Source organism: Arachis hypogaea, chromosome 6 (genome assembly GCF_003086295.3).
Source record: "Arachis hypogaea cultivar Tifrunner chromosome 6, arahy.Tifrunner.gnm2.J5K5, whole genome shotgun sequence".
Taxonomy (NCBI): Eukaryota; Viridiplantae; Streptophyta; class Magnoliopsida; order Fabales; family Fabaceae; genus Arachis; species Arachis hypogaea.
Window position 1 is genome coordinate 105154649 of NC_092041.1, and position 136099 is coordinate 105290747.

Consider the following 136099-nt stretch of genomic DNA (forward strand, 5'->3'; position numbering starts at 1 on the left):
TCTACATTGTGGAAATAAGAAACTTGAAAAAAGATTAACATGTATATGAATTTTATTTTCCTATCTAGCAAATGTATTGACATTTAATTCTAAAGTTGTGTATTATAATGTATGAAGAATTAACTTGCTCATTCAAATGACTGACCATGTGTTTATCCTCGTTCAATAATTAAATAGAGTAAATAGTCAAATTAATTCTTAAAAGATTATGCGATTTTTAAAATAGTTTCTAAAAGATTAAATTAATTAAAATCGTAATCAAAAGATATAAGATTAATCACATTAGTCTTTCCGTCTGCTCTCCATCCATTCTATTACTAACGATGTTAAATTTTACTTATGTAACTATTAGTGTGACATATTAGCAGTACAAATTACTATACAATAGTTAATGACAAAATATGTTCAAAGAAGTATGTCAACCTAATCCCTTTTTCTCCTTAAATGTCATTATTGTTGCAGTAACAAATTGATTTTGCAGAGGCCAAAATTATTGTTGAACTGGATCATGGGTAGTGTAACTGGAGGGCGCAGTCGGTCACTGTCGCAATCACACGGCAGGAATGGTTCTAGCTCTTCGCTGCGAATAAGGAGGAAGAACATGGACCAAATATGTTTTTGTGGGTTGAAGACAGTGATCAAGAAATCTGGGACAGTGGAGAATCTAGATAAATTTTTCTATGTTTGTCCAAGATATTGGGTGAGTTATAAATATAGTCTTCTTCAACCTCTTGATTATCTGTGGGGTTTTTGAAATTTTTGTAACCTAATTTTTTGCAGAAGGACAGCCACTGTAATTACTTTAAGCGGGTTGAGAATAATGAGTATGAAGGATTAAATGGTGCAAACGAAAATGATGAAATTGATGTAGAAGTGGAGAGTGATCTTGTTGACTGAAAACATAACTTATCATGGAGAATGATGAGTTTGAAAGATGAAGTTAGAGCACCTAAGATGCAACTGGATTTTGAATTAATAGTTGTCATTGTGGTTATTATGATTATGTGTATGTTATTTAGTTCCAAGTGAAGCACTATGGTCAAATTGTGGATGTTGTGAACTTTGTCAAATGTAGGGTCTTATGGTATATGAAGAAACTTTCAAAAAACATATTGATATGCCATGTTCATCTTAATTTAGTAATACAAAAGCTTCAATGTCCACCATTTTTTTTACCATAACATAATTTCAGCAGATCACAAAAATAACACATAACATAATCAATAGTATGCTAGTTACCATTGTTTCAAATAGAAATAACAACACTGTTTTAAGATAATAATAACATAAAGTAGTATCAGCTCCTTCAAAGTAGTATGCTCCAAAAGACTAACATTAGTATGTACTTCTATGAAGGTTACCATTACCTAAAAAGTTATACAAAAAATAGGGCTATCAAATAAACTACGGCTACTACATTGTTTATAAATGGCAACTTTTGGACCTTACAAAATTGCAAATACGAAGCTCTATACATTATGTCTTCAAATCTTCAAGTCATGCTTTGTTTTTTTTTTTCTAGGAGGTTTGAACCTCGGAATTGGAACAAATGTCATCAAGCTAGCAACCTTTTTGGCCATTGTAGAGCTACTACTCTTGATGATTTCAACAGATACAGCAACTGATGTCTGAGCAACAGGATTTGAAGAGGTATTTCCTCTTGCTTTGGCCTTGATGACATAGAGTTTTAGAGGCCTATAGCTAACTTTAGCCTGCATCAAACAATATTCATCATTAAAACAAACAAAATAGATTCATATTCAACAACGTAGGGTTATATTTAATAGATTCAACATATTCATATTGAAATTGAATACAACAAGACAACTTGACAATCATTGGTTGAGTTATGTGATTGTTGTGTTAGTGGAAGTTGAGCATCTCGACTAATAGAAATTTTAGTCTATTCTTCTGTGTTGGCTGGTGGGATCAGAAGGAGTGTCTAAATAGGATGAGTGTTAGCTACACCATCTACACCAGGGACAGGAGCACCATCTACACCAGGGGTAGGAGCACCACCTGGTGGTGGCACAATTGTAAGCTGTAATTGCACTAGCCTTGCCTTTTCTTAAGTATCCTCTTGTTTTCTCTTTTTTCAAGTTCTCTTGTTGTGACCCACCTCTCCACAGTACATGTACTTAATTGGATTATACTTCCTTTTTATCTTTGTTCTTGTGCTAGTGGGTCCTTCATCCTTGTCCTTTCTTCTCTTTGTTGTTGGTCTTCCTAGTTTGAGTTTTATTGTGTTGGAACAGGTGCAGGTGACCCAATTTTTTTCCACAATTCTTGTCCTTTGACGGGATTTACATTGTATCGATAAGTTCTTCACATTAAATCTTATAAGAAAACACAATTTTTAAAAATGATCTTAATCCAAACTATATGTCACGTATTCAAAACTAGGGTAATTGGCAAATAATGTATGGTGTCACACACTTTAAAAACCACTATGTTTAGTAGATTCAAAAAGTCATGTGACAGAGTTTTCAATCATAATTCGAATATTAGTTATATCAAAGCAACTAACAAATTCAAAACGGAATTAGTATGCCTGTTGACACTACTAATCCTTTAGCGATGAAGAATGAAACACTCAATCATAAAACAGATCAATGCAATACTTTAAAATAGAAGAAAAAACGTTGGTTAATAATTCATGGAAACATAAACAAAGTTCTTAACCCTTTGTAGAGGAATTAGTTGCTCATGGTGGATGCAAAATTAACAATGAAACTGATACAAAGGAACCAGGTGTTGGCTGTGAATGTAATTCACTTATTTATACCTAGGTTTTCTCTAATTCAAATTCAAAAACTAAATCTTATCTTAATTAGAATAAATGAGAAAGCTCCTAATTCAAATAACAGAATCAAAACAGAATTAAATTGAATCCAAATCTAATCAAAACAGAATCTTCTTCAATCTTCAAATGAATATCAATTCCTTGAGGTTGGACTTTGGAGAAGTCATAGCTGGTGTGGCACGCAGGTTGACTAGTGTGTAACTGGGCCTAATGTTTTGGGCTAGGTGTGGCACGCTTACCAGCAACGTGGCACGCCCTTATTAGGCTGAGCCTAGGGTGTGGCGTGCCCACTGCTTGGTTGTTCCCAGGGGTTTGGATTTTTTTTCAAGCGTGGCACGCCCATTCTTAATGTGGCACGCCATCTTTGTTTCTTCATGGGCATGTGGTGCACGAAATTGTGATCTCAATGGCGCCAACAACTTGGTACGCACAATTGTAATCTCAACTTTTTTTCACAACTTCTCACAACTAACCAGCAAGTGCACTGGGTCGTCCAAGTAATAAACCTTACGTGAGTAAGGGTCAATCCCACGGAGATTGTCGGCTTGAAGCAAGCTATGGTCACCTTGTAAATCTCAGTTAGGCGGATTCAAATGGCTATGGAGTTTTAATAATTAAAAGATAAATAAACATAAAATAAAGATAGAGATACTTATGTAAATCATTGGTGGGAATTTCAGATAAGAATATGGAGATGCTTTATCCCTCTTGAATCTCTGCTTTCCTACTGCCTTCATCCAATCCTTCATACTCCTTTCCATGGCAAGATGTATGTAGGGCGTCACCGTTGTCAATGGCTACTTTCCATCCTCTCAGTGAAAAAGGTCCTCTACGGTTTCCCGCATGGCTAATTAGCTGTTGGTTCTCGATCATGTAGGAATAGGATTTACTATCCTTTTGCGTCTGTCACCACGCCCTACAGTCACGAGTTTGAAGCTCGTCCTACTCGGAATACCACAAACAAGGTTTAGACTTTTCGGATCTCAAGAATGCTGCCAATAGATTCTAGCTTATACCACGAAGACTTTGATCTCACGGAATGGAAGGATCTGTTGTCAGGAGAGGCAACCATGCGTCGTGGACCAGGAATCCAAGAGATACACACTCTAGCTTTCGCAGGTAGAACGGAAGTGTTTGTCAGGCACGCGTTCATAAGTGAGAATAGTGATGAGTGTCACGGATCATCACATTCATCAGGTTGAAGTGCGAATGAATATCTTAGAATAAAAATAAGCATGAATTGAATAGAAACCAGTAGTAATTGCATTAATACTCGAGGAACAGCAGAGCTCCACACCTTAATCTATGGTGTGTAGAAACTCCACCGTTGAAAATACATAAGTGATAAAGGTCTAGGCATGGCCGTGAGGCCAGCCCCCAATGTCTAAGATCGCATAAACTGATCAAAGATAGATACTTTGATGAAAATACAATAGTAAAAAGTCCTATTTATACTAGACTAGTTACTAGGGGTACATAAATGAGTAAATGATGCAGAAATCCACTTCCGGGCCCACTTGGTATGTGCTTGGGCTGAGTATTGAAGCTTTCATGTGTATAGGTCTTCCTTGGAGTTGAACGCCAGTTTGTAACTTATTTTTGGCGTTTAACTCTACTTTGCAACTTGTTTCTAGCGTTTAACGCCAGAATAGGGCAGAAAGCTAGCGTTAAATGCCAGTTTGTGTTGTCTAAACTCGAGAAAAGTATGAACTATTATATATTGGTGGAAAGCTCTGGATGTCTACTTTTCAACGCAATTGAGAGCGCACCTTTTGGACTTCTGTAGCTCTAAAAATTTTATTTCGAGTGCAGGGAGGTCAGAATCCAATAGCATCAACAGTCCTTTGTCAGCCTCTGAATCAGATTTTTGCTCAGGTCCCTCAATTTCAGCCAGAAAATACCTAAAATCACATAAAAACACACAAACTCATAGTAAACTCCAGAAATGTGAATTTTGCTTAAAAACTAATAAAAATATACTAAAAAGTTACTAAATCCTACTAAAAATTATGTAAAAATAATGCCAAAAAGCGTATAAATTATCCGCTCATCAGCACGACACATCCTTCTTGATGTGTTACACACTAGTCCTGGAACCCTTCATAAGGCATGGCATGCACGACTTCAGGCATGTAATGCCTCTGCTTCTTCTCCCAAGGTGTGGCATGCCCTGCTTCTAGCATGGCCTGCCTTGCTCCAGGGCTTTGCTTCTTGATAAGGCGTGACAGGCCTCCTTACTGCATTGCACGCCCTTGCTTCTTGATTCCAGGGCGTGGCACACTCTGCTCCTTGCGTGGCACTCCTAGCCTTAGCTTACTTACATGTCTTGGATCCTCACGTACCATGCTTGCTCTTTGATCATCCTCTCTATGCTACTTGATTTTCACCTCTTTAATCCTGTATTTCCTTAAAAACACTTTGGAAATACTAAGTGGAAAATGATATTTAAAAATAATGAGATTAAAGACAGATTATGTAATTAAACCTATGGAAATAAGAAGAAAACATAAGAAAAACCACTAATGATGCGAACGCATCAACCCTAACATTACAAACAACAATAGGTTTCCAATCATCACAGAAACATGATAATGAGAAGATAATGATACAATCAATTTCAAAAAATAACAAAAAACAGGTAACCTACCTCTCACACAAGGCGATGGTGTGCCCTCTTTGCTTGACCAACGTTCTTGCGAAGCTGTCACCTTCAACTCAAAAACAATATCGTCGTCGGACTGCACTAAAGGAAGCCATTCAACGCTTCTTCTTTATGGAGGTGAGAATCAAAGAATAAGGATGAAATTATAGAGAGGTTTTTTCTCTGAGAAGAAGGATTGAAAATTCCCTTCATAGGAAAACTCAGCCGCTCATATAATGAATCAAAGTCACATATCATTAATTGAATGGGCATTCACATCCATATCACAATACTTCTCTTTGGATGTCCATTTAGGATTATGTCTCATTTAAACCTTACTAAAAAAAATCCAATGGAAAAAAATTTTAGTGAAGAAAAAAAGTACAATATCCTTTGTGATAGGGACTGCCTCATTAAAAACCTTGTCAAGAAAAACTCAAAAAGGAGAAAAATATTACCAAGGAAAAAAGAATACAGTCCCCCCCTCTTGCTGACATTATTTTATATCTCGAAAATAGTGTATCCCAATCTGATGTACCAATCTTTCAAAGGAGGATTTTGGAAGTGACTTCGTAAATAAATCTGTCAGATTATCGCTTGAGCGAATCTGTTGGACATCAATTGTTTCTTGATTTTCAAGGTCATGAGTGAAAAAAATTTTGGGAGAAATATACTTTGCTCTATCACCTTTGATGTATCCACCCTTAAGTTGAGTAATACATGATGTATTATTTTCAAACAAAACAGTTGGAGCTATTTTTCTATCAGTCAGTCTACATGATGATAGAATATATTGGATTAAACTCTTGAGCCAAAAACACTCGCGACTAACTTCATGTATCGCTAGTATTTCAGCATGATTAGAGGATGTTACTGCAATCATCTATTTTTTGAACCTCCGTAATATAACTGTACCACCATATGTGAATAGGTATCCTGTTTGAGATCTTCCTTTGTGTGGATCAGACAAGTATCCTTCATCTACATAGCCAACTAGTTGTGACTTGGATCCATATGGATAAAACAATCACATATCAACCGTTCCATGAAGATATCAAAAGATTTGTTTGATTCCATTCTAATGTCTTCTAATTGGAGAGGAATTATACCCTGATAGTAAATTTATAGGAAATGATATATCGGGTCGTGTATTATTAGCAAGATACATTAGTGCCCCAATGACACTGAAATATGGTACTTCAGGATCAATGGTATCTTTATTTTCTTCTTTATGACATAATTGTTCTTTTTCCACATCCAAAGACCTTACGATCATTGGGGTACTTAATGGATGTGACTTATCCATATAAAATATTTTCAAGATCTTTTCTCTGTATGTTGTTTGATGAATAAAGATCCCATTTTTTGTATGCTCGATTTGCAGGCAGAGACAAAATTTAGTCTTTTCAAGATATTTCATCCCAAATTCTTCTTTTATAGTTTTTATAATTGTTGGAATCTGCACAAAAATTCCAATGATATTTACATCATCAACATACATAGCATTATAATGAATCTAGATGCAGATTTTTTTATAAAAACACCTGGACAGATATCATAATTCTTAAATCTATTTTTGGTCAGATATTCAGTAAGACAATTATACCTCATTCGTCCATATTGGTTTAGACCATATAAATATCTTTACAATTTTACTGAGTATAAATCCTGCAAATATTCATTGGATGGTTTAGATATCTTTAGTCCTTCAAAATTTTTCATATAGATATCACGATCTAATGATCCGTATAAATAAGTTGTCATTACATCCATTATATGCATATGTAGCTTATGGTATGCAGATAAATAGACCAAATAACGTAATATTATTGCATACCAGGTCTTTGTGAAAAACTTTGCGTCATAAGTCGAGCTTTGTAGCGTACAACTTCATTTTTCTCATTTCATTTTCTCACAAATACCCATCTGTATCCAACAGGTTTTACATCTTCTGGTGTATGGATTACAGGTTCAAAGACTTTACGTTTTGTAAGTGAGTCTAACTCAGCCTTCATTGCTTCTTTCTATTTCGGCCAATCATTCCTTTGTCAACATTTTTCGACTATTCTTGGTTCAAGATCCTTACTTCCATGTATGATATGTAATGCCACATTATATGCAAATATTTCATTGGTAATTGTTTTATTTCGGTCCCATTTTTCTTCTAAAAATACATAATTTATCGAGATCTCGTCATTTTCACAATTTTCAGGTACATGAATATCTTTTGGTGTCAAAATTATATCTGAACTTTGGACAACTACAGGTGTCTTTACTATGTCTTTATTTTTTTGATAGACCTACCACGCTTCTGATGTGAATTTATTTTGATGGCCATTTGTCTGACTGAGGCATCAATTTGAATTGGAGCATTTTCAGCTGGTATATAGGATTTAGTTATCCTTTTCGTATCAGAAAATGTATTAGAAAATTCATTTGCTATTCTTTGCAAATGTATAATCTTTTGAACTTCTAGTTTACATTGCCCTGATCGAGAATTTAAATGCACCAATGATGATGTATTCTAATTAAGTTCCTTTTTAGGAAGCTTATTCTCTCTCCCTAATGTTAAAAATTTTGATTCATCAGAATGACAATCTGTAAATTAGCCTTTAAATTTATCTCCAGTTTGTATCTCAAGATACCTTACTATAGATGGAGAACCATATCCAATATATATCCCCAATTTTTTTGGGGTCCCATTTTGGTGTGAGAAAGTGATGCAATGGAAATATATATTGCACACTCGAATATTCTTAAATGAAAAATATTTGACTGTTGGCCAAAAGCTAATTGCATAGAAGATAACTGATAGTAACTTATTGACCTTAAACGAACAAGTGCTGTGACATGTAAAATAGCATGCCCTAAGCCGAGGTTGGGAGATTTGTTCTCATAAGTAAGAGGTCTAGCAATTATTTGGAGGCATTTAATAAGTGATCCTGCTAACCCATTTAGTGTATGAACATGAGCTACCGGATGTTCAACACTTATTTCATTAACCATATAATAAACATCAAAGGCTTAGGAAGTAAATTCACCAGCATTATCAAGACGAATTATTTTAATTAGATTTTCTGAAAATTTGCTTTTAATCGAATAATTTAAGCAAGTAATCTCGCAAATGGCAGGTTGCGAAAAGACAATAAGCACACATGTGACCATCTCAAAGATGTGTCTATTAGGACCATAAAATATCTAAAAGATCTACATGGTGGATGAATAGGTCCACATATATCGCCTTGAATCCTTTCTAGGAATTCAAGGGACTCAAATCCAATCTTTTCCGGTGATGGTCTTAAAATTAGCTTTCCTTGAGAACATGCAGCACAACAAAATTCACTAGATTTTAAGAATCTTCTGGTTATTTAGTGAATGCCCATGAGAGTTTTCAATAATTCTCTGCATTATGGCTGTTCCCAGATGACCCAATCGATCATGCCATATTATAAAATCATTTGGGTTGGTAAACTTCGGGTTTATAATGGTATGTGATTCAATTGTACTAGATTTAGTATAATATAATTCGGATGAAAATGAAGGTAACTTTTCTAATATAACATTTTTTATTTGAATCCTGAGTTGTGATATATAAATACTCATGATTTCTCTCATTCATTGTTTCAATATGATATCCATTTCAGCGAATATCTTTAAAACTCAAAAAGTTCCTTAGAGATTTAATAAACAATAGTGCATTATTTATTATAAATTTTGTTCTTCCGAGAAACAAAATTATAGCTCTTCTGGAGCATTCTATCACATTTTCTGAGCCAATAATAGTATTAAGATATTCTTCTTTTGGTACAAGATGTGTAAAATATATAGGGTAAAGTACTAAATTGGTCCTCTACGTTTGGGTATAATCCTGTTTTGGTCCTTAAGGTTTAAAGTGTTCTAGTTGAATCCAAAAAAGTTTTATTTAGTTTCAATGTAGTCCCAACGTGAGGTCAAAGTTAAATAATTAACGAAGTGTCCTACATGACAGCAGTACAAGAATAAGGTTGATAATTTGGAGAACAAGTACAAGCTCCAGAGGCACAAAATCAACCGTGGATGCATCAATACATTTATTTATCATTCTCCTTAGTTCTATAGAAAATATTTTATTTAAATTGTAAGAAAAATGATAAATAAATGTTTTGATGCATCCACGATTGATTTTGTACCTCTGAAGCTTGTATTTGTTCTCCAGATTATCGACCTTGTTCTTGTACTGCTGTCATGTAGGACATTTCATTAATTATTTGATTTTGATCTCACAGTAGGACTACATTGAAGTTAAATAAAACTTTTTTGGATTCAAATAGGACACTTTAAACTTTAAGAACCAAAATAAAATTACGCCTAAACGTAGGGGACTAATTTAATACTTTACCCAAATATATATTACTTTTGATAATGGTATGCCAACTTGCACTATCCGCAAGGCAAACATTTTCATTATATCTCCTTTTTATTTTCTTCAAAAACAAATAATAATAATAATAATAATAATAATAATAATAATAATAATAATAATAATAATAATAAAATAAGTAAAAGTATATGCACAGTAAAATTATATTCTTGATTGAAATAGTTTTTCTAAAAAGTATTGTACATAAAAATAGTGTCATATACTAAAAGTTTTATTATTATTACTATTATTATTATTTTAGAACTTGAGACATTTAGTAATTTTGGAATTTATAAACATAAATATTAATTTTTTATTAAACATTATTTATATACATCATATTTGAAATTTAAATACATAGAAAATAAAACTTAACGATAAATTTCTTACATTATTTATTTACATGAGTACTTAACAAACCCACATATTAAACTTTTCTATCATTGATCAAATGACCAATATTTTCTTCAAGATCCTTAAAGAAATTAGATATTTTATAATGAGTGGTATAATTTTTAAAAACATCCTTTGAAACAAAATTTGTCTTCTTTCCTTTGTCATCCTTTTTCAAAAATGCTTGATAAAAATCGACTAGATGCCTTGGGGTATGACATGTACGCGACTAGAGGCCCTTTCTACTACAACGGAAATATTTATCTTCTGTTGATTTATTTTACCCATTGTTTCTTTCTTTATCCCACTTTTAATGAGATCATTTCTTGTGAACATAATTTTTCTTCCTTCAATAATTTTTCTTGTTACCAAAACCTTGCCATTTACCTCTTTTAGGGTTATGATTTGCCGCATTTGCTTTAGGAAATGGGGCAGCGCCAGTTGGACGCGCTTCATAATTTCTTAAAAGCAATTCATTGTTACGGTCAACAATAAAAAGGCAAGAAATTGACTTAGAATATTTTTTAAATTCTTTTCTTGATACTGCTGCTGCTGCAGGACCATATTTGAGGCATGGAAGGTCGGAAAATTTTTTTTTGAACATGTCATTATCAGTTATCTTTTTCCCACATAATTTCATTCGTGAGGTAATTCGGAATATTATTGAATTATATTCATTTATGGATTTAAAATCCTATAGACGTAAGTGCGTCCACTCATATCGGGTTTGAAGAAGTATCACTATCTTTTGATGATCATACATTCCTTCAAGGTTTTTCCACAGATTTGCAAGATCTTTTAGTGTGAAATATTCATTTTTTAATTTTTTGTCAAGATGATGACGAAGGAAGATCATGGTTTGCCTTTATCCTTTGAAATGCATTATTTTCTACTTTAGTAATATTTCTTAGATCCATTGAATCAAGATGGATTTCAGCGTCTAGTATCCATGATAAGTAGTTGTTCCAGATATATCAAGAGTATTAAATTTAAGATGAGAGAGTTTTGACATAATGAAAATTTATTATTCGAGTCTTCTTAAAATTTGATAAGAATCTCGTGCTGATAACGTATTGTAAAATAAATAAATAAGAAAGAGAAAATAAATATAAAATAAAAAAATATAAATAAAAGATTCTAATATTAATGTTTACTAATACTATTATCTTACTATAATAAAGTAATTCATATATTTTTATTAATATTATATATGTTGCAGCTTATACTCACAAAAAGATAGAGAAAAGAGAGAGAGTTTATATTATATATATGAAAGAGAAAAGTATTTTGTTGTACATTGTACATGTATTGTCTAAGACTTTTTTTTTTATAAAAAATATGAGACTTAAACCTGCAATCTCTTAATTGAATATGGAAAAGCTATGCCATTTAAGTTATTATTTATTGACATTGTCTAAGACTTTCTCACTATTTATATACACACAATATTTATTTTTTCAACTTCATTTAAATTTAGTTTAACTTGAGAGCTTCATTCTTTTATAGGAAAACTCAATCGCTCATATAATGAATTAAAATCTCCCTCATATAATGAATTAAAATCACGTATCATTAATTGAATGGATATCCACATCCATATCACAATACTTTTAGAATATTTTTTTGTCATTTTATCTCTTAAAGTCTTAATAATATTACTAATTTTGGGAATTTTTGGAAAATTTTTTAAGTTACTCAAGAATTAAATACTTTTACCATGTTTAAAAGAAAAAAAAAACTATGTAAAAAAGCTAGTCACGTGATAATGACTTCGTGACTTCGTGACTTCGTGTGCTATCCTGCTTCTCCGGGTTAGGGACGAAAAAGAAATGACGACTCCTAAATCAAGTCACTAATGGTTGTAGAAAAAAACAGACGAATTAAAGTTGAGATGAAAATTATTCGACCTTCTCCACCGCTTAGCCGCAACCGTGACGACAGTTCCAACTTCCAAGAGAAACTCAAAGTTCTCCCGATTATCTCGTCAGTTCACGAGATAATCAAGTTTATATTCGAGAATTTGGTACATCTCTCATAGTTTGATAAACTTGACTGTGACTTTGACTTCATCCTCTGTTTTTATTGTTAATAAATATAAATAATAACAACTATTAATTAATTAATCATATAAAAAGTTAAAAATTTTATCTTGTCCAAGAATCACATTCCTCATCCATCTCCTATGCCTCTCTGATCAGATTATAAAGTCAATGGTTTCGATTGAGAATTGGGACAAGTCATAATAATCTTCTTTGCAACCCTAACTTTTGTTCTTCAGGTATACTTATTTTATTTCCTCTGTTATGCTTATGTTCATTGATATTTGATTCTTGTTTAGTGCATATATTTAAAATTATTTTATTACATTTTTGGGGGTAGTATTTCCTTTTCTTCTTTTTTCTTTTTCCCGTAATTAGTAGTGAGTAATTTTTTTTTTCCTCTCCATAATCCCATTTCTTGCAACCAGAACCCTAGAATGTGTTGATTTTCTTCCCTGTTCTCGCAGGATAGGTTGATTTTAGTATTTTACCCGTCAAAAGAGAACAATATATCATTTCTTTGATGGGCACGGTAGAGACACCATCGAAAAACCCAGCTGGGTGTTCATCTCCTTCGCCAGAAAATGACAAGAATGAGCTCAGGGAAGCTCTTTGTGCTCTGAAAGGTGGGGCAATAGAAAACGGAGTAGGGTTTTCAAGTCATGGAAGCCAAGGTGATGATGATGGTGGTGGTGGAGGTGGTGTTGAATTGGTTAAGAACAGGGTTAGGTGTGACTCTGTTGGGAGAGAAGTGGAAGATGGTTGTCAAGGTTTGGCTGATTCGGAGATGAATGGGGTCTCCTCTTTGTTGAAAATGAAAGGAAGTGGGAGACGGTTGACGTATTCCTTTGGAAGTGATAGTGGAGATTCTGAGAAGTTGAACTATGGAAGTGGTGGTTCTTTTGGTGTTGGAATGGAAAGAGGAAGAAAATATTGGAAGAGAAGTGAAGAAGAAGGTGATCAATTTGGAAAAGTTGTGAGTAAAGATGTTCTGGTTACTGAGACAAGTGAGAATAGGGACTTGGATGTGGAAGATTTGGGTGAAGAAGGACATGGGTTTTCTGTTGGTGATTTTGTTTGGGGTAAAATTAAGAGTCATCCTTGGTGGCCTGGCCAAATTTATGACCCTTCGGATGCATCGGATTTTGCTTTGAAGCTAAGACAGAAGAACAGACTCCTTGTGGCCTACTTTGGGGACGGAACCTTTGCTTGGTGCCATCCTTCTCAATTGAAGTTGTTTCGGGAGAACTTTCAGGATATGGTGAAGCAGAGTAGCTCAAGGTCTTTTGTCAATGCTGTGCAGGAAGCTGTAAATGAAGTGGGGAGGCTGGTAGAGATCAAAACAAATTGTTGTCCATGTGCTTCGGAGGAAACTAGGTCTGACTTCGCTCTGCCATTGGCTAAGAATGCTGGAATCAAGGAAGGAGTTCTTGTGCCTGGAAATGGTGTAGATAGATTTTTGGATTTTCTGATTAACCCAGCAGAGTTACTTTCTCGAGTAAAACAAATTGCGGAAATTATTGCCATTACTAATACGCTGGACCTGGAAATCTTGAAGGCTCGGCTTTCAGCCTTTCATCTAGCAAGAGGAGGTTATAAGTTACCTAAGTATGAAGAACCCCTGCCAGTTCCTGGGCTTGAAGATAGTTCAATGGATGAAAGAGTAGATGTAGGTAACATTCAGGGTGGAGTGGAAGCACATGTCCAAGGGCCATCCGAAGACGACTACTCTACTGTGCCGACGAACCCAGAGTCTCTTGAACTGAGTTATTCTCATGAGATTTCAGGAAATAGGTCGACTCATAGGATTAAACAGAAAAGCATTGCTGAAATTTTGAGGGAAAACAAAGTTGTTAGTACCAAAAGCAAGGAGGAAGGTACAATGGAAAAAATGAAGGTTCAAAGTAAGAGGAAAAGCAGTGAGGATGCAGTGGCTTCTAAACCATTGCAGAAGAGGAAAGAATCACTCCCGAGCACTGATAGAAATTTGACAAATGCTGCAAATGATGTCAGTATTGGCAAGGTAAAAAGAGATAAGGGCACACCATCACAGTTGAAGGAGAAGAAAGAAGCTTTTGGGAATGAAAACAATAGAAGTGGGAGGAAAAAGAAGCCTAAAGAAGGGAATCCCAAAGAACAAAATGAGAAGGGTTCTTTGTCAAGAGAAAGGAAGAAAAGCAAGTACTTGTCCCCTCCCTTCACTACTCCAGCCAAAGGGCAGAGGAAGGAAGACTTAGATAAAGAATCCCATAAAGATTCTGACAAAGCTCATGTTTCTGAAGCAATGCCCAGAGAAGGCAACCAGTTTCACAAGTCCCCTGAACCTCCAAAATTTAACGGTGAGGCAGTTCATAAGTCCCCTGAAAGTTCAAACTACCAAACATCAGAAGACAATAACAAGGTTATTGATCCAGCAAAAGTAGAGACTCCTGCGGTGGAAGTTTTATCCAAAGTCCGCCATGCAGCTATAAATCCATTAGTACCTGGGGAAATCAGTTCTCTTGAAAATTTTGTGGACTTTGTTTCTGTCTTTAGAAGCTCATTGTATCAGGAAGGATCCTACTACAAGGTATACAAGAAGCACCAACGTGGCAGGAAGAGAAAGAACCCAGAATCTGAACTTAGGAAGCTGAAGAAAGATGAAAAGCAAACCAATCAGATATCACCTAATGATGTTTCTGAGCGGAGAAAGCGAAGAAGGAAGGAAACAATGTCTGGAGTACCTGAAGATCAGAAGCAAGCTGCTGAAGCTAAGGCTGTCAAAGGGAGTGATGAAAATGTTTCATCAGTTGCACTTTTGGTCTCATTTGAGCCTGGATCCTCTCTGCCTTCAAAATCTGACCTTATCACACTGTATAGTAAGTTTGGGGCGCTGAACGAATCGGCAACAACTGTATTCTCTAGTAATTACTCTGCTCAAGTGTCTTTTCTGAAAGCTTCTGATGCCAAAAAAGCCTTGAACCATTCGCAAAGTGCAAGCCCTTTCGGATCTTCCAAAGTCAGATTCAAGCTCCGTTACCTTTCTGCTGAATCCAAGTCGGCAAAAAAGGGCGAAAAATCAAAGTCCAAAGCATCTCAGGCTAAGGAGAAAGATAAGACTCCGAAGAAGGAAGCATCCCAATTGAACCACATAAAGCAGAAGCTCGAGTATCTGTCTTCGATGCTTGAAGAATCAAATGGGAAATCACAAGCTATGAAGACAAAATTGAAGAGCGGGATTAAAGAGCTTTTGGAGGACGTGAACAAAATGGTTGACTCATCATCATAGATCGTAATACATGGAATATTGGTAAAGTGATACATATGTAGCTAATAATCAGGTTAGGTTTAAGATTTGTTGTTTTCTTTAGAGGTTTCTGTTTGTTTCGTTTTTGTGCTTAGATTTATTTCAGAGGAAAATTTTTTCATTTTCTTGTGTAGAGTATGTAATATGTTGTATGCATAGTCTGTATAAACCAAAAAGCCTTTTAGATCATCGTGTCTGTTATCATAGTGATGAAAACAGCTTTTAAAGGATCATTTCTTTTAACCTGACTCGTTTGTGAAGAACCAATTGATTCCTTTTATGGTATCATTTTTATTTTTTGATGCATGGCAGTTGAATAGAAAAAGAGACGTGGAACTTATTTGTAGAAATATGTAGTTTTTCATTTCTCGTTTGGCCTTGCCATATATAGGCAAGTTGAACATCCCTTTTATTTTCATTGTTTCTTCTATTATGTCGATTGGGTATATATATAAATTATCAGAGAAGCAGTTATATATTGGAAAGTTTAAAGGTATGCCACTGTGGTAGTGTACTAGTGTACCTTCGTGTGGTGTCATACCCTTGTGATACGACGTATGGGGTATGGGGTATGGACTACGGATCGGTGAGGTATTTTTTTATTTTTTTTATTTTTTTTGCCAGCGCTGTGAAATTACAAGTGTGACAAATTATACATAAGGAAAATTCTACTCTCCTCCCCTGCAAGATGTTAAAATGATATTCTCCTCCCCTCTATTTTATAAATGTACATTTTCCTCTCTTTTAACTTTTAAAAAATCTCCTCTTTAATCTATTTTAAACTTTTTGTGTTAACTAATGTTATCCATTTTTTAAAAAAAATAAATTATTTTTTAAAAAAATATCCATTAACAAAAATTTTATTTTTTATTATTATATTTTTTTACTAAAATATTTTTTAATAAATTATTTTTTATTGATTAAATTGTATTTTTTAAAAAATTTAATAATTATATTATTTTTTTCCTAAAATATCCTTCGATAATTTTTTAATTATTAAATTATAATTTTACCAAAATTTTCGTTAACGATTTTTTTATATTTTACTATTAATTTTTCGATATCTATATATATTATTTTAACATTAAATAAAAAATTTTAGTAAGATTATTTTTCAATATCAATATATATTAATTGTTATATATATTAACAGTGGTAAAATTTTTTTATTTAATATTAAAATAATATATATTGATATCAAAAAATTAATAGTAAAATATAAAAGTAATTGTTCATAAAAATTTTGGTAAAAATCATAATTTAATAATTAAAAATTATTGAAGGATAAATATCTTAAAAAAATAATTTAATTATTAATTTTTTTAAAAGTATTTTAATAAAAATACAATTCAATCAATAAAAAATAATTTATTAAAAGGTATTTTAGTAAGTAAAATTTAATAATAAAAAATAAAACTTTTGTTAATGGATTTTTTTTAAAAAATAATTTATTTTTTCTTAAAAAATGGATAAAGTTAACACAAAAAGTTTAAAATGAATTAAAGAGGAGATTTTTTAAAAGTTAGAAGGGAGAAAAATATACATTTATACAATAAAGAGGAGGGTATGTCATTTTAACATCTCACAGGGGAAAGGAGTGAAATTTTCCCTTATACATATGATAAGTGAACCAATAGGCTAGAAATAAACCTTTAAATGAAAATTTGATCTGCATGATTTAGTCCTTAATATGCGTGGAGAAAGAAAATCACTCAAGCTTTTAATAAAATCTTCCGACTAGGAAAAAAAACAAGTCTTAACTATTTTGTTATGTAGTCTGACAAAAAAAATTAGTTGAACACTTCTTTTAAAAAAATAACTAAAATGTTTGTTAAAAATAAATAAAGTATGAATTATGAGTAGCTGGATAATATATAAATTTAGAATCGTTACTGTACCTACTCTTTGCGATTCTGCTTACACATATGTTGGTTAATTATTAGGGCAAATCACACTATTAAATCAGAGTAAAAGAGAAATTATGTGATTCAATCAAAGCATAAAATGTAACATGAATCAACTAGAAGCATGTTTTTATGTAATTCGAATCAAGCTAATTTGAACTAGGAAACCAAGAGTAATTCGAATCACATCAATTCGAATTAACAAGGAAGTGTAATTCGAATTTGATCCATTCGAATTATGCATGCGTTAAGTCATAGGTAGTTCGAATCAGCCAAGTTCGAATTACGCATGCAGATTGATTTAGGGTAGTTCGAATCACACTGATTCGAATTACGAGAGAAGTAATTCAAAGTGTAGTTTGAATTTGACTCCTTCAAATTACATAAATTGACTTACAAATTTTTAGAGTGAATACCCAATCCGGTCCTGACAATTTTTATAAAATTATTTACAATAATAATAATAATAATAATAATAATAATAATAATAAAGTTTAAACATACTTTGTTATATTAGGTTAGATAAAAATTAAACCATTTAAATAAATAATTCAGTGTTTAGAAGTTAAGTATTAGAATAACTTTTTGAAAAGTATTTATCATATCATAAATTCATAATTATGCAAGTATGTGAAGGATTTATTTTTTAAATTACGTTTTTAAATTAAATGGTTTTCAATATTATTAGATTGTCATATTTTTAAATCGGTCAATTCATTTTATATTTATATATTGATATAATTTTTAAAATTTTTTATTGTAATTATTCATTTTGTAACAAGTACAACTAAAATTTAAATAATAATTTTTAAATTAAACATTGTTATGATGAATACTATAAAAATTTGCAATGTACTCTTTTACTGACCTATCACATAATAAAATTTTTTAAACTTTATAAAATGCAATTTTTTTTATAAATTCGTATTATTAAACTAATTGAATTCAATTTAGCATTGGCTCCATATAAATATAATTGTTGTGTATTAAAATAATTAATTAATTTTTTAAAATGTGAAAATTTTTTAGAAGATTTTATGAGTACTACAAAAATGTGTAATATACTCTCTTACTAACCTATCACATAATAAAGATTTTTAAACTTTATAAAATGTAATTTTTTTATAAACTCGTATTATTAAACTAATTGAATTCGATTTAGCATTGGTTCCATATAAATATAATTGTTGTGTATTAAAATAATTGCATGGATTAAATTTAGCGTTGGCTCCATATTATTATTATTATTATTATTATTATTATTATTATTATTATTATTATTATTGTAAATAATTTTATAAAATGTAAAAATTTTTTAAAAGATTTTATGAGTACTATAAAAATGTGTAATATACTCTTTTATGAACCTATTACATAATAAAATTTTTAAATTTTATAAAATATAAACTTTTTATAGACTTGTATTATCAAACTAATTGAATTCAATTTAGCATTGACTCCATATAAATATAATTATTGTGTATTCAAATAATTGCATGGATTAGATTTAGCATTGGCTCCATATTATTATTATTATTATTGTTGTTGTTGTTGTTGTTGTTGTTGTTGTTGTTGTAAAAAATTTTATAAAATGTAAAAATTTTGTAAAAGATTTTATGAGTACTATAAAAATTTGTAAGTCAATTTATGTAATTCGAATTGATGTGATTCGAATTACTCTTGGTTTCCTAGTTCGAATTATCTTGATTCGAATTATATAAAAACATGCTTTTAGTTGATCCATGTTACATTTTTTGCTTTGGTTGAATCACGTAATTTTTCCTCCACTCTAGTTTAATAGTGTGATTTGACCTGCTAAATAATAGATTAAATTTAATATTTTAGAATTTAGAATTAACTTGCAACATATTATGCAAGTAAACTCAAGATATTTAAATATGACCATTTTTAATTATGAAATAAAAATGAGAGAAATTATTTTAAAGACTAATGTAATTTGTGTTCTTTAATTTCGAGAATTAAAATGAGTTATGAATAAAAATTTAAAGGTCAATTTGAATCACTTAAAATAATAATATATTAGTGACATATGGACAAATCTTGTAACGACACATAATATATCATTGACACGTAGACAAATCGTATTATTATACGTGGCACTATCATCTATGTCTGTAGGAAATATGTTACTAACAAATACATCATTCCTTCATTTTATATGATCGAATGCTTTTTGACATGTAGCATTAGCTGTTTATGTCAGCATGTCATGTTGCCTTCAGTAAGACATTAACAGAAATTATTTAAAGGACTAACGTGAGTTACGAAATGAATTTAGGAGTCAGGCAATTGAAATTTTCAAAACCAATTTAAGACTTAGGCAAATTTCAAAAGCCAATTTAAGTATTAACTCCTTCTTGCCCCCACCCCATTTAATAAGTATATACCTATTTTTTGCCTTTGTGGAGGGAAACAACTAAGGGTGGTAATGAGTAGGGTAGGGTTTGAATCCAATACTAATCTTATCCACAGACTGAATTTGCTACTAAAATTTAACCTTATTCTATCCGCAGGTTGAGACAATCCAACTCTAATCCTATCCGCATCTAATCTATTGATCCTACTCACGGGTTTTTACAAATATACAACATTATTATATAACTTAATGAGCATACAAATTAAAAATTCAATACAAACAATATAATCATCTTCCAAACAACACAATTGTTCCATAAACAACATAACTATCAAATGTTCAATTCTACATAAAAGTCTTTGCTTAAATTAATAACACAAATACAAATAAAATATTGTGATATAATATTGTATTTCTATATCACTAAAATAGAATTGAATTTTATATAATCAAAAGTGTTAAAATGTTAATTGATGATATTGGCTCAATGGTGAAAACTTTTTGCACTAATTGAGAGGTTATTAGTTCAACACTCACCTATAACATATATGGTGCGAGTTGGTCAGATAGGGTTGAGACCCTACTTGACCCGTGCTCACCCCTAGAAACAACCTCTCTATATCGGGAATAGATCCTCTCATTTTTTTTTTCAATTAAGAAGGTAGCAATGGGTAAGGTAGGGTAAGGTTTGAACCCAATCCTAACTTTAATTGCGAGTTGAATTTGTTACTAAAATTCAATCCTGTCCAACTAACGGGTTGAGAACAACTCAATCCTAACCTTACATGCGGTCAATCCGCGGGTATCCGACCCTATCGCAAGTTTTCAAAAATATTCAATATTATTATATAACATAATGAGTATGCAAATTAAAAATTCAATACAAGCAACACAATCATCCCATAAATAACATAACCGTTAAAAGTTCAATTCTACATAAAAATTTTTATTTAAATTAATAACATAAACACAAATAAAATATTATGGTATAACGTTGTATTTATATGTCACTAAAATAGAATTGATTTTTATATAAACAAAAGTGTTAAATTCTCAATTCATGAGCTTGGCTCAATGATAAAGATATTTTGTACTAAGTAAGAGGTCTTTGAGACTCAACTCACACCCTACCCAATCTGCTTAAAATTCCCTCCACACTCAATCCTATCCGCAACGGATTGGGTTGGCAACCCTACCCGACCAGGTTGGGTAGAGTTGGGTATTTATGGGTAGGATGTATGTTGCCAATTCTGTGAGAGAATAAAGTGTGATCTCTAATCCTTCAATATTTTTTTCATATTTTTTTTATCTCTCCTATAAAATATATAATAAAATATCACACTTTAACCTTTCAAGTGAAATAAAAAATTGAGAGAATCCATTTCCCCTACATCTCCCTTCAACGGATAAATCCCTGCAAACAAAGGTTATGAAAATAGTGTGCTTTTTCGTAGACTTATCTGTTTCAATGAGTTTGCTAGTTAGATAGTATTGATATTCAAAGGAGAAAAAGCTAAAATTACAACAAACGTTTATAAAATAATAGAGTAAATTATTAAATAGTACTAAAAAGTTTATATGGTTGAGAAAAATAACTCTTAAAAATACAATCGATAAATAAGTTTTCAAATGCGATAAAAACAACCAATAAATATTATATTATTTATAAGCTACAAAAGAACTTGTATATTTAGCAAAAGATTCATCAATTTGATCTGAATTTTTGTGTCAATATTTGAATAATTATTTAGAAGGTGTACACAAAAAAATCGGAATAAAATTTGATTTATAGAATTTTTTATTTTTCAAAAATATTTTGCCATTCTCACTTGACATAAAATTATCAAATTTTAAAGATAAAAATATCATATGTTTCTAATAATACTTGCAAAAAATTGTATTAAAATTTGATCTTTAAAGTTTTTTTCAGAATATATATTTAGTATCTAGTTATTTTTGTTGTGTTTTTAAATCTTTTGAGAGGTTTATTTTTATTTGTATCTTTTAAGATTATTTTTGTCAATGATATAAACTTTTAAGTACTATTATTGTATTAGTTTATCCTAAAATAATAAGTATAATTAAAAAACCAATTTTTAGCAGTCAATATTAACCAACTTTTTTAAAATTTTATTTTTTACCCACGCATTAACACTTGGATTTTTATTTAAATTAAATAAAAATAAAAATTATGGGAATGCATAAAATATAAAGTAATTATTTAAAAGCACAATGTATCACATTTTAGATACTAAAAAAGGAATTAAAAAATAGCCAAATTTCGGGTGTTCAGACCCCGTTCTGTGACGCAACAACAATTGACGTATCCAGGATGCACCCGTGATACTTGTTAAGTGGAAAAATAGATATTGAGTATCCGAGATACGTGTAAACGCTGAACAGGGTCTTAGTATCCTAGATACGTATAAACACCTAATGCGGGTCTTAGCACCCGAGATATGTGTTTATGGTGTAAGTGTCTCTACATCCTAGATATCTTGAAGAAAAATTCTATATATATCTTTTCATACTCAACCATACCCTCACAATTCATAATTCAATCTTTTCTCTCTGTTTACCTTTCAACTTTTTTCTCATGGAGAATAATCAATTCTTTTTTGTTGTAATTTATCCCAACAGAATAATAAGAAATGTTGATGAAGGCTGGGAGAAAATTTTGAAATTTTGGAGAGGCCATATTCAAGTGGGATCATGGCGGACAACTTTGTGAAAAACTTTGCGTCATAAGTCGAGCTTTGTAGCGTACAACTTCATTTTTCTCATTTCATTTTCTCACAAATACCCATCTATATCCAATAGGTTTTACATCTTCTGGTATATGGATTACAGGTTCAAAGACTTTACGTTTTGTAAGTGAGTCTAACTCAGCCTTCATTGCTTCTTTCTATTTCGGCCAATCATTCCTTTGTCAACATTTTTCGACTATTCTTGGTTCAAGATCCTTACTTCCATGTATGATATGTAATGCCACATTATATGCAAATATTTCATTGGTAATTGTTTTATTTCGGTCCCATTTTTCTTCTAAAAATACATAATTTATCGAGATCTCGTCGTTTATAAATGTCGACGTTGGTCTCTCCCTTTGTTGCCGTCGAGCTCTCTCTCTCTCTCTCTCCCCCTCTCTCTCTCTCTCTCTCTCTCTCTCTCTCTCTCTGTTGCCATCAATCTCTCTCTCTCTGTTGTCATCAATCTCTCTCCATGTCGCCATCGAGCTCTCTCTCTCCGTTACTGTCGAGCTCAACAACCCCTTCCTCCGGTGAACACTGCTGCTTGAATTTATTTTTGCTTATTTTTGTACTTTTATTAATAATACTGATTGAGTTGCTGGTTTTAATATTTTAGTGATTTTGATTTGCTGAGTTAAATACTTTTGAATTACCGATTTTGATAATTTTTTATTATCCTAAGTTGTTAAGTTTTGAAATAATGTTGCTGCTATTTTCTGGAATAATATTGTTGTTGGTTTTCTAGTTTTCTAATGTGGTATGTCTTATTGAGACATTAGAGGGCAAAGTCAATGAAAAGAGAGAAAAATCAAGTCTCAGGCCTCAGCAGCAAGGTTGATGTTGGTGTGGGAAAGGTGGGAGGTGGTTGATTAGACTGGGGTTGTGATGCTGCTACAGGATGGGTGCTAGCGATACTGAAGTAATTTGGCTCCAAAATTTATGCTGTGAGATGAGGATACCCACACTACAAAACTGAATTTTAAGATATTAGTTAGCAGGGTTGATGTTAAGCATGTTGAAGAAGCAAAGCCCATTGCACAGCAGGTGCAACCAGCTGCAATTAGTTAGCCCTTGCTCAATTAACTTAGCCTAATCTGTTGTAGTCATTGAGCTCCCTGTTAACTTATCACTGAACTCCCTGTTCACCGTTACCTTTGTTAGAGAATCATTAAAATCAATTTTGATCGATTAGTATCGTTTATATTTATATAGCATATCTGTATATTAATTGTAGGATTCTATGCCTTTATTACTTTGATTCATTTAGAACCTATAAATACCCCTTGTATATTGTACTTTTGATCAGACTGAAGATACACAAAATACTTTCTTTAGTTTGGTCTCTTTAGGGGCGGAGCTAGATGAAAGATTAGAGGGGGGCCAAAAATATTTATATAATAAAATAAGAGTAAAATAAAATTTTAAGGAGGATTAAACTAAAATTTACATATAATTTACATGTAAAAAATTAAAATTTGGGGGGGCCATTGCCCCCTTTTGCTACAATGTAGCTCTGTCCCTGGTCTCTTGTTTATAACATGCTATCAAGAGCTTAGGTTATTTTTTTTTTCAGAAACAATTAGTTTCTACCTCCTTTATCTTGTTTCACCGACAGTACTTTGTCCTCCGTTTTCGTCTTCTTCCCAACGCCTTGGTTCGTCACCATCGCCACCTTCGTCTTCTCCTCGTTGCAAGTTTTCGAATGCCACCGACCTCGCCGCCTACCGCCGCCGGACGCGCCCTCACGCACCGCCAGAAGTCCGGTCACCGCTTCAGGTTCTCTCTCCCCAGATGCCATCCAGAACTGTTGGATCCACGCCAAGGATCAACGTTCCCAGACAGCGCCACGTGTCGTCGCCAGCACCCACGCAGATCCACATAGCCCGCGTCCGACTCGACCCGAACCGACCCGTATTCTCTGACCCGCTGCCAGCTCCGTGCTCGCGCCAGCGCTGACGCGTCTCTTTCCTCCTGTCGCGTGTTGCCACATGTCTTGCTCTGTTGATGAAGCAGCTGACGTGGCATCTGACGTGGCCGCTGACGTGTCCAACAGTGGGACCCTCCCTAAAATTTTTTGGTGAGCTCTTTCCGATTTTGCCATCAGTTTCCTCATTTTCTGCTCCAAAATTGCAGTTTTTTCTCCTCTCCTTAATCTCTGTGACTACTATTATGGAAAAGTCAGATGTTTCTGCCGCCACAGACAGAAAGGGTAAATTTTGTTGAAACTGTAACTGTACTGGGCACCTCTTCTCCGACTATCCTTCTGTTGAATGTCGCATATGCCACCAGAAAGGTCATATTAGCTACCATTGTTCATAGCTGTTCTGCCGTTACTACAAGCTCTTGGGACATTTAATTACTGCCTGCCCTACTCGCCCACCACGTCCTGATCCACTCAACCCATCTCCTGTCTCTCTATCTGATATTGCATCTCTTCTTCAGCATCTTTTCTTCGTTTCTGGTAATACCCCTGCTGCTTTTTCGACCCATCCAGGTAATTCTAAATGGTACTTTGACTCGGGTTGCTTTAATCACATGTCTTTGTTGCATAATATTTTCTCGTCCCTGCCTAGCACTACAAATGGACCTTCTGTCAATACTACAAATGGCTCCCTCTTGCACGCAACAGACAAGGGTTCTATATCCTAGTCAACTCTTAATCTTCCTGATACTTATTATATTCCCAAATTAAACTTTAATCTTATTTCTGTTGGTCAACTTGTTGATCTGGGTTTTGAAGTCACTTTTTCTGTTTCTGGTAGTCATGTACAGGATCTTCGGATGGGACAAATCATCAGGATTGGACGTAAGGTCGAAAGATTGTTTGAACTCGAGAATCTTCATATTTCTCTTATACCAAATCTCTGTGCTACTTCTTCTCCCTCTACCCTTCACTTATGGCATCAATGTCTTGCCCACACCTCCTTAGAAAAACTACGTCCTCTTGTGTCTCATGGTATTTTAGGTCAGGTTCCAAATGAATCTTTTGATTACATTTCTTGCCAAACTGCCAAACAACCTACTCTATCTTTTCACAATAATTCATCTCTTGCTTGCTCTCCTTTTGATCTCATTCACTCTGATGTTTATGGCCCCGCTCGCACTGCCTCTATGGGCAGAGCTTGACATTTTATCGTTTTCATTGATGTTTATTCCCGTTTTACTTGGGTTTATTTGATGACTAATCACCATGAGTTACCTCAGATCTATATTAACTTTGCTACTATAATTAAAACTCAGTTTTTCAAGGTCATTAAGGTTTTCCAACGTGATAATGCTATGGAATACCGTGATTCCAAACTCTAAATCTTTCTTACAGAACAGGGTACTTTGTCTGAGTTTTCTTGTCCTGGTACGTCTCAACAAAATGGTAGAGCTGAATGCAAACACCGTTACATTCTTGACTCCTTCCATGCAATGCTCCTTTCTTCTTCGTGTCCTTAGTGCACTTGGGGTGAAGCTGTTCTTACGGTTGTTCATGTTATCAATAGGCTCCCTTCTTATATTCTTGGTAATGTTACTCCCTTTGAGCATCTTTATCATACCTCCCCAGATTATAGTTCTCTTCGAGTTTTCAGTTGTGTATGTTTTGTTCTTCTTCAGCCTCATGAACATAGTAAACTTGAACCTCGGGCTCGTATGTGTTGTTTCCTTGGTTATGGCACTGAACACAAGGGTTATCATTGTTGGGATCCTCTCTCTAACTGTATTCGTATATCTCATCATGTTGTCTTCTGGGAGCATCACATGTTTTCTCGATTCTCATCCTTTGAGTCAATTCGTACTACTCAGTCACCTTTGTTTACTAACCCCAATATTGATCTTTTTTCTAGTGATGATTCTACAGATTCTATCTCGAGTGACCCTCCACAGCCTCCTGTTCTTTCGCCTTCTCCATCTCCCGATGATTCCAGACCGGACAATGATCCTGCTCCTACCGTCATGCCTCCTCCTCCCGCCCGTTCTTCTAGGGTAAGGAATCAACCTCCTCATCTTCTTGATTATCATTGTTTTTCTACTATCCTTCATCAACATGAACCTAAGTCATTCAAAGAAGCCTCCACAAATTCAAATTGGCAACAAACAATGCAGGAAGAAATACAGGTACTTGAAAAAGCACACACTTGGAATTTGGTTGATCCTCATTCTGATCAAGAAGTTGTGGGCAGTAAATGGGTATACAAGATCAAAACTCGCTCTAATGGCTCTATTGATCATTATAAGGCCCGCTTGGTTGCTCAAGGTTGTACGCAAGAGTATGGTATTGATTATGAAGAGACTTTTGCTCATGTCGCTCGTCTTACGTCTGTTAGAGCTCTTCTTGCCATTGTCGCGGTTAAAAAATGGTCTCTCAGTCAGATGGATGTGAAGAATGCATTTCTTAATGGGGATTTGAAAAAGAAAGTCTATATGAAACCACCTCCGGAATATCCTTGTCCTGCTAGTAAGGTTTGTCTCCTTCGCAAGGCACTTTATGAACTTAAGCAAGCTCCTCGTGAATGCTTTGACAAGTTCAGCACTACCATATGCAGTCTTGGTTTTACTTCTAGCCCTCATGAGAATGCCCTCTTCATTCATAAAAGCGAGCGTGGAGTTGTTCTTCTACTTTTGTATGTTGATGACATGATCATTACTGGAGATGATGTTGATGGTATCTCTGATCTCAAGCCCTCACTTCACCGTACCTTTGAGATGAAAGATCTTGGTTCTCTCAGCTATTTTCTTGGTCTCGAGGTCATTTCCACCGATGATAGCATCTATCTATCTCAGGCTAAGTATGCTTCAGATCTTCTTGCTCGCGCTGGGATTACAGATAGTCGCACTGAGTTTACCCCTCTTGAGCCTAATGTTCGATTTATCCCGATGGATGGCACTGTTTTGGATAATCTGACTCTCTATCGCCAGTTAGTTGGGGGTCTCATCTACTTGACTGTCACCCGACCAGACATCGCCTATCCGGTTCATGTACTTAGCCAGTTCTTGTCAACTCCTCGTATTACTCACTATGTGGTAGTTCTTCGCATTCTTTGCTACATCAAAGGCACTCTATGTCATAGCCTTTATTTTTCTGGCCATTCCTTTTTGTCTCTTCAGGCTTACTCCGATGCTAATTGGACTAGTGATCCCACTGATCGTCGTTCTACTACTGGTTACTGTTTATTTCTTGGCGATACTCTCATTTCTTGGCGTGCTAAGAAGCAAACGTTCACTGCTCGCTCAAGCACAGAAGCTGAATATTATGCCTTCGCTGACACCACTGCTGAGGTTATCTCGGTTCGTTGGCTTCTCGAAGATCTGGGTGCTCCTCAATCATCTCCTACTGATGTTTTTTGTGATAACCACAGTGCTATTCAGATTGCACATAATGATGTGTTTCATGAACGCACCAAACACATTGAAATTGATTGTCACTTTGTTTGGCAACGTATCCTTATTGATGCTGTTTGTTTCATTACTATTGGAACACTGTATCAGATTGCTGATATCTTCACGAAAGCTCATCACCCGACTCATTTCCGAACTTTGTTATCCAAACTCAAGCTGGTATCCTTAGCTCCCACTTGAGTTTGAGGGGGGGATGTTAGAGAATCATTAGAATCAATTTAGATCGATTAGTATCGTTTATATTTATATAGCATATCTGTATATTAATTGTAGGATTCTATGTCTTTCTTACTTTGATTCATTTAGCACCTATAAATACCCCTTGTATATTGTACTTTTGATCAGATTGAATATACACAAAATACTTTCTTTAGTTTGATCTCTTGTTTCTAACAACCTTGAGTTTGGTACCTTCAAATGTCTGATGTTGTGAGTCTTTAAATGGGACTTTTTTTTTGTGGCACTTCTGTGCTTTGAAAACTCTATCTACGATGAAAATTTTGATACTACTTAATGATGATTACAATTTTTTATGATTAGAGTTTTGTTTAATTAAAAACTGTTATTCAATATTTTTTTGTTAGTAGAACATTATATGTTTGTGTTTTGATCTATTTAGTTATAAATTTTGATGTTTGAAGTTGTTTATGAATTTTTATTGATAAATTATGGATAATTTATTATTTAAAATAGTGAAATTTTGAATTTTATTAGGTTAAAAATTATTGAATTTAAATATTTGAAATTATAATTTGATTTTCTAATAATTTTATTTAAAATTTATTTAAATCAGTTGAACTCCAGTTAAATCATTGAACTAGTGAACCAGTTACCTTATCGGTTCATTGATCGGTCTGATTCTCACAACCTTAGTCTTCATTCTTCCAAATCAAACAAGATTATTATTTTTTTTTATCAATAATTCATTGATTAGGTTTTAGCATATTAGAATTTTTATGTTTTTTATTCTCACTTCTAAAAGATTGGATTGATAACACTATGTAGTTTTTGCACCGAATTAGAATATTTTTAGTAATAATTTATGGTTTAGGCTTGTAAGTATTAAAATATATTTAATTAAGGTGTGATTATTTTTATCATATGATGCAGAATATGTCTCTACATGAGCAGATCATACCTTAGTTGAGAAGGGCTGATTTGTATCACTTGTCTAGGCTAAACACTCGTTGGTTCTGGTCAGATGAGCCTATAGTGAGTGCATTCATTGAGAGGTTGCATCCTGAGATGCACACGTTTCACATGCCATTCGGAGAGTGCACCATCACGCTACAGGATGTGGCATATTAGCTAAGGTTGCCCATGGATGGAAAGGTTGTTAGTGGGTGCCTCATTGATTTCGAGCACTTTATGGAGGATGGCAGACTAGCTTAGGAGTGGTTTTAGGAGTTATTGGGCAAGTTGTTATTGACTAAAATCAAGAAGATGATAGTCCATTTCACATGGTTCCATGAGAAGTTTCAGGTGCTACCAGCCGATGCAAGTGATAATACTGTTCGCATATACGCATGTGCATACATCATGATACTACTATCTACCCAGCTGTTTGGTGACAAGAGTGCGAATCAAGTTCACTTTCGGTGGTTGCCATTTGTGACGTAGCTTGACGAGATGGCCAGTTATAGCTGGAGTGCTGTTGCGTTGGCATGGTTGTATAAATGCATGTGTGGGTGGCCAACAAAATGTCACCAACTTGGCTGATCCTCTTCACCTATTACAATCTTGGATCTTCTGGTGGTTTTCCACGTTGAGGCATTATAGGTTTGATGATTTTACTTTTCCATTGTCATCCAGGTATCATTTAATGAACTAAGCGTATTATCGGAGGGTTGAGATTTGGAGACTAGTATTGGCAGAGGTACATTTACTATTGATTCGAGCTATCAGATATTATAGGATGTCAGCACCTAGATGGACACTGATTTTGCTACCACTACGATAACCAAGGACATTGACGATCAGATGGGAAGTTCACAATTCTACCCAGAGTTCACGACCATGACACGGGATGATGATGGTCAGCACTACATGCCTCAGATGCCAGAGGTCCATGTATAGATACCAGATTACCAGCTCCAGATGCCGCAGGTTTAGGATCAGATTCCAGGCTACCAGGCATAGTTCGTGGTCGACCTCAATGAGCCTGCATGTAGTTTATATGACACTGGTTCACCATGGGAGGGACGCATCCATCTGCATTTGGAGTGGCCTCGTTGACTGATGTTCTAGCAGAGCAGAGCCACTAGAGTGAAGTATTTTGCTAGGGGTGGCACATGATCTTATTTACTTAGTGCATTTGGGGATGTTGACCATGACAATGGCGATGATCAGTAGCATTATTATTATGTATGACTGTATTTTTATTTGTATGACTATTTTTATTTATATGTACCTAGCTTATGTATGTTTATTTGTATGACTGTTTTTATTTATATGTATGCCTTTTATATTTGTGTTTAAATGTACGCTTTTTATGGTCACTTTTGTTGTATCTTTTTTTTCAATCTAAAATGAATCAAATAGAGAAAAAACCCAAGGATCAAGTCCATGGAGAAATACATGAATCCATACATGATTTTTAAACCAATACAATATTCCACAATACCTTGAATGAAGACATAACGGCAACAACAAGAACAACATAAACTAAAAAAAAGACATCATAACATCTACGCATCATCTCTGGCCATGGAAGCTCGCTGCGGGCAATTCCTGCGAGTGTGCCCGAGCTGTCTACAGAGGCCACAATGCTTTAGTCTGGTAGGATCGGCCTCATCCATGGTATTACGACGGCCAAAGTCCTTCTGGAATAGGCAGTGCAAACTCCATCCGGTATACATTGAACATCTTAGTCATGTTGCAAACATTATCAACATATGTAGCCCAGTTCAGTCACGACTGAGCACAGCATGCAATCGCATGGCAACATGGGTAATGGAGAGCCTAAAAGTAGCCACAGTCACAGGTACGATCCCTAAGTAAAACTCGATATGTACCCAGCCAAAAGTTATCAGTATGAGTCGTTTCGGCCACAGTATACTCGGACTGATTCCTGTCAAACAGAGTCACAGAAGCATCTAGAATCTCTCAAGTTGCGCTCTATTGCTTTTTCCAGTGCTTGGCAAAACTGATGCCCAATCCCCAATTGTGCCACTGCCATCCTCGAATCATAAACAGCTCTGCAAGCCATCCGTATATAGACTTTACCAACGAAGTGACTGAAAGATTCCTTGTGCCCTTCAGAATAGAATTAACATACTCAGATGTATTAGTGGTTATGTGGCCGAAGCAACTGCCACCATCCTGGTGCTGGATCCACTTATCGTATTCTATTTTGTTTTTCCAATCATACATAGCCAGATTTTCAGTCCTCATAATATCAAACCAGTAGCCATACTCTGTCTCAGTCTTTGCATAAGCAGCATTCACAAGTAACCTTTTCCATCCTACCTCTTGAAACTGAGGGAAAAATTAGCTGCAACATGACGAATGCAAAATGCTCGATATGCATGAGGAGGTAGCCAACCATTATCAGGTGCCTCCATTGCAGCCTTGATGCCATTATGCCTGTCAGAGATCATTAGAATACCCTCTTGTGGAGTCACATATTATCGCAAGTTGGTCAAGAAAAAGGACCAAGACTCCGCATTCTCCCCTTCCACAAGTGCAAATGCAATGGGCAAGATATTCGACTTTTCATCTTGCGCGATAGCCAAAAGCAAAGTACCTCCATACTTGCCATACAAGTGAGTACCATCGATGTTGACCAGTGGCTTGCAATGTCAAAATGCCTCAATACAAGGAGTAAATGTCCAGAAAAAATGATAAAAGTACACGGTAGATTCATCATCCTGATCACCAACTCTAACCAGAGAAGTCTTCAACATTGTAATGGTTCCTTTCATGGTGGACTGCACACCAGGCATCCGATGGGGCAAATCGCCATATGACTCTTCCCAATCTCCATAGATATGTGTTATTGCCTTCTGCTTTGTCAGTCAAACCTTCCTGTAAGTAGGCCTGAATCCATAGATTGCTTCTGTAGCTTGATGCAACACCTTTATCGTAACCGCAACATCGGCTCTAACCAATGGAAAGATCCTCACACAAATGACATGATAATCAAACTGCCGGTGATCGCTTGAAATTGATGTAGCCAAGAAAGTGTGAGGTCCGTTGTACCTTCTAACCTCCCAGATACCCTTTTGTTGCCAAAGTGTGGTGCGAATCAACCACGTGCAACTTTTACTGAACTCCTTGCATCTCCCATGGTACTTAAGATGATCTGACTCTAATACCCTATACTCAACTCCATGACAGATGCTATAATCCTTTACACTCAACACAACTTTCTCTTTATTCTGCAAAAATTGACCAATTTTAAATTCCGTAGGATCGATTTCATCATGTAATCTTTGACCCCCTAAAGGCAGGATCTATGTCCGGCTGTTAGCCGATGGCTTCCAAGTTCAAGGTTGAGAAATGTGGAGGATGTTGTTGTGTGCCGAAACTTGATGGGCCATGCTGTGTAAGTGGATTACTCCGAGTATCCTCATCACTGTCCTCAAGTATGTCAACAGGCTCTTCATCCGAATTATCCTCTCGCATTGTATTTTTAACTCAATTTGGTTCATCCTACCTGCAAAATTAGGAATCAAACAAGGTGAACTAAGCATCCCAACTACAATAGATGGAGGTTCAACCAACGGACAAGCAGGTGCAACCACATGCATCGAGGTAGAAGCACCCCAACAAAGTCAACTGAGGATTCGGAGCTGATGCCCCAGAACTGTCGACACCATCTTCTAACTGGCATACAACACGTGTATAGACACTTCTGAAAACCTTCGCCGACAATGAAACAAAACCTGCATATCTTCATCGGACCATATCACAAATGTATCATACTTCACACCAGTTGACACAACAGCAATAGGGATCTTGTAAAACAACTTCTTCACCCACTTGATTCCACACACCTCAAGCTTTTTCAATATACTTATTTTTAACTTTGACAAGGTATTCAATGACCGGATAAAGACACTAAGTGGTTCTCTATCAGTAAACTTAACACTGTGCCTTTTATTTTTTTGAATTTTTCTAGAGCAATGCACTAGAACAGGAAAACTCTCCTCACTATCCATTGTGAAAATGACACTCTACTTCTTCGTAATTACCTTCCACTAGTATATATAGAGAATTCACATATACATAATCTGCTACAGAGTGTAGCGGATTATACTACCCTTTTTTTTCTCATAAACTGCTGGATCCTATAGCGGTTTATGCATAGCCCAGTTCCTTCAGAAATCGTGACACTCTATAGCGGTTTCTGCATTGTACGAATTTTAATGTAATTCGTGCTACTCTGTAGCGGATTACGTGCAAATTATAAATCGCTACACTCTGTAGCGGTTTATATAGATTTAAAACAGGACAAAAATATAACATGTTCCAGGAGTAAATAGCTATTTCTGACCATGAAAGATTCGAATGCTGAGAAAACTAACCATGAAAAATTAAAACTAAAGTTATACTCATATAAGATAAGTTTTGTTCGACAAAAATAACCAATCGCTAAATTTTTGTTACTAATTCTGTAAATAACCTTAACTACTCTAAATCCATTCATTCCCTTTCTCTCCTCCTTCTTCCACATCCTAAACCCATTTTGCAGCACTTTATTCCCATGCTTCCATGCTTTCACATTCTCAAAAGGTTTAAGTTTTAACTGTTTCAACTTCTCCAGTTTCCCATAGCTCAATAATACAACCAAAAACTTAAATTAAAAAAAAACAGATTAGAAAAATCTTGTGAATCCCGTGAACTTTTTTTTCTTTTATTTCTGTCTACCCCACATCGATCTGCATCCAATAAGTCGAGATCTTCCAACACATTAAAAAATTGGCCGTCTACGCTTGATGGTGTTGATCGGGCGACGGCGGTGGAGGGAGCAACAAGAATTGAAGAGGATGGAGGCGATGATAAGTACGAGCCTGTCAGACGTGGTGTTGGACATAGTTACGTCGTACATCCACGAGCTGAAGGATCGCTATGCCGTGTCGCAGGTATGCCGGCGGTGGTACGAGCTGGATTTATTGACTCGAAAGCACTTGACCATCGCCCTCTGCTATACCACGTCATTGGACAGGCTCCGCCGCCGCTTCTCCCACTTGGAGTCCCTGAAGCTCAAAGGAAAGCCACGCGCTGCCATGTTCAACCTTATACTTGAGTCTGCGAGTGGGTTGTAGGAAGAGAAAGGGGATGCATCAATTTAGGATAGGAGAGAAATATTTACATAATTAGTAACAAAAATTTAATTATTGGTTATTTTTGTCGAATAAATTTATCTTTTATGGTATAACTTTAATTTCAATTTTTTTTTTGTCAGTGTTCCAATCTTTTCATGGTCAGAAATGACTATTAACTCACTGTTTCAGAAAGTTATAATTGCGTAAATTAAAAATCAATTTGATTTATTTATGTAAATTATCTTAAATATTTAATATTAAAAAATTATAGGCTAAATTTCAACTACATATAACGAAAAATAAAAATTAAAAAATAATGTGAAAAATGAATCAGTCTGTGTCTTTGCGTCTCAATAACAATTCAGAGTATATATATACACTAAATAACAAGTGCAATTATTAGCAATATGATAGAATCATCGGTTACGAACAAATTAATTGATAATTTGATATAGTAAATAACAAGTGTAATTAATTGATAGTACATAACAAGTCTAATCAGTGACGATTTCCTTAACAAATTATTTATTGTGTTAAATTTCCACTAGCACGTTTCATAAACAAAATTGTTAATTTAGAAAAGAATTTTATGTAATTTTTGGATACAAATTAAAATTATAATTAATAAAAAATTTTAAAACACAACATTTCTATTAAAAATAAAATTTTATATTTTTTATACTAATTTTTTATTAGTAACTTTAACATATATCTTTAAAACATATATTAACTAAACACTTTAAAAAATCTAAATAATAATTACTTTTTTTATCAAAGATAGAAAAATTTAAACTGACAATCTCTTAAATAAATATACAAAAGTTATACCATTTAAATTATAATTTATTAGCTAAATAATAACTACCTCCACAACTACAAAACAAAGAATACATATATAATAAGTATGTATGTGCTTATGTATATATATCTCTTCTTTTTCTTTTCTATTATAGTTGTTGATGTAGTTAGATGGAGTCTTCAAACACCATACTACTTCCGTCATCAATTATTATTATCACTTTAAAAATGTTTAAAATATTTAAAACTCAATGCATATTTAGACATAAATTATGTTAAAATATATCTAATTATAAATTACATTTTAACAATTATTATCGCAGTCTTGAAAGTATAAAATATTTTGTTCAATGCTTATTGACCATTGGTTGAGGTCTCCTCTTGCTTCCTGGCCAAGTTGATATCTCGTTGCATTATTCAGTTATCTTTAATTAATGATGTCTTCGGAAACAAGGTTTTGATTTCGGGTTTATTTAATCTAAGTCTAATCTTCATACCCCTCTCTCTCTGACCTCACTATGAGCATAGCGTCATGCCTGGCGCCATGGTATGTGTATTCTTAGAAAGTCCCACATGTTTGGTTAAAGAGCATAATTGATATTCTAGAAATAGAGGACACATGAATAAAGATTGAACCTCGAAAGACTTTTCAATTCAAAGTTGTCTTATAGGTAAAGTATATATATTTTTTTCTTAATAGTATTGGCAATGAAAGTTCCTTAGCTTCCATACTTCCATGTATATGTGATTCTTGTACGGTTGTCCGAGAGGCTTTAGCCAAACAGTACTATAATATTCAATTGAACAAAAATGTTCAAATCATTACCATTCTCAACATTTTTGCTCGTCGGATTACTAGGTCCTAACCTCCATGTTTTGTGTAAACATATCCTAGGCAATTAATTTTTGTTTTGAAATAAAAAAGCTAAAAGACAATAAAGAGAAGCATTTATAAAGTCCAGAGTTACAGTACAAATACTAAATAAAAATCGTAGTTATCTTCAACATTGTCATTAACAACTAGACGGAACAAAGCTAACTCACTTTTTGTAATTCCTAATCAATTTGACAATAACTTCTGCAACGTATGTTTATTAATTTCTGAACATCCTGACATTTCGTTCCAACCACGTACTTTAAATAATAACAAAAAAATCAATCAACCACATGTTACATTCGACTTTTTTTTATAGAAATTTCTGTCCAATTCTCAAAATATTGCTTAATGATTCTTGAAATAGACCAGCCAAAATAGATTTTATTATGAAATTGAAATAAATTTAATTAAAATATCTTTTAAAAATATCAAAACTTACGTATAAACCTTTTCCAAACGCTCATCTACGCACAAAGTCCTTATCTCCTTTTTGGTGGAGAGATATCTAATGACTTCTAGACATTTGACTCACGTTCTAAGTCTTTGGTCTACACATAATTGACAACAAAACATGTTGCATAATCAATTTGTAATATAACATACAGTTTCAAAATTTTCAATATAAGTTAATGAGTAAGCAATCAAAAGCGTCCTTAATTTTTAAAAATGCTGATGAGAATAATTTTAAATTTTGTATTTAACAAATTATTTATGCATATGATCTAAAATTGTGTATGAATATTTAGATAATTATTTATAAAGTATATAAAAAAATTGGACTAAAATTCTATTCCTAATTTATTTTTATTTTGTTAAAAGTATTTTTGTCCATCGATAAAAAAAACTCACTTGATATAAAATTATTAAATTTTAAAAAATAAAAATATTTCATTTTTTAATCATATTTATAAAAAAAATCGTATCAAAATTTAATTTTTAAAATATTTTTAAGAAAATATATTTAATACATTAAAAATAAAAGATATTTTTGTCAGTATATTCAAAAATTAAAAACGATTTTAATAGTTATTTTAACTAAGAGAATATTATACCGACCAAATTTTGATGGGCACAATAGTTGCCGAGTCCCCAAATGCAATGAGTCACCCTTGGCACACCCATGGTCGTGTTGTTTGTAGCATGAGGGTATTTTATACAAATTTGGTACAGTGTTTTATACAAATTTGGTAACTTGTGTATTTACGATGGAGGAGAGAGAAAAAAAAAACACATTTTTTCAAACAATTTAACTTGATTAACATCCTCACTTTTTGAGACAAAAAAAATCTATTGATTTGAATATTATATTTCTAAGATCTTTAATTAAATAGACTTGATTTAGTAGTTAGCTTGCTAATTTATTTAAGTAAATGTCTGGAGTTTGAATTTCATCTTATGCATATAATAATTTATTAGTCACCAAATTCTTAAATAAAGACTAAATTTGTAGCAATTTAATTCTTAACTTATCAGATTATGAGATATCATAAAAAATAAAAAATATTTAATCTTTTAATGATATATCACTTATTTATACTATATTTAAACCAAAATTTTGCATCTTTTAAAAGGGATAATAAATTAATAACTCAAAAATACGTTTTAGGTGTTCTTGTAATCAATTTATCCTTCTTAGATATTATGTATTTATATATTTAACTAAAATTTAAACTAACTATTCAATGAATGGCTTATAGTTTAAAATGGTGATTCAATGATCCAATAATTTGGTTAAAAACAAGGCTAAATTTTTTTTAATATCGGTCAAAAATGTATATTACATTAGATTATTTAATTTCATGTGATTTTTATTCTATTATAAAAAAAATTACTTTTTAAAATACACAAAGCGGTACTAATATTTAATTTATTTTTTAATTAATTTAAAAAGGAAAATCATTGTTCTTTTCATTAATTTTTTTTTAAATTTTGACAATGCTAAACGGCATTGTCAATTTTTTTATTTTTTTAAATTATTAAAAATAAAAAATAACGTTGCAGTTTTTTTTTTTATTTTTTAAAAATTATAAAAATGTAGTTATTCTAATGAATTTAGAAAATCAAAGTTGTTGGGCCAACACACACATAATAGACTATTTATAGGATACACTCCTCTTAGTCCAATATTAAAATACAATATTTTAAATAACAGAACTTATCACAAACATCATATAAAGGGGGAAAAAAGCCACTACGTAGCTACATACGTAAGCAAGAAGAAGTGCCAAACGTGGGAAAGAAGAAAAAAAAAATGAAAGATAACAAATTACGAAATAAGATGAAAATTTATTGCGTAATTAATTACTAATATATTTTTTATTTAATTTTAAATAAAAATAATTTTAAAATTATTAATATTTTTTAATTTTACATAATAAATTTAGTCTGTATATTTAAAAAAAAATAACAAATAAAAAATTAATAATTATTCTTAAAAAATAATAAAAACTTTCAATAAAAAATTATTAATTTTAATTAATTTTTAATGAATAAATCAACCGTTTAATTTGATATGTAAACGGATTCTGTTAATACTTAATATAAAAAAATATTAAAAAAATTAAACAATTTACAAAAACAAAAATCAAAAAACAAAAATATATTTTTTATTAAGAACTCGTTATTTTTTTAAATAATTGTCAAAACTGTTTAAAAATTTTTTTTCCACAAAATGTCATTTTTGTAAATTGATAATCCAGGAAAGAGAGCGGAAGTGTAAGTAATGCGTTACGAACAAACTTTAGACGTACAGCGTGCGTTATTCCGTTCTCAATTTCTCATTCCTCTAGCTCCTTCCTATAAATACGCAGAAGTCCAGTAGTCCACACACATTCTTGGCGCTTATCATTCCCAAACCCACCAAAAAGCGAACGTTAAGAAAGAAGCAAAATTACTATTACTACAGTACTACTTCACGAAGCAACTGTGAAATTGAAGGAAAAATAAAACGGTAAAATGCAGAAGCAGAAGGAAGAACAACACTCGGACTCGTTTGTGTCACCAAGCTTCAGCAGCTACTCCGCCGATCAATTCGCAAGTATCGCTGAAAAAGTTGGACGAGTCCACTACCTTGCTCAAAACGATGACTCCGATTTCGAGTTCGCCGCGTTTCGAAAAGCTGGCCACAATAACGACCATGACTTTTCTTTCAACGACACCGTTTTTCCGCTTTTCAACCGCGACCTTTTAAAGGAGCACCGGAGTACCGAGGCGGAGCTTCGGTTACCGATAAGGAGGATATTGATTGCCGCTGGCGAGGGTCTCCGGAATGAGAGCCATCAACCGCCGTCGCTATCGTCATCGTCGTCATCATCGGATGATGATTTGGAGGGAATTCCGCCGGGGACGTACTGTGTTTGGACTCCGAATTCGCCGCAAGCTTCCCCGAGCAGGTGCAAGAAGAGCAATTCGACAGGATCATCGCCGTCTTCGAAGCGGTGGAAGCTTCTGAATTTTCTCCGGCGTAGCAACAGCGACGGAAAGGAGCCTTCGATGTTCCTGGCTGCGCCGGCGAAGAAGGATAAGGCGACCGTGGCGGCGCAGGAGGATTTGTACTTGAAAAGATTGGATAAGAGAAGGTCGTATTTGCCGTATAAGGAAGAGTTGATTGCCATCCGTACAAGCCGCTTGGGGAAGGCGTTCCTCCCTTCCGCCCATGTTCGCGTTGGTCAATGATTCTTCATTTCTTTGCCTTTCGGAAATGGGTCTCACTTCAGTGGATCGGTTCACTACACCTAATTAGGATACAGTAGCTTCAAATTATTTGATTAAGTTAGACCATATTTAGTGGGATTCTTTTAATTTTTCCTTAATTTTCAACTTTATTTTTTCTTATTTTTACTATAAAAAAATTAAAAACAGTTTTGTTTCTTTTACCATGCCTGCTGTGAAATGAATATTAATTTGATGTCATTTATCTTCTTTGTGAATTTAGTAATCAATCATCATTGTACATTAAAATTCGGGTGTTTAAAATGCATCTTAGTCAAATACTGAAAAAAAAAAAGAAATCTAAAACTGAAATGAACCAACTAAATTTGGTTTTTATTTCAAGAAAACAACAAAAAAATAGTCAAAGAGTAAGCAATAAAATTTATATCCAAAAATTGAAAAGTTGAAAACTTGTACGGGTGAAAGATTTATATATGAAATATTTTTGGTGTAGTGAGTAGTGACCCAAAATGAGACTTGCAATTGAAATCGGAATCATAGCAATTGAAATCGGAATCATGGATTTTGGCTTCTCCCATCGTGCGAGATAGTCACTTTTTGTTTTTTATATTGAAGTGCAATGGTATTTTTCTAAAATGGGGATTCTTGTGATTTTATTTTTAAAATATTTAATGTATAGAAATTAAATCTTACAATTTGTGTATCTTTTACAATTTTAAAAAACACAAAAATATATAATGTTAAGATATATCACTATTTTTATTTTTATACAAAAAAAAATGCTCGAAATAGTATATCCAATATGAATAAAATTGATTAATCGAAATTGAAAAAAAATCAATAGTCGAATAAATTGAAAAAATAATAAATTTTTGTAGTTTTTTTATTTAATTTGATTTAATTTTTTATTTTGATATAAAAAATCTGAACTAAATTAAATCGATAAATTTAATTACATGTAAGTTAATTTTACAAAAATATTCTTACTTGACCTACCTAAATACTATTCACTCACATTCACTCACTCACTAAACTAGGGTACAGTAGGGTACGGTTCGGGTATACTTGCGGGTAGGGTAGGGTACAGGTTTAGGGTGTACTCTACCCTACCCTACCCGCACCTCATATATAACACATATTTTATAAAAATCTCTTTATATAGTGAAAGAAGTGAGAGTTGAACCCACAACCTTTCTTATGTAATGACTTATAATAAGTGAACAACTACTAAACTAGTTAGTTAATTTAGTAATTTAGAGCATTATTTTTTTATTTTTTATGTTATTAATACGTATAAAATTCGAATAATTGAATTTTATATTTACTTTGAAAAAATTTGATATTTCTGTGGGTAGGGTAAAGTAGGGTAGGGTTTAAAATTTTAGGGTGCGGGTAGAGTTAGGGTTGAGAGATTCTCAACCCGCGGGTAGGGTAGGGTAGAGTTTTAATGAAATTTTCAACCCGCGGGTAGGGTTAGGGTAGGGTCCAAACCCTACCCTACCCTACCCATTGCCAGCCCTACACACACTCCTTTCTCACTCACGCATACAAACTGTTGTCTCACTCACTTAGTGTCAGTCTCTACTCTTTTTTTTCAATCTAAGTAAAAAACTCATAGTCTTCTATTCTTTTTTATTGTCACCGTCCAGCAACTGCCGTCTTCCACCTGTCATCTGTTAAAATTTTTAGAAATATAGGAGATTGAAATTTCTAAAAATAGAAATTGAAAAATATTTCTTTTCAAAAATATCCTCATTTAACTTTTCAAATTCTCATTCTATCCCTTCCACCATCTTCACCTATTTAATGTAGTAATTTTCAACAATTAGAGAGAAGAAATACATGGCTATGGTGGAGCTTGCACTACAAAAAAAACGTTGAGTATCGTCGGATTTATTGTAAAATTTAACATCACAGAATATCGACATATTTACCTTTAGATTTACCGGCGGTAACCACATTGAATTCGTAAGGTTTTTTAATTACAAGTGAATTCTATTTTTGACAGTAAATCCGCCGGTAATTTTTGGAGAAAAAGTTAATTAAATTGGCACGTCTTTTACCATCGGGTTAATCTGACGGTAACTCAATTTAGTAAAACGATGCGTTTTGGTGATCCACAATGATGTACCGTCGGAATTTTTTGACGATAAAGGTGGCGTAAATTCAAATCACGAACCCCTTTTCTCTCATTCGAAACCTCACCACCATTCCCCCCCTCTCTCTCTCTCTCTCTCTCTCTCTCTCTCTCTCTCTCTCTCGCGCACTAGCCGCCTGCCATCGAGACCACCGCCATCGCCACCCCCTCTCCGTCACCGTCAACCCCCACCGCGACGCCTCCTCCCTCTCAGCGCCGCATCGGTCCTTTCCTCCCTCTCTTTTTACCCTTCTTAGCCCATAGCCTCCAACTCCCTGCTCCGGTGGCTCACGACCGCCACATATAGTGCCGGCAACAACCTGGTGTCGTCGCCTTCCTCCTTCCTTCTTCGTTACTTTCAGCACGCTGCATTCAAGGTTCTTTGTTTGAACTTTTTTTAAATCTTGTTAATTAGTTTTAGTTCATTAGATTAGTTTAATTAGTTGAGTTAGTTTAATTTTCTGTTTGAGTGAATTTAGTTAGTTAGGATAATTTAGATTAGATTTATAGGTTTTGAATTTTTGTTGAAAGTGTCTGGAACTATTTTGAGTTTGCTAATTGGATTAGTGGAGAAATTACTGCTCAATATATTTGGTTAATTGTTTGATTATGCTCATTTGCTGTGTTAATTGCTGTTTTATTGTTTTGCTACTTTGAATTACTTAAACTACTGTCTGATGAATTTATGATCAACGCTGCTGACTTGCTTTTTTTTTGTCATTGATATTGAATTTTGTGAATTGGTGTTGCACATATTACTTGTTAATGCCAAGTTATGTTGTTTATGGCTTTGGATGCCAAATGTTTGTAAATATGCCTCAAAAAGCTTTTTATTGAAAATTTTTGTGAATCCCTTGAAATCGTTGATTGTTCTCCTCTTGTTTTAACTATTTGCATTGATGGAATTTGATTTGTTTTTTCATTGACTGACGTTTTTGAATGTTGAATGTTTGAGGTTTCTTACCTAATATTGCAAGTTTGATACACTTTACCCAATGGAATTTAATTTGTTTAATTTAAGTTGAATTTAGTTTAAGTTTGATTAGCATTTCAATTTTAATTATCAATTTGTTTTGAAGTTAGTTCAATTTAGTTTTTTAAATTTAGTGAATTTAGGTTGATTAAGTTAAGTTAGATTTAATGCATTAGGTTTTGAATCGCTGAAGTATTTGGAATCATCTAATTGTGTTAATTGCTGCGTGGATGACTTTTTTGCTGGGAAAAACCCTGCTGATTGTTTGATAATTTAATATTTGCAGACATATCGACAGGCAGAGGTACTGCGGATCAGGCTGTTGGTCGTGGTTGTAGCTGTGGTCGGGTTAGAGGGGGGATTTTTTTTGGTACCTCCGGGGCTTCTAGATTCTCTCTGTCACACCGGTGATGCCACAGGTTGTGAGTTTAGCAGACCAGATGTTCATCATGGTCCCTAACTCGAACTACGTGCCTCTATCTACGGTGATGATGCCGCCTCCTACCGGTCATCAGCAGCCTGCATCCACGACGACGCTACCTCCAGCGAAGAATGCCGCATCCCTAGAGTCCAGCCACAGAAGTGAGGCAACGATTGATGCCCCTCCATCACCTCTCATCGTGCGGTGACCATTTGACTTGATGGCAACACAGGATATGTATCACGTTCAGTCTTATATATTTCCTGTATATGGCTGACTAGTTATTGTTTTATGTTTTAATAATCCTGATTCCTGTTTAGTGGATTTAGGTTAATTTGGTTATTATTTTAAGTTTCAATGATTATGATTTATATTTGGTGGATTTAGGTTGATTTGGTTATTGTTTTAAGTTTTAATGATTATAATTTGGTTATTGTAGTTGCACTTTATATGGGTCCCTGAGCATGATCTGACGATCAGAAAGATATTCGACCATAGAATGGGTTGGTGACTCCAGCAGATGCTGAATGATGTTTGTCAGGGGCGGGACCATCGGACGCAGTGGCTTCGACTAGATATAAAGAAGGATCTTTTTGTTCATTAGAAGACCTGTGAGGGGTTTCGGCATCGGCATCTCACCAACAAAACTAGTAAGGCCTCGGCCAGGTCGTCCAAATATACTGGCAGCTCAACAACCTTCATGAAGATGAAGGCAAGACTAGTATGTAAAGTGACTTTAATTTTGTTAACAACTTAGTTATATTCTTCTGCATATCAATACTAGGCATCCCAACCATATTGTTTTAATGCAACATGTATAGTCAAAGTCATTGAATTGCGAGACGACGTTAGCTGAGATGTTCAAGTACACCCATACGCTGAACGAGAACAAAGAGACATTTGCTTATCAGCGGTCTCAGGATTATTATGTGAGTAAACATAGATTTGATTATCATCTGCTATAAAATTATTAGAGATTAACTGTATATCTGTCGACGTACTAATCACAATAACTTGTGTTAATTACACAGAAGCCCTACACACAAAGAGTAGAGGCCGCAAGTCAGCAGTCTTAGCAAGGTGGGGAGGACGCCGCCGATGGATGTACAACTGTAGCCGTCAATCATGATGCAGTTTGGCGCAAGTCTGCCTCAGCACTATACAGGAACTACGTATACGGGATCGGATCATTCTTCGCCAACAGCCTCTGCACATGCACATTGAGGCCGTCGTCAGGCTCTACCACTAGTCGAGCTGTCAAGCCCGAGGAAGGCATGGATTTGAGGCTGCAAGTGCAGGAGCTCTAACAAACCCTTCAGCAGTAGGTTCAGGAGCTTAACGATTATTGGGAGACGTATAAGGAGATCCTCACCCACGTGATGTCTACTGATGAGCTCAGGCTGGAGTTCTGGGACTCGGTGGAGCGGATGCAGCGTATGGAGGCTCATATAGAGGTGTACCAGACCTAGATGTGCGCCGCTGAAACTAACCTTGCTGGTGGTAGCACCTATGCTGGTGGCAGCAATCCTATTGTAGGTGGCAGTGGTCTTGCTGCAGGTGACAGTGGTCATGCTAATGGCATACGGACATGGCCGCCTTCTGCCTCGCCGACTCAGAGCCACGGGACCAACGAAGACGACGACGACTACCTAGATCTGTAGTTATTGGTTTTACCTTTTATTATTTTATTGTACATATTTGATGTAGTTGACTTTTAATATATTTGAATAGTATATTATTTATTTTAATTAAATAAAAGTTTTTCATTATTTATAAGTAGACTACTAATTGTTTGAAAAAAATTTAAATTTAAAATTAAAACTGACCATGTATTTCAAATTATAAAAAAAATTGAGATTACTATTGGAATAATTCGATGGCAACAGTGCGCGAAATAACATTTTTTTGCTCCAACAATACCGTCGAAAAATCTTCCGGTAACCAATTGGTTTTTCCAGCAAATGATCCGTTGTAACTTCCGACGAAAAAATCCACGAGGTTTATACCATCTGATTGTTTTCGACAGTAAATTCGATGGTATTTAAATTACCATCGGATTTTATTTGTTTTTTCGATTGTAAATCCGACAGTACTCAACATTTTTCTTGTAGTGTTGGTGACCTAGCTCTGCCCTTCTCCTATGCAGGCTTTGACAACAGCAATTTCAACGAGCCTGTGAACGATGTAACACCATACCACATAGAGTCTTATGCTTAAGTCATAAAACAGATGTGGCGAGATATTATGACCGATAAAGTAAAATCATATATATACTATAGGTGAAAAGAGGGTTTTATCTAGGAGCCTTTTGAAGAAAAATTAAACAAAAGCGTTAAATAGAAAAGCGCGTCACTCACGTAAGTGATAAACGTAAACTAGATAGGATAAGAATAAAGCACCATATATATGTAGGAAAGACTTCCAATAATACAGATAACAAAGCTTCTGACTTACCTCGCGAAGTTAAGACCAGCCAAAGCATACATAAATACATGTGTGTGTGTGTGTGTGTGTGCGCTTCTGACTTACCTCGCGAAGTTAAGACCAGCCAGAGCATACATACATACATGTGTGTGTGTGTGTGTGTGTGAAACCCAAAATATCCAAAATACTGTTTACAGAACCTGTTTCTCCAAGTCAAACTCTAAGAGGGACAAAACATAATACATGTATATACAATGGAGATATATAACTATGTATATATGCATCTAAAACCAAAATAAAACCCCAAATGGGTAGAGTTCTTCGCTTGCAGAAAGCTTCCAGTATGCTTCAGCGAGGTGCCTCACGTTTTGCATCTGAAAACCACAAAATATGTATGGGGTAAAAATCGAAAGGTTCTCAGCATGGTAACGGTGCCTTCATAACTAACATATAATATCCCGGAAAAGCTAGAGGTGATCTTAGAATTTCCAACATTCAGATTTAAAGTTTAGAGTTAAAATTTTAAACCATAATACAAGGTGAGTTGTCTAAGGTTCTTAATCCTGACTCAATTCTAACTTAATTCTAACTTATTCCCTCTATTTCTCGCCTTCCTCCAATCCTCCAAAACTCCGGTGCAGAGACAAACAATACAGACAAAGCAAATATAAGTAGAGTACAAATACAGCATGTAGCAAATATAGCAGATAAGCATATATATTCAGATAAGCAAACCCAAGTAGTGCAAAATCAAACAAGACACATAAATGCATATGATGCATGCCTTTCCTACTGGCCAGGAGCTTACGTGTCGGTTACTTTACCAGAGCCCGACACATCTGGTAGCTAAACCGGATATTGTCCTCTTGAAAACTGGTGGGCAGTACACCACCACGAACCCCACCTGGCGGATGGTACACCACCACGAACCCCACCATTGCGAGCGGTACACCACCATGAAACTCGCAAGATCTTCGATTGGAAAAATAACACACATGTGGGAGGTAAACAACCACGATCTCCACCTTCTGTGAGCAGTAAACCACCACAATCTTCACAGACATTTTGACATTGGGCAAATGGTAAACCGCCACGATCCTTGCCAGGTCAAACTCAAAGATCAATGTCATTTTAAATCTTTATAAATCATTCATTCATTCATTAATTCATATATTCATCTCCGGCATATTCCCAACTTTTCTACACTTCCTCAATTACTCCCAATCATTTAATCATCAATCATATATTCATCCTCAATATTCTCGATCAATCATCGTCATTACAACCTTCTCCATATTCTATTCAACACTTTCTCAAATCATTCACATTAACTCGATCATTCATTACATTTCATCAGTACTTCAACGTTCTCATTTAGTCCATCATAATTAGTACTATATTCCACTTAGTTCATACTTTTCAACTCAATTCTTCCATTCCATAACCCTCCTTTTATAGGTTCACTCTCTCTCCTAGGCTCGTAAACTAGGTATCGGACCCTAACAGATAATTAAAAGAGGTTGGAGAACTACAGAATTGGTAAGACTTAGAATAAAAAAAATCACTTATGTTACCGAATCAGGGTTCCACGTACGCGAGCCTCCAGAAACCAATGGTCTGAGTACGCAGGACTTACTCTGCATACGCAAGACGTCTGGGCAGTGCCCTCTGTCCGCGTCGCATATGATGGTCCACATGTCTCCTTTTTCTTCCGAAAATAGCAAAGTTGCAGATTTTACTTTTCGCACACCAAATTTCAAACGCGCATAACTCTTTCGTTTTAAAACATTTTTTGTCCGTTCTTCAAAAGGTGTAAACCTCTCGGACTAAATTTTCATTTTAGATAAGTTTGATAAAAATCAAAAGTCTGGAGGCCAAGTTATGGCTCATCGAAGTTGGTTAAAAATAAAGTTTTTCTAAAAAATTTCTAAACCTCAACTTTCAAAATATTTCAATTCCAACCCCTTTTAAAACTTACCAAATCTTACCATAATGGCTCCAAACCAACATCAATTATATCACAACACTTCTCAACATACCAATTCACCATCTCCATCAAGTTTTCAACCCACTATATACAATCATTATTCATTCTCAAACATTATCATCATAATTCATCATACATTCTCTTCAACTTTATCATTCAACACAATCATCATCAATTTTTTACCAATCTCATATACAAGATTAAACATCACAACCATAATGGCATCAACCACAACTTCAAAGTTATTAACCCTCATATATATTCACCAATCTCAATCATCAACATCATTAATAATTCAATCTTATCTTACGGTTAACTAACCTAAATTTTTACGACACGTTATATTTTAGTTACGAGAAACCGAAACCATACATTGACGAATTTCTTCCTAAGCCACATGGCACTGCAAGTCCTCAATACACAAGCTCTAAACCTTCACCAAGTGATTTTCAGCTCTGAATACCCGAGCTTAAGTCTCCAACATCATCATTATTGTTCTAATTCATATTTACACAATCCAATTTCACACAATTGCACACACAACCACTAATTTTACTACTCAATATCATATAATTAAAGGATTTACAAGGGTTATGAGTTTCTTACCATTACCCATGAACAATTGGGCAAAACCCAAAATTTTTTCGTTGTCAGAGTTCACCTAAATCATCAAAATCATTCAATTCTTCAATACTATAAATTCTAAATTTTGAAAATGAATGAGAAGATCTGGGTAAGAAAACTCAAGTTTCTTACCAAATTGTTTAGTGGATATTGTAGATAATTTCGAGACAAACGTGTGATCACTGACGGCTCGTCAATCAGAGTTTCGGATCAAAAGTTATAGGAATTTGAATGAGAGATTAGGTTAGGAATTTGATCAAGTTTCTTATCAATATTGTTTTCTTCCTTCTCCTCATGCAACCATCAACGTGTTTCATTACTTGGGGAACGAGAAAAGCTAATGCTCTTCATATAACGTTGGTTGGGTTGGGTCTGTTATGGGCCCGGTTCGTTCGATTTAGTTCGTTTGCTCTAATTTTAGGTCAAAATTTTTAAAATTAGCATCAAAATTTTAATTATTTCTTCCATTCTAAACTATAAAATTTAATTTTTTAAATTTTTTTAAATAATAATTAATTTATTAGTTAATTATTTATTAATTTTTTAAAGTTTACAAATGACAAGACAGAGGTAGGAATGATACAGAACAAAACAAAATCTGGACTAGAACCAGGGTGAAATGATGGAGTTGGTGGCTGTAACAGCGTTCTCCGACGACAATGGTGATGTTTTTCGGCGAGTACGGGTATGGTGGCACGGAAGCATCCCTCTTCCTTCTTGAGTTTGTCACCCCTCTACATAAGCTCAATATCTCTCTTCAAAATCTCTCTACTGGTTCTCTCTCTTCTTCTCTTTCTAACTCGTCGGCAGCGAACGCTTCCCCTTGTTTCACTAGCGCTGTCATCTTCTTCCTTCTCTCCTCTTCTCTCTTTCTCTGGTGAGCTCACCCCTTTCTTCTCTTTCCCATCTTTGCTTCGCGCCTCTCCCTCTCACACTTCATCGGTCTTGGCCGGTGGTTCGACAACGGCAGTGTTTTTCCTCGCCTCCTCCGCAACGTCTTTCCTCTTGACTAACGACAATTTCACCGTTGAGCTTTGAAAAGGTGAGGCTAATTCAGATGATGATGATGATGAGAAAAAGGAGGAGGATGGATTAGGATCTATGTTGTTTTCAGTTTTTAAATTAATAAAGATATTTACGTAATTTTACTTGTGTTAGTCTCTATATTTATCTTAAACCAAATTAAGATATTGAGACATAACTAAGTCATGTACACTTTACACCAAATACAATAAAAAGATTTAATTTAGCCTTTGTCGTTTACTCTTCGACTCTCTTCCAAACACAGCTAAAGTAGACACTTTGAGAATTATATTGTCTTTTTAAAAATTTCGTGAGAACTGACTTGGATAGTAATTATAACTTCACCTCAAGGACTGCATTGTCCAACTTGAACATGTAGATAGTTAACAGTCATGTGTCATTTTAGCAATTAATGTTAGTTACTAATAGGAAAAATTGGTCAAAATTGTATTATCTAATGTAGAATAAGATTAAAAATTGTTTTGTGTATCTTAAAATTTAAAGACTAAAATTTTCAATTTTAAAGACTTCATGTACTTATTTGTATAATTATTCTTTTGTAAATAATATATTTGTTTTATTTAGAGTAAAATATTATTTTGGTATCTAACATTTGAGTCAACTCTTAATTTAAATTTTATTATTTTAAATATTTTATTTCAATTTCAAAAAAGTTCAAATGTCTTATTTCAATCTAAGAAAGTAAGAAAGTTTCAAATAGATTTAATATTGTTCCATTGATAAATTTAACACGAACAATTAACATATTGAAGAGTTAATATTTAATTTTAATATGTAAGTAAAATTGATCTACCAACAATTATCAACTTATTATTTTTTTTGAATCGTTGATGATTGATAGATGGAATTTTAGAATTTTTTTATCAAAAGGAGATAAAAATAAATTTACAATAAGATTTTGGTTATATTTTTCTAATATAAGAAAGAAGATATAGTTTAATAATAATATTGGTAACATTTATGTTACTCGTTCTATTAATTATTTATGTCAAATTTAATATTAAGATAATATTGAATCAGTTTAAAATTTTTCAAAACAAAATAAAATATTTAAAATATTAAAAAGACCAAATTAAAATTTAATTAATTAGTGAGAACTAAAATTCTAGATATTTTGAAAGGTAAATGGTCAAATTCGTCCCTGAAAAAGCATTTATTTTCTAAATTAGTCCGCAAAATTTTTTTTAATCAAATTTGTTATTAAAAATTTTAAATTAATCGCGTCAATTCTTCTGTCATTTTCTTTGTTGATGACACCAAAATTTGTTAACGTGGCACGTTAAATAATACTATAACACACACATAAAAATTTTAATTGATTATTAGCATAAAAAAATTATGAAATTAGATCAAATCAAAACCTAATTTAATAGAGAACTTGAGATATTGAAATCCCTCAATTTAAAATTAATTTGATCTAATTTTATAAATTTATCATATTAGCTATCAATTAAGATTACTAAATATATATTGTGGTGTCACTTAACGTGTCACATCAATAAATTTTAATGTAATTAATAATAAAAGTGACAAAAACACTAAAATAATCAATTTAAAATTTTTTAAAAATAAATTTAATAAAAAAATCTTTTAAAATTAATTTAAAAAATAAATAATCAGAATCAATTTAATAATCTACTCATATTTTGAATCCCAGGTGGCATATAAAGTCCACAACAGCTAAATACTCGTGCATTGAGGGTCCTACGCAATCGCCACGCGCATCTAGACCCTCCCTTCTTCTCCGCAAAACCCCTTTTCTCGATTCTTTGAATGAAAAAGAAAAATTGATCACTCACACGGACACACTTTCCCACCTCACATCTCACACCATAGCTCACAGCTTCAAATCACGCATCTTCTTCTTCCCCCTCCTCAACAACCAAGCATGCTCCTACTCCGATTCACCACCAATCCTCATCCTCCACCGTCATTTCTACCCTGCATCACCAGCACCGCATCATCTTCTTCTTCCTTTTGCCCCACGCATCGCTCTCTGTTCAACAACGGAAACAAGAACTGCTTTGTTCGCTCGAATGTCAGGACCCACACTCTTCGTGTTTTCGCAATGTCCGATTCCAAGGCATACAAGATGAACCTCAACCAGTACCTTGTCACTCTCGAAAGGCCCCTCGGCATCCGTTTCGCTCTCACCGCTGACGGCAACATCATCGTCCATTCCCTCACCAAAGGGGTACCCCTCCCCTCCTCACACCAAAATTCATTTCCAGAGATTCATTTATTTTATTTTCAACTTAACAGTTCCCTTTCTCTTCTATGCAGGGCAATGCAGAGAGGTCGAGGATTATAATGGTAGGTGACACTTTGAAGAAACTTGGGGATTCATCTCAGAACAAGCTCGTCGAGATTAAAGACGTTGGAGACACACAGTACGCTTCTTGATTCTTCTTTCCTATATGTTTATGCACTCTAAACTAAACTTCGATGCTTCTAGAGTTTTATTATGTAATGTTGTTTCGCAATATATAATATTCTTGAAAATTAACCCAAAAAGAAAAAAGAAAGGAGAAAGACTCCTCCCTCTCCTGATTCCTACCCTCCTCACACTTCAACATTAGTTGTTCTTTGCATTGATTTCTTTATTATCCACTGAGATTATTCCCCATTCAATTTTTATTTTTTTAGTTATGGTTAATGACTGCTCTTTTGGAGCTGAGTCTAGTGGCGTATATATCTAATTACTTCATTAGGGTTAGGTCTATTTCGGTTGCGTTTTCTGCTTTAGACTTTGTGGAAAAAAAAATTGAAACAGAAAACAGAACTTCATGACATTGTTTTCACTTTATATATATATATATATATTCTTCCTTCACTTGTGCTTTTCAGTTTAGGTGTATGTTTACAACACTATGGTTACGTACATATAACATTACTCATATCATTATTCTTGGTATTTGTTCAGTTTCTATTTTGTTCCATTTGTTAATTTCAAGATTTTGGAAAGGACAGAATGAAATGGAGATATCATATGAAACATGATTTTATCTTCACAAGAGTCTAAAACATGAAAACAGAAAGATTTAAAAGTAAGGTGGGAGATATATCAGTATTCTCTATATTCTCTCTTAAGTTAATCTCGTTGACATTCCATTCTCTTAACATTTTGTTGGTGAAATGTTTGGTGCTGCCTTGTGTTGTTTAGGAGAATGGTAGAAGAGCTTGCTAGCCTTGTTCCTACTTGCTATAGCATTATCCCTGAGTTCAAATAAAATCATATTTGCTAGACGAAAATGCGCTTGAAAGATTAACACGCTAACAAAAATGGTCCAAATAGATGTAAATAACAAAAGGTCCCTAAAAGATAGTATTAATTAGACAAACATGGCAAAAAATATCGTTTTTTTTATAAGTGGCAAACGACTCATGCATTTGATCCAACTTTTTGTAGGAATATTTGGATAAGTATATAGAATGTGCATGTAAAAATTTAGTGTAAAATTCAATCTCTAGACCCTTTTTCCATGTATATATTTTTTAAATTTTCGGTTATTCAAGTAGAAATTAAAATGGCCAAAAAATACTCACTTGGCTTAAGATCACCAAACATTAAGGATGGATAAGTCTCATTTTTCTAAACATGCTTGCAAATTACTATGTGGAAATTTGATCTCTAGAGCCATTTTTGGGGCTATACGTTTAATAATTGGTATTTTATCAAAAAATAATATTATCTTTTGGAGACCATTTTTTGTCATTTTAATCTTGTGGTTATTTTTATCACGACACTTGAATCTTTTGGGGTGCATATTTTGTAGTTTACCCTCCAAAAATACGATAGGAAACATTCATGAATGGGAGTGACATTATCAAAATAGAAGTGACAATATACATTCCCACTCTGTAAAAGCAAAGTGTTGGATTTTCACCGAACTACAGCAAATACTGATTTGTTATCAAATTCTTCCAAGTATTTCTTTATACTTTTTTTTTTTAATTTTAGAAAACAAGGTATTTTTTCTTTTAAATTAATGACACTGGTGATATATGTTTTAGAATGACATACAAGCTAAATAAAACTCACAAAAGGTTTATTTATACTTTTCCTGAACCACCTTTGCCATACGCTTAAACTATTGGCTAGAGGCATACAAATGGTTTTATATCTAGACATACAAGTGTAGTGCACCCATTCTCATCCTACTTTTTGCGGAAATTTAATTTATATTTAGAAAACTAAAGACAAGGAGGATTGAATTCTAGTTCTCTCAGTATGTTGTGAACTATTTCTCTCAAACACTTAATTGTTGAGTAGAGACACACAAATGGTTTTATATCTATCAGTATTCTTATTTAATTTAATTTAATTTTTATTTATTTTCGTTAAATTTCGGAATAATAGATTTGGTGGGCTTTGGCCTATTTAACAAGGGAGAAAAATCATAAAGAAACTGTAGTTTATTCATAAGGCTAAATCATAAAAACACTTTTTTATCCATGAGTTCAAATAAATCATAAAAGCACTTTTTTATTCATTTTTCTATCTGCTAGCAATAGTCACTCTGTTATAACTTATACCTTCAAAAGATATAAAGCTACTATCATCTTGATCATCATAATCTATTCTGTTCATCAGTGTTTTGTTTTTACTTTTCAGTCTTTTCATTTCCTCAGGAAGGTGCTAAATGAGCAAGCAAATTCTTTTAGCTTGGTTCTTGAGAGGCCCACATCACCTTTTCCGATTCAACTACTGCATAAAATGATTGATCTTGAAATATTGTTTAATAGAGGTCGAGTTCCTATTATCTCCTGGAGCAAGACACTATTGGCATCTAATTTACAGCCATCTAGTGAGAGCTCTGGGAATTCTGGATTTGTGGTGTTCAATTCAAAATTTCTTACATTGAAAGGAAGCCAGCTATTGGGCAATCAAAATCAAGATGCCATCACTTATGGCGAAAGAAACTTCATTACTCAACAAACGACTCGACTTGCTTGTATTTTTAGTGGAGAAGCCTGTGGAGATGGAGAATGGGCTCATGGAAGTTTCCCACTTGAGGAATATATTCAGGCTCTGGACCGTTCCAAGGATGAGATGTACTATAATCATTCCCTTGGCATGCGCTATAGTAAGGTATTTATCATTTTCCGAAAACGTGTTCCTTTCAGTGTGGTTGCTTAAGATATTAACATAATCTTGCTAACTTGCTATCTTAAATTCATAGATTACAGAGCAACTATTTGTAGGATCATGTATTCAAACAGAAGCTGATGTGGAAACTTTGTCAATTGTTGAGGTAATGATGTTTCACATTAAGGCCAAGAATTACTCCCTAAACTCAGTTTTTTGGATTAACAGTAAATATTGCAAATGAAAGCTTAATACAAGCATCCATTACGAAACAATAATATCTCAGAAGACAAAAACCTCTGTTGAATAAATGTAGTTATCAACTACTATTTACCATTGAATTTGTTAAAGCAGTGTGCCTGGGCAATAACTTCTTCTGGTTGCATTATCCAAGTTAAAATCTGTAATATTGTTGAAATGCACCAAGTATCTAATCATGTTAATTTGAGACAAAGGCATGCTGTGACATGTAAATTTGGATTACTGCATATTCTTTTATTGTCATGCTGAATGAACCCTCCCTCCCTCCCTCCCTCCCCCAAAACAAACGCGCGCGAATAAAACCTCTCTGTCTCTCTCTCAATTTTATATATTTTACAAGCAGTTTCGTTTTCATAAGCATTGCATTCTTCACTCAACAATCAACATATTGGGAAATTTCTGCTACAGGGAATTACTGCTGTTCTGAACTTCCAAAGTGGAAATGAAGCTGAAAATTGGGGAATAAATGTAAGATCAATCAATGATTCATGTCAAAGGAACAATATTCTCATGATCAACTATTCCATAAGGTAATATAGGTTCCAGACCTTTTCAATGGTTTTTACTGATGACAAATTTTCCCTTTGATATCGTTTCTTTCTTAATTGAAATTTGTGTCTGGATTTTCACTTATACTCAATATATTGAAAATGTAAGTAACTAAGTATTACTTTAGGATGAGAATTTCCAAATGTTGAATATTTAACTTCTTTTTTCCCTTTTAGAATACTATCACAAATTGAAGTGAATAAAATATATTTTCATGGAGTTGAACCAGAAGTTCTGACTATGCAAAAATTTTTCTACTTAGACTTTGGTTTTTGTTTTATGTAAGTTTTCCATACTTATGTTTTCAGGGATAGAGATTCATATGATTTGAGAAAGAAACTTCCATTTTGTGTGGGGCTACTATTAAGGCTGCTTAGGAAGAATCATCGTGTCTTTGTTACTTGCACTTCTGGATTCGATCGGTCTCCTGCTTGTGTGATTGCATACCTGCACTGGATGACAGATGTTTCCCTTCATGCAGCCTATACTTGGGTCACTGGGATGCACACATGTAGACCCGACAGGTTCATCTTGTTAAACTTAAACACTTTTGGATCATGGCTTGATTGTACCTTAAATTTCTGTTTAAGAGGGCTCAAGATGGGGATATGTAGTCCGAGAAAAGAATACATGCATGGTTTGTAATCTTAAAAAGTTGAAATTGTACAAGTTTCTTTCTTCTTTGGGCATGAGCAATGAAAATGTTCAAGTTCTTTGTTAGCAGCTGTGATTCTCTCCTTACCATCATCCTTGTAGTGAAGTCAAAGTTTTGTGTTCTGCTTGTTTTCTTTCAGGTCTCTACTAATTTTATTTTCATTAATCTAGTTAACCATTGGGTGGCACACAGATTGCTTACATGTTTGTATGTGCCTGCATCTCACAGTCATTTATTTTCACCACCTCCTAAACTTTTATTTTTTGGGGGTCATTTTGCCACACTTCATTTTCTTAATTAAAGAAGCATTTCACAGAGTCGTAACTGCAGGCCAGCAATTGCATGGGCAACATGGGATCTTATAGCTATGGTTGAAAGGGGAAAACATGATGGACCTCCCACACATGCTGTCACATTTGTGTGGAATGGTCATGAGGTAACAGATATTTAATTATAGCTTCACTGCAGCTTGCTGGTCAGTTTACCTTTAGATTTCTAATGAGGCCTAGGAGATTGAATATGTTTGTTATAATTATAGTTTTAAGTTTCTTCATCTGAGTCCCATCTATTTTAATGTTTTAGGAAGATGATGTAACTTTGGTGGGAGATTTTACTGCAAACTGGAAAGAACCACTAAAGGCAGTGTATCAGGGTGCAAGACATGAAGTAGAAGTTAAACTTCCACAAGGAAAGTATGTCTCCTGTTTTTTTACCATAATGGTCTTCAAAATCTATGCTTTTTGACTTTTTCTTTAAATTAGCTTGGCTACCTAATTAGCTAAATATTCCCAGGTAGTCAATTAAATATCTATTTCATAGTATGATCATCTTTTTATTATAGGTTATTGTAATTTAATTTTTTTCATGGGCCCAAAAAAAAAGGTGACAGTGTAATTCCTTCATGCAATATTTTTGTGGAACATTATATGATTCCATTTTTTGCCTTCAGATACTACTACAAGTTTATTGTTAATGGAGAATGGATGCATTCAACTGCTTCACCAGAAGAAAGCGATGATAGGGGTAATATTAACAATATAATTGTCATCGGTGAAACTGCCAGCATTCAGCCTTCGGTTCAGCACCAGCCGGAGGTATGTACACAGTATACGCTTAGAAGTTGCATTCATATGATGAAGAAATTGCAAAGAATAACAGAGCAAGAACAAGGATAAATCACTCTTTCTGAACATTTGAGAATCCTGAGATTCTCCCTGAAGTTCTTAAATAAAAGCTGGACCTAAACTTCCTTAATTGTGACACCTTGAATAGCTTATTAATTGCTATTCTTAATTTACTTTTTGTTGTCATTTTGGAAGGTATTTCCAGTAAGGAGTTATCCTCTCGTGGAAGATTACTGTGTTAAGAGACCTTAGATCCATAAGGGTTATTTGGTGGTAGAGTTGGTAGTAGAGTTGTCCGGAGAATAGATTAGATGGTTATATCCAAAAAGAATATGAGTGTAACCGTTAAAAGGGATATACAATTCAATATTTGACTGTTAACATGATTTAAGACTGAACATTATGGCATCTAGCTGATCTATGTAATGAACTCCACCAATTGTGAGAATGCTTAGATGCTATTCATTGACAGAAACACAACCAGAATCTATCTAGGCAAATCAAATTTAGTGTGAACTATTCGCTGTAGATTGAATAAATGACCATTTGTATTCATGAGAGATGAAAACGCTGACATTTGTACTCATGAAAGCTCGAAACTAATCTTGTACCCATGATAGATGCTATGCTGTCTGTGTGACAAAAGTCCCCTGGCTTGGATCTGAGGTTGGTTCGTGGGTTTCCGAACCTACGTGGCACTCCCAAACCCCCCCAAATCTGAGCCAACCCATTCACCATCATCATCTTCATCTTCTTCACCATCACCATCACCATAACCTCCATAACCTCCATCACCATCACCTCAGCACCGCCACAGCCACCTCCCTTCACCACAACCTCCAGCGACAACCCACACCGCCGCGCCCCTTTCTCTTCTTCTTCCCATTTTCTCACCTCCGCTGAGCCCAGAAACCACAGCGGCAGCTCCTCCTCTCCACCAAAGCTCAGAGCGGCAGCGGCCATCTTCTCCATTCCTGGGTCTCCTCTCGTCTGCCACCAAACAGCCGTGACACCCAACCTTCTCCGCAGCGTCCTTACGGCGTTCCAACCCGTCACCACTCCCCTGTCCGAACCCTAGCTCCGCCAACCATCACCGTCGGCCTCTACGAGCCACCGCAACCCTCTTCCCTTTTCTCCCCTTTGCGTGTTCTCTGTCTTCCTCAGCCACACCAACGAACCGGCCACCTTCTCCTCCCTCTCTCTCACTGGCCGAACCGCCACGCCGTCGACGAGTCACAGCGACACCGACGATGAGCCCCTTTCCCCCTTTCTTCTTCCTTCTCTGTCATCCCGTCTCACCATCGCGAACCAGCCTAGCACCGTCGCGATTCCAGAACAGGGTGCAGCCCCTGTGTCTTCCATCCCCTCCGTTTTCCCGTGTCTTCCATTCCCTGCGTTTTTCCCTGAGTTCTATTTCTTTCATTGTATTGCTTTTAGTTCATTTTGCTTAATTTGGTTAGTTAGAAATGCATGTTAGTGGATTTAGGTTTGTTTTTATTCATGCTGGTGTTTGAAAATTTTGCTGTTTTGATTCATGCTGCTGTTTGAAAATTTTGGCTTGTCTGATGCTGCTGGGAGCTTTGGGGGAGGTAGGGTTCGGACAGGGGAGTGGTGACGGGTTGGAACGCCGTAAGGACCCTGCAGAGAAGGTTGGGTGTTGCGGCTGTTTGGTGGAGAGGAGGAGCTGGCGCTGTAGTTTCTGGGCTTAGCGGAGGTGAGAAGAGGGGAAGAAGAAGAGAAAGGGGCGCGGCGGTGTGGGTTGTCGCCGGAGGTTGTGGTGAAGGGAGGTGGCTGTGGTGGTGCTGAGGTGATGGTGATGGAGGTTATGGTGGCTGGGAAGAGACAGTGATGGATGGGGATGATGGTGAAGAAGATGAAGATGATGATGGTGAATGGTTGGCTCAGATATGGGTTGGGGGAGGGGGTGGGAGTGCCACGTAGGTTCGGAAACCCACGAACCAAGCTCAGATCCAAGTCAGGGTATTTTTGTCACACGGACAGCATCTATCATGGGTACAAGATTAGTTTCGAACTTTCATGGGTACAAATGTCAGCGTTTTCATTTCTCATAGATACAAATGGTCATTTATTCGCTGTAGATTAATATATTGTAGAAATAAGAACAATATTGTAAACGCACTCTTCAGAACATTGGATAACCCTTTGTCTCTCCCAAGATTTACTGATTTACTGTTTACACCAAACCTTACCTTAACCTTCTAAATTGACACCTCAGCTAATCTCAAAACCTTAACCATCTAATGTCCTTTGACCATGCTTATTTTTCCTAGCATAAATGATTGTTCCCTAATTGTTAATTTATCAGTTAATCATTGCTTGATTTTCTGTAGTTCCAGGATGCAAATGTTGTGAAGGTAATTGAAAGGCCTTTGAATGAAACAGAGCGGTTTATGCTTGCGAAAGCAGCTCGTTGTATCGCATTCTCTATCTGTCCTATCAGATTAACTCCCAAGTAAGTAGTTGCATACAATGATACAACTATCCTCTCATGTACAGAAAGAAGTTTGTCCTTGTTGTACATTTTGGTACGATACGGTTGTAATAAATGAGAGAAGATTCGCGTTGTATATTACACCGCTGAAGCATATTATGAATTCACCACATTGGAGGTAGTACTGTTTCTTCCAAAATATTTCAACATGAGTTTTGGGACGGTAGATGGTAGCATTTTCCTTATTCTCTCTTCTTTATATACATTGTCCTTCCTATTTGTGTACTATATAGCACAGAACTTAGTTATTAATATAAGACAAATTGGTTCTTAAGATAAAAGAAAACTCTAAACCTCTTTTTTCTTTTTAAAAAAATCGCAAACGAAATTTGCTGGGCATAGAATCACCAAAATTTAAAGATAATATTTATTTAATATCTGATTATTTTTGTCACTACTACTACAGTTTGATTAAACTAAATCTATTTCGTTCCGAGACATATTTTCAACTATCCAAAAGAGAGACTAATAATCTACCAACAAATTTAGTCATTTTGTGGGGTTAAGTCGGCTGTGTGCCCAGTAATTTAAGTTATTTTGCAGATGCCACATTTGAATGAAGTGTGTTTAGTTTCAGAGCTATAACTAACTAAACAAGTATACATAAATAAGTTAAGCAAATTCAAACAAAACAAAACTAAATGAATTTCAATTAAATTACGAAATGAATCGAAATTATTTAATGAACTGAAATTACTTAATGAAAACAAAATCAAATGAACCTCAATTAAGATGCAGCACAATTACTACAGTTTCATTCGATTCTCTAATTACAGAGAAAAACAAAAAAAAATTGAATCAGAAAAATTTGATCTACTAAATGAACGAATTCAATTCACTAAACCTTAAACCGAACTAGTAGAAAAATCGAACTAGTAGAAAAACTGAGTATAATGAACAAGTAGTTTTGTCAATATCTTAAGGAATCTTTATTATTCTTTTTTTGTGTTTTTTGTTAATGAGCTTAAACATAGCACTGGCTTTTCGTGATTTTTGAGATTTTAAGAGAGATTTCAAATTTATTTGTTGCAGTTTTGAGTAGGAGATAAGAACCGTTTTTCATATTAGATGAGAGGTAACAACTAACAAATCTATTATTTTTTAATGTATATGATGGTCGGTATTATATTCGTATACAAATGCAGTACTATTCACAAATACAATTTTTTATTAATTTTTTTGTAAGATCGATTCTCGTTGGGAAATGTTTTGTCGATTTTTAGTAAATCGATGGTGGTTCGATTCTAATGGTCTGGGAGCGAAACCAACTCTTCTTTTGCGAGTACCAATTTTCTAAAAGTGTATCAAAAACTGTCGAATTAGACAGAATTAGAAGAAAAAACTGAAAAGACAACAAGAAAATAAAGATTTTGAAAATAAGAATGACTGGAATCGAAATAGTTTGCATCGAATCTAAATAAAGCAGTGAAATGCCTTCGATTAGATCAAAAGACTTTGAGTTTCGAAAATAACAATACGGAAATGTAAAATTAGACAAGGAAATTAAACGTTACTTGAAAGATAAATTTGCGAGAAAAGTAAAGTTTGTAGAAAATGTAAATAAAAAGTAAAAACAAGTGGAAAAAATCCTACAGAAAATTGACTCGAAGTAGACTCAAAAATTCGCTGGGATGTAAGTGTGCATGAGTAATTTCTGAAGTAAATTTCCAACCTCTGTATCTTCGAACCTTCTAGTATTTATAGCTATTTCTTTAACCGATCAATTTGAAATGACACTCCCTCATGTGCAAATACATGGGTAACCGTTCTCACTCTTTTGCCTAATCATGTGATGGTTGCAGAATAATCTTCGATTTCAAAAAATCTTCGATCTTCATTACTCGAGTAACTCCTTGATTTGCTGAGCTAATTGGACTCTTACTCAATGTCCCCAAATATGTCTCCTTTAACACCAACTTCTCTTCCAAAAGCTTACTTAATAATTTGAACAACTTCTCATTCGAATTCAATTATTTTTGACCAACAGAAAATAATGCTGTAAGTTCATTGCGCACAAAGACACTTTTTTTTTCAAATATTTTTTTTTCTTTTAAGGGAATGAATATTGTCACTCTTATTTTAATAATATTTTTTTCTACAGATTTATACAAATATACAATACAAAAAATTATATGTAAAATTAATTATATTATAAAAAAATTTGAGAAACTGTATATTTTTTTTAAGAAGAAAAACTCGAAATTTCTCTAAACTAATTGATAATGTGTCTTGATTATTTTGCTAATATCTTGTTGGTCAAGACCGCATTTTGCATGGAAAGCGTTAAGGTGAGAAAAGAATTTTATTTCTGTTAAGAAGTAAATTCTAATTCCATTTCAAATTCAAATGCATGATTTAAAATAATTAATTGCATGAATATAATAAATTTTGTGTTCTTTATCATTTTATTTTTGTGGTTTCTTTATTTGTCTTTTTTATTTATTTATTAGAGATAATTTTAACATTTCAACCTTCAGTAATAATGAAATTACAAATCAAACCTTCTTTCATCTGATTTAGTTTGAACATTAATATAAGAATTAAAAATTCTCTTGACAATTAAAGATTAATTTTATTGTATTCCAAACCAAAAAAAAAAAAATTTCTATTATCAATGTGTTCCAAACACACCCAAAAAATTCCTCACATTTAGAAACCATTGCCAAAGTAGTGGTCGTGCATTTTCCTGTGTTTTCTGTGTTTCCAGCATGCATAGCTAATTGAAACATATACTCGTATAATGAAGCCACTATAAAGAACGTGGACACAACAACACACACCAACATATATAATAATCTTCAAGCTATATCGTTTGAAGAAAAATATTATTCCTTAGCCCCTTATATATACCTTACTTTATGTTCAAAAATTCTAGCTGACCAAAGAACATTATGGTGTTATGTCGCTGTCCCCTTCTCTTTTTTCACCATCAACCATCACAAAGCAGAGATAACAAGTTAATATATTTAAAACATAAATACTTTTACAAAAAATAGTTAGAAAAATATATACCTTACTATTATGATATATATTAATACATTTAAAACAGAAATACTTTTATAAAAATAGTTAGAAAAATATATGATTATGGAATTTTTATTAAATTATCCTTGTACTTTTAATGATATTTTATATTTTATATTACCCTTAAAATATTAATGAAATTTTTTATGACTATTCTTCTCAAGTTAATCTCAATAGTTAAATTATATAAATTAGAATATTCAGTTATATACAAATGCTAAAATATTGAACCGAATGCAGATAAATATAAATTTTATGTTGGTGATTTGATATGTATAACCGTAGCTTAAATTACTAGCATTATACTAAAAAAAATATCATTGTCTAATATATAATTAAGCTAAAATGAGAGAATTAAAATCTCATTGTATATTCTACTTCAAAGATTATTAGTCAAACATAAAAAGCATGGAGGCATCAGAATATGAATTTTTCCTATAAAACTTGGAGGTTAGAATTACTCAATCATAAACGAAACTCTCACTAAGAAAGATGATTTTATCCATATTACATTAGTATCTAATAGATTTAACATTTTAATCATTCTTTGGTAAAATGCACCTCACTTCCCTCTACATTGAACTTTTATATCTATGAAATTAGCACCAAGATCCATAAATACCACCTACCCTAGATGAAATTTCATAAATGTGATGTATTATTGTAAATGATTGAAAAAAATGACAATCATGCTATGAGAACAATTTAAAAATTCAATTTTGAAAAGGAATAATTATTAGATTAGAAACAATCGTTATATAATTACAGAAATTTAAGTATCAGTAGTGGAATAATAAAAAAATGATGAAATTCTAACTTTTATTTTAGAATAATTAACTTTGATAAAAAAAAATATATTGCATTATTATTATATAAAATAGTTAAAGAAAAAATAATAAAAAAAGAATCAACATAATTATTAAAAATATATGATGTATAATCCTGTAATTATTGAAAAATTTATTATAATTAATCATTTATTATTAACAAATCTTATCGTTAATATATAATACCTTTTACAGCTAAAGTTGAAAAAAAATACATAAAAACTAACATCAAAATGGGCAACATTAATATATTTATTAGTACCAAAATATTATGCATTTTAGAATGATAAGATGAAAATAATTAACAGACCACAATTGTGATTCGATATCATTTATGTAATTTATCTGGAATATAACTATTAGAATAATTATAACCAATCACATTAAAAATAGAATAAGCTATATGCAAGAGATTTAGTAAATTTTTAGGAATAAGTATTGTTTTGGTCTCTAAAATTTAAGGTCGGAATTGAAATCGTCCCTCACGTAATTTTTATTTAGAATCGTCTTAAACGTTTTATTTCGTATTAAAATCGTCCTTTTAATTTTTATGGACAAAAATATCCTCCACCACCACCAGAACCTTTACCACCACCACCATGACCTTTACCACTACCATCAGCGTCTTTACCACCACCACCATGACCTTTACCACTACCATCAGCGTCTTTACCACCACTAAATACACCAAATCAGATTCAAGAACACCAAATTAGATTAAACAACATCAAATTCAACAATAAAATCAACACACAACAACAATAAAATTAGAAAATAACAAATCAAAATTAGAACTAGAAGCAAAGACAGAAGCAAAGTAGCAGATGTAGAAAAGAGAGGGGAAAAAAGGGGTGACGGCGAGCCAGTGACCAAGGGATAGGAGTCATCGCTGTCACACGCGTTATCATCACCATCATGTCGCACCCAGGAGAAAGGGAGAGAGGGATGTGAGCTAGTGACCAAGGGGGAGGAGTGGCCGCCATTACATGTGTTACCGTCGAGGTGAAGAATGCGTTGCGCCCAGCCGCCGCTCAGCCTCGTCCCGCCGCCAGGTGGAGGTCATCACGTCGCCGCCCGAGAGAGAGCCCGCGAAGATGGAGAAGACGCGACGGTGGTGGTGAGTGGTCACCGTGTTGTCGCCGCTTCCGTCTCCCCTCCCCTCTTTTCCTTTCCCTTCCCCCCTTCCCCTTTTCCTTTCCCCTTTCCCCTTTCCCCTTCCCCCTTCCCCCTTCACCCTTCACGTACCCTTTTCCTCCCCCCAACGCGTTCTTTTTTTTATTTTATATTTTTTTATTAAAATAGAGGTAATTTAGTAATAAAATTAAAAAGTTTATTAAAAAGAACGATTTTAATACGAAATAAAACATTTAGGATGAATCTAAATAAAAGATTACGTGAGGGACGATTTCGATTCCGACCCTAAACTTTAGGGACTAAAACAATACTTATCCCAAATTTTTATAATAGTCTTTGAAATTCGCGTGAATACTCAATGTAGTTTTCAAGATCTCAATTTCTCTATAGTAGTCTTTCAAATAGAGCTCCGAACACTCATAGTGGTTCCTGGGCATATTTCTGGTGATGAGTCATCATTGGAGCGCTTATGTGGCATCGTTTCACTATGCTGAATGGCTCCAAAACGTTGTCGTTTTGGTTTGGTGCCCTTGTATGTAAAAAATGACGCCGTTTAGATGATATGTAATATGAAAAATAGTTTCATCTCCAATACAAACACTTCACTCGTCTCTTCTTCTTCCACCCTCCCACTTCTTCATTTCTTCATCAATGCCGTTGTCGTAAGATTCTGTTCTAAGGTTGAAAAAATTGAGAGAAGAGCTAATCTGACTGGAGAGTCTTTTAGTTGTTCCCCTCCTTCACTAGAAGCACGAGGTTGTGACATCCTGATCAGACTCAAGGTAACCTTTTTTTACCTTGGATTTTCACTACAGTATTGGTTCTTCATTATATGCAACTTGTTAGTGTGGTTGAGGTTCTGTCGTTTTGTTGTCATCGTAATCTCTAGAGTTTGAAGGTTAGTTGGAGTTTTGTGAGGTTGCTCTATTTTACCCGAATGAAACAGGAATATGATAAACGATATTTTTAAAATTGAAAAAAATATGTGTTTTTATGGGGTTGATTTTGCTTTTTTTTTTATTATGCATTAGTAGGCCTAGAAAATTTGCTTGTATTAAGTAAAATTTTTGAATTTCTTACAGATGAAAGAGAGGTTGGATATCATGTTTCATCATGGGGTGATTTCAAAAAAAATGTAGAAGGGATAATGGTATATTCTCCAGACAACAAGGCGTGTTTAGGTGATCTAGACATTAATACTTTAGATGTCTTATACATATGGAACTACCATATATAAGGAGTTTGGGTACAGTGACATAAAGCATTGTTGGTGGCATGTTTCTAGAAAAGACTTGGAGAATGGGTTGAGAAACGTAAATAATGACAAGAAAATAAGAGAGATGGTGAATTGTGCTAGGAGAAATGATGGAGTGATTGATGTATATTTCAAGCATGGAGTGTTAGTGTCGGAGGTCTTAGAGGGCAATGACACAGTTGTATATTTAGATGATGATGGTGGAGAGGGGTATAATACTACTACTACAGAGACTGCTGTGAGTCTCCCCAAAATGATACTTATTAAATCATAGTTTCTGCTGAGAAGAAGAAAAATGATGGAGGTGATCCTGCACCCGAGCAGCAAGTTGGAAAGCCTCAAGATAATGGTGACCAAGGTGATAGAGAAAATAATCTTGTTGTGTAGTCTACTGACAACGCACCACCCACTACTGTTGTACAACTAGTGGAGATAGAGATGTCTCAGCCAACTGCTTCTAAGGCAGAAGATTCTCAACAGATAGCTTAATATTTATATCATTAGGCTTTTGTTATTTAAGTGGAATGCTCATTTATGTGTAATGCTAATTTTTATTCATATAGGATCTTGGTATGAAAAGGCCTTCAAAGTTGTCACCAAGAAGAAGATCCTCTCCACTAGCAACATCTCTAACAGTGAATCCCATGCAGGGTGCTAGACTGCTAGTGATAGACTACTATTTTATGGTTTATTTTGTATTGAATTAAGTAGATTTTATCAATTATCCTCCCACTTATTCATGTAAATTGAATGTTTTTAAGTTTCCTTCCTAATTTTATGCTATGATTGAAAACATGCTTCTTTGGCCTTAAAATCGCTAATTTTTAATCCTCTTTTATTACCATTCGATGCCATGATATGTGCGTTAAGTAATTTCAGGTTTTATAGGGCAGGAATGACATGGAGAATTGAAAAGAAGCATGCAAAAGTGGAAGGAACACAAGAAATTAAAGGTTTGAGAAGCTGGAACTGACGCGCGCGCGTGGCTAGATCACACATCCTACAACCGACGTGTACGCATGACTGACGCATACGCGAGACGAGCGTCACGTGCCTCAGTAAAGTGAATTCGCTGGGGACAATTTTTGGGCTGCTTTTGACCTAGTTTCAGACCTGAAAATGAAGACAAGAGGCTGCAGTGTGGAGCTGGAAAGGATCATTGATTCACAAATCATTCATTCACATTTTAGATTTTAGATGTAGAATTCTAGAGAGAGAGACTCTCTCCTCTCTCTATGTTTTAGGGTTTCTTTTAGTTTTATTTATTTTCAAATTCAGATTTCCATCTTGCTTTAATTTAGTTTCTTTTCTACCTTTTATTGTTCTAGTATCTTAGTTTATCTTCTCTTGTTAATTTCTTTATTTTTCCAATTTAGTTTATGAACTCTTCTTGTTAGATTCAATTTCCTTTTAATGCAATTTGAGGTATTTCATGTTTATTGCTTCTTTCTTTAATTGTTGGTTATTGATTCCTTTCATTTGTTAATCTTAGATTTTACTATTTCTTGTTACTTTTCTATACTTTTATTTTGTGCTTTCCAAGTGTTTGATAAAATGTTTGGTTGGATTTTAAAATAGATTTTTATGTTCTTGACTTGGATTGATTAATTAGAAACTCTTGAGTTATCAAAATTCTTTTGTTGATTGGTAATTGAAAGTTGCTAGTTGGCTTGAGCCTCACTAAATCTAATCTTTGATTAGGACTTGTGAACTTAAGTCGATTTTGCTTGCTTGACTTTCCTTCATTTGTTAGAGGATAACTAAGTGAAAGCGATTTGCACTTACCATCACAATTGATGATGATAATGAGGATATGAATTCTAATTCTCAATCCTTGCTAGGACATTTCTTAGTTATTAGTTTATTTTTCTCGCAATTTATATTTTCTTGTTCCTTATTTCAAAACCCCAGAAATATACAATCCCATAACCAATAATAAATACACTTCCTTGTAATTTCTTGAGAGACGACCTGAGGTTTAAATACTTCGATTAATTTTATTGGGTTTGCTTAAGTGACAAACAAATTAAACGTTGATTGAAGTTTAATTGTCGGTTTAGATCTATACTTGCAATGCGATTTTTATTGAGAAATTCTTTACCGATATTTTTTCTCAGTCAGCTAGTTCTGGAACGACAATAAAATTTGTCAACTTGATGAAGTTCGTCCCAACTTCAAGATTTAAGTATCCAAAAAAGAAGAATTAAAAGACTTTAGATAAATATGTATAGAGCCTTCTGTTTTATGTTATTAGACCTTTTCACTAGACAATAACTATACAAAGATGTGTGATCTTTTATGTTTTGTTGTGATGTCCTTCCTTTTGAGACAATTACATTTAGCAACTTTATGTTACTTGGCTGCCCTTGATGTTTGTCACAAGCTATTTTTTGCTAAATTATAAAATTTATCTTAATACACTTATACTTTGTGGTTTTTAATTACTTTTGTTGCCTTCTTTAACATATTACTGTTTTTTGTTCATTTCATGAACAACTATAAACACAATACATTTATAGTTATTTGAGTTTTTTTATTCCATCAACAAACACTATTTTTACATCTATTGCTCATCCAATGAATACAGAAAATTCAACACCAACTCATTTATGGTTTACAATATAGGATAACCATCAACACGATCAATACAGACACAGCTAATACCAACAACTAGGTAACTACCTTTTGCATCTGGACATCTTTCTCTAACCTCTGAAGCCTCCAATCAAAGTTTACCTTCACTTGATGATTATCAATATAAGATTCTAATTTATCAACCTGTTCATCATTCTCAGTATCTGTCCACACAAAAAGTTCACATCATCTTTTTCTACTTGTCTGTAACCAACAAAAGATATAACATGATCAACATTCAGACAAGAACAAGAGAAGAACAGTGAAGTAAGGACAATCATAACAGCACAAGTAATACTGCTAACTTACATTATAATTGGGACAACCATAAAATGGTTTGTTTGGATTTGAATCTGTTCTAGACCACCTGAGAATTGGTCGGTAGTCATGACCGCGCCATTTTAGTAGCTCCGATCTTCTGTTCTTGCTTGACGTTTTCGTCTGGTTCCAACTAGATGGGGAACGAATAGAGCTTCCACCAGCAGTGCTACCACCACCCATTATCGACATAACGTAGAACAACAATCGGAAGGGTGAGAAGAAAATGATGAACAAGAAGAAGAAATAAATTTTCTAAAAATTTGAGAATTTAGGATTAAATACAGAGGAAGGGACCAATGTGGGTATAATTTAAAAACGTGCTAGCTAAGCTAGTCGTTGGAGCCATTCAGCGTGAGGAAACGACGCCACATAAGTGCTCCGGTGATGACTCATCACAAAAAATATGCCTAGAGATCACTATAAGTGTTCGGAATTCTATTTAGAGAACTATTATAAAAAAATTAAAATTTTAAAAATTACATTAAATATTTATACAAATTTTAGAAACTATTATGAGAATTTACTCGTAAAAAATTGCATTTATTACCATACACTCAAATACAAGGTAGAAGAGTTTAAAAGCTGTGTCACTTTCAGAAAAACCAGATAAGGTGTTTGTAGCTAGCTAAGCACATGTAAGCTTTATGGTATTCTCTAAAGGCATCAATTTATAGCGTCTTTTATTTTGTATATGGGAATAGTCATAGCATATATTACGTGGGTAGGTTGACTTTGAAACCCTAGGGAATGTCAAAGAAGAGAAGGACCCTCTTCTCTTTTGACTATGAAGAACAACGGGGGACCCTAAAAGTGGATTCTTCATTTAACTTAGTGTGGGAGCCCCCCAACCAAATTCACAAAGTTGCATCGGATAGAATATCTTTAATTCATAATAACTACATGTTCATGAAATTCAGGACCACTCATAACACCATCATGCAAGCGCGTATAAACTCACCATGAATATTCCAGCATATCGGTGCCCTCTTTCTCACCTTTTTGCTTAGCTAAGAGCAAGTTCAATGAAAAACATTTCATGCTCTTCATTTTTCATTTAAGGTCCATTACATTATCATTTACATTATACGTAGGATAATGAATGCTAATTTAAAGAAGTAAAGAGCGTAACACTTTTTAAATTCTAAAATCTAAACTCTTTACTTTAAGTCCTAAATTTTCTAAGATTTGCTTAATTTATAGGAAATGCATTACTACTTAGACATTACTTAATAAAGGAGAATTTAAGAATAAACCTATAAATAGTTAATATAAAAACTAAACTTATGATTTCACACTTAATTAAAATAAAAATAATTAATATCATTATTAATTTTATTTTATAATGTGTTAAAAAGTTTTATTTAAAATGAGGTTTGGACAGAAAAAAAAGTTTTCATTTCGTTTAAGGGAGAGACTCAAGGAGTCGCTTACGTACTTCTATTAATTAAGCATGAACAAGTTCGTTAGCCCTTGAGCGTATTAATTTTATATATATTATAACATTCTATCACATAAACATAAAGTCTTACACTATAATTGTAAATTAGATGTGATAAGTTACGATACTTAAAAAAAAAAATACATATATAGTATTCAAAAGATAATAACATAATTAAGAATATGTGAAAAAAGATAAACAAAACAACGACCATTATCACACAGAAAACATAAAAAATAAAAGGCGTTCATATACAACAACAAAAGATATATATATAAGATCCATGATAAGATATATAAAAAGCACTAGTCTCAACCTGCGAAAAAAGGGCGATTAGAATATTATAAAATTAAAAGTGTATAAAATACATCCTATTTTTTTAAAATAAAACCTCTAAAAAGAATATACAATACAGTATTCAAAAACGAAAAACAGTATTACATAACAAAATAACTTCAAAAGTAAAGTCTTCTTTATTTTACCAATGAGTCTCACATTCTCAATGAGATGCATCGCGTCTTAACTACCTATCTGAAAAATAGAAATTTCACGACAAGTGAAAACCAAAAAATTTCTAATAGGGTAATAGTTCCAAATGGAGATTAAATAAAACGACATGAACCTGCTAGACAATTCTAATCTCCAAACATGTAAGGTTCAAGCCTAGAGACAAACTAACCTATTCAAAGATAAATTCATCTAAAATAATTGTACTTTCCATTATTAGTGTCATGAGTTCTAAACAGTCATCTTAATTAATATTTTCACTTTTCAGACTCATAAGTTTTAGTAATCTCATTAATTTCAATAATTTCAGTAAATCTCAATAGTTTTAACAAATTTCAATAGTCTCAAAGAATCATCATCAATAGTCTTATTAGTCTTAATCAAGGTATTAAAAATTGAATCGATCATTAAACCGTTCTAATTACTAATTTATTGGTTTATTAGTCTAATCGGTTCAATTATAGTTTAACAAAAAAACTATTTTAAAATAAAATAATAAATAAATTATACATAAATATTTTAAGATATAATTATAATCTAATATAAATTTTAAAATATTTTTTAAAATTAAAATACTACATGAACTGTTATTTTTTAAATTAATAATCAACATAATTTCTAAGATTTGAATACAATTAACCACTAAAAAAAATAAAAATAAAAAATAATAATCAATTATCATGTCCCAACCAAACAACTTAAACTTAAAAAATAATCACACAAATACATATCTAACTTTGGATTAATATAACTTCTTAACAACATGAAAACTATAAAAGAATGACCATAAGAAGTGTAAAATATGAATCATCATTATATAAATATTTTCACTCTTTTTGTTTTAGAATAACAGTATAGTCTAAGACCGTTCAAAGTTAATCCAAACCTCTTTCTGTTGAACAAGAGATTCTCGTGCTGCCTTGAATTTACAAAGAGAATAAAAAGTATAAGTTTGAGATTAAAAAATGTCCCTTACAATTTGTATAAAACAATTCACTCTTAAAATTTCGCTGAGAGGGAAATCTAATTTACTGATATTCATTATATGCAGTGCAGGTTGATTCAAGTCATTTCCAACCTTTTGATTCCAAAAACACCCTTAATGAGACGATGGTGGAAACATTCATATATATAGATAGATACATGGAACAAATTGAAGAATATGATGATGAGCAATTTAGCAGCATCAACGTGTTTGGAATTTGGATGATAGAGAGGGCCAGGAATGCTGAGTAGTGGTCAGTTTCATTCCTGCTTCACATAATAATAATAATAATAATAATAATAATAATAATAATAATAGAGGAAGTATAGGGAGTCAATGGAGTATTTACACAATGTGTACAGTGGGGTATAGGGATGTTCGATTCAATAAGATATACAGATATTTATTATCTTTGGTACTCGGATGGTTATTCTGGACAGTATGGATGTGTTTGAGAAAGTAATATTTTATTCTGGATGTTCACTTTTTAACTCATATTAAGTCAAATAAATAGTCTATTATACACATTATATAAATACTCCATTAACTCTCTGACAAGACTCATAATAATAATAATAATAATAATAATAATAATAATAATAATGCATGATTGGTATTGTCTTTCTTTTCTCTTTTCAATTATTCAACAACACAACACACTACACATTACTCATCAGTCATCACTACTGTGGATGGCCACACGGTCCACCGTTCCCTTTTTTTCTGTCTACTTTTTCTTGCCATGATTCTCAAACAACAAATGGAGATTGTTTGTACTCTATCTACAGCATACATAACAGATCGGGTTATGTTAAATGGACAATAATTTAAAATTATTTTATTTTATTTAATATTTATAATTATATACTTATTACATTAATATTATTTAATTATTCTAATAATTATTAAAAATAAAATAAATAATAATTAAAAATATAAAATAAGATAATTTTATAATATTTTTAATTAATTTTTATCAAAACCTAATTTCTTTAGCCTAATGATTTAATAACATATTTTAGGTCACATTTTTAAACATTAATAATTAAATAAGGATAAAAAAATAAATTTTTATAATTTTCTAACATTTCTCCTTTTTATTATGTCTCAAATATTTTTTAAATAAATTATGATAAAATTATATCATTTTTCGCGATAACTTTGGCTCATGCATATCACATATCCAAAACTAACCTCTTGTATAGATAGATAGATGATGTATTTTAACAGCATAATCTTATCTCCTATTATATATGTGATAATATATAAAAAGGTGATTTATCTTCTAATTTGAGAAGAGTACCGGCGGGATAATTTTCATTCTATTTTATCCAATCATACAGATAACATACAATAAGATTTTCTATGAATTTCTAAGTGAAATATTTAGGTTACGTTTGCAATAATTTATTAACATATCCTGAAAAATAATTGTCCATGGAAGCTGAGAAAAATTCCTCAAAGGTATAAAGGACAAGATAGGGAAAAAGGGAATATTTGACTCGTTTGAGATTTAAGTGGTTGCCACCCAAATTTTAAGTGAGAGAAGAATGAGTCCTCGGTTTCCTTACATACACAGATAGAGACGACCTTAGATGAAATCCAAGCAGGTTTTAAAGATTTGTAGAAAGACGAATCATCTGTTGGTCAAACCTACTTTCATATACAGACTCGTAGGCATCACATGCATGCAATGTTTCCACATGTTTCCTTGTTTAATTTCTTCAATTTTAATTAATCACATATATGATAAAGTTAAGAAAGAAAAACAGAAATATGTATTCTAGTTTTAATTAGGGATATAGAGGTATATTATTTGTTTTTTCACTCTCTCTAAAATATTGTTTTGAGAATCAAATTAAATCAGTCGCTTTGACTGGATTAATAAAAATCAATTATTAAAAAATAAAAAAATTGGTTAAATAATCCGTTAATATCTATTTTTTTAATAATTAATCAATTTAAAATAATAAAATACAAAAAATTTAAAAAATGATATATTTTATATATAGATATATTATTTTATTATATTCAATTTAATTTCAGTTGAATTTTGATTGAATCTCGAAATCTTTAGATTTTTAATTTTACTGATTCGATCTTCAATTTAATTTTTAAAACTTTGGCTTAAAATAATTTTATATAGACTATATGAACAGATCAATGTTTAAAAAAGTAAACGTAATTAAACAATATAAAATATTTTATATTATTAATACATTTAAATTAAACTCTTTTAAATTAAAGATGAAGTACATTGGAGGTGTATGTTTTTTTTTTAATTTAAATTAAATTCATACCTAAGTAGAAGAAGTACAAATTTATCAGTCATTTAAGCAAAGCCAATAACGATGGTACATGTTTTGCACCTACTATGTACATTAAAGCAATGACAAGGAATCCGAGAAAGAAACGGCAAAGTTGGGCCCCGAGAATCTGGATTGTGGAATATAGATCATTATTACGAATGTAAGAATGGTCTACACACACAAAATAGAATAGATACAAAAACTGCATGGCCGATTATTGCCAAAGATTATTATTTAAAAAAAAAAAAGAAACGAAGGAGAGAGAAGAGGGCGATGAAAGAATCATGAGAGAGATATACTGATGATGATGAATGAATAATTGTGGCTTTAGGAATCGTCTATTATGTATGCAACTTGGTTCAACCAAAGCTATTAACTACTTTAACTTGGCCTGCATCACTCTATAAATACCTTCATACTCTTATTACCTTCATCCTCAACTCCGACTCTTTTCTTCTCCTTCAGAACACGTTATACAATACATCACTGTTAAGAATTACTATGGATTATTCCAGAATTATCGAGTCTTCAGAAACTCACAGGTTCTCTTTCTCTCTCTCTCTCTTTCTCTCTTATGCACAAGCACACGCATGGTTAGTTACACAAACCATCAATCAGTGCACGTGCTTATTAATATGTAAGGGTTTATTACAAATACTTAAACAATATAATATGGTCTTTAATAGTCCATCAAAGATTTCTACAACAAAAATTTCAGTTTTGAGATACAAAATTTTAATTCTCTCATTAAGGATACAGGTAATTAAAATTTTTAAAAATATAAAATAAAATTTTAATAACAATTTTTAAAAAAAAATTATTTAACTTTTTAAATTTTAAATTTATCTTTTCAATTTTTATATTAATGTTAAACTAAACATAATACTCAGTCTAGTACATTTTATACCAAACACAATATCAAAACTTAATTTAATCTTTACCTTTCTATTTCAAATTTTCAATTTCAATGTTTTAATCTCAATCTTCTTTCAAACGTAGCCTTAATAACCAATTTTAGTGTATGTCTAATATACATGATATAATTTACTACTTTAATTATTCTTTGAGTATATGAATGAGTGGATACATGTACTAATTAGATTAGATAATAATGGATGTTTTGTGCTTTGTTTAGTTACACATCATTGTTATCTCGCCAAATTAAACTAAGTAACGAGATTTACGAATGTTAAATTGATGTGAATGAATAGGAATAAGTGTGCGGCATGCTTCAGACAGTTCAACAAACTGGAGCACTTGGTGGAGCACATGAGAATCTCATACCATTCGGGTCATGAACCAACTTGTGCCATTTGCAGAAAACACTGCAGGTCATTTGAGTCTCTAAGGGAACACCTTATAGGTAATATATAAATCCATAATAATAATATTCATTATTCTCTTTCTCTTTAAAACATCAAATTAGGGTCCTTTTTTCATTTTTTTTTTCATTTTCTATTTTAAGTTTTATTACAAAATTGTCACCACGATGTCTTCATTTTATTATACTACAGATAGGGTTTTCACTGAGGAGATTTAAGATCAAGGTCTTAATTAATTACTGCAATTCTCAATATTGTGCAATTTAAAAATATTACTCGTGGGTTCAAATCCTGCCTTGTGCATGCAATAATCTATTAGTCAGCAATAGACTCTTAAATGGAGTTCAGATCTGCGACAGATTAGTAATTGGTCTGTCTATCATAGGCAAATAAAATAAAAGTATGGTTATGATCTGATTTTTTTCTTGTTATATTTTTCAGGTCCATTGCCGAAACAGGAATGCCGGGATATATTTGCATACCGAGGGTGCAAGTTTTGCTTGAAGGTGTTTGACAGCCCTAACTCGCGCAGGGTTCACCAAGAAAAATGCCAACTCTCTGGACTAACTGTATATACATACATCCATCTATATGACTTGTTAGAAACTAATTTGATTAAAAAAATTTTAATTAACTTTCTTTACTGCTGCATATTATATAATAGGGAATGATTGGTCGGTTTTCTAGCATGGGTCTTCGAGATAATTTGACAATTGGATCAAGAGGAGCACCAGTAGTTGCACTTGCTTGTAAAATGGTTGGTGGTGGCAGTGATGGCTCACTTGATCTTTGTGCAAGAGTCTGCATAATTGATGAGCATGAGAACATCATCTTTCATTCTTATGTCAAACCACCATTTCCAGTCACTAATTATAGGTTCGTATTATTAATCACTTTAGTAACTTCCATTATTACGTCCAACCAGCTTCTCAAGTGATTAGCTCATTTGTTCGCGTAATTAAGTATTAGAATTTGAATTCCATCTTGTGTATGCAACAATCTTTATTGGCCAACAATAAATTCTTAAATGAATTAGTATTTAGTTTGCCGAATAGTTGAAAGATATCCAGGGAAACAAAAGAAAAAAATTTTCATTAGGTCTTGGTTAAACTGTTAATGATTTTGATTGAAAAGGAAAAGAAGGAATTATGATTAATGCAGATTATGATTGATGAACAGGTACGAGACAACAGGTATTAGAGCAGAATATTTGAGGGATGCAATACCAATGAGGCAAGTTCAGAGGAAGATTCAAGACTTCCTTTGCAATGGAGAGCCCATGTGGACAATTAGAGCAAGAGGTGGCAAGGCCAGGATTCTTGTTGGTCATGGTTTGGATCATGACCTAGAATGTCTCCAAATAGAATATCGACCAGAAAAGATAAGGTAATTAATATTAACAAGCATAAAATATTAAATATACATCTTTATTTTTATAATTTATTTTATGTTATAAAAAATAAATTTCATATTTTCTTTTATTTTTAATCAATTATTTCAATATAAAAATTGAAAGTTTTGTGCATATAAAATATACACATCAAATAGTGTATATAATATTTTTCTTTAATAAATTTAATTCAATATTATTAGACACACATAACATGAAACTATGTATAGATTCACAATACACTTTATAATAAGAAGAATAGATATAGGTACCACAATATTTTATATTGTAGTATAATTGCATCAGTATCCAGAATTTAAAACGTGTCAAATTTGTGTGTCAACAGGGACACTGCAAAATACCCTCCTCTGATGAAAACAAGCAAGTTGAGCAACTCACTTAAATACTTAACACAAACATATCTAGGGTAAGTAACAATCTCAAAAAGGAAAGGAAAGACAGTACATGTGAAACATCAATGTTAATAAGGGTACTTTTTTGCAGGTATGACATTCAAACTGGGATACAGGATCCTTATGATGATTGTGTTGCAACAATGAGACTCTACAAGAGAATGAGGTCCCAGGCACATAGAATGGAGGATTACCCTTTGGCATCTGACCCTCAGAACAGAAACAATTTTGCTTCTTGGAGACAAAGTGAGCTTGAAAGAATGAGTCCTGAACAAATGCTTGAAATTTCAAGGTCTGATTACTATTGCTGGTGCATGGATTCCTTATATACCTCATGAATCTGATGATGGGTCCTACCAGTATATCTCATTTTATTTAATTTCTACTAATTTAAGAACAACAAATAAAGTATACTATATATGTTTCGGTTATTAGTTTTGAATAGTAGGTTTATATCATATATAGCTTGCACTACCCAATATAGTAGCTAGATATGTGTATGTATGATATATTTCAATGTATTATTGTTGAGTATTATAATTTTACCTATACTATTAATAAATGATGAGATTGTCTTTTATTTTGGTGTACAAATTTTTCTTTTCAATTTTGCTGTTAAATTAAAATTTCAAAGTAAACAACCAATAAAATAGTATGCTTGTAATTACAATATATGTTTCAATAATCCATACTACGAAGAAGAGAGTGGTGTTTATTTGCGGTTGTTCATATTCTACTCTTAGATCATTAATCGCCTTTACCTTTTAGTTTACTTTTCATGTTAGTTGTTAATATTACTCTTCTTTACTTCACTTTTTCAATCTTCTTCCTCCTCTTGCTTTTTTTTCCTTGTTTGGAATTATCACTCAACCTATGTGAACCAAAGGAAGAACAAGATCAAGCAAACAAACCAAAGTTTTAATATAAAGTCTAATAACATCAATCAATATCATACCTACGCCAATATAATATTATTTAATTTTTTACTTAAACCATTTCTTATTATATATTTATTCTCTTTTATTCTATGTAAATAAAATCATTACAGGATATATATATAGGGTTCTACGATTTGTAAACATAAATCATTGTTCCTGCAGCAATTTTGCAATATAGTTTGCCATTATCAAATTGTTACTCTCTAGCTACCAAGATTTAGTAAGCGCATGCCCACAAAACACGAAATCCTTTGACCCAACCATAATTTAGTAAGGTCTAGCTAGAAAAACACTAAATTTCTACATCCTATATGATTTATTATGTAGGAGATAAAACACAAGAAAATGCCATGGTTTAATAGGCACTTGATAGGAATAAATCATCACGAGTATATACCACAAAGGGAGCCATTCAGATAAAGACGTCTAAAACGTCTTTTTTTAAAGATATTTTTTAATAATTAAAATTTAACATATATAATCGATTAAATCATATTATTTTTGTCAAAATTAGGCTAGACAAATTGATTTAACCGAAAAAAATGATGAATCAAATCTTGAACAAGTATAAATTAATATTATTTTTTTTATAAAAAATAACTATAATATTCTTATTGTAGAGAATAATTAAAATACTCTTATATATATATATATATATATATATATATATATATATATATTAATTTTAAAAATTCTAAATCCTAACTCTACAATAGAAAAATAAAAGACTAAAATTTAGGATTTTTAAAATTAATATATATAATAGAAGTATTTTAGTCATTTTATATAATAAGATATTGTAGTCATCTTCTATAAAAAATAATATTAATTTAAATCAGTTCAAGATTTGATTCACTATTTTTTGGTCAAATCAATTTGTTTAGTCTAATTTTGACAAAAATAACACGATTTAATCGATTATATGTATTAAATTTTAATTATAAAAAATATCTTTATAAAAAGACGTTTTCAGCGCCTTTATCTGAGTGGGATCCTACCACAAATAGTTAGTAGTGCATATTAAGGCTCTAAAATCATTTTCCTCTCAAACAATTTAGCAAGCATCCAAATCTCCTATTGACCGGTATTTGTTGCGATTAAGGAGAAAGGAAAAAGAGTGTAGAGATGAATGAGTTAGATCGTTTGTACCAATTAAATGGCATTGGTTATGTGGCAGAACTTATAAACAAAGAGGTTAGTTGAATAATTTTTTATTTTAGCCATTTTTTTTCAGATTTATTTGATTGCTCATTAAATTAGATTATAATAGGATGATGTTGAAATAGAATGGTGGTGATCACTACTACTACACTAGAACGTGGTGCTGGAACATGATGAGATTTGGTTAGAGGTTGTTAGTTCTAGCTGGAAGAAACAAGCACAAAACAAAAGAAGTAAGAAGTGGGTTAATCCACTTTATGGATTCAAATTGGTGTATATATATGTAGACCCAAATTCGTGTATTATACTTTTGTAAAGAGAACTAATCTACATGCATTATTGAACTAAATAGTGTGTTTTCTCGTGGATTCTGAAAAATATTTTCATTCCTACTTAATTAACCAGACATTCCATATCACTGTATAAAATTGTTTCACCCATCTCTTACAAACTCCTTTCTCATTTGAACAACTATATATAGTTCTTGACATGGCCCAGGACCGGCCATACAGTTTTAGAGAAATGTACAACAAAAAATAGGTAATTTATTTGATATATTTCAGATAATATTTCCAATAAGAATAGTTGATTTATTTGATATATTCAACTACTGTTACACATCACTCTCTTTATCACACACCTTAAAGAAATGACAACAACATATATATTTCAATGGGAATCAAACTAAAGAAACCTCTCTTCTGGTCGAAAAGATAAAGAAACTTGTGTATATTATGTTCAAGGGATGGGATGAATGACTACTTTTCCCGTTGCTCTACGAGTTAGCAAATAAGAGAGTGCTTCAACAGTATGAGAAAATGGAAATGGAGTCTTGGGGTCAAGTACTGGCACCACGCACCTTGCCACTCTCCAAGTACGGTCTTAGCTTCTGTAACATTGTTTCATCATCAGAAGGGAGTATGAACAGCGTTGCTGGTGGAATTCCAGGAGGTACTATTGTTACAATTTTGCCACCTTCTTTCATAGCCTTCAATGCCCTTTCACTCTGCCCTGTATTCAGTTATTTTGGTAGTTAAGTAATTTAAGAGGAATACTAGAGGACCAGTAGAATTTGTGATGTATAACTATCAATTAACCATTATCAACATTTTTAATGGTGTGAGATGACATCTAATGATGTAGGATTATTCATTTTCTTTTTGATGGTTAAGTGCTGACCAAATTTCAATAAAAATGCTGGCTCTAAACTTTCTCATTATTAATTAGTACTCTACAATGCAAGTAAACTATATGCCCAAATGTACCAATAGAGTTAGTTCGAGTGATAAGAGGCTAGAATTTGTTTAAATAGGTGAGATGTGTGTGACCCGGGTTGAATCCGGATTAATCATACTAGGCGAACAAAAGAAACTATAAAATTTATTTTTTAAGTATATGGGTACACCTGATCTTAATTATATATATATATTATATTTTTTATAATTAAGATCAAAGATTAAAAATCATTAAAACATCGATATATCAATATATTTTAAAAAAAAATTAAATTATATATTTAAATGTACTAACAGAGTTAATTCAAGTGATAAACGGCTAAAATTAAGTTATTTTTGTTTAGAGACTCACCCATCATAACTAGATACGCAACCCGGGTTGAATCCGGATTAATCATACAGGACGGCAAATATATATATATATATATATATATATATATATATATATATATTCCCAAATGTAAAGCCTCACCTACGGCATCATAGACTACATCGAACTTTTCAGGAAGATCTTCAAAGTTCTGTTTTGTATAATCAATTGGCATGTCAACTCCTAACTTCTTCAGCAATTCCAGTTTTCCAGTGCTAGCTGTAGCTGCTACCACGGAAGCACCAAAAACATGTTTCGCAACCTGTCTTTGCCAAATATACGATGGGTAAGTCAAGTCAAATTCTACCATGTCATCAGCTCTATCAATTAAAATTCTCTTAACTTTAATTTTCAACTAAACATACATGGCATGAGAGACAAAAACAGAAACATTGTAAGCATATTAGTCAATTATTGCGCAGTCATCACCCATCAGCCGCCCCGTAAAATTGTATGTTAACATTTTTGGGGACTAATATAATTATTTTTCGTTTTTAGAGATTTATTTTATATAATTTTTTTGAAGGTTTCATTAGACCCTTGTAAAAACTAAAACACAATAAGCAGTTAGATTTTTGTTGGATTTAATTATTTTATTAGTCCAGGTAGTTTTATTAATTTTTTTAATTAAGTCTTTACAATTTAAAGGTTTACGATGTAATGTTTATACTAAATAAAATTTTGGTGTTGAATTCTTATTGGTTATTAATTACTTTTCAGAAAAAATATAATAATTCTAAAATATTTATTTTGTATAATATTTTATCATTTATTATATATCAAATACAAAAATAAATATTCTAAATTTTTTATAATATAAAAATTGAGTTATAAAAACTTAACTAAAAATTTCGTGAACTATAAAAATTAATAGGAGTTAAGCCTTTTTGTTATGTATATCAAATTAAAACAGGGACAAGGTTTACTAGTCAAAATAAATATTGTACTATACAGACGTGTGGATCAGGTAATATTTTTTAGGTTGTTCGTTGTGCGGTTTGGATCGGTTTTGAGTCAAAAATTCATTCGATTCGAACATTAATTTTATTTGCAGTGCGGTTTGGATTGGATGATCTTTTAAAAAAAATCGATTCGATCGGATCAAATTTCAAGCGGTTTGGATTGGATTGGATTTGCGGTTTTGTAAATTAAAAAAATTAAATACATATAACAAGTCTCAACATCAAATTTTAAATAATCAACAATGACGTAACAAGTCTCAACAATATTTTAAAAAGCCAACAATAACATAGAAATAAAATTATAAGTTAGTTAAAATAATTAAATAAATAATATTTTGAACATAAAATATTTATTAAATAATAATAATACATAAATAATATAAAAATGTATAATAAATTGAACATGCTATAAGTATAATTGTAAATATAATAATAAAATAATAATATTATAGCACATTGTGCGGTTTAGATTGGATTGGATCGGTTATGAAAAGTAGATTCGAAATTCGATCCGATCTAGCGGTTTGCAAAAAATAGAATCCAATCAAATCCGAATTAATACGGTTTTAATCGATTTTCAGTTTGGATTAGATTAGATAAACGGTTTAATTTAAATCGGTTTGAACACCCCTAATATTTTCACATTCTTAAAATTAAAATGTAAATATAAAAGAAAAAAAAATGTGATACCTGAACAACGAAGGTTCCAACGCCGCCAGAAGCTCCCAAAACAAGAATAGATTGGCCGGGAGAAAGGCCAACCTTGTGAAGAGCTCCATAAGCAGTTTGAATTGCTAAAGGAATGGCAGCAGCTTCAGCAAAGCCCAAATTTGGAGGCTTGTGATCCAAACCATTCTCTTGTGCAGTTGTGTATTCAGCCAAAGACCCAACATCTTTTGCCTCCACCATACCATACACTTCATCCCCTTCTTTCAACTTCTTCACTCCACTTCCTACTTTCACCACCACACCGGCAACATCATAGCCAGGAACAATCTTCATGCATCACCCACAAAACAAGAATAAAAAGAAACTCCAATTAATGCGGTTAGAAATTATTAACTTATTTCAAAAATGAAAATATTTGATAATAAAAAATAATTAATAAAAAATAATTAGTCAAAAATAGTTAAAATTTATTTTGTTTAGTATTCATTACAATTAATAAATGCTAAATAAAAATTTTGTAATGAATACTAAATAAAATAAATTTTAGTTATTTTTTTCTTTTTAACATTATAATTTTAAAAAATTGAATACTCAACTATTAAAATTTATTATTTTTTATCAATAATTAATTATTAATATTTAAAAATATGTGTTAAAGTATGTTGTATTATATTATTAGACTAAAAAAATTAAATTAAAAACTAAAAATATAATAAAAAATAAATTTTCGTAATTTTTTAACATTTTTTTTTAAAAATTTATTGCAAAAATCACTTTTTTATATTATTTTAAACTTTTTAAATTATTATTTTATTTATATATTTATTATTTTTATAAATTTTAAATTTTAAATCTTAAATTTTATTTCTAACTCATAAATATTTTAAAAAATAAAATAAAATAAATAAATATATACAATAAAATTAACTAATACTAACTAATTAAAGTTATTATCTATATTTATTCTTAATATTAATTTCTGATTTATTAGAAAAAAATTTAATATTCTCTTTAAAATGGTGTTAATTAAGCCTTGGTTAAGTAAAATTCTTATTTTTTAAAAATAACTTATTAAAATTTTTTACTTTTAATAAAATAATTTTTAAAAATTAAAAAATATAATAAACATAAATATATGAACAAATTTGGATATTCATTAACATGATGTTATATTAATTAAATTTTTCAATTTTAATAGGTGTCAACTAATTTTAAAAATAATTAGATAAAATATACATTAAAATTAAGGAAAAGTATATGAAACCAACTAATAATCAGCCAAGAATGGAACAACATAATTAATTATAATTAGTTTTATTAATTTATAATTTAATTTTTTTTTAAATTATTGTTGACCACGTTCAAAACATGAGGGAAGATACGCTAGTGTTAGGAGAGAATCACGGAACAGATGCTTTGATTAGCCATTAGTTGGTTCTATATAATTAATTATGTTTTATTAATGCGATAGAAATCATATCCAAAACCATCCAATTTACAAGAAAAGAAACATCCATGTGCCTATCAGTAGCAACATCCGATTAAAGTCACCGGTACCTCTGGTTTACCAGTTGGCTGATTCTTGGCTTATATAGAATTGGTTCCCTAGTATTGTTGTAAAATTAATCATTAAAATTAGTCATGAATATATATAATATATATTAAAATATAAAATACATTTTAAAAATAAATTTATATATATAATGGCTAAGTTTAGTATATAAACAACTTTTCAATTTTAAAATATACCTCCCTATATAAATATTTATTTCTAATTTTTAAAAGCACTGAGAGATCCGCCAAACGGTGCAGAGTAATTTTCACTCTGTCTTCATTCATCAAAAGCGATTTCTATATATTTGTACACAGATAACACAATATTCTCTCATCGTACTAACAGAAGAAACACATAAATAAATAGGATGTCTTACAGGAAATGGAACATGTCCAGCATCCTCATACACCTTACGTCCCTCAATCTTAGCATAATCTACGGGATTAATGGCTGCAGCAACAACCTTTATTAGTACCTGGTTCGACTTGGGTTCAGGAACAGGAAAATTTGGATTTAACTTCAGAACTGTTGTTATCTTCCCATGTTCTGTATAGGCCCAGGCTTTCATGTGAGACGGCATTGCTGGAACTGACGGTGGGGTAGTTGATGCAGTAGCCATGATTTTGAGGTTACAAAGTTAATTAGAACAGCAAGCAATACCGATTCTATGTGACTAATTCGCTATTTAATTTCTACTGTGGGTTCGTCAATTATATATATTACATTATACGTACGATGATGACACGATCACATATGTCATGTTATTAGAGACCTTGTCAATGAAATTTATGGAGTTGATTAATCGACAACTAATTGCTTATTAATTATTACCATGATCTTTTTGTCAAAATTGAGTTAGTTTAACTAAATTTCAAAAGTGATCTTATGTTAAGCAATTATAGTTGTTTTAATTTGTACTTTTAAAAATTATTGAAATCATTTTCTTTTATCAACTTGAGCTCTTTAATACACTCTTTTTCTCATGTTAAAAAATTTGGAGAGTAAAGTTTACACGACTAAGCGGGTACTATTAGCTAAATCATATATGAATTAGAAGTTTCGGGTTGTAAGGTGAATCGGAGACTTGCAAGTCAAGACGGGTGTTAGACCGTTTTCTTAGAGCGGCAGGGGCAATACCTAGTACCTGCAAAGACATTACGATACCCAAGTCAAAATCACTACAACATTTTGGATCTATGGCTACGGTTTTTTTGGTCACGGCAAAAAACCGTGACCATAGACCTTAAACTCTATGGTCACAGTTTTTTACCGTGATCCAAAAAAAAGTTATGGTCACAGTTTTTACAAAAAGGGTGACCATAAGGTACCTATAGTCACGGTTTTCTAAAAAATAGTGGCCTAAAAGGGTCTATGGTCACGGTTTTGGGGGGTGACCTAAAAGGGTCTATGATCACGGTTTTTTACAGTGACCAAAAAGGGTCTATGATCACGGTTTTCACAAAAAAGGTGACCATAGGGCACAGTTTTGGGGAGTAACCTAAAGTGGTCTATGGTCACGGTTTTGGGAGGTGGCCTAAAATGGTCTATGGTCACGGTTTTAGGGGTGACCTAAAAGGGTCTATGGCCATGATTTTTTACAGTAACCAAAAAAGGTCTATGGTCACGGTTTTTCAAAAAAAGGCGACCTAAATGGGTCTATGGTCACAGTTTTTGGGGGTGACCTAAAGTGGTCTATGATCACGGTTTTGGTGGGTGGCCTAAAAGGATCTATGGTCACGGTTTTAGGAGTGACCTAAAGGGGTCTATGGTCACGATTTTTTACAGTGACCAAAAAGAGTCTATGGTCATGGTTTTTCGAAAGGGTGACCTAAAAGAGTCTATGGTCACGGTTTTGGAAAGTGACATAAAGATATCTATGATCACAGTTTTTGGAGGTGACCAAAGATACTCTATGGTGATGGTTATTCGGGGTGGCCTAAGGTGGTCTATGGTCACGTTTTTTTTTTAATTCATTTTTTTATTTTTTTCACTATCAATCCCAAAAATCCCCCTTCCCTCCCAACAAAATCCCCATTCCCTCCTAATTAATAACTTAGGAAAAAAAAACCTATCACTTCGTCACATACATCTCCCATTCTCACCGTTTTTCTTCGAGCCATCCCCCACCTTCGCCGAGCTCCTCCCAACCCCCTCCATCGTACGTCATTTCCCTTCCTCCCAGCCCTTACCATTGTCGTTCACCTTCCTCCCAACCCCTACTTCGTCACAGCCCCCAAGATCGACGAAGGCAGAAACCCTACGTCGCTGAGCTCCTCTGTCGCGTCTCACCGCAAGCTTCCTGTCACGGTGAGCTTCCTGTCACCGCGAGGAAGAAGAGTAGGCGTCGCGCTCCTCTACTATCCAGCCATCGTCGAACTTCAAAGAGAGAGAGAGAGAGAAAGTGCATGAAGATGAGAGAGAGAGGGGGGTCAGAAGCTGAGCTGGTGTCTATCACCACCTCCACTGCCTTCACCACCACTGTTGAAGCTCTGCTACGGCTGCTGCTGCTGTCTGAGCCGCCGCCAGGGGAAGCCGCTGCTGCCGTTACCACGGGTAGAGTTTGCTGTTGAGCTGTGCCCCGTTCAGTTTCACCACAAGCTTCCTGTTACCGCGAGCTCACCAGCAGAAGCGTTGCTATTCGAAGAGCAACTTTGATTATGTGAGCAAGTCTTATTCGAAGCAAAATCCTCTGGGTAACATTCAATCTTCTACTTTAGGTTGAAGTATCTTCTAAGTAACGACTGGACAAAATAAAATAGGTTTTTATCTGAAAGGGAATGAAGTGTAAGTTTATAATTTAAAAGGAAAAAAAAACAACTAGAGTTTCCATTATTCTAATTTTGCAATATATTACAAGAACTATATATGTAATTATATAACTTTTAAGAAAATTATATTCTTTTTCTTCTCTTTGGATTCAATCTAATTATCTGTAACACTCAACCTAAAATACAGTACTTAGCATATGTAAGTAGGCATATACATGCTATACACGGTTAAGGTTAATCAAAAAACAAAACTTAATTTTAGTTAACTCAAAATTTGGTTTAAACTCCATGTTGGTGTTAGTTGATTAGGTTGCTGTTTGATTAGGTTAGCTTAGTTGAATTAGGTGGTTAGGTAGTCAATTGATTTTGTAGTGGATTTAGGTTTGAACTCTGATGTTTATTCTATATGAAATTGGTTTTCCTGTGCTGGTAATGACTTGCCCTGTTCTAATTTAGTTTTCTGCTGCTGCTTCATTGATCTGCCCTGTGCTAAATTAGTTTGCTTGGTGCTGTTGATTAGGTTTAAACTGTTATTGATCCTATGTTGCTGTTTCATTGATTTACTTTTGTGCTAAACTGGTTTATATGATGCTGCTGCATAGTATTATTACTGCCTTATTCTTGTGTTGGCTGCTGCTGGAATGAACAAATTCTAAATTATTTGTGCAATAGTGATAACTTTAATAAATTTCTGCCTAATTGAACTCTCTTGAGCTGACGAGAAAAAAGAATAATTGAAGGACTCATTCTTATGCTTAATTTGAATTTTGTTCTATGTTGAACAATGTGTATATCTAAAGTTCAAAATATGACTTTAGTCCAAAATTGTGCGAGAAAAGTTATTTTGAGATGGTTATAATGGTTTATGAAAGCTTGATGTTTGAATGTTTAGATGTATCAAATCATCTGTTGCATGTGGTTTTACTGAATTTAACAAAATGGAAAGAATAATGTTGCCCCTTTGTTTGTGAATTTTCATGGAAGAAAGGTAAGGGAACTAGTCTATTCTTTAAGCTGTCAATGAAGAAAAGTGAAGGGGAATTCATTTATACGGCTTGTTATTTACACCTTTTCTGTGTTTTTTCTGTGAGACAAAATACAAATGCAGCATACTGGAAAAAAAAAAGAAAAAACAAAAAGGAGAAGCTTCATTACTATATAAATTTAAAATAGCCTCATCATGATTTTCCAACTAAATTCACTGAAGAACATAAACTAATGACTGCAATAGGATCTTTCCATAGATGCTACCAATGTGCAGATAGAGAAATGCCATATGAATGCAAGTAATTTCACCGTGGTGTATAATTCATTAATAGATTACTTTTTTAATTGTCTAAAAAAATTATACCATGCATGTCATCCTTTTCTAGAAGGGTTTTGAATTCTTTCTTTCATGTACTTTTAAATTATAATACGTTTATCTGCCTATTTCTTGATGCTATTACCATGTAAACTTTCCTACAGGTTTAGCTCTGATCTAGAAACATCAATGGGACTAGTGCAGCATGAAGGTGGGCCATGTGACATTTTAAGATGTTCTTGATATCTGGGTTTTAAGTTAGAAGCTGGAAGAAAGATTTACAAGCATGAGTGTAAAGCAATTTACTTTAAAAATTGTACTGAGTTATGAAAATCTTTTTGCTACATTCGTTTTGTGAGCAAGGTAGCTGTATGACTTTTTATTTTGTAGTTTAGCTTGTATCAATTAAATCAAAGTTGTCATTCATAGTCACTTTGCTGCAATCTACTTCGACTAAATAGTTCTTGAGCTACTAAAGTAGCTATTTTCCCCTTCCTTCTTAAATGGAAGATGCTTGGAACTATAAGATAAGAAGTAGTTATTTTTTCATGAGTTCTTTGTGTTCCCTGTGTATATATTTTAGGTTTAAATAAATAGATTTTAATTATGCCCTGCTTTGCTTATTCTCGGTTTCTTGAGCTTTGACCCAAATCATCCAACCAATAAATTAATATCAGTTTTATTTTGCTTGGTCTGTGTGAGCATGTATTGAGATGTACTTGCTTCAATTATTCTTTATTACTTCCCTTTGCAAATTTACATTTTCCTTTGCTGATTTGGTAAATACATTAGAGGACTGATTTTCTGTAGCCTGTGTGTGTATTCCGTGCTCTGTCTTTTCATTACCTGATCAGCTGATCTGTTCATAGCATGCTCTTTCCAATGGTAAAAAAATAAAAGTAAAAAATATAGTTTTTCTTTTTTCAAATAAAATTTAGAGGAAGGGAAGAGAAGTTTAATAACTTAATTCTTCATATAGATTTATCTTCTCCTGAATTTTTTTGTTTTGTTTTGTATACAGGATATTGTTTTTGGACTGGTAAAGACAAAAGGAGTTAAGTAGTTGTTGTGGCACCAGTGTATAACAACTTCAAATGGCATCTCAAAATGAAGGAACTAAGCAGTAAGTTTATATCATACTTGATATATATTATAATTTGATCTTCTAATTATTTAGGTAGTGTGTATATGGTAGCTAGATTGTCACTATAATTGACCTATTAGACCATGTTTAGTAAGTTCAGATATTTGCATTATTAGGTTTAATCATGTTTTGTCAAAAGATTGGATGGATTCACCAAGATTTGAGAACGAGTACATAGTTGGTGTAAATAGTTGGTGCAAGTAATGATAGAAGCAACCCAACAATCTTCGCCTGATGCGAGTAGTGCACCAACTGATGCGCAACGAAGCATTCCTCCTTCACTTGGATTGAACCATGTATCAAAGGATATGGAAGTAAGTACTGTTCGAAACTTCTAGTTAAATTAATAGTATGCTTTTGGTAAATGATATATCATGAATTTGAGTTAAAGTTAAGGTTTTAGGATTGTGAATCATTTATAATTATGCATGGATATTGGATGTATATATGTTGCTCTCTATTCTATGTTAATGAAAGAATATGTTAAGAAAAACAAAGTTCATATTATATTGTATCTTTGCTTTTTACTCATGATGTCTCAATTGCTTGTCACTTGGTATTTTTTTTGAGAACTTAATTGTCGTAGTGATAGCTAATTACAAGAATAATGGGATTGAATTTACAAATTTGAGTGGAATTAGTTTTTTCTGTTAAAAATTTGATTAAATTCCATGTTAGTGTTAGTTGATTAGGTTGCTGTTTGATTAGGTTAGCTTAGTTGAATTAGGTGGTTAGGTAGTCAATTGATTTTGTAGTGGATTTAGGTTTGAACTCTGATGTTTATTCTATCTGAAATTGGTTTTTCTATGCTGGTAATGACTTACCCTGTTCTAATTTAGTTTCTTGCTGTTGCTGGTTTTTCTAATTTGGTTTTTAGGCTTGCCCTGTTGCTGTTTCATTGATTTACTTTTGTGCTAAACTGGTTTATACGATGCTGCTGCATAGTATTATTGCTGCCTTATTCTTGTGTTGGCTGCTGCTGAAATGAACAAATTCTGAATTATTTGTGCATTAGTGATAACTTTGATGAATTTCTGAGTCTAAGCTATCACTACTGCTGCATTCTTGCAATAGCTGCTGTTTGAAGTGAATGATGGTTATGAATAATTCTTTAGTGTTGTTGTGGATGAATGTTTCCCTTCTTTTCCTGCATATATGTTGCATCATCAAAAGCATTTTTGTAAGATATCTAACATGTTTATTTCTTTTACGTGCAGGAAGACATGATGTGATGAAGAAAATATGTTCCATACAAATATCACAAGGGATGGGTCTTACAATGACCTTAGTTATGTAAATGTAATATTTTGATGTGTTATATACTTTTTGAGGTATTACATGTAATTGAAAAAATTCCACACTATTTTGATTTGTGTTGTTTAGACTAAAAATTAAACATATCTATCTTATAATGAAACTTTTATGATTTAGATTTCTTGAATTTCTTATTTTTAGATTTATTTTGTGATTATTATCATTTTGGGATGTGATTATAATTTAAAAAATTGAATTTCATAAACAACAACAAGCTATAGTCACCGTTTTAAAAAACCGTGACCATAGAGGCTATAGCCACGGTGAAAAACAGTGACCATAGATAAGGCTATGGTCACGGTTTTAAGAAGGGGTGACCATAGAGGCTATGGCCACGATGAAAAACCATAACCATAGATAGGGCTATGGTCATGGTTTTAAGGAGGGGTGACCATAGAAGCTATGGCCACGGTAAAAAACCGTGACCATAGATAGGCTATGGTCACGGTTTTAAGGAGGGTGACCATAGAGTCTATGGCCACAGTGAAAAACTGTGACCATAAGTAGGGTTATGGTCACGGTTTTAAGGAGGGGTGACCATAGATAGGGCTATGGTCACGGTTTTAGGTGGGGTCACCATAGAGTCTATGGCCATGGTGAAAACAGTGACCATAGATAGGGCTATGGTCACGGTTTTTTGATCTATGGTCATAATTTCAATTTTCAAAATCTGACACTTTAGGCCATGTTTTTACCTATGGCCACGGTAAAAAACTGTGACCATAGGTCCAAAATCGTGACCATAGATCTATGGTCACCCTTTTTACTAACTATGGTCACGGTTTTTTACCGTGACCATAGGCCTTTTTTTGTAGTGAATGGATCTGAGACATATATAGCTCGTGGTAGTTATCTCATCTTATTTTATTTGACCAAAATAAGGGAGGTATTTAAATTTGAATGTTGGTTAGAGATTGTAGAACTGGTTTAGTCTGTCATCATCTTATCTTATCTGGCTAAGATAATGGAAGTATTTGAATTCAAATGTTGGTTCAGGATATTAGAAATTATTGATCCATTTTTGGGTCATGAGGATGACCTAATCTTAAAATTGTCAGGTTCGGTGACCGTTCTGAGGAAGGACCCGAAGATCAGGTCCAGAATAATATAGAATCCATAAACTCTTATCACGGGTGGATCTAGGATTAGTAGAGGAGCCAAACTTTATAATATAAAAATAAAAAATACTATTTGCACATTAAAATTAGTCACTAAAATCATCCTCTTCACTGCATTGATTAGTTCTTCTTCTGAAGCTACCAAATTAAAAACTTTGTAAAGGGATTGCAAAGGATTCTCTCACATTATTCATGATCTTGTTACATGGAACCGTTCATCCAAGCCCATAAAGAACCTCATCACCTTTTCTTTCTCCATCTTCTTCTTGTCACAACCGCGCTTGTTCTCACCAAATGTTTCCAATTTGATTCAAAGCATACTGAATTCGATTAAATATTCTGTCACAGTTCGTGTTTCTTGTTTCAAGGTGTAGATTTCTTTTCTAATATATGAAATTATGAACTGATCATGAGAGAATAATATTCCCTCAAATCTCTCCACATGTCAATTGCATTAGGCAAGGTTTCGTTATTGATGTCCATGCACAATCCCAGCATCTTTCTCAGTTTCATTGAATTATTTTGTGTGATAATTAGACTATAGCAACAAAAACCATATTATACAAGATAAGTAAAAAGTAAAAACACAGCACCACAAAGAAAAAAAATCTAACACTCAAAAGTAGTGCATGTAACTAGATTTATGAATTTTGTTTATTCGAAAGGAGGTTTATTTAAATCTATAGCCTCCCTTATTGAAATGAACAGATGAAGGTTCTTGATGACTTAGAGAATGAGGTTGAATCTATGGCCTTCTTTTAAACTTGATTAATTAATCCTCAAACCAGAAAATGAAACTTAGTTTCTGTTCAGACTGCGAGATTAATTATGTAAGAGACAATTTTATTTTGTCTCATAACACTTGAAAATAGAATCAGAACAGGAAAGAAGAAGATGACATAGCCATGTATCTTTATTCAGCTACCTTGTCCAATACAGCCTACATCCGGTCTCCACCATAACAGTGATGAAATTTTCAAGTATTACGTACATCAATTCCCAAGGATTCAACCTAACCCTATCAGGGACAAATCATGCTTCTACCTAAGCTTAACTTAGCTAGGTTCACTCTCTAGGCTTTCAACACATTAAATGCTCACCCAACTTAGTCAGGGATACCTCACAGCCACAGGTACATGATACAAATAAAAATACAATAAAAAGAGATGAGACATAAATCTTGACTTTTCTCTCCAAGTACCTCTCTTTGCTTTTTCTCTCAATGGCTTTTTTTTAATGTCTCACATATATGTTTTTTACCACTAAAGTAAAATAAAAAAAGATAAAATTTACAAACAAAATATTCAATGATAAATCATAAAGAAAATGATGTTGAACAACTCTAAAGCTATAGGATAAACCGGATTTAGTTCTCTCATGTGAAGCTCTTCATCTTGGAAGAATATTCTTTTGATGTAGAAACACTATCTAAAATATTGAGCAAGAACAGTAGAGAAACTCTAAATCAAACATTGTTTCTGGTTCTCTCTCCTTGAACAAAACTAAAGTTGATTTTTCTTTTTGTATTCAGTTCTATTTCCACAGCTAGGGCTTGCTTCCCAAAGTCAGCTCCTTAATCTTAAGCCAGCTGAAGTTTTCCTTTCTTTTTCTTCCATCAGATCAGAAAATCAGGGAGAGATGAGCAGTAGCAACTTGCTTCCTTGATGAATTTTTCAAATCCAAATCCCTAATCTAGTACTTTGGACCCAAGTTTCAATATTAGCCATTGATTTATAGTAGATTGAAGTAACCTCCACTTTCTTAAAGTTACCCAAAACGGTTGTGCAGAGGAGAAGGTGAAATCAATAAGTAATTAACTTGCATGTTTATGAAAATATTTTATCTTTTTCTTCTGATTTAGCTTGACTTGAACATTGTGCTTTCGGCTCCAATTTTGATTTGACATATCCACTAGAATTTGCTTTTTCTTTCTTCCTCTTTGGTGCTTAATGAGAAAATGTTCTTCTCTTTCTTCTTTGTGCCATACCCGAATAATCATAACACCACAATCAACTAGATGCTATTCTTTTCATGAAGGCAATGGATCAGACTAGAATGAAAGCTTGGTCCAAGTAGCTAAGGTTCAGGTACTTGGTTCCATTATTTTGGGCTGCATACTAGCACTTGGGTCTTTAACACTAAATGATACATCACAACACTTTTGGGCTATTAATCCATTTACAATTATGTTTGTCATCACCAAAATGTTATTATTGTTTGCTAAACTCAATAATCTCTCCATTGATGACAAACATCATTTAACATGGAAATAAAGGAAATGGAATAACAAATTTAGATTAGAGACTTTTCTTTGATGATTCTAGTTCAAATGTGATATGCTCCCCCTTTCTCTCAAGAAATAATCCTCCTTAATGTAAGCTTCTTCACAAACAACACACATGGCATACTGGCATAAAATTAGAATTTCAGCAGCACATATAAGAGAATATCATTGAACATGAGCAACTTAATCATCAAAGCAAAATATTAATCATCAAATATCATTTGTCTTAATCTATCCTAATTATCCCTATTCCTCTACACTACTCTCCTTTTTGTCATCGAGAAAAGAAGTGTATTCCAGTTTAGACTTATAAGAAATAGGTTAGACTCCAAAAACATAATCACAAATGAAGTTAAGTGCTTAGTTAAGGGTACAATTATCCAGAGAACAAAAGAAATAGTTGCTAAAAATAAATTGTCTCATAAAACTAAGTGCAACAAAAATAAAAATCTTTATCATGAGACATCCCTAGGCATCTGAGCCTTCATCCTCAGTATTCGGTAGCTCTTTTTGATTAGTTGCCATGGTGTCATCTTCATGAATGTTATCCACATACTATAGAAGAATTGCAACTCTATCCCTTGACTTGCGCAAAGCATTTTCATTTCGAATGGCAAGCTTTTTCTCTTGTTGGCTTGTGGAGATGAGATGATTGGACAAATTCACAAATTTCTACAGAACATCCTTTACAATTTTGTACAGAAGAGATTTGTACTCAGTGGAGGCTGATGTTCCAATAGTAGATTGAGGAGGAATGTCGTCAAGCTCTTCTTCTTCATCATCAAAGACCACTCTTTCAAATCTGGTAGGTCCTTTCTTTTGTTGTTTCACTGCACCACTCCCCTTTAGGTAAGAGTTTCTATTTTCAAGTGACTCATTGGTCAGGTCAACACCAAAAAAATTCAAAGAAGCAGGTTAAAAATATGCCATAAGGAAGTGACACATTCTTATCACTCTTTATACAGTCATACATATGCCTCATCATTAAATAAGCAAAAAAATTTTCAATTTTCATAATGATAGCATACAACACCAGTGTGTCATAAAATGAAACCCTTTGATATGAATTGCTTTAAAAGAGGATGATGTGGTTAACTATGCGATGAAGTTGTGCACGAATAGGACCTAGAGCCTTATGGGTAGGAAAAAGACCATCAATGAGAGAAATGTTTTCACATACAGAAGCTAGGACTTGGTATGAGAGACCTAAACCTTCATCCCATTTTTTTGAAATGTATGCATTAATACCAACATTAGAGTACCCTAGGGCTTCACTGATAATTTTACTGTTCAGATTTAATTCAAGCCCTTTGACATAAGAATGAACATTTTCATCGTGTAGATCATGTTAGCATAGAATTCATGGATAAGGTCAGGGTAGATAGACTTTTTATTTTAAAAAGATGATTTCAGTCCAAAAATACTATGTTTATCACAAAATCAAGACCTTTCTTTTCTGAAGCAGGCAAATCAGCAAGATAGGTAGGGCATAAAGGACGATGAACAACAACTCCCTTATAAAATTCAAAGTTCGTAGCAGAGAAAAAATGAAGAGAGTTAAATTGAGAGTGAGGCATGTTTGAAAAGTGAGATTTGAAAGCAAAAGGGTCAATATTTGGGGGTCCTTTGATTGAGCGAAAAAGAATGCGAGGGTAACCTTTCTGAGAACGTCGAGGAACAAACACGAGGCTCTTCTTCAGTCACTGGATATTTTTCCTTTGAAGCACTTGGGCGAGAAGGAGCACTTGATGGTTCGGCTGCCTAAGAAGAGGAGGGATGACGTGCCGTTGTCTTGGTGTGAGTCATCAGTTCAAAGTGAAGAGGAGAGGGAGATGGAGATGGTGTATGAGAATGTATGTGAACATGAGTATGGGAAGGTGCTCGAGAATTTTCAAGAATTCTGGGGAGTTTATGAGTGAACATGTCTCTTCTAGTAGCGATTTTCTTCCTCATCTTAATGACACAGGGGTGTTGCAGCTTTTTTAAAGAAAAAATTGAAATGATGAGAATGGGAAAATGAAGAGGCATGTAAGGTATATGAAGAGTTTTTGTTTTACAACTACAACAAGTTAAAGCAATTCTTGGAAAAAGAGAAGTTCAAAGCCCTATAACAACTTAATTTGAAAAGGATTTAACTTAAAGATGAAAAGTTGTATTTTAAAATAATAATTAAAATACAAAAAAGACAAAAGTTTGAACCAAATTTTCAATGTATGACAAAAAAACCAATGAAGCCCACTTACATACAAAAAATTCATATTGAGCCCAAAAGGATTGTCTTTAAGGAAACACAAAGAATCACTTGTTATCTGAAAAGAAAGCTTGGCCCACTTGAAATTAATTCAAAATTAAATATCAGAGTCAACAATCCACGTTGAAAGCCCTTCATCTGCTCATAAATATCTCATTTTGACCTATGAGACAAAAACATCAAACACCATATCAGTAATATTTAACACAAAGATTAATAACTGAGAATGCCCAAGTTAGTTCTTAATTTATAGAACTTGTCTTCAGCCAAGGATTTTGTGAATATATCAGCTAGTTGTTCCTCTGATTTAACAAATTGAATATCAATATTTTCCTTTTGAACATGTTTCCTAATTGAGTAAAATCTCACTTCAATATATTTTTTTCTTGAGTGAAAAACAGGATTTTTGAAATATTAATGTCAATCAAGTTATCACAAAATAGAAGAATATTTTTAGTTTTCAATTTGTAATCGGCTAATTGAGTTTTTAATCATAATAATTGGGAACAATAACATGAAGCTGCAATGTATTCGGCTTTGCCAGTGGATAGAGCTACGCTGGATTGGTTCTTGCTTGACCGAACGTTTAGAGATCTGCCCACAAAATGGCAAATTCATGAAGTGCTTCTCCTATTCACTCTATCTCCAGTAAAATCTGCATCACAATAACCAACTGCAGAAAAATAATCAGACCTAGGATACCATAAACCAAAGTTGGATGTGGTATGAACATATCTAATAATTCTTTTAACAACAGAAAGATGTGACTCTTTTGGTTGTGATTGGAATCTTGAACAAATTCCAACACTTTGCATAATGTCAGGTCTAGAGGATGTGAGAACCTATCATTCCTCTATACCTAGTTAGTTTTATCAACATCTTTCTCAGTTTCATCCTTTTTCAACCGTGAATTCGGATGCATTAGAGTGCCTATGGGTTTGGCATTCTCTATTCCGAATTTCTTAACTAGTTCCTTGGCATACTTCTCTCGATGTATAAAATTCTATTTGAAGCCCAAAAAAAAGTTAAGTTCACCCATCATTCTTATGTCAAATTCACAAGTCATGAGTTCTAAAATCAGCACAAAGAGACTCATTGGTTGAACAAAAAATTATATCATCAACATAAATTTGTACTAGGATGAAAAAATCTTTAGAATTTTTAATGAAGAGAGTAGTGTTAGTGGTGCCTCTTTGAAAACTATTTTTCAAAAGGAAAGAACTAAGTCTTTCATACCAAACTCTTGGAATTTGTCTTAAATCATAAAGTGCTTTTGAAAGCTTGAAAATATGGTTTGGAAATTTTTTTATTTTCAAAATCCAGAGGCTGTGCCACATACACTTCTCTATCAAAGATACCATTCAAAAATTCATATTTCACATCCATTTGAAAGAATTTAAAATCACAATAGGAGAAGCCTTATAGCTGCCATTCGGGCCACTGTTGCAAATGCTTCATCAAAATCTATTACTTCTTCTTGATCATATCCTTGAGTCACCAATCTTGCTTTGTTCCTAGCTATGCTTCCGTCTTTACGCAATTTGTTCCTAAAAATTTACTTAGTGCCGATCACTTTCTTCTAACTAGATCGGATACAAGTGTCCACACTTGATTTTTTTCAAATTGTTGTAACTCTTCTTCCATGACTTTGCCCCCAAAAAGGATCACCAAGAGTTTCATTAATATTTTGAGGCTCAATTTAAAAAAACAAAAGCCAAATTATTTTTCTCCGTTGCTCTTCTAGAAGAGGATCTTGTGGTGACACCTTGTGAAGGATTTCCTATGATGAAATCTTGTAGATAGTTCTTTGGAAATCTCCATTCACGGAGTCTTGGTGATTTAAGAACATATTTGGACAAGTTTGGTTCATTGGTATTAGTATTCCCAGGAATATCAGCTGTTACAGAAAATAAAATGAAATTATTTTCTACAGAATTATCTACAATAGCTAAATCAGGAACATTGTGCACAAATTCAGATTTTTCTTGATCTTGGACTCCACTCTTGTTGTCTTCACTTGATTGTCTGCATCACCATCTTCCAAAAAACTAGGAACAACATTAGAATCACAAAATGTAACATATATGGATTTCTCAATAATTATAGTATCTTGATGATACACTTTATAGGCTTTGCTTGTTATGAAGTAACCAACAAAAATACTTTCATAAGCCTTTAGATCAAATTTTCTTAAATTATCGTTAGTGGTTAAAACAAAACATTTGAATCCAAAGATGTAAAAGTAATTCAGATTTGGTGGATTTTCCTTCCAAAGCTCATAAGGATTTTTTTACAAAAACTTTCTTATGATCATTTTATTTAAGATGTAGCATGTCGTATTCATGGCTTCAGCCAAAGAAATTTGGGAACTTTACTTTCACAAAATATGACCCTAGCCATTTCTTGAAGACTTCTATTTCTTCTTTCCACAACTCCATTTTGTTGGGGTATTCTTGGGAAAGATAAGTTATGTGAAATTCTTAGTTCATTACAAAAGGATTCAAAAAAACATTCTTTACCATGATCACTTCTGATAAAAGTAATCTTTAAGTCTTTTTCATTTTGAATTCTTTTGCTAAAAACTTCAAAAGCTGAAAATACATCATTTTTATGTGCAAGAAATAGAACCCAACCAAATCTAGTATAATCATCCACAATCACAAAGTTATAGTGTTTACCACCTAAACTTTGAGTTCTAGTTGGAACAAAGAGATCAATATGTAGCAATTCAAGGAATCTTTTAGTAGAAATGTCTTCCTTAGATTTAAAAGAACTCTTGGTTTGTTTTTCCATTTGACAAGCATCACAAGTGATGCCTTTATCAAACTTGATTTTAGGAAGACTTTTACTAAATCCCTTTTTACTAGCTTGTTGATTTGATACATGCTAGCATGACCCAATCTTTTATGCCATAGCCATTTTTCAGAGTCTTTTAAATAAAAATATGCTACATTTTGACTCTTAAGTTCATCTAAAGTGAAACCATACACATTATCAGATCGTTTTGCCACAAACAACACTTTGTCCGATTTTTCATTCACAAGGCATTCTAATCTTTTGAAAATTACCAAATAACCAAGATCACACAATTGGCTAATACTCAAAAGATTGTACTTCAATCCATCAACCAATAAAATATCATCAATAAAAGTAGAGAGATTTTATCAACTTTTTCAATTACAATAATTTTTTCTTTACCATCATCACCGAAAGTCACAAATCCTCCATCATACTTGTTGAGTTTTGACAAAGAATGTTCACTTTTCCGTCATATGCCTAGAGCATCCACTATCCACGTACCACATGTCTTTCTTCCTCTTGGATGCTAGGCAAATCTGTACATATTCTTAAGTGATTTTAGGTATCCAAATTAATTTGGATCCTTTGAAGATAATCCATCTTAGTTGCCCAAAAGCATTAAAATCACCAACAACATTATATGTTTTGTTTTTCACTATTCTTTTGACAATAAAGCATTGAGAAGAGGAATGACCGTGTTTATTGTAGGTAAAACAATGATTTCTGTATGCATGATTTTGAAAGTGATTATAGGTTTTGAATTTTTTGACTTTTGAGATTGATGCATTACTTTTAATAAAATGTGTTTTAGCAACTTGTCACAGAAAATTTTAGAAGGTTAGATTTAACAGTGTTTGTATAGTTTTTTGGAGTGTTTGAGAATACTCTAGATGGTTCCGGAACGTTCTAGAATGTTCTAGAAGGTCCCGGAATACCCTAGAAGGTTCTAGAAGACTCTGGAAGGTCATAGAGTATTCTAGAAGAGTATATATGTATATAGAAGTACAAAGAGTGGTATGGAATAATCTAGAAACATTTAGAGAGTTGTGGTAGGATAGATATTTGTAAAGAAGGTTCTGGATGATTAATCTGGACCGTTGATTAGATTTAATCCTAACCATCCATTGAGGAGGTGGATGGCTATAAATAGGGGTGAGAGTTAGAGTTTGAGTGTGTGAATCATTTGTAACCACACTTGAGCAATAAAGTGTTCTTCCACCAAAGCTTCCTTTCTCTTGTGTTCTCTTGTATTCTTAGCTTTCTTGCTAAGTATTGAGGGTTAGGCTGACTTGGTCTTAGCTCAAGAGGTTGAGTAAGTCCGAGTGCCGGCACGGTAGCGTTGGAGTGTGTCCAAGGCCGTGACAATTTGGTATCCGAGCAAGGTTCGAGAGGGAGCACAAGTGGTTTGTGGGAATGGCTTCTAATATCACCATAGAGCATGTTGAGTCTCAAAGGGGAAGGGATGCTATTCCTTCTCAATGGGGAGGTAAGAAGATCCGTTCTTCAAGTGAGCCTAGAGGTAAGGACTCTAACTTCTTAGAAGAAAGAGTTTCTATGTTAGAAAATATTCTATCCTCTATGGATGAGCGCTTCCAAAGGATAGAACATGACAAGGAAACCCTCGAGGCTCACGTGTTGAGAGAATTAGATGCTTTCAAAGAAAGTATGCTCCAAATTGAAGAGAATCTTGAGAACTCCTTAAAGCTATTTGAGGAAGTTCGAATTTGGTTCGAGGAGGCGAAATCTCGACCAACCATTATAAGGGAGACAACAAAGATTGATCTTCCCAAGCCAAAGGAGTTCAAGGGCGTAAGGGACGCTCGCGAGGTGGAGAACTTCCTATGGCAAATGGAGAGGTACTTTGAAGGCCAAGGGGTGGTCGAAGAAGCAATAAAGGTACGCACTGCAGCTCTCTACCTTTCTGATAATGCTACTTTGTGGTGGAGGAGAAAGTGCGTAGATATGGAAAAGGGTACTTTCAACATAGCCACATGGGAAGATTTCAAAAGGGAACTGAAAAGACAATTCTTCCCTGAGAATGTGGTTTATGAAGCAAGGAAGAAGTTGAGGGAGTTGAAGCACAAGAGTACGATTAGCGACTACGTAAAGGAGTTTACTACTCTCACGCTTCAAATCCCCAACTTAGCATCAGAGGATGCATTGTTCTTCTTCATTGATGGACTCCAACCTTGGGCAAAGCAAGAACTACAAAGAAGGAATGTTAAGGATGTCGATGAGGCCATCGTGGTGGCCGAATCACTCACTGAGTATCATAGGGGAGACTCTAAACCCAAGTCTTCCTCCAAGCCTAGTTTTGCTAAAGGTGGGGGAGACAAGGGGAAGAGTTTCTCAACCAAGAAGGAAGTAAAATACTCTTCAAAGAAAGAGTACGAAGAAAAAAAGAAGGCTTTCGTGCCCAAAGGAGGATGCTTCGTGTGCAAGGGACCACACCAAATAAAGGATTGTCCCAAGCTAGGGACTTTGGCATCTATCACTGAGGAACGAGAAGCTCAAACTCAAGCAACTGAGTGTGTTGGATCTATCCAACACATAAATGCTGTGAATGCCAAAGAGGCAAGCACTGCAGAAAAGAAAGGCTTGATGTATGTCAAAGCCTTTATAAATGAAAAACCCGTCATGGCTATGATCGACACTGGTGCTACACACAACTTCATCACGCCTGATGAAGCAAAGAGGCTTGGGTTGAAGATCACCGAAAAGAATGGCTGGTTCAAACCCGTGAATACCAAGGGTGAACCCCTTAAGGGAGTAGCAAAAGGGGTTGAGATGACTCTTGGTTCTTGGAAGGGCCTTGTGGATTTCTCAGTAGCACCCATGGACGATTTTAAAATAGTCATCGGGCTCGATTTGCAAAGGAAGGCAAATATAATACCTATGCCATACTACAATATAGTATGCGTCATGGAGAAAGGGTCTTCATGCATGGTCCCTACAATCTCAAAGGCGGGAGGAATCCCGATGCTCTCGACCATGCAACTCAAGAAAGGTTTCAAGAAGGAGGAGATGATGTCTTTGGCTTTACTACAAGAGGAGTCAACAGCCAAAGGAGAAGATGTTCCCTATAAAATCAAGGAAGTCCTTGAAGAAAATAAGGATGTGATACCTCTCGAGTTGCCAAAGCAGTTACCACCTAGAAGAAAGATGGATGACAACATTGAATTGGAGTTAGGAGCAAAACCGCCTATCTCAAAACCATACAGGATGGGGGCCATTTCTATGGTTGAAGGAGATATTGTGCATACCATCAAGGAAGGGTTGCATCACGATCCATTAGCCAAGAAGTTGGTGGAGTTGGCTAGAGAAGGTAAGACCAAAAGATTTTGGTTAGAAAACGACATTCTCTACACAAAAGGGAGAAGACTATACGTTCCTAAATGGGAAAATCTAAGAAGAAAATTAGTGAGAGAATGCCACGAAAACCAAGATGAATCAAGTAGAGGTGATTTGAGTCGTGCTCCGCCTGTGGTGATTAGATCCTTTGATAAAGAAATCGAAGAGATCTTAGCTAATCGCATCGTGCGACGAAGAGGGGTGCCACCAAGTATCCAATACTTGATCAAGTGGAAAGGGCTCCCGATAACCGAAGCTAGCTGGGAAACTCGCGAAGATCTGTGGCAATTCCAAGAACACCTAGAGCACTATCATGAACAGAACGCGACGAGGACGTCCTCGCATTAGGTGGGGGAGAATGTCACAGAAAATTTTAGAAGGTTAGATTTAACAGTGTTTGTATAGTTTTCTGGAGTGTTTGAGAATACTCTAGATGGTTCCGGAACGTTCTAGAATGTTCTAGAAGGTCCCGGAATACCCTAGAAGGTTCTAGAAGACTCTGGAAGGTCATAGAGTATTCTAGAAGAGTATAGATGTATATAGAAATATAAAGAGTGGTATGGAATAATCTAGAAACATTTAGAGAGTTGTGGTAGGATAGATATTTGTAAAGAAGGTTCTGGATGATTAATCTGGACCGTTGATTAGATTTAATCCTAACCATCCATTGAGGAGGTGGATGGCTATAAATAGGGGTGAGAGTTAGAGTTTGAGTGTGTGAATCATTTGTAACCACACTTGAGCAATAAAGTGTTCTTCCACCAAAGCTTCCTTTCTCTTGTGTTCTCTTGTATTCTTAGCTTTCTTGCTAAGTATTGAGGGTTAGGCTGACTTGGTCTTAGCTCAAGAGGTTGAGTAAGTCCGAGTGCCGGCACGGTAGTGTTGGAGTGTGTCCAAGGCCGTGACAAACTGCACCATCTTTAGCTATGTATCCCAAACCAGAAATATTTTACAAAGGTTTGGTCCTTGATGTTAATGCATTTGTATCAAAAATGATTTTTTTAAAACTAGCATCAATTTTAGTGAAGTAACCTAGACCAGAATTTTCAAAAGATAAAAGGATTTTGTTCTTGAGGTTGATGCTTTGGTTTTAGTAACTGAATTTTCAAAAACTACATCATTTTTTGTTAAATAACCCAAATCAGATTTTTCAAATAATGGTTTTTGATTAGCTAACAATTTGTTCAAGTTGCTGAAACTTTGTGCAAATTGAGCTAAATCATTATTTATACCTTTAATCACTTCAAGTAATCTTTCATTTTCTGTAATGAGATCTGATGAAGAATTAACCAAGTATTTCCCTTTAAATTTTTCAATTTTAGATTTTAAAAATATGTTTTCTTCAACGAGTTTAATGGAACTTTCGGTTTCTTTCACTTTTTCTTTCACGATATCATTTTCAACTTTTAAACTTCATTTTTCAAATTTGCATTTATTATATTTATTCAGCAATTTTCCAGAATGCTCAGTGAGATCATTAATAATAATATGTAAATCTTCAATGGACAAGTCAAAGTAATTTACCTCATCTAATTGATTATGACCAGGCATTAGACAGACTTGTGCGTTATATTCAGAGTCTTTATCCTCATTAAAATTGTTATCTAGATCCTCTCATGAAACCATAAGCACTTTCTTCATTTCTTTCTTCGCATTGTCCTCCTTTTTGAGCTTAGAGCTGTTGAACTTGAAGTGACATGCCTCCTTGCAATAATAACAAATAACTTTGCTCAGATTCCTTTTTTGCTTCATTGAAATCCACTCCCTTGTGCTCTTTTCTGATAACTACCACCTCTTTGCAAGCTTCTTCAATTTCAACCTCTTCCTATTGGTAGCTCTCTTCCAATTCAATCTCCTCTTCATTGCTTACCAAGGGCATAGGAGGTTGTGCTTCTTCTTCTTGAATCTCCATCTCTTGATCAACCTCTTCAAAGTCTTTAGCTATGATATGCCTTGGAGGTTGTACACCCTCCTCAACATCAATTGCAACCGTCTTGGAAGGAGGCTCTATGTCTTGACTTTCCCATGGAGGTTCAGCATCTCCTAAATCTTTAACCACTTCTTCCTCTGCAACTATTATGGCTTCCTCTACTTGTTCCAATACAAAGCCATGTTCCTCGTTGTCCACCGAAGTTTCTAGTTCCTCGTTGTCCACCGAAGTTTCTAGTGTCTCCTTCATGCTTTGCTCTTCTTTTGATTCTCCACATGTAGCCATGAGAGTTCCTTGAGTGCTCAGATATTGGGAAGCTATTATATTTACGAACTCGCCTAAGGCGGCCGCGAAATTTAGCACACTCTTATTCATACTTTCTTGCCTTTGAAGAATAACACGAAGTCTGTCATCCATTGGAGGTTGGGGTGCATATGAGGATTCATTGGTTGGGAGAGAGGGTTCATAATAGGAAGGTGGTTCATCTTGATAATGATATGGAGATGGTGAACATTGAGGTGGTGGTTCATGAGAGTAGTTGTGTTGGAAAGGTGGTGGTTCTGTGTATGGTTCATTTGGCTCATAAGGTGGTTGGTATGGTGGATACGGGTTAGGGTCATATGGTGGTGTTTGGTTGTAGTTGGCTTGTGAGTGTGGTGGTCCAAAGTTGTGTTGAGGAGGAGGGGGTTCATAGGCATATGGTGGGTCTTGTTGGTAGTCCAAAGAGTGCTCACGATAGCCATTGCCTTGATATGCATCACATAATGGTTGTTGATAGTCCATTGGAGGTGGTTGTTGCCATGAGGGTTGATCAAATCCTTGTGGCTCCTCCCATCTTTGATTGTTCCAACCATGGTGCATGTTGTCATTATAATCTCCTCTTCCCTCAACATAATTATAACCAGACTCATAGCCAAAGGGGTGAGAGTTCATAGTAGCGAGAGAAAATAAAAACAAAAACTAACAAAAAGAAAATATTTTGAAAAAGAGATGATTTTTGAAAAAAAAAAATTAGATAAAAATTTTAAAATAAAAATCTGAAAAAAAATTTTTGAAAAATATTTACAATAACCAATAATAAGGCACACGTTTGCAATTCCCCCGGCAACGGCGCCATTTTGACGTTAGGATTTTTGCTAGTAAAGAATTTATAAAAATATTTGCGTTGTAGATATAGCTTCTAAACTAACAGAAATCCCTTCATGCAAAAGTTTTGGTTGTCACAAGTAACAAACCCCTAAATAAATTGATAACCGAAGTATTTAAACCTCGGGTCGTCTTCTCAAGGAATTGCAGGGAGGTATGTTCTTATTATTGGCTATGAAAAAGGTAAAATTGGGATTTTTGGAATTTGGGCAATGGGCACAGGTATATTTTTAAAGCAATAAAAATAAATAAATAACTGTAAAATAAACTCTTGGCAAGGTATAAGAACTGGAAGTCCTATCCTTATCAATTGTGATGAGAATTGGATTTTAATCCCACTTAGTTAACCTTTACTAAACAAAGGAAGGTCAAGTGGACTAATTAATTTGATACCTAAAGTCCTAGTCTTTCCTTTGGAAAGGCTAGAGTTATTGGAACTCAAATTAATTAGCAACTCCCAATTTCAACCACTGCTTTATTTGACAGCTCAAGAGTCACCAATTACTCAACCAAAGCCAAAAGGGTAACAGAAAAATCTAAATTATTTATATAAATAAAAGACACAAATCATAGATCTGAAAATACCTCAAATTATAATTAAATAAGAAAATCAATCCAAATATGGAACATTGAAAATAAATAAATACCAAGAACATTGAACCTGGGATCGAGAGTCACTCCTAAAACTAAGAGAAGTCCTAAATCCTAATTTCTAAAAACTCTACCTAAATCCTAAGAGAGAGGAGATAACCTCTCTCTCTAAAAACTACATCTAAAACATGAAAAGTGAATTATGAATAGCATCCTTATGAATGGATGCATTCCCCCACTTTATAGCCTCTAATCTGTGTTCTCTGGGCCGAAAATTGGGTCAAAAACAGCCCAGAAGTCACTTCCAGCGCTTTCTGGTCCGTACAGGTCGCGGCCAAGTGACGCGGAGGCGTCGCCCACGCGGCCGCGCGGATTAAAGTTCGCAGATGCGACGCGTCCGCGTAGATCACGCGTTCGCGTCGCCTAGCGTCAGGGAAACTATGGCATATTATATATCAAATCAAAGCCCCGGACGTTAGCTTCCCAACGCAACTAAAACCGCGTCGTTTGGACTTCTGTAGCTAAAGTTATAGCCATTTGAGTGTGAAGAGGTCAGGCTGGACAGCTTAACAACTTCTTCAACTTCTTGTATTCCTTCCACTTTTGCATGCTTCCTTTCCATCCTCCAAGCCATTCCTGCCCTATAATATCTGAAAACACTTAACACACATATCAAGGCATCTAATGGTAATAAGAGAGGATTAATAATAAGCAAATATAAGATCAAAGAAGCATGTTTTCAATCATAGCACAAAATCAGGAAGGAAAATGTAAAACATGCGATTAGTATGAATAAATGGGTAAAAAGTTGATAAAAATCACTCAATTGAGTACAAGATGAACCATGAGATAGTGGTTTATCAACCATTCACTATAATCTTCCATATATTGTAGTAAATGGATTGAACAAAGATTCGCATCCTTTCCTTCCAGTAAGTGTAGTTCCTCCCATTGAAGAAATGAGTCATGCAATTTGACTGACCCTCAATAAAAGTGTAAGCCACAACATTTGCACCCAAGTTGTTAGCCATTGGACCTTTTCTTCAAGTTTTGATACCAATTGAAGGTTCTTGATGGTATAGAGAAAGGGGGTTAAATCTATAGCCTTCTTTTAAACTTGATTAATTAATCCTCAAACCAGAAAATAAAATATGGCTTCTATTTAGACTACGAGATTGATTATGCAGGAGACAATTTTATTTTGTCTCATAACACTTGAAAACAGAATCAGAGTAGGAAAGAAAAAGATGAACAGTCATGTATCTTGGTTCAACTACCTTGTGCAATACAACATACATCTAGTCTCCACCACAACAATGGTAGAATTTTCACTATCTTTTCAAGTATTACATGCACCAATTTTCAAGGATTCAAGCTAATCCTATCAGGGACAAATCAAGCTTTTATCTAAGCTTGACTTGGCTAGGTTCACTCCCTAGACTATCAACACACTAAGTGCTCACCCAACTTAGCAAGGGATACCTCACAGGTACATGATACAAAATAGAAATACAATCAAAAGAGATAAGGCATACATCTTGGCTTTTCTCTTTAAGTACCTCTCTTTGCCTTTTCTTTCAATGGTTTTTTCTTAGTGTCTCACATATATGGCTTTTACGACTAAACTAAAACAAAGAAAGATAAAACATACAAACAAAAATCAATGATTGACCAAAAAGGAGATGATGTTGATCAGCTCTGAAGCTATAGGATGAACTGGATTTAGCTCTCTCATGTGAAGCTCTTCATCTTGGCGAAATATTCTTTTGATGTAGAAACACTTCCAAAATGTTGAGCAAGAACAGTAGAGAAGCTCTCAATCAAACACTGTTTCTGGTTCTCTCTCCTTAAACAAAACTGAAATTAATTTTTCTTTTTGTATTCAGTTCTATTTCCACATTTATGACTTGCTTTCCAAAGTCAGCTCTTTGAATCTTGAGCCAGCTGAAGTTTCCTTTCTTTTTCTTCCATCAGACCAGAAAATCAGGGATAAGATATCAAAGTTAAGCATAACAGAGGAGAGATGGGCAGTAGCAACTTGCTTCCTTGATGAATTTTCTAAATCCAAATCCTTAATCTAGTGCTTTGTCCCCAAATTTTAATATTAGCCATTGATTCATAGCAAATTAAAGTAACCTCCACTTTGTTCATGTTACCTGAAATGGTTGTACAGAGGGGAATGTGAAATCAACAAGTAATTAACTTGCATGTTTATAGAAAAATTTTACCTTTTTATTCATAGCTTGACTTGAACATTGTGCTTTTGGCTCTAATTTTGATTTGAAATAGCCACCAAAATTTTGCTTTTCCTTTCTTCTTCTTTCGTGCTTAATGAGAAAATGATATTTTAATTTTTTTTTTGTGCCATACCTGAATCATCATAACACCACCATCAACTAGATACTATTCTTTTCATGAAGGCAATAGGCTGGAATGAAAGCTTGGTCCAAGTAGCTAAGGTTCAGGTGCTTAGTTTCATTGTTTTAGGTTGAATACTAACACTTAGATCTGTAACACTATATGACACATCACAACACTTTTGGGCAATTAACCCATCCACAATTATGTTTATCATCACCAAAAATATTATTATTGTTTGCTAAACTCAACAACAGATTATTAAGATATACTCATTGAACATTAAAGAGTGAATATATATCCTGAATCTTAGCCGATAAAATGTGTCACTTTTTGTTTTCTTTTAGTTTTTATGTTGAAGAGTGTGTGTCCTGAGTCTTAATCGTCATCATTTATTTTAACTATAATCCAATTATAATAAACTTAAGAATTCAAATCAAAGTTCAAGCTGATGTTTTAATTATTTTATAATCAAACACGTTTCAAGTTATATTACAAAATTCGATTATAATCAAATGTGTTCAAAATAATAACTAAACGCAAGAATTATCCAAATCAAAGTTCAAACTCATGCTATAATTTGAGTATAATCAAACACACTCCAAAATTATATTACAAAATTCAGTTATAATCAAACGCGCCCAAGATAATAATCAAACTTAACATTCAAACTAAAGTTCAAACTCATGCTATAATCATAATATAATCAAACACACTCTAAATCATAATACAAAATTTTATTATAATCAAGCACATCTATGATAATAATCAAACTCAATAATCGAAATCAAAATTTAATACTATAATCAGATTATAATCAAACATGCTCTAAATTATAGTATAAAATCTTGTTACATTGAAACTACCAAAAAAAAAGATTAAAAATCATAAGGAAACTAACAATTCAAATGATTTATTCATCACAAGAGTAGCTACAAGCCTACAAATATCTACAAATCCTTTGATAAACAAAGGCTAATTGGAGAAAGGAACATGTGTTACACACATGATCAATTTTATATAATTCTTTTTCCTAGTATAGGAGAATATAATATGGTAAAAGAATCAAGTATAATAAATAATGATAAGAATTTCTAATAAACACCTAAGCTCTCTAATGGTGTGATGTTGAACTTCTCATAATATACCACGTTTTAAATAAGATGTCTTTTTGTATGTATTTAAGTTTGAAAATTTATGTTGCTACTACTTTGAGTCAACATCTTTGTAGAAGTTATCTATAACAGAAAAAATATCCTTTTTCTTTTTTCCTTCTGAGCCTTGATCAGCTCCTCACCACAAACTGAAGATGAGTAAAGCAGAAGCAGCGGAGGCCTCAACCTCGCTCAGGAGAGGAAAAGAAACATTTATCATAATTAACCTAACTCATATACTATAATAATCAAACACGCTTTAAATCATAATACAAAATTCGGTTATAATCAAACAAGCTCATAGTAATAATCAAATTCAATAATCAAAATCAAAGTTCAATGCTATAACTAAACTATATTCAAATACGGTCTAAATTATAGAACAAAATCTTGTTATGAAAAAACCTTCAGCATGACAAATCCAAGAAAAGGTAACTCTCAAATCAAATGTAGATGTCCAACACAAGACACAAGCAACAATAGTTGAAGATTTAAATTTGTCAAATGATTTTAGGATCACAAAAAAAGCAATTATTGACAAAAAAAATTCAATACTAAAAAATAAAACTTAGTTGATTATGCTTCCACAATTTATCAAGTAAAAAACACTTTAAAATTGAGATGATAACACATTGACATTTTAGATTGTAGTCCAAAACAATGAATTAAGTAGAATATGAAATAATCAAATTCAAGAATTCAAATAAAAAATCAAACTCATGCAATAATCAAATTATAAAAACATAAAGAGAAGAAAGTAGAATATGCTAAAACACATTGATAAGCTAGCTTGCAACAAGGAAAGTTTTCAACCAGTTGCTACAATATTAACTCAAGGACTTATATTAGTAGCTGATGCACCTTTGAACCAATGTTTGATTTTTTGTCACAAAAGTCGTTCTCATCCTTGCCACTTGTATCATTAGAACTCGTATTATTGTTTCAAGGAGCATGTGACCTAAAATCGAAAGTGCAGTAATAAAAAACACAATAAGGAAGCTTACCTTGCAGAATCAAATAAAAAAAAATGCAATCGAAGAAGTTCACGCCTAAGACAGAGAGTACTGCGCTTGAGAGAGAAAGGAGAATCGTGCCGAGTTGAAGAGAGAGCGAAGGAAAATCGTACCGCCGGAGAGAGATGGAAGGAGAATCGCGCTTAGGACTGAGAACGAGGAAGGAGAATCGCGCCTGAGAGTGAGAGTGAGGGAAGGAAAAAGAGGGAGGTAGGTTTCAGCGCGTGTAAAGAGTGAGAGTGGACTTTGTTTTTAAATTTTTAAATTTCTGTACTTATGTATGTATTCAAATACAGTGGCTGAAATTGATATGCATGTAGCACAACTCTATAAAAATATATTATAAATACTATTTGTACACTAAAATCAGCCATTAATATATTTTTGTGTATAAATATATGTGTTGTTCAATTTATTTTCAATGTATATTTGTATTCTAACATGTATTTTATTGTTGTGGCTAATTTTGGTGTATACATATATCATGGTTTTCCATTGTATAAATTGTATTTCATAAAATAAAAATACTATTTGTATACTAAAATCAGTTATCATGTGTTTGTGTATGCATTGTTTAGCTCATTTTAACGTGTATTTTGTATTTTAACATATATTTTATACTAGTAGCTGATTTGGTGGCTAATTTTAATATATACATAATATAATTATTTATAAAAATACTACGATAATATTAAAAAAAACTAAAATTTATCTTTTTTAATATTTATTAATTATTAATAATATTAAATAAAATAAATTCAGACTATTTTTAGTATTTTTTTTTGTTATTAAATATTTTCGAAAAGGGGCCTGCTACACATACAAGCAAAAAAGGCTTACAAGCCTTACAATTTAGCCCAGTCCAATAACTTGTCCACACGCACTCACTCCCTTTGAATGGAGCGTCAACCCATGCGCGTCACTCAAACGGTTACTCTTCGGAATAAGCGCTCGTCATGGCTAACTCTTCCTCTTCTCCTTCAAAGAAAACACAAACCATAAAGTTTCGAGCAACATTCCAAACTGAAGAGACATTATTCAAGGTCGAACTCGTCGCGAAGATAGAACTCTCCATCAACAATCTCCAGAAAAAACGAAGAAATATTATTCAAGGTACGTTACTATTTTACTCATCTTGTACATTTTTCACATTTCTGTTTCTGATTTCGAAATCGAAGAACTAAGTTTTACTGTTCTTCTATGTTCTTCTAGGTTTTACTGATCTTCTTGTTCTAAATCTCATATCACTGTTTTTACTGTTCTTCTTATTCTAGGTTTTACTCTTCTTGTAAGTTCCTCTAGGTTTTACTGTTCTTCAAAGTGGTTCTAGATTTTACTGTTCTTCTTGTTCTAGTTCTTCTCGTAACTGATTTTTCGCTGTATATTGCTTAATTTGTTGGATGTATATGGAGTAATTTGTATGGGTGTATATGGTTGATTGTTGGGTGTATATAGCGTAATGTGTTTGGTGTATATGGTTGATTGTTGGGTGTATATGGCGTAATTTGTTGGGTGTATATTCCTAAACCCATATCATGTAATATAATCAATTTTGCAACTGTCCTAATATTGCTTGTCCTTGGGTGTATATTGCTTGACATTGTAATATTGCTTGAGCTTGTATATTTATCCATGTTTCAGTGAATTGAACATAATTTTGAACTGATCTAATTAAATACTTATGAAATTAGTTTGGGTGTATGTGCCTGATCTAAGTTTTTACCGTTCATATTGTTCTAGCTTTTAGAGTTCTTCTTGTTCTAGTTCTTCTCCTAACTGATTTTTGTGTGTATATTACGTAATTTATTGGGTGTATATGGCGTAATGTATTGGGTGTATATGGTTGATGGGTGTATATGGCGTAATTTGTTGGGTGTATATTTCTGAACTCATATAATTTAATATAGTTAACTGTTGCAAATGTTCTAATACTGCTTGCCCTTGGCTGTATATTGCTTGACATTATAATATTGCTTGAGCTTGTATATTTATCGATGTTTGAGTCAATTGAACATCATTTTGAATTGATCTCATTAAATACTTATGAAATCGGTTTGCGTGTATCTGGTTGATATATGGGTGTATCTAACTGATATCTATGGGTGTATTTTTCATTGCAGTAAAAATAGAAGGCAAAAAACAAGCTGGAAAAAATGTAAGAACAAATATATGTCTTCTATTCCATGAAATGAATCAAGACAAAGCTGAAGCCATTAGTGGAAGTCGTGCAATAAGACTGTCCAGGCCATCCTCATTGTTATTGAGTCCATTTTGTTAGATAGATTCTAATGATATTGACACTGATTAATGTAACTGTTATATACTCTTGTAAGAAAGTGAACACATGCTGTAAATAAATTTGATCCAATTATAAGTAAAAAAATTTTCCATAATTAAACTCTCTCTGGTGTATTGAAAATGTCTGATTTACAGGTACTATAATATGAAGAAAAATATCAAACCAAATATACACCCAAAACCTGACATTTTACACCCAAAGAATGTTGATTATACATCCAAACATCTATCGCCCCTGATGATTTATCCCTTAAAACCCTAAACCATAAACCCTAAACACTAAACCTTAAAACCCTAAAACCTAAACCATAAACCCTAAACCCTAAAAACCTAAATCCTAAACCCTAACCCTAAAAACCTAAACCCTAAACCCTAAAACCTAAACCATAAACCCTAAACCATAAACCCTAAACCCTAAACACTAAACACTAAACCCTAAAAACCTAAACCCTAAACCATAAACACTAAACATTAAAAACCTAAAACATAAACCCTAAACCCTAAAAACCTAAATCCTAACCTAAACCCTAAACCCTAAAAACCTAAATTCTAATCACTAAACCCTAAACCCTAAATCCTAAACACTAAACCCTAAACCCTAACCTTAAACCCTAAAAACCTAAACCCTAAACCCTAAATCATAAATCACCCAACCTACTATACACTCAAATCATTGATTTTTACACCCATAAAATCTCATTTTACACTCAAAAAAAGTTAAATATACACCAGACTCTATCTCCTGATGCTTTATCCCTAAACCCTAAGCCCCTAAACCCTTAAACCCTAAACCCTAAATCCTATACCAAAATAAAAAAAAAACAATAATTTATAACATAAACAGCAGATTCTGAAATATATATATATATATATATATATATATATATATATATATATATATATATATATATATATAATGTCAAACACAAGAAAATTCAGAAATACACCCAAGAAAACTATGGTTTACACCCATATTCTATAACTATACACCCAAAAAACTATCCACTATTGCTGGTTCTCTGAACTGATAATTCATAACACGTCCTTGATATTGGCTGGAATTTGGATGCACCACTGATGCAGCATGAAAGAGGTTTAACTGGATATAATAAACCTGCAGCCTTGGCATAGTCCTTGTAAAATTTTGCAGCATCTTCAAGGTTTTTAAAAGTCATTCCAACCTTGAAAACAAGTTGCTCATCAACAACAGAGAGGGGATGCAAAAAACATGTTAAAAACAAGAAAATACTATAAAATTTATGCACCTCATAAAAAAATAACAATCAAAGTAACATACACCCAAGGACTCCTGATATACACCCGAACGACAACAAGTCAATTAAAAATAACAAGAAAAACCATAAACTGTAAATACACCCAAGCTTCTCTAAAATACACCCAAACCTCCCTAAAAATACACCCAAAAAGTTCTGATCTACACCCGAGCGTCTGCTATAAATTGTAGATAATTAATCAAAACTAATACATTAGATTCAATCCACAGATTATGTTAACGCATTCATTTCACAGTCTATGTTCACAAATTATTCAGCTAGACATTCATAATTAGCTGAAACTAAATCAAACCTCAGGAACTTCGTTCGATTCAAATTCAAAATCCACTTCGCCGTGATTGAGCTGATAATCTGAGATTGAATCCACTTCGTCATGATTGAGCTGACAATTTGAGGTTGAATCATCCATTATCTTCAAAAGGACTTCAAAATTTGATTTCAGAAACCAGAAAATCGAAATAAAACGAAGCTAATGTTACAGTTCGCAAAACTCAGGTGAATGACAAAGAACAAAGAAGTGATAAACGCAGAAGAAAGAAGGATCCAAAAGACCAGGGAAGAACGCGAGAAGGAGAACGAAGAAATTTGGCAAGAGATTCGAAGAAGGTAACAAAATCTTTTGAAGATTGGAATAGAGATATTCGCGCGTTAATTGATTTTGATTGAAATTAAATTCTGTTATATAGCGCGTGACTTGTACGTAACAATTGAAGCGCATTTAAGGTATTAGTAAGTTTCAGCACCGTAACACTTGTAAATACTAATTGCTTGTATACTAAGATTAATCGTTTCGAGAATGTCATAATTTTTTCTTTCCTTTATCGTTATAAAAATATAATAAATATAAAACAAAAACGACTTATTATTATTATTATTACTTTTTTAATTGATGGATTTTAGCCGCCTAAACAGTTTGTGCTTATTAGTTAGTTATTAACTTATTGGAAGATGTTCACATGTACCCTTGTACTTGAGTGAAACATGCTATTTCCATTACTTTTAGCCATAGAGATATATATTAAAATATGTAGATGGTGGAGATTTTGATAAATTTTATAGAGTAAACTCCATTTTTCTAAGTACATGGAGGAAAAGAGATGTGTTGATCCAGTATCCCATCTTATAAGAGTGAGAAAGACACTTTTGTGCTACTTGCGTGACTAATGAACCATGCGCTACTTTATTAAATAGAAGTCACAGCTTAGCTAAAATTTTAATGAGTCTTTGACCCAAAATAAAATAGTAGATAAAATAGATGAAATTATAAATTGGGTTAATACAACTTAAAATAATAATAATCACAGAAAGGTATAATTCTTTTTTCTCTTTTTAATTTTTAATGTAAAACTTATTAATAACTTTATGTGTCATGCATTTAAGAAAAAAAAAACATGAACATAGATAAATATTAGAGAATTATTTTTTAAAAAAATCATTACATTCTTTTAATTTGTTAGGTTGTGGTAAAAAAATTTAACGAACTTAGTTTAGATATTTTTTTTAAGTAAAAAATATCTATAACAATTGAATTTGTAAATATAGAATTTAGGGCATATAAAATTATATTTTAAATAAATAAAGTGTTCATTAATTGTATTACAAAATTGAATAAATATGCTATTTGTTTTTAATATTTATATTTACTTTCATATTATTTCAAAAATTTTATTCAATTTTATTTTTGACTCTGTAAATATATTTTACTTATAATTTTAGAGAGTGATAATACTACTGGAGAATTTAATAATGTATCAATACTAATATAATTTATTGTTTAGACACGGCAGAACTGGAATTTATATAAAGTTAGCATCTAAAATATAATTGAAATAATTTTAAAATATTAGAGATACTTTTAAAGATAAAAAATATGTTTATTATTAAATTTATTTTTATTTTTTGTATTACGATTGAATATCCTTAAAAAGCATACCGTCTTTGTAAAAACTAATCATTTATCATAGTATGATTTTCATTGAAAATAAATATAAGAATATGATAAATATCACATACTTGTTTAGTTATTATATAAAACTATTCTATAATTTCAATCTTCTTGATTTGCTAGATAATTTTATATTGTTTATATATAAATATTGAATTTACTTTTATTTGATGTAATTGTTTATATTTAATTTGTCGGATTGTTTAATTTACATAATGAATATACACTTTTGTATAAATATTGAATTTACTTTTATTTGAATAGACATTTATATTTAGATTATTGATCTCTTTAATCTCTATTTCACTTAAGATTATATTAAAAAAATCTCAAATTTAATAACTAACTCATAATGATGTATTTTGTATATTTATTTATTTTTTTGGTTGTTCATCTGATATTCAAAAATTTTTTAATTCAAACTAGATTTAGGTTGCCCACTTAATTGCGATGGATGTGTCTTAATGGAGATTTATAATTGCACACAGTAAATTTCAAAAAATAAATTCAAGTCACTTACTATTTGGACAACTCCATACTTAATTAAAAACTATAACTTATATCAAATATAAATATCTAAGGGACTTGATTTATTACGAATTTTTTTTTTGTCTTTTAATTTAATTATACGAAGTCATTATACATATCTACACTAAGACCAAAATTTTCTATTAATAGTTTGACCAGTGAAATTTTAATCGAGAGAATTTTTTAAATGACCTTAACACAAAATTTTTCTTTAAAATTTATATTTACATGTTCATATAGAAATATATAAAAAGAACTGAATTACTTATCTTTCTTTTATTATTGCTATAGATATGTTCATACCCTGCCTCAATGATAAGACCCAGGTCCCAACAGAAGGTCCAATCCAAAAGGATTGAGCCTTACCTTATACCGACCTCCTCTTTACGAAGTCGGTTCTTACCACGACTAACCCTAAAGAAGTCAGGGACAAAAATTAGCTGGCAGATAATCACTCATTCAAATGAGTAACTGCCCCTAAAATTTCTCTATCCACTTCTAAGAGCCATATCTCAACCTCCCTAAGATAAAGGGGGCGGTTATCCACCTCAAAAGGCGAAAATACTTCAGCGGTGGTTATGGGTTCACCCCTATAAATACACTGACACTTCTCAGGTATCTCAGAAGTCCAATACTCTCTAGACCTGTTTTACCCCTTTGCTGACTTTAACATCGGAGTGTCTTTGCAGGTACCACCCCCCATTCTCCCTTACACAAGTCGGACGGGGTCTCGGAGCACAAACCCACTTGGACATTTCATCGTTCAGACGATTGGGCCAGCTAAACTTGTCCAACCCATTAATCTCCGGTTACCCATCGTAACAAGATATATAGAGTATGATGTCAACAAAAATTTTTAAATTTTATTTTATCATATTTCAAATTGAATTAGTTCATATCTAATCTCATTTTGAAATGAATTTATTTAATTTCTTATCCAAATTTAATTAAAAATCAAATAAAAAACTAATAATAAAATATATTCTTAATTTATATTTAATATTTTTAATTATCATGTAATTATTATATTATTGGTGTTAGTAAATAATACAATAATATATCTGTCCCTTTTTTAAATTTAAATAAAATATATATTATTTATCATTTTAAACCAAAGTAAGACATTTACAATTTAAACATTACATTATGTTTTTGTAATTACTGAATGTGAAAATAAATTTTAAATAGTTTACAAAAATTAAAGCAAATCTTTTTTTTACACATATTACCAAAAGAAATAACTTTAGGTTGAGACAAATAAAAAAAACTATGATAAAATTGATGCAAATTAAAAAAAGGTATTACGTCAGAAAGTATATTAGAGATATAATTATTTATATATTTTAAATATTATTATAAAGGGTAAAGTATTAAATTGGTCCTCTAGATTTGGGCGTAATTTTGTTTTGGCCTTTAAGGTTTAAAGTATTCTATTTGAATCCAAAAAAGTTTCATTTAACATCAATTTAGTCCCACAGTGAGGTCAAAATTAAATAATTAACAAAATGTCATACATAACAACAGTACAAGAACAAAATCGATAATCTGGAGAACAAGTACAAGCTCTAGAGGCATAAAATCAACCATTAATGCATCAATATATTTATTTATTATTTTTTTATAATATAAATAAAATATTTTCTATAAAACTAAAGAAAATGATAAATAAATGTATTGATGCATCAATGGTTGATTTTGTGCTTCTGGAGCTTGTACTTGTTCTCCAAATTATCGATTTTGTTCTTGAACTGTTGTTATGTAGGACATTTTGTTAATTATTTAATTTTGACCCTCACTGGGACTAAATTGATGCTAAATAAAACTTTTTTGGATTCAAATAAAACACTTTAAACCTTAAGAACCAAAACAGAATTACGTCCAAACCTAAGGAACCAATTTAGTACTTTACCCTATTATAAAATTGTACCAATATCTTCTAATAAAAAAAATACATTCTGAAATTTTAAATTAAATTAAGTAAAGATAATACATTAAACAAGACCCGTGATTAGCCAAGCTATAATTTTTGTTACTCATAATTATCTATTAGATTATGTTATTAATAACATTTTATAACTCAAAATTGTTATGGATATATTTAAGAAAAGTTTTTACAAATTTAGATACCTACAAAATTAAATGGTTTGACAAACTTTGTATTAATACCTTTGTTAATAGGTTTAGCTTAAAATGTGATATAAAATTATAGATAATAAATTTTGGAAGTTCTATAAATTTTTTAAAATAATATTAATTTTATCATTTATTACAAAAATGCAAATTCATTTTGCTTGTGGTATTTTCATAATTAAGTTCAATGCTTCATAATATAAAAACAAATTATAATATAATACAAATTCCAAATTTTAGTCGCTCATTATCTTCATATAATCAGATTAATAAAAAAAATTATACTATATATAAGAAAAAAATAAGTTGTGCACTGTTTAAAATTCATTAATTATATATCAAATGATACCAACAACAAAAAATTAAAAAACAAAACCAATAAAACTGGTGCAATAATTAATTAAGCAAAAGCTACAAAAATCAATATTTAGCTGCTGTCCTTTTTTGTCTTTAGTTCTTTAACTAAAGGGATATTTTTGTCATTGAGAGATATATTAAAAGACAAAATTATACCCACTACTTGATCGTACATGAGAATTTCATGTTCCATAAATGTAAGCGGAACATGTGATAATTTTCCTAACTTATTATACAAAAGCATAATGATAGGTACTTTCAATTACGGAAAAGTCTAGGGAACCAGCAGTTTTGTTGAATTTTGGCCAGCATGTAACTAGCAGAGGAAGGTGAGCCATTGGATGAAATCTCACACCATCAAATCATTATTGATAGTTAGTTGATGGCTAACAATTATAAAAATTGCTGGCCCCTAGCATTGCTCTTCAATTACGTCAGCAATTACGCTTAGAAGTTGCCCCACATGTATCCATGTTCGGGTGTGAGTTTTAAGTGGTCTTTTATTTTATTAAATCAAAATAAATTAAACAATTTTAACAGAAAGAGAGTATAGAGAGTTAATGGCTTAAGCGTAAAATGTATACAATAGAAATTTAGAAAGTATTAGAGATATGACTATTAGTATTACATTATTTTGTCAGGTTACGTTTTTGGGATGAGTAGATTCATGATATGTTATTAGAGTTATAGATCTACATAGTATAAATGATGTTTATTTTATTCATAGACCAAAAATTTAGCCCATCCTACATATTATACACTTATACCATTGACTCTCTATTACTACTCTTTAACAAATATACTTATCAGCAAATCCTTTTCTATTTTTTCCTAAGCAGCCAATTCGTTCCACCGACACTATTCATTTTAGAGGATACCGACAGCATGTCTTGACCGATTAGTCACGAAGGATCATGTCATCACTAAAATAAGGAGTTGTTGATAATAATCTGATGGGAAATTAATATCTTTTTTTTTTTGGGTCAAGGGAAATTAATATCTTTAGATGAGCCAATTTTTCTGACGGTCAGTGAAGACGACACTTAGAGTAGGGCTTGCAGGTCCATTAATATCTTTTTTTAAAGATTCATTTAACCATTTATTCTGCAAAATATTTTAAACGTTTTAGTCTGTTTCTTTTATTTAGAATGTTTTTGTAATGACTTTTTAACTTTCAAGCTCTTCGTATCGTTTTTTTAACTCTCAATATCAGATTAAGCACTAGCACAGGTGAGATTTCATCTGACATTTGTTTTATTTTTAATACAATCCTCTTTCAGGTTTTGAAAAGGAAAAAAAAAAACAACAAAATTGAAAAGAAAAGAAGGAATACTTTTGGAGTGAGAGATAAGAGATAGTAAGAATGACAAACTAGATAGAGGACTGAGATATATAATTAGCACTTGCTTAAGTGGACAAATGCATTAAACAGTTATAATTTATCAGTCAAATATTATAAAGCAAACACGTTTAACATATTAAATTAACACAAGAAAATTGCACGCATGAGCACACAGATGAATGTTGTACCATTCAGCAAATGCGTGCAGTTTAAAATCGACAGACAAACTGATAAATTATTATGGTTCTTTGATGAGACCATTTCAACCACATCGATGTGAAACTCGTTCAAATTTTTACACAAACATAATAAGTCACTCAAAAGCATAGATTCCAAGCATTGTGACTAAAATGCTTTATTTTGTGTTCATATGCCTTCATGGTATGGGATCGATGACTACTTTGCCCGTGGCTCTGTTTGTTTCAAGATAGGAAAACGCTTCAACGGTTTCGGAAAACGGAAAGGGACTCTTGGGATCAATTATTGGCTTGATTTTGCAGCTTTCCAAATGAGGTCTTAGTTTCTCTAAGATTGTGCCATCAGATTTAAGTATGAAAAATATTGCTGTAGAAAATCCGGGTGGTACTATTGTCACAACTTTGCCTCCTTCTTTTACAGCCTTGAATGCCCTCTCTGTTTCTCCTGTTTTTGTAATTCATGTAAACTAAAATGTTATTATCTATCTTTGACCATTTCATTTCTTCCAACTAAGTAAAACATAAATGAATAATTTTATGAGAATTTCTTTTTGGTGAAGAGTAGAATTAGATAAAGAGTGAAGAGTTTTATTAAATTTATAAAGAATATGTGCATGATTTTTTGTGGGTTTTTTTTTTTTAATTAAAAGAAACAATATTCATTCTTCATGGTAGCAATACTCTAGTTTTATATTGACACATACATAATAATAAGTACAAAAAATTAAATTTAGTAGTAGGGATAAAAATTAATACATATCAGTAACTAAGCTTATACTAACAACTCTTCTAAACGCGAATGAGTTATAACTCAAATAACATAGTCTTCTCATACATAGGGCTGGCAATGAATATGGTAGGATAAGGTTTGGACTCTACCCTAACCCTACCCGCAAATTGAAAATTTTATTAAAATTCTACCCTACCCTACTTGTGGATTGAGAATCTCTCAACCCTAACTCTACCCACACCCTAAAGTTTCAAACCCTACCCTATCCTACCCGCAGAAATATCAGATTTTTTCAAAGTAAATATAAAATTCAATCATTTCGAATTTTATACATATTAATAACATAAAAAATAAAAAACTAATGCTCTAAATTACCAAATTAACTAAATAGTTTAGTGGTTGTTCACTTATTGTAAGTCATTACATAAGGGAGGTTGTGGGTTTAACTTTCACTTCCTTCACTATATACCTAATTTTTATAAAATATGTGTTATATATGAGGTGCGGGTAGAGTACACCCTAAATCCGTCACGCAGTGGATCAGCTAGCCTACCTTACCCGAACGGGTTAGACCGGGTTAGATCGGGTTGGGTACCCGCGAGTAGGGTATGAATTGCCAGCCCTACTCATACACGTAACTAGACTATCTATCTAAATAAGCTAACTCCTTGACAGTTTTTATGCTTATTGACTAAGTTTTTGTTTTTTGGAGCTTCAAAATGGAAACAATACACAAATTTATCTTACTTTATGTTAAAATTCAGACCTCATGCAAATAAAATAGGAAAAAACAATGATCAAACTAGATTTTTTAACTATAAAAGGATTTGATATCATAACTCTAGCGAAGATCATAAGTTCCCAATCTCACCTACTGCATCATACACCACGTCGAATTTTTCAGGAAGGTCTTCGAAATTATCCTTTGTATAATCGATTGGCAAGTCAGCTCCCAAGTCTCTCAAAACTTGCAGTTTCTTAGTGCTAGCAGTTGCTGCTACCTTAGATGCACCATAGAAATGCTTGGCAAGCTAGCTCAAAATGGCAATGTGAGTTACAATCATGCAACTTTTATGCTCTACAGGAAAAAGTGCTTTCCTAACTCTTGCACGAAATATGAAATAATAAATTACACAAAATAAACTGAAGAGAGTACTTAGATTGTAGAGAATATGTACATTGCAGAGAATTGAGTGAACAAGGAAGATTTTCACTAAATTTGTAGAGAATATGTACATTGTACATGATCAATTTTTTTTCCTATTATAAAAGAAATAATTTTCGCTCTTGGTTGAACATTACCGATTCATTAGTATATACAACATTAAATGAGGAAAGGTGAAAACTGACGTGTAGTCAAACTTTAAGTGAAATTAACAACTGAGAGTTGTTAGATAATTTGACTAAATTTTTATCTAATAACTCTCAACTATCAATTTAATGTGAAATTGACTGTACCTAAATTTTCACCTATATTAAAATATAAATTAAATTAAATATGTATTTATACACAAATATATAATAACGGATTAATACTTAGATATGCATACCTGAATAACATGCGTTCCAACTCCACCGGCACCTCCCAGAACAAGAATAGACTTTCCGGCGGAAAACTCGGCTCGTTCGAGGCCTTCATAAGCAGTTTCAATGGTTAAAGGAAGGCTAGCAGCCTCACCAAAGCTCAGGTTCTGCGGCTTGTGAGCCAACAATTTTTCTTCTGCTGCAGTATACTCTGCCAAAGACCCATTCACTTTTGGATGATCCAAAGCCTTCTCATTAATATCACCATAAACTTCATCCCCAACCTTAAATTTGGTCACCTCATTCCCCACTTTAACCACCACACCGGCAACATCGTACCCTGGAATAGTCTTCGCACCAATCACAAAAACATTAATTATTTAAAAGAAAAAGAGATCGTGAAATTTGCTAGCTTCTTTTCTTTTTCCGGTGAATTGATATTGATTAGATTAAGGTTTTGAAAATCCAATCAGTCATAAAACTAGAGAATTAGACGCTGAAAGATTCATCCGAGGTTAACTGAAAATGAAATGAATATAATAAAATAAGTAAAATAATATTTATACATCAACCACTTTTAAACATCTGAATTTGATTGTTATGAATTAATTATATATCTAAATTATTTTTAATTAATAAAACAAAAAAATTGTGTTTGGTTTATAGAAAAATATAGATGTTGTGAAATTAATAAAATAATATATTTATATAACTTTTTAAAAAATTAACCTTTTGTGATGTATCATTTTCAATCAAACCGATCTGTTAACCAATTTTGGTTAATCAAATCGAATATTCGATCTGATTCCTCTAACCATGAATGACATTTTTCACGTTCAACTCATGTTTGACCCCAATTTTGTCTTTTCCTCTGACTAAGTATGACAACCAAGCTAACATTAAGAAACTAATCAAGTAAAATTTTGTGGACAATTAACTAGCAAGAGCAAAAGAAAACAAGAACCTATTAATGATTTCAATTTTCAAGAACTCTAGAAAAAGAAAATGAAAAGTCTAAAGAGAACAAAATTATGGGGAGTGAAGGATTATAATATGATTCTTACGGGTAAAGGAGAGTCAGTGGGTGCGAAAGCTGCCTCCATTCGCTTATAATCAATGGGATTGAGGGACACAGCAGCAACCTTGATGAGAACCTGATCATCCTTCACGTCAGGCACAGGGACACTGCTTTCAAACTTAAGAACTTGTGAACTCTTGCCATATTCTGAGTACGTCCATGCTTTCATGTGTGTTGGTATGGAAGAAGCCATTCTCCTGCTTTCCACGAATGAAAATATTGCTGCTTTTGAAGAGTAAAGTGAAATTATGAACCCAAAGAAGAAAACAAATGAGGAATCGGATAAAGAAAGTAAGAAGAAAGAGTGGATCAGATGACTCAACAGAAAGTAGTGACCTTTGGTAGGTATGTCGACGGCAATTAAAAACAGTTGCTTTCCTATATGTGTTATCTATTGTGTATTATTAATTGAGAATGATTGAGGGCATCCAAATTTCAGAAATTATTTTTAATATGGAAAGAGAGATGGTATTTTGGTTAAATATTGATATTTGAAATATATTACAGTATTGTGGAAATCATTCAACACGCCCCACGTGATGCAACACGTCCCTACGTTTTGGCCAATATGTTGTCACATGTCCAACACGCCCCACGTATTGGCTAGAATGCTGCTATGTGCCCAACATGCCTCCTATGTGTTGACTTCTCTTCTATAAAATCTACACATCTGTAATTACACCAAATAATTCCATTTTCCAAAAAAATACTAAAATTTTTTTCACACAAACAAAAATCAGCCTCAAAATTTATTGTTTATTATTATTAATTAATTATTAATATTTAAAAATATGAGATAAAGTATATTATTAGATTATTAAATTTAAAAAATTAGATTAAAAAAATTGAGTTGATAGTCAAAAATAATAAACTATAATGGCCTCTTAGTATTTTATAGTTATTAAATTCGGCCCGACCTAATCGGCCTGATCGTCAATTTGGGTTGAATCATCATTTAAATTGGTCAAACAATTAATCTGGTCAAACTTAACCAAATTCGATAAAATTCGTCAAATCTGTTCAAAATTGTTTTAAACCGATCCGGTCAAATTTGGTTAAACTAAAATATTATTTTCTATACATAATTTTTTTATTAAATGTATAATGTAAATAAAATTATATTATATTTACAAATAAAAAAACATTAACTATAATATATTTTTTATTTCTATGATTGTTTTTATTTTTTTAATAAATACTTAAAGAGTATAATAAATATAAATTTATAAATATTTGAAGAGTATAATAAACATAAGGGTAAAGTATTAAATTAGTTTTTTATGTTTGGGCATAATCCTGTTTTGGTTCTTCAAATTTAAAGTGTCCAATTTGAATTCAAAAAAGTTTCATTTACCTTCAATGTAGTCCCATCTGAGATCAAAGTTAAATAATTAACGAAATGTTCTATATGACAGCAGTACAAGAACAAGGTCAATAATTTGAAAAATAACTACAAGTTTTAGAGGCACAAAGTCAACCGTGTATATATGAATATATTTATTTATCAATTTTTTATAATTTAAGTGAAATATTTTCTATAGAACTAAGGAGAATGATAAATAAATGTATTGATGTATTATTCACAGTTGATTTTGTGCCTCTGGAGCTTGTATTTATTCTCCAAATTATCGACATTGTTCTTGTACTGCTATCATGTAGGATATTTCATTAATTATTTAACTTTGACCTCACAGTGAGACTAAATTGAAACTAAATGAAATTTTTTTGAATTCAAATAGGACACTTTAAACCTTAAGGACTAAAATATAATTATGCCCAAACATAACGGACCAATTTAATACTTTACCCTAAACATAAACTAATCGATGAGTTATTAAATTTTAAAAATAGTAATTAATTGAATATAAAATAAAACTAAAAAATATTCATTATAAAAATAAAAAATAAATTAAATTTTATATAATTATTTAATTATAACTGGATCAACTGGTTTAATTTGTGACCTACCAGTTAAACTAGTAACTCAGTAACCTAGTACTTTGATCAATTTTATTACCGGTTCAATTCTGATAATTATATTTTTTTTTACTAATTTTATAACAAAAATATGTGATATATCACTTTCTCCTTATAATTGAAATCAAATATTTTCTTCTAAAATTAAAAGATTTTTTTTCTTATCTCTCCCCTTTTTTCTAATTTTCTCATTCTTTCACCTACTCTATTTCTCTTATACATGATTATCAATGAGTAATTCTTAATTTAACAATCAAAATATGTAATATAATTTTTTAATTATAATTAAAATTAAATTAAAATATTTAAATTAAAATTAAAATATAGATATATTATATTAATAATTTAACAACTAAAATTTGTTACATGACATTCTCTCTTTAAAATTAAGACAAAATATCTTCCTTTAAAATTAATACACTCCCTTCATAACTTCATTCATCTTCTTATCTACCTCTCTCCTCTTCTCTACTTCTCTCTACCCTTCTCACTCTCTCTCTCTCTCTCTCTCTCTCTATATATATATATATATATATATATATATATATATATATATATATATATTCTTATAATTTATATTTGAGGTAAATATCAAATTGGTACTTAAAAGATTCTATCATTGACAAAATGGTACTTAAATTTTGTTATTGACAAATTAGCCCTGAAAGATTTTAAAATTTGACAGAATCACCCAACTATGAAAGAATGACATCATAGTGAATAGAAAACACTAAAGTGACCGTCGAAAGAGAACTCCGATGATGACAGAGAGTTCCGACGATGTTTTCGGTCTTCTTTTTCTTCTTTGCCATGGCGAAAGGGGACGCAGTGGCGAGGTGCTGCCATGGCGGAGGAGACTTCTTCTTCTTCTTCTTCTTTGTCATGGCTGACACGGACATAACGGCCAAGTATTGCCATGGCGGAGGGGACACTTCGTCTTTTTCTTCTTCTTTTTTGCCATGGCAGAAGGAGAAGCAGCGGCGAGGTATTGCCATGGACCATGGCAGAGGGGGTGAAAGGAACGCAATGACGTGTTGAAAAAGAAGAAGAGATGAACACGAGAACACGGCAAGGTACTGCCATGGCGGAAGGAGACGCGAAGAGTTTGCAGTAACGTGTTGAAGAAAAAGAAGCGGTGAACACAAAGAACATGGCGAGGTGCAGCGACATGCTATGGCGGTCTTCTTTTTCAGCTGTCATAGCCGAAGGGGATGCAGTAGCGTATTGAAGAAGAAGAACCAGCGAACACGAAGAAGAAGAAGGTCGTTGGAAACGTTGGAAACGTTGCCAGATCTCTCTACCATCATCGAAGCAATCCTTTCATGGTTGGGTGATTTTGTCAAATTTTAAAATATTTTAGGGGCTATTTTGTCAATAATAAAAGTTAGTTACCATTTTGTCAACGTCAGAATATTTTAAAACTCGATTTGGTATTTACCTCTTTATATTTTATATTACTAATTTTACAAATCAAAATGTGTCACGAGATATTATTTTATTATAATTAAAATAAAATATTTTTCTTCAAAATTAACAAAATTCTCTCTCTCCCTCTTCGTTATCTTTCTCTCTTTTCTCTCTCATGCTATCTTTTTTGTCTTTTTATTTTACAAAAAATAAAATTCATAAAATAATATAATTCATAGAATTATAAAAAATATATTAAATTTTTTGTTAAATATAATAAAAAATAATCCCATAAAATTATTTTCATAAAAACTATATTATTATTATATGCATATTCTTTTAGTTTTTTATTTAGTTTTAATTTTTTTATCGCTTATCTTTTTAATCTATATTTTTACTTTTCTTCCTTCAAATATTTATTACATATAATTGAAGAGAATATCAATATTGTGATTAATAATTAGAATCAAGATTCAATTATTTTAAAAAAATAATTTTGAGTTAATTTTATAATTATCAACATAAATTTTTGTATACTAATATCTAATTATATTTTTATATATAGAGAATGAAAAAAATATTATTTTTAAATAACAAGCATGAAAATTAAATATTTAAAAAAAAGATAAATAAATTTCTAACCTGTTAATTCGAAGATACATAAGTTCCTCACTAATTGAAAATACAAAAACGTCCATGACATTTTAAAATACGAGATATTTTAAGTCTTTTTGTCTAAAATATAAAAGGACAAATTGGTCTCCTTGAGAGACTTAAAAGTCTTGCATTTTAGAAAGTGAAAAGTGTTTTTGTTTTTTTAATTAGTTGAGAACTTATTTGTTTTCGAGATAAAAAGTCACTGGCCTATTTGTCATTTACTCTAATTATTTTTATTTGTGCAACAGACTTAACATCTAATCACGTAAAAATATACACATTAAATTCTTTCAGGTTTTAGATAATAAATGTTAAAATTAATTATTAGTAAAAAATTAAACTCTTTCACATAAAAATAATAGGAGTTAAGAAATTTTATGTTGGACATTTTCGTTTCCAAAAATGGTTTATTACATTGAGGTCCTTAAATTTTCCAAAATAAGACATACAAGTTCTTCTGTCACACTTTTAAGGACCTATTTGTCCAAATAAAAATAATAAATTTGACTAAAATAGGAATTTATATGTCTTACTTTTATAAGGTTTAGGGGCCTTAACGTAATAAATTTTTTTTAAAGACGAAAACGTCGGATGCAAAATTCTTTAGAGACCTATTTGAGTATATACGCAAATAATAACTAAAAATTTATTATTTAAATTTTTTTTAATATATGGAGACTTTGATCTTTTTAGCCGTGGGAGATTTTAATTTTATTCCTTATGACTTTTTTGTAAAAATTGTTTGATTTTATAAATATTTTCTGTCATAATTTATAATGTCAAGACAAAACTTACATAATTTCAAAATATTTATATTTTCGTAATGTTATTATGGACAAAAACACTAGTAAAGATAAAGAAAAGTATGCATTATTTTTTTAATATCATAAAAGATTCAAAATATATAAATGAAACAAATAATATAAACATTATTTTTCTAATAGATTTAGCTATGATACATTGTTATAATGAACCTAGCTTAAAAGTGATCATTCATTCATTATTCCCATGATAAAGAAATAAAGAAAATATGCTATCATATCATCATCTAATAATCTCTAATCATAGAGGAGTGCATAACTTAAAATTAGATTAGAGTGATGCTTTTGGTTAAGCTATTTTTCAAAGGAAAGTTTTATGGTGCTTATCATGAAAATAAGCATGTGATGCTTACATTATATGTTCATATATTAGTGTGATATGTGTATAGAGACGGTTAGTTCTTGGGACACTGTTTTTAAATTGGCTGTGAATTGCGTTAATATTTTCGTTATCCGTTTGGAAAAAGTATCATTAATTAACGTTAAATATGTGGGCTGGTAAAAAAGACTAAATAGTGGAATTTAGGACTTAGGCCCAATACATTAGTTTCATTGTTGGTATGGTATGAATTTTAAGATAAAAAAAAAAAACAAAAAGAAGGACTTTGAAAAGAAAAAAATGGAATAGTAATATTATACTAATTGTAATAAACTAGTAATAGTACAGTTAAGAAAATTTCCCAAAAAAAAAAATAGTACAGTTAGAAAAAAAAAAGAATAATATTAATTATTTTAATATAATTAGGCTCAAAATATTCATTAGTTAAGAAACTATATTTTTAAATTCTTAAATTCAAATTTATCTATTTGATGTAAATATAGAATCGAATTATATCACTATAAAAATTATTTGTTATACATCTATGTAAAAATTACATGAATATTAATATTAACATTTTTTCTTTTATTTGATAATCATATTGAATATTATTTATTGACCATAAAGTGTGAACAATTTCCACCTCAACAATTGTATATAATAGACAATATAAATATTATAACATGTTTATAATATGATAAATTAAATACAAATTTCGCATATTTTCTTAAATACATTCATAGTAAGTAATAAAAACAAAATATTCTCATTTTACCTAATATAAACTGCATTAACTTGTATGTGTGTGATATTAAAAAAAAATAAGTATTGACATCAAATAAAATGTGAGTAAAATAAAAATAAATATATATTAATGACATAAAAAAGTGAAAACTATTAATTTTATAGGGTTATAAAGATAATTATCTTTATTATTTATTCTATTTAATTATTTTTTAAACTTAAAATTCTAATGTTTATTTTATTCAATTTTTCTAAAATAAGAATAATAGAACTCTAGAGTATATGTTACTATACTGACCTTAATATTTTATTGTTTCTTGTTAGTAGTTAAATAATTTAATGACTATTCATATTTTATAGTTACAAATATAATTATATAAAATTGGATTTAATTTTTATAAAGGGTTTAATTATTCTGTTGGTTTCTATATTTTTTTATTCGATTTATTTTATAATGACAATTTTATGTCAAAAGTTTTAAAATTTAAAATTATATATCTATATTGACTATTCATATTAGATGCAAATTTTTTATTAGGTTCTTCTTAAATTTTTTTCCTTTTCAATTGTTAATTTTTGTATATGATGTACAGTGATTTATAAAATATTTAAAATCAAACTATTATACAATTTTTAGTTAAAAAATAGTAACTACAAAATAGATAATTAATAAATTTTATCTACTATAATTTTCATAATAATATAATTCGATTCTATATTTACATCAAATAGATAAATTTGAATTTAAGAATTAAAAAATATAATTTCTTAACTAATGAATATTTTGAGCCTAATTATATTAAAATAATTAATATTATTCTTTTTTTCTAACTGTAATATTTTTATTATTTTTTTTGGAAATTTTTTTTAACTATACTATTACTAGTTTACTACAATTAGTATAATACTACTATTCCGTTTTTTTTTTCTTTTCAAAGTTCTTCTTTTATGTTTTTTTAAAATCTGAAAATTCATGCCATACCAATAATAAAAACCAATGTATTGGGCTTAAGTCTTAAATTCCACTATCTAGTCTCCTTTACCAGCCCACGCACTAAACGTTGATTAATGATGCTTTTTCCAAACGGATAATGGAAACATTAACGCAGTTCATAGCCAATTCAAAAACAGGGTTAGCTAACCGTCTCCATACACATATCACACTAATATGTGAACACATAATGTAAGCATCACATGCTTATTTTCATGATAAGCACCATAGAACTTTCCTTTCTCAAATAGGTATTATTATATAAATGATCATTTTTTATTTTAAATTTCTTTAATTTCTTTTTCGTTGATCTTGTTTGAGTATTGTATCTCCAATGTCTTTTTTTCAATTAATTTTTTAGCTGTTTTTTGTTTTTCTCTCGAGTCTTGACTAATCTTTTTCTCCTTTCTTTTGTTGTTGGTTGCTTAATTGGTGAGTTACTTTTTATCTCTCTATTTTATTTTAACTTTTTTTAATTGGTGAGTGACCAATAATAATTCTTTATGTTATTGTTATTATTATTATGATTATTTTGCGGTGGAGTTCTGCCTCCAAGGTCAGAAAAAATTTGCACTCTTCTATATCTTTAGTCCCTAGCATTATATTACGATACGATCAATTGGTCTCTCCACCACCAATTTCAGAAAAGCTAATAACTGCGCAAATAAATTGATAATGTTTATATTAGCAATGATTAGGATTGACAATATATATTCTACTCGTAGATATTCAATTCAGACCAATTTATTTAAATAGGATTGTCTATTTTATTCACTGTGGATAAGATAGAATAAAATGTAAATTTACTTACGGGTAAAGTAGAATATAGGTTTAGAGTATATCCTATTCTATCTTATCCACATTTTTAATATATTATATAATATATATATATAAAAATTATGTAAGTAATGAAAAAAGTGAGTCTTATACTCACAATTTTTTTCTTATAAAAATTTAAAATAATCACTAAGTTAGTTGATGATCATATTATTTGTAATTTTATGTTAAATTTTTTTAAAATTTTATTATTTTTAATTTTAATTTGAACTTAATTTTTTATTTTCTATTTTATTAATATGTATGAAATTTGAAATAGTTGAATTTTATATTTATTTAAAAAAAAATTTTTTTTTGGTTTCTGCGGATAGAGTCGGATAAGGTAGGGTTTAGAATTTTAGGGTGCGGGTAGGGTTAGGGTTGAGTTAAGGTTAAGAGATTTTTAACCCACAAGTAAGATAAGATAGAATTTTAAAAAAAATTTTAATCCACAAGTAAGATTAAAATAGGGTCTAAATCCTACCCTACCCTGCCATTACCAACCCTAACCATGATTTACAATTAAGATGTCATTTATTTTTTTCTCTTCATTCTTGTGTTGCTTTATGTTTGTGTTCCTTTATATTTTCATGCTGATTCTATTTGGAATGTTCTTCTGCCTGAAGTAGTTTCTATTTAGTTCCTTTTTTTTAATATTCGCACCGATATTTATGAAAACAAATTATTTTTTTATCTGTTTATTTTGATAAGTGTATTATCAAATGATTACGTATAAATCATAGTTAGTAAAATCGGACCGGACCGATCGGTTCGACCGAAAAATTGGTGAACCGGACCTGACACCGGTCCGGTCCAAACTTTTAACCGCTTAAGGTAGAGAACTGAAACGAACCGATCAACCTGTACTAAACCGGCAAAAACCGGTTAAATTCGGTGAGCATCGGTTCGACTGAACCGCTCGGTCCAAAATGTGATGGCTGGGGTTTGAACCCCTTACCTAAAGATAGTAAGGACGCTAGCATGACCACCAGGCTGCAATGCTTCTTGTCATTATATGTACAAATTATAATACATATAAGATGTTTTAGTTTACTTATATTCAATTTATTTTCATTTTAATGTCACTCATTTTTAAATAATTTATATTTTATTTAACTATACTTTTATATTTAATATAAATTAAAAAGATAAATAAATAAATTTTATTAATCACAATTTATTTATTTTTTCAGGATTATACGATATCTATTAATATTATTTTTTCAACAAATATTTATAGTATATAATAATAGGTAAAGACTCACATACATTTGTCTTCATATGAAGTTGATAATTGAAAATCGTTAAATGATAATTTAGTCAAACTTGTCAAATCATCTAACGATTCTTAAATATCAACTTCACATGAAAACAACTGTACGGGAGCAATGATCTAGTGACCTAATAGCTTGACTAGTGACCGGGTTAACCGGTTCGACCAATAACCCACCGGTTGAACCAGTAACCCAGTAACCCAATAGCTTGATCAGTTCGATCACCGGTTCGGTTTTGATAACTATGGTATAAATTGAAAGTATTTCATTTTAATGAATGGCAACCATAAGAATAGAGGATATGCACAATTAGAAAGAAACCAAAAAAAAAAAGTCTCGTCCAAATCTATACAAGTTTAGTACTTTTAAGATTTGGGTATTAGTGTGTAGATTGACTGTTTATTCTACATGTATAGAAGACCACTTGTCAAATAGAAGAATGTGCACGTAAGCTTAGGAGTAGAAGATGTCGAGCAAAGAAACTCATAGCTGTGTTGGGGTTTGTTCTTGCAGGAGACAAAGATTGTGTTTTTGCAGTCAATTTGGCTAGATTAAAGTTAGTGTTTGTCTGATAATTAAAAAGTGATTATATTAATTATTATCTGGATTCATGGTTGGCCTTTTTGGGCTTATGATGGTGGACGTGGGCATTTGATAATGCAATTTTTGGATGAGGTATTTTTCGTTTTATACAGCCCAATTACAAAAACACGTTATGAATGGTTTTTAAAAAGAGGACCCTGTCAATGAGCCATAACTCATACAGTATTTTGCCTCCTCTACAATCGAAAAAAAATTGGTAAATATGTGAGGAGTATGTAGATGTGTATTATATACCTAGGATTGAGAGTTGTCTAATCCATTGAAATACTTAGGATTGGAGATTGTAAAGGGTCTTTATAGTTGATTCAGAATAGCTAACATTGAAATAGTGTTTTTGTTGTAATGACCGAAAAATAATGATCACGTAAGGCCAAAAAACATTTAGAATGGAATAAAAAATGAACAAGCATAAAATACCTTGTCAGAAAAAAAAAAAAAAAGAGAAACATTTGCATAAATAGTGTTTATACTTAAATTATTACTGTTAGAAAAATTGAAAGAAAATGTGTTTATAATATAATTATGAACATTTTGAGATTAATAATTAATATTAAGAGGATATTTTAAACAAATATGTTATACAATAAATATAAAGAAATTAGGTGATTTATTATTAAGTGATAAATTATAAATTTGTTTTGAAATAGTGGTTAGGAGCATTTATGCGAATGATTTGGATAATATTTTCGACTCAGAATTGATAATTAATTAAATAATGTATTAAATATTAATTTTATATAACTATGATAAAGATATTTTTTTAAATTATTATAATTATGTATTACTAAGGATGGACCCAATAACATCAATGGGGCATTTGCCCCTATGGTGTTTTTATTTTTTTTTAAAATATAGTTATATATAATGTGCTCCCACTTTAAATTTTAAATGACCCCATTACAAATAAACTAAATTCAATTAGCTAAAGTCCTAAATTCATTTTTTTTATTTTTCTATCATTTAAATATTATTTAACCTAATCAAATTTAATTCTTGTGTCGTCACTCCTTTATTCTCTTAAATCCTCTTCTTATTTTTACATTTTCAACTTTCCTTTTCTATTCCTTATTTAGTGGTTATCTTCTCTTCATCAAAAAGTAAATTTTAAATTTTTTATTTTTTTATATAGCTCTCCATGACTCTATGTATCTTTCAATTTTATTGTTTCTCTTTTTGATATTTTCAATTGCAAATTTTAATTCAAACAATTATAGTTTAGGTATTAATCTAATGTTTTATTTTCTTCGTGACTTTATATATTTTATTTTATTCTCGATTTATTCATTCTTATTACTTATTTTTATCTTTTGTTATATTATATGTACCTATGTTGCATATAAAATTTTAAAATAAATTGATTAATTTACTAATTTAGAATATATTTTCTATTTTTAGAAATAATAATAAAAAATATTTTAATTACAATACATAATTAAACAGATGCATAAAATCTTTCATCTAACATTATATCAAAATTAAATTAAAAAATATATAACAAATTTAATTATTTTAAAAATAAAGAAAGAAAAAATTGTGAATGATGTTTCTATTATTTTATATAAACATATTTCTCATATACAGATTTAATTTTTCTAGTATTTATATATAATTCTATTTTCAAATTATAAATACTAGTGTATCATTAGACACTAATGTACCAATTAATTCAGTCTTTTATTATTAAAAATGTATACAAAATTAGTTAGGATAATAAAGTATCTATAATTTAATTAAAATATTTTAAGTTTAAGTTTTAGAAATAAAAAATATTTTTTTATAAATTATATATAATGAATAGTATTTTAAGAATAAAAGTGTTCACTAACTCTTTTTAATTTTTATATTTTCATATAATTAATAATATTTAACAAAATTTATTTCAGTATATATATTTTTGCCCCTACTCCTAGAATTTTCTGAGTCCGTCATTGTGCATTACTACTTAAATGTTAATTATAAGCTCATTGTAACAAAGATATTTTTATAAAATAAATTTAGAAGAGAAGATAGTACATTCAGTTTGGCGAGAAAATGGATTTATGAGAAATCGACAACTCACTTCTATTAGTTAAGGAGAAAACTCAGTTTCACTATATCAAAGTAGATTCTTTTCATGCTTCTCACAAAATTATTATCCAAATCATTCGCTTAAATGCTCCTGACCACTATTTCAAAACAAATTTATAATTTATCACTTAATAATGAATCACTTAACTTCTTTATCTTAACTGCAAACATATTTGTTTAAAATATCCTCTTAATACTAATTATTAATTTTAAAATGTTCATAATTACATTACAAACACTTATTTTCTTTCAATCTCCATAACAGTAATAATTTCAAGCATAAACAATATTTATAAATGTTTCTATTCTTTTTTTCTGACAAAATATTTTATACTAGCTCATTTTTTGTTCCATTCTATTTTTTTTTGCATTACAGTGACCACCATTTCTCAGTCATTACAACAAAAAATTATTTCAATGTTAGCTACTCTGAATTAACTACAAGGGTTCTCTTATTAAAAACCATTTATAACATATTTTTGTAATTGGGCTGTATTAAACGAAAATACCTCATCCAAAAATTGCATTATCAAATGCCCACGTCTATAATCATAAGCCCAAAAAGCCTAACCATGAATCTAGGTAATAATTAATATAATCACTTTTTAATTATCAGATAAATACCAACTTTAA

General features: G+C 32.2%; 5 protein-coding genes, 1 long non-coding RNA gene and 1 pseudogene across 10 annotated transcripts; 5 read left to right on the top strand and 2 right to left on the bottom strand.

The window, feature by feature from the left end:
* Nucleotides 1-12017: 12017 nt before the first annotated feature.
* On the top strand, nucleotides 12018-15911 carry LOC112697311 (PWWP domain-containing protein 6). 3 transcript variants are annotated; one of them, XM_025750436.3, is made up of 3 exons: nucleotides 12018-12259; nucleotides 12435-12514; nucleotides 12743-15911. In XM_025750436.3, the coding sequence occupies exon 3, from the start codon at nucleotides 12799-12801 to the stop codon at nucleotides 15541-15543; it is 2745 nt and encodes a 914-aa protein (XP_025606221.1). In that variant the 5' UTR covers nucleotides 12018-12259; nucleotides 12435-12514; nucleotides 12743-12798; the 3' UTR covers nucleotides 15544-15911. The 3 variants fall into 3 exon arrangements, with proteins under 3 accessions (XP_025606221.1, XP_025606222.1, XP_072053616.1); XM_025750437.3 differs by having other exon boundaries at nucleotides 12748-15911; XM_072197515.1 differs by lacking the exon at nucleotides 12018-12259 and having other exon boundaries at nucleotides 12273-12514.
* Nucleotides 15912-38677: 22766 nt separating this feature from the next.
* On the top strand, nucleotides 38678-39833 carry LOC112697312 (uncharacterized). Its single transcript, XM_025750439.3, has one exon. It carries the CDS (start codon nucleotides 38877-38879, stop codon nucleotides 39594-39596), a length of 720 nt encoding a protein of 239 aa, XP_025606224.1. The 5' UTR covers nucleotides 38678-38876; the 3' UTR covers nucleotides 39597-39833.
* Nucleotides 39834-50893: 11060 nt separating this feature from the next.
* Nucleotides 50894-59559, top strand: LOC112697313 (phosphoglucan phosphatase LSF1, chloroplastic). Of its 2 annotated transcripts, none has more exons than XM_025750440.3 (10): nucleotides 50894-51397; nucleotides 51487-51593; nucleotides 53836-54295; nucleotides 54387-54458; nucleotides 54962-55083; nucleotides 55411-55626; nucleotides 56088-56193; nucleotides 56340-56449; nucleotides 56707-56851; nucleotides 59233-59559. In XM_025750440.3, the coding sequence occupies exons 1-10, from the start codon at nucleotides 51092-51094 to the stop codon at nucleotides 59356-59358; spliced, it is 1770 nt and encodes a 589-aa protein (XP_025606225.1). In that variant the 5' UTR covers nucleotides 50894-51091; the 3' UTR covers nucleotides 59359-59559. The 2 variants fall into 2 exon arrangements, with proteins under 2 accessions (XP_025606225.1, XP_025606226.1); XM_025750441.3 differs by having other exon boundaries at nucleotides 50898-51397; nucleotides 59239-59559.
* Nucleotides 59560-74216: 14657 nt separating this feature from the next.
* Nucleotides 74217-77532, top strand: LOC112805864 (RNA exonuclease 4-like). The gene is made up of 7 exons (XM_025848189.3): nucleotides 74217-74369; nucleotides 75039-75190; nucleotides 75591-75718; nucleotides 75814-76025; nucleotides 76329-76535; nucleotides 76886-76966; nucleotides 77044-77532. The coding sequence occupies exons 1-7, from the start codon at nucleotides 74329-74331 to the stop codon at nucleotides 77288-77290; spliced, it is 1068 nt and encodes a 355-aa protein (XP_025703974.1). The 5' UTR covers nucleotides 74217-74328; the 3' UTR covers nucleotides 77291-77532.
* Nucleotides 77533-79662: 2130 nt separating this feature from the next.
* On the bottom strand, nucleotides 79663-84571 carry LOC112805865 (2-methylene-furan-3-one reductase-like; annotated as a pseudogene).
* Nucleotides 84572-85796: 1225 nt separating this feature from the next.
* On the top strand, nucleotides 85797-90498 carry LOC112697314 (uncharacterized). Its single transcript, XR_003151185.3, has 5 exons — nucleotides 85797-86535; nucleotides 88078-88124; nucleotides 88935-89036; nucleotides 89174-89371; nucleotides 90275-90498. It is a non-coding gene; the product is annotated as an uncharacterized lncRNA (long non-coding RNA).
* Nucleotides 90499-120343: 29845 nt separating this feature from the next.
* LOC112697315 (2-methylene-furan-3-one reductase) lies at nucleotides 120344-124240 on the bottom strand. 2 transcript variants are annotated; one of them, XM_025750444.3, is made up of 5 exons: nucleotides 124114-124240; nucleotides 123777-124012; nucleotides 122739-123062; nucleotides 122060-122219; nucleotides 120344-120903 (listed from the first exon to the last, which is right to left on the bottom strand). In XM_025750444.3, exons 2-5 carry the CDS (start codon nucleotides 123981-123983, stop codon nucleotides 120638-120640), a joined length of 957 nt encoding a protein of 318 aa, XP_025606229.1. In that variant the 5' UTR covers nucleotides 123984-124012; nucleotides 124114-124240; the 3' UTR covers nucleotides 120344-120637. The 2 variants fall into 2 exon arrangements, with proteins under 2 accessions (XP_025606229.1, XP_072053613.1); XM_072197512.1 differs by having other exon boundaries at nucleotides 124127-124205.
* Between the last annotated feature and the right edge of the window lie 11859 nt (nucleotides 124241-136099).

Coding starts and splice junctions, on each gene's coding strand:
- LOC112697315 (XM_025750444.3), bottom strand. CDS start 123,983: ATGGCTTCTTCCATACCAACACACATGAAAGCATGGACGTACTCAGAA. Junction 123,063..123,776: donor CCACTGACTCTCCTTTACCC/GTAAGAATCATA, acceptor ATTGGTGCGAAG/ACTATTCCAGGGTACGATGT. Junction 122,220..122,738: donor TTGGAACGCATGTTATTCAG/GTATGCATATCT, acceptor ATTTTGAGCTAG/CTTGCCAAGCATTTCTATGG.
- LOC112697311 (XM_025750436.3), top strand. CDS start 12,799: ATGGGCACGGTAGAGACACCATCGAAAAACCCAGCTGGGTGTTCATCT.
- LOC112697312 (XM_025750439.3), top strand. CDS start 38,877: ATGCAGAAGCAGAAGGAAGAACAACACTCGGACTCGTTTGTGTCACCA.
- LOC112805864 (XM_025848189.3), top strand. CDS start 74,329: ATGGATTATTCCAGAATTATCGAGTCTTCAGAAACTCACAG. Junction 74,370..75,038: donor GAGTCTTCAGAAACTCACAG/GTTCTCTTTCTC, acceptor GTGAATGAATAG/GAATAAGTGTGCGGCATGCT. Junction 76,536..76,885: donor TATCGACCAGAAAAGATAAG/GTAATTAATATT, acceptor GTGTGTCAACAG/GGACACTGCAAAATACCCTC.
- LOC112697313 (XM_025750440.3), top strand. CDS start 51,092: ATGCTCCTACTCCGATTCACCACCAATCCTCATCCTCCACCGTCATTT. Junction 54,296..54,386: donor TTGGCATGCGCTATAGTAAG/GTATTTATCATT, acceptor TTAAATTCATAG/ATTACAGAGCAACTATTTGT. Junction 56,450..56,706: donor GTTAAACTTCCACAAGGAAA/GTATGTCTCCTG, acceptor TTTTGCCTTCAG/ATACTACTACAAGTTTATTG.